At 45.2% G+C, this 144179-nt stretch overlaps 2 protein-coding genes across 5 annotated transcripts; both read right to left on the bottom strand.

Moving 5' to 3' along the window:
* Window positions 1–4508: 4508 nt before the first annotated feature.
* LOC145360257 (tumor necrosis factor receptor superfamily member 5-like) lies at window positions 4509–75826 on the bottom strand. 2 transcript variants are annotated; one of them, XM_080215341.1, is made up of 11 exons: window positions 75722–75826; window positions 67428–67527; window positions 66210–66232; window positions 62343–62445; window positions 58202–58327; window positions 54670–54816; window positions 39677–39770; window positions 37160–37359; window positions 36218–36243; window positions 33492–33606; window positions 21091–24879 (listed from the first exon to the last, which is right to left on the bottom strand). In XM_080215341.1, exons 3-10 carry the CDS (start codon window positions 66216–66218, stop codon window positions 33520–33522), a joined length of 792 nt encoding a protein of 263 aa, XP_080071467.1. In that variant the 5' UTR covers window positions 66219–66232; window positions 67428–67527; window positions 75722–75826; the 3' UTR covers window positions 21091–24879; window positions 33492–33519. The 2 variants fall into 2 exon arrangements, with proteins under 2 accessions (XP_080071468.1, XP_080071467.1); XM_080215342.1 differs by lacking the exons at window positions 21091–24879; window positions 33492–33606 and adding an exon at window positions 4509–4633.
* A 269-nt stretch (window positions 75827–76095) lies between these two features.
* On the bottom strand, window positions 76096–113323 carry LOC145360091 (uncharacterized). Of its 3 annotated transcripts, XM_080215044.1 has the most exons (4): window positions 113152–113323; window positions 108617–108704; window positions 101902–102209; window positions 76096–78801 (listed from the first exon to the last, which is right to left on the bottom strand). In XM_080215044.1, exon 4 carries the CDS (start codon window positions 78526–78528, stop codon window positions 76594–76596), a length of 1935 nt encoding a protein of 644 aa, XP_080071170.1. In that variant the 5' UTR covers window positions 78529–78801; window positions 101902–102209; window positions 108617–108704; window positions 113152–113323; the 3' UTR covers window positions 76096–76593. The 3 variants fall into 3 exon arrangements, with proteins under 3 accessions (XP_080071170.1, XP_080071172.1, XP_080071171.1); XM_080215046.1 differs by lacking the exons at window positions 108617–108704; window positions 113152–113323 and having other exon boundaries at window positions 101902–102327; XM_080215045.1 differs by lacking the exons at window positions 101902–102209; window positions 108617–108704; window positions 113152–113323 and adding an exon at window positions 83742–83911.
* Window positions 113324–144179: the final 30856 nt, after the last annotated feature.

Raw genomic sequence — 144179 nt, forward strand, 5'->3', positions numbered from 1 at the left:
GGTATCAGCCTAGTAAACCTCCTCTGCACTCCCTCCAGGGCCAAAATATCTTTGCGCAGGTGCGGCGCCCAAAACTGCACACAGTACTCCAGCTGCGGCCTCACCAATGCCCTATACAGCTGCAGCAAGACCTCCCTACTTTTATATTCAATCCCCCTCGCTATGAAGGCCAGCATCCCATTCGCCTTCCTGACCACCTGCTGCACCTGCAAGCTGGGTTTTTGCGACTCATGCACAAGGACCCCGAGGTCCCTCTGCACCGTCGCCTGCTGCAGTTTTTCGCCACGTAAGTAATAATCCTTCCTACCATTATTCCTACCAAAGTGGACCACCTCACACTTGCCAACATTAAATTCCATTTGCCAGTTCCTGGCCCATTCGCCCAGCCTATCTAGATCCTTCTGTAGACTCTCCACACCCTCCGCACAATTTGCCGTTCCCCCAATCTTGGTGTCATCAGCAAATTTCGTCACCCTACACTCGGTTCCCTCCTCCAGATCATCTATATAAATGGTAAATAGCTGAGGCCCCAGCACCGACCCCTGGGGCACTCCACTAGTCACCATCCGCCAATCCGAATAGCACCCATTGACCCCCACTCTCTGCCTCCTATTTGACAACCAATCCTCTATCCACGCTAACACCCTACCCCCAACTCCATGCCCCCTGACCTTCTGTAATAACCTCTTGTGAGGTACCTTATCAAACGCCTTCTGAAAATCCAGAAATACCACATCCACCGGCTCTCCTCTATCCACCGCCCTTAAAGACAGAGACAAACAGGCTGCAACCCTGACAAGTGAATAAACAGGATGTAGGTCATCTCCAGGATGAAAGAGACTTTCTAGTCACACTGTGTACCAGATATAAGAGCACCGTGACCCCTTATTTAGGAGGGAGGTATGTGACCTATGTGCCTCCAGCACCTATAGACATGGCCGCTGGGGACTGGCTTGGGTACTTGCCAGTCACGCAAAGTCAAGTCAAGGTCTTGTATTGGACTTGAATTGTAAGTTAACTTATTGTTAAGTGGGTGGGTGATTATTGATTGTGTGGGTTTAAATAAATATTGGTTGTACCACTAAGACGTCTATTCATAGTTATTTGTCCACCGTATAAGGGTTAAAACAGACTGTGCGGCAGGCAACACTGGAATTTTACCACCTTGCCTGTCCCGGACTCGGGGTGGGTGAGGCTCGCAGAATGGTATTCTCTGTTGGCCTCGGGTGGGATTTTATGAGCCTCGCCCAAGCGAGGCAAAACAAGGCAAAAGTCAGGAGTGTGATAGAATCCTCTCCGCTTGTCTGGATGACTGCGGCTGCAACAACACTCAAGAAACGTGACACCATCTCTCTGGATGGAGAGTTTGAGGAGCTCGGCACAAAATTAAACAACTGATCCTCCAAGGTTATAATCTCTTGCAAATTGGCACAGGGTAAGTAAAATTAGAGAGATGAATAAATGGCTCAAAGTCTAGTATGGAAGAAGTGGGTTTTGATTCATGGGGTACTGGGATCAGTACTTGGAAAAGTGGGGCTGTATTAAACTGAAAGAGAAAACTTACTGGGGTTGATCTTAACAAAAAATTCTAAGTCCAGGACGGGCGGGAAAATGGGAGAGGTTCAGATCTGGTTTTTGGGCAAGTTCAAAGCTGCTATCATATGCACTCCGTGCATGAAAAAAATCAGCAGAAATGATTTGTCGCTGTCGGAAGAGGGGAGTGAGGTACAAGTCACCTGAATGTTGGCTGAGAGCAGCAGAGGGCATCATTGCACATGCACAGGTCTCTAGCAGTGGAGACCCATCACGCAGCCTCTGCTGCTCTCTGCCTGCCTCCATAGCTCCCATAAAGCACATGCCTCACAAACATAGCCATTCCCCAGCTCTGTGGGAATCTGCAGCCGATTGCAACTCCTACCACCTGCCCAGACTGGTTGCCCTCTCCTTCTCTTTCCTTGTCCTGATCGGCCGTTGACCATCCCCCCCCTCCGTGATTGGTCACTCAACCCCCCCTCCAATGCCAGCCTTGATCATCCCCCTCCCTCACCCACTGATTTTATTGCAAAGTGACAGTGTGTCCCCTCTCCCTCCCCATGCCAGGGTGTGAGGCTGGCATGACAAGGGGCAGTCCCTCTTGTCCCAGGCCTCCTGGGGAGGGTGGGGGGGCAGGGCAGATCCTCAATAGCCTCCGGATCTACTGGCAAGGCGTTCTTGATTGGTCGATGTTGCTGGATTCATGTTGGAGACCACAGAGGCAAGTGAGCCTGGACGTTAGCATCCTGGGCTCATTAAATCCATGTAAAATACACTTTAAATATATTTAAGTCATTTATTCATCCTCACACTGGAAATGGGTTCAAGGTTGACCTTGCCAAATATCCAGTACCGTTAAAGTCGCGAGAGGCGAGAAATCGATTTTCTGGTTCTCGCACAATCTTACCGTCTCGCCTTGCTCACTGGCCGGCAGGGCACAATGGTAAGATCGCCCCCACCATGTGGCAAAGAGTAGTGGCAAACAAGACGATTGGGAAAGTTTTAAAAACCAGCAAATCTGGCCTCCTGGACATTTCCTGCCTCATTGAATCACTCATGGTCTCACCAACAGGGACAGGTGCCATTGCCACATCATTGAAGCACCTGGGTGCTCGGAGGCATGGTTGGGCAATGCCCATCAGGCATTGTTAGCCTGGAACTACTCACCAGGCACACTGGCACTGCCCACTGTGCATCATAACTGTGCCAGCTGTGCCAAGAAGGTGGGCCTGAGTGGGGGTGGGATAACCGAGGGTGAGGGAAGGGGGGAGCTTTGCATAAGAGGAGAGCACTTTGGAGGAAGGCAATGAGGGAGCTCTGCAAGGGATTGGGTATGCAAGCGGTGGTGTGATTGGTAAAGGTGGGGTGTGAAAGGTGGATAATTGGCAAAGGGGGTACATGCGGGGACGCTGCAGACAGAATTGCGACAGAGGACTCATTGGGAGGGCCCCGATGTCTGAGACCAGTGTTGCCATGAGGGGTTACACTGTCGGTGATGGGGGGGGGGGGGGAGGTTGGAGTCAATGTCTGTGGGGGAGGATTGGCAGGATATCTCCCAGTGCACTGAGTGAGTGGGATGCCTGCGATACTGCATCCTGAGCAGTCTTCAGCCAGCTTCCCTGGTGACCAAAGGCTCTGCCACCTCCCCACCCCTACCAGCGTGAATCTCCCGGCTGCTAAAAAAAATTGACAGAGTGTAGGAAGATTACACAGGGTAGCTCACTGGAAAACCTACTTTCAGACTTCTATGACACTTGGGGTGCGATCTTACCGGCTCACCATGCCAGTTGATTGGTGTTGTAAGCTGGTAAAATAGGGCAGGAGGTGAAAAATTGGGTTCGCGCACAGTTTCTTATCTTTTGCGATCTTACCAGCACGGTTTTGCCGGCAAAATCAGCCTCGCACCCGATTTCAGTCACAATGATTTGATTAACGAGTATGATCTCTATTGTCCGGGCTCACTAATGTTGACCTCCCTCGCTTACTGAGGTGCTCATTGGTGGAGACCATCTGTGATTTTCATCAACGGGGCCAGACGTGATGGCCTCACTGGTGGGAGCAGAGCTATTGAGATTCCTGGGTGGTTGGGGAGCAGGCTTGTATCCTGGCATTGCCCACCCTGGCAGTGCCAAGGAGCAGGGCCTGGGGAGGGGAAGGAAGGGGGGAACTCTGCTGGGTGTGTGGTTTCATCAGCTGGAGAAGCGATAGGGAGCGGGAGGTGGTAGAACTCTGCAGATATCTGTGGTGATGATGGGTTGCGGGGGGACCGGAGGTCCCTCAGTACACTGTATACTGGGAGATTGGGGCCTGCAATGGCACCCCTAGAGCTCAACAGCTGGCTTCACAGGTGAGCTGAGGCTCCACACCCCTACTGGCAAGAATTGCATGACAGACCTGTTATACACAGAGTGCCATAAACTCCCAATACTTACCTTGTTGAAAAAAATGGTGAGAAAACCTGCCATTTTCCCACCTGATTGACTATGAATTTTTTGGAGAAAATTCTGCTTTTAGAATTTTTTGGAAGATTGCACCCTTCGTATATTTTTAAGACACAGCTAGTCAGATCCTCGATAAGGGGGTGAAAATTTATTGAGGATAAGCAGGAATGTGAGGTTGAGGTTACAATCAGATCAGCCATGATCTTATTGAATGGCTGAGCAGGAGTGAAGGGCCGAGTGGCCTACTCCTGCTCCTAATTCGTACGTATGGTCATAGCATCAACTGTTTGGGGTCTGACTCCCACAGGATCTCTACCTTTACCATTTCTTATCTCAACCAATCTGATCCACATCTGGCTTCCCTGTTATGTTATCACTGCCCCTCCACCAATTAACAACTTGCAGGTAAAAAATGGATATTTGTGCAAGATACAGACACCAGAGGAACTGTAACCCAATCTGCATCACTGTGGGAGAAAAGAGCAAGGGGAGAGCCTGAGGAAAATATGATACAATAAAATGTGTTGTACTTACTAAAATGTGCTGCATCTGCTGTCACAATTTGCTCAGAGGATCCTGTTGTTTGGGTCTTGTTTGACTTTTCTGTTTTCTCACTGGAGGAGCTCTAATTCAAGGAAAGTCTGGCCGGAAGGTTGTCCCTAACATGCAAACATGTTATTAAACTTGCAAATGTGCAAAGTCACATTTTGAAATTAATGGATCACTTGTCTAAGTTTAACCTTCTGAACGTAACACTGAATGAAACAGGATATTTGTTCAATGCTCTGTATCAATTATTATTGTTAGTTTAGAAAAACCACACGTAACCTTCAGAATGCTGATGTTTCCAGCTGGGAGATCAATCTCTCTGACACTAGTCACCACACTCCGGCGCCTGTTTGGGTACAATGAGGGAGAATTTTGTATGGTCAATGTGCTTAACCAGCACGTCTTCTGTACTGTGGAAGGAAACTGGAGGAAACCCACACAGAGAGAACATACAGACTCCACACAGACCGTGAACCAAGCTGGGAATTGAACCCGATTCCTGGTGCTGTGATGTAGCAGTGCTAGCCACTGTGCAACCATGTCACCTGACTCATCCTCTTTTCCCTGTATATCCAGAGCTGGTAATCCCTTAACTTCATTCCTCATAATCTGAAGTGTTCATGACAAGTGTTTATCTTGACTATTTATGGCCAATTTTGATTTCAGCACTTCAAAGTTTACCATCATTCCATCAGCACAGTCAAGTCCTCTTAATTTGGAAAGCAGAAACAATTTCAAACTGTTCTTCTCCATAACTGTAATGGCCCCCATGATCTGCATGGGGAATCACTAATTGACCTCCAAGTTGGGCTTGTTGAATATGAGCACCCTGGGGATTGGTAATGAGCCAACCAGGTGGAGCTCATATACCAGGCACTGTATAAAGCAAGACTCTGAGAGGGCCCATTAACCTTTTAATCCTAATTGGAACCTGTGAGTTCACCACAGGCTTGCAGTTAATGTTTATTTTCATTCTGTGCAATAAAAGCATGGTTCCTTTACAGCCGACTCCTGGAATTATTGTATTGGCAATGAGGTAAGAGGAACGTTTTGGTAACCCTGCTCATCAAATCTTGGTAAGCCTGTGTTGTTCAGTTTTGCAATGACATATTTTTGGGACGTTGGAACCATACGATGTGAGTATTGTGGACTGGCCACAATATGCTGAGAAAATGAGGTATTTCTTTTGAGCAAACAAAATAAAAGGAGCTACTTTGCAAAAGATCATTCTGTTGACTGCGTGTGGGGCTGCAACATTCAGTATTATAAAAACTCTGACGTATTTGGAAACACCAGAATCCAGGACCTTTGGAGAGTTAGTAGAAATGGTGGCAAGTCATTAAATCCTAAACCTTCCTCAATCTTGCAATGGTACAGGTTCAATACAACTGCTAGATTTGCAGGGGAATCAGTGATGGAATTCCTGATGTGACTAAGAAAACTGGCAGAACATTGCAAATATGGCACAGCATTACCAGAAATGCTGACAGACCATTTAGGTGTACGGCATAGATGATCTAGCAACCCACAGGAGACTTTTGATGGAGCCAAATCTAGATTTAAAAACAATCCATAGAGCTGGCCTTAGCTTGGGAGAATGTAGACTAAGGGGCCTAAGAGATGCAAGGATCTTTGAATAGTAACATCCATAGGTTCGAGCGAGACCCCGACCGCAGACACCGGTTCCCGGTTGAACGTACTTGTGAAACCCATCTTTGGGCAAGGGAAAAACGAGCAAGCAAAGAAGCCATGAAATTCTGACACTGGCCAAGAGAGATTTCCACAGTTTAGGGAGCAGCAGCACACCAGCGCTGTGCATGCAGCCAGGGAGCCCCAAGCAAGTTACCAAAACAAACAGAGCAGAAATCGAGATCTTGGACAGTTTTCCAGGAGAAAATACTAATATAATGCTAACTTTAAAATGATATTGGAATATGATTCTTCAATGTTTTGAGCTTTAAGGTTTGCAGATATTCTGATTTTATATGCTTGATTATGTATATTAAAATGTTTATTTACCATTTCAGCCTCTCCATGCCTATTATCTGTCAATAAAAAAAAAGAATAAGTGCTGTTAACTAGATTTATTTAATTTTTGTTCCACTGTTTATTAACATGAAGATTATAAGAACATAAGAACATAAGAAATAGGAGCAGGAGTAGGCCATCTCTCCCCTCGAGCCTGCCCCGCCATTCAATAAGATCATAGCTGATCTGTCGTGGCTCAGTTCCACATTTCTGCCCTCTCCCCATAACCCTTAATCCCCTCTCTTATCAAAAACCCATCAACCTGCGTCTTAAAAATATTTAGCGAGGCAGCCTCCACCACTTCAACTGGCAGAGAATTCCAGAGATTCACCACCCTTTGAGTGAAGAAATTCTTCCTCAACTCCATTCTAAACCGCCCCCCTTTATCTTGAGGCTGTGCCCCCTTGTCCTACTGTCCTTTCTGAGCGGGAAGAGTCTCTCCACCTCTATCCTATCCATCCCATTCATCATCTTATATGTCTCAATGAGATCTCCCCTCATTCTTCTAAACTCTAACGAGTACAAGCCTAGTTTATTCAGCCTCTCCTCATAGCTCAACCCCCTCAACTCCGGTATCAGCCTAGTAAACCTCCTCTGCACTCCCTCCAAGGCCAAAATATCCTTGCGTAAGTACGGCACCCAAAACTGCACACAGTACTCCAGCTGCAGCCTCACCAATGCCCTATACAGCTGCAGCAAGACCTCCCTACTTTTATATTTAGTCCCCCTCGCTATGAAGGCCAGCATCCCATTCGCCTTCCTGACCACCTGCTGCACCTGCAAGCTGGGTTTTTGCGACTCATGCACAAGGACCCCGAGGTCCCTCTGCACCGTCGCCTGCTGCAGTTTTTCTCCACGTAAGTAATAATCCTTCCTACCATTATTCCTACCAAAGTGGACCACCTCGCACTTGCCAACATTAAATTCCATTCGCCAGTTCCTGGCCCATTCGCCCAGCCTATCTAGATCCTTCTGCAGACTCTCCACACCCTCCGCACAATTTGCCTTTCCACCAATCTTGGTGTCATCAGCAAATTTCGACACCATACACTCGGTTCCCTCCTCCAGATCATCTATATAAATGGTAAATAGCTGAGGCCCCAGCACCGACCCCTGGGGCACTCCACTAGTCACCATCCGCCAATCCGAATAGCACCCATTGACCCCCACTCTCTGCCTCGTATTTGACAACCAATCCTCTATCCACGCTAACACCCTACCCCCAATTCCATGTCCCCTGACCTTCTGCAATAACCTCTTGTGAGGTACCTTGTCAAACGCCTTCTGAAAATCAAGAAAGACCACATCCACCGACTCTCCTCTATCCACCGCCCTAGACACATCCTCATAGAACTCCAGTAAATTTGTCAGACACGACTTCCCTTTAACGAAACCGTGCTGCGTCTGCTCTATCAAGCAATTCCCCTCAAGATGCCTCGCTATTTCCTCCTTGATGATGGATTCTAACATTTTACCTACAACAGACGTTAGACTAACCGGCCTATAATTCCCTGCCTTTTGCCTGGCACCCTTCTTAAACAACGGCGTAACATTAGCCGTTTTCCAATCTTCCGGCTCTTCCCCGGAATCCAGCGACGTCTGGAAAATAACCACCAAGGCATCCACTATCACCTCTGCCATTTCTTTCAGAACCCTCGGATGCATTCCATCCAGTCCTGGGGACTTGCCAACATTCAGCCCCTCCAGTCTGTCGAGCACCGCCTCTCTAGTAACAGTAATGTCATCGAGACCCTCCAGTCCTACCACCTTTCCATCTCTAACACCCGGCAAATTATTCACGTCCTCCTCCGTGAAGACCAAAACAAAAAAGTTATTCAAGACCTCAGCCATATCCCCATCCCCTACCACTAAGTCCCCCTTCTCATCCTCTAAGGGTCCAACGTTCACCCTAGCCAGCCTCTTCCTTTTTATATATTTATAAAAACTCTTGCTATCCCTTTTTACATTAAGCGCTAGCTCAGCTTCATAGTTTCTCCTGCCCTTCTTTATCAACTTCTTTGTCAATCTTTGTTGACATTTAAACCTCTCCCAATCCTCTTCTCGCCCACTGCTCTTAGCTACTCTAAACACCTCCACTTTTAGTTTAACATTTTCCTTCACCTCCTTTGTTATCCACGGCTTATTACCTCTCCTCCTACTGTCCTTTTTGACCATCGGAATAAATTTCTGCTGAGCACCAAGAAAGATCTCCTTAAAGATCCGCCACTGCTCCTCAGCAGACCCTCCCTCCAATGCGCTCCCCCAGTCCACATTAGCCAATTCTTCTCTCATCCTACCATACTCCCCTCTGTTCAAACAAAGGACGCGTGTCCGGGAACTTATTATGTTAGCAAATAACACACAGGCCCCCATTTTAACCCCAGCCCCACTCAGCGTACACAGTAATGGTTAAAATTACGCTGAGGTGAGTTAACAGTCCGAGGTTGCACGGCACCTGCCTGTTACTATCTTGCCTTTGCCAAATTTGAAGGTGACCAAGGCGCTCAACTCGGTGCAGATTAGATTTTAATGTACTGGTAGCCCAAAGTCTCAGCCCAAAGATGTCATAAAGCTGCCAAGTAATAAAGAAGCAGTCAGGAGGATACCTACACTGCCGGCAGCAAAGTATCAATGAGAAAATCTGAGCTCGGACTCCTTGTGGACCAAGAGAATCGGGAATGTTCCCACGACCCACAAAAATCACTGCCCAGACTTTCTGAAGTGTACCCAACAACTGTGGTACCTTCAATTCCCATCTGCACTTTCCCCATCCTGAATGAACCTCTCCAAACCCCCTTCCCACTAATTGTCAGATACCAATCCCAGGATTTCTCTGATGTGACCTCCTGCTTTCCATGCAGGTTTGATTACAGTTTAGTGTTGAAAAAGGGGATCGGTTTGGCTCAGTTGGTTAGCGATGCACAACAACGCCAACAGTGTGGGTTTAATTACCAGACTGGCTGAGGATATTCACGAAGGCTTCACCTTCTCAACCTTGCCCCTTGCCTGAGGTGTGGTGATCCTCAGGTTAAAATCACTCAATAGAGCAGCCTATGGTCATCTGGGCCTATGGCAACTTTTTTGTAAAAGAAGGAAAATTATTTGTAATCTAACTGAAAATGTAGTCTCAAAATGCTGACTCACCAATTTCTCCTTCATCAATTTAAGTAGTCGTCTTACCCAATGACCAAAAACCAATCCGAATGGACTGATTTGGTTGATTTGTTCGGTGCATCCTTCCACTAATGAGTACAGATGGAATTCCTTTATCCCAATCCTCTGGATAATTTTGTCTATAGGCCCTCAACATGATCTTTAAAGTTTGATGCCACTGTTCCAATACTCCCTGTGATTCTGTATGGTATGGAGTTGATTTTAGATTGTTTTACTTCTTACCTGAATAACTGACGTAAAATTTGAACCTTGATCTGATTGTATTTCTGTGGGTAGTGCACATCTAGTAAAAAAATTGCTCTAATATTACATAATGAATGGCCCCCAGAAATCCAGTAGACACAGTCATAAAATGCAGAAAAGGCCCTGCACTTGTCCCATATGATTGATTATGATATTTCAAATGCTCATCCAAATATTTTTTAAAGGTTTTCAGGTTTCTGGCTTCTACTACCCCAGATTCCGACTATCTTCTGAGTGAAAAGGTTTTTTCTCAAATCCCTTCTGAATCCCCTCCACTTACCCTAAAACTATGCCCCCTCAACCAAAGGGAGCAGTTGCTCCCTACTCACCGTATCTGTACCCCTCATATTCTTACCTCAATCATGTCCCCCCCTCGCCATTCTCTGCTCTAAGGAAAACAACCCAAGTCAATCCAGTCTCTCCTTAATAGCTCAAATGCTCCATCCCAGGCAACATCCTGGTGAATCTCCTCTGCATCCCCTCTAGTGCTATCACATCTTTCCTACAGTGAGGTTACCAGAATGGCACACTGTACTCCAGCTGTGGCCTAATCAACACACTGTTCAACATTACCTCCTTGCTCTTATACTCTATATCATGCCTGATGAAAGCAAGTGTCCCATATACCTTTTTAATTATCCAATTCAGGTGCTCTGCTGACTTCAGGGATCTGTGAATAACCCCAAGATCCCTCTGTTCCTCTAAGCTTCCCAGCATCCTGCCATCCATTAAATACTCCCTTGTCTTGAAAAGTGCATCACCTCACACTTAGCAGGATTAAGTGCCATCTACCGCTGCTCTGTCCATCTGATCAACCCATCTATATCTTCCTGTAACCTACAATCATCTCCTACAGTGTTACGCACCCTACTAATCTTGGTGTTGTCTGCAAAGTTGCCGATCATTCCCCCCCAGATTTTCATTTATGTAGATAACAAAGTGAACCTTGTGGTACATCAGTGGACAGTGGCCTTTGGTCATTCAAGCAGCTTTCTACTACTCCCCTTTGAATACTATTACTAAACCAGTTTTTGATCCATCTCACCAAGTTTCTATGACTGTCCAGCAGCTCAAACTTTATCTCGTGCAGAGGAACAATCCAGAACTGTTGTTAAATGCCAATATTTCAACTCACTGGAATGATTTTAGTCATCTTTCAAATTTATAAGCACGGTAATCACATATTGCTGAATTTTCAGTGATCCGAGAGCAAAGCTTTATCGAGCTCACAAATTCCAGGAAAGATCCTGGCTTCAAACGTCTGTCACATTCCAAAATCATTGTGGAGATGCTGGCATTGGACTGGGACAGACAAAGTAATAAGACTCACAGCACCAGGTTAAAGTCCAACAGTCCAAGACCAAATAAACCCGTTAGACTTTAACCTGGTGTTGAGAGACTTCTTACTAAAAATCACTTAGTTTAAGAAGGATCGATGAATTAATGATGTTAATGAGAGACAACAAACTGACAGAGAGACAAACGGTCAGTGAGAATTACTTTCCGTCTTCAGCAAACTCCATCGACAATAATGTGTATTTGTGATTTTCTAATGTGTCGCTGCCCCATCCATCTCCACACCATCCACTGGAATTCAGATCTCCCCCCCCCCCTTCCCGGTTTTAACCGTGAGGAGCTGAAGGTCCCGCGGGCTCCTCCCGCCCCCAGTCCCAGTCCCGAGCCCCGAGCCCGCGGGGGACACGGTCTCAAACCCAGTCACTCACCCGTGAAATTCCCCACCCGATAGCGGTGGGAAACCCGGACCCCATCCGCGGGGGGAAAGCTTGTTTAACTCTCAGCTTTAGTCAGGAGGGAACTTGTTTTTGTGTATTTTCAGTTTCAACACCGCCCGTGATCTCATCTCCCAGTCACAATGTTCCCCGTGCTAATGCTGTGGTTTCATACAGTGTTAAACAAAGTGCTGTTTGTTGTTTTTTGAACACTGGACTCACTCTCTCTCTGCAGCCTTCCCCTTCCTCAGTGTTTGTGTGAAATGGACGATTGTTTTAAAGGCTAATTTATAAACAGGTTCAGTGCACTTGGTTGCTGTTTGTTGGGTTCAAATCTGACAATACAATTTCCATTCCCAGTGTCACCAACCAGAAAAACTGGAGGAGAATCAAGGCTCTCCAGTGCCCACTGTGGTTTTAGGTGCTACGGAGCTTCCTAATGCTGAAAATGGGGTGGAACTTGTGTGTGTTTTTGGTGCCAAAAAAAATCTTGATAATCAGTTTAGGGGCACACATTGGTGCCAGTTGGTGTGCAATGCTGATTAGAAACCAGTGCTGCCATTTTCAAACACTATGCCCCAACCTACACCTTGCCTTAACCTCAGCATTTTAAAAATTTTTACATTTTTTTTACTCCATTCATAAAGTTGTAAAGAAAATGCTCAATGGATTGAGCACATCCAAACCAATTCCAACAAACACATTAGATGTTGTTGTTTGTCCATCGTCAGCGATGAGGACCTTGACACCATTAGTCATTTTGAGGCTGGTTGCGGTGTGTCCGAAGATGACTGATCAGGCCAATTCAGGCATGGAATGTCCTGGCACATATTGGACAGGCTTGTGTAGACACTAGTTGTTGCACTGGTGGCTCTAGACGTGCGCAATTCGCGCTTAAGTTGTGCTTCAACAGTACACCTTGCTTCATGAGCTTGACAGCCTTTGTGGATGAGGCAGCACCAGGTTGGGCGGTTTTGTGCCAGCGTTTCCCAGGTGGTCGTGTCAATGTCAAGCGACTTCAGGGAGGCCTTGAGTGTGTCTTTGAAACGTTTCTTCTGCCCTCCATGCAAGTGCCTTCCAGCGGAGAGTTCCCCAAAAAGGAGCCGCTTTGGCCTGCGCTCGTCTGACACACGGATGATATGACCTGCCCACTGGGTCTGCGCTCTCATCAGCAGTGTGTGGACTGATAGTAGACTTGCTCTAGAGAGAACTTCAATGTCTAGTACTTTGTCTTGCCATCTGATGCGTGACATTCTGCGAAGACAAGTCATGTGGAAATGATTAAGCTGTCTTGCATGTCTTCGATACAGTCCACGTTTCACAGGCATACAGGAGGGTAGTGAGTACCACGGTGCTGTAGACCTTCAGTTTTGTTGCTGGGCTGATTCCTCGACGTTCCCATACAGTGGAGCACAGTCTACCAAAAGCAGAACTTACCTTTGCTATTCTGCAGTTAACTTCTGCATTAATAGTCACTGCTCGGGAGAGGGTGCTGCCAAGATAAGTGAACTAGTCCACTGCCTGTAATTTCTGCCCTTTGATTGTGATTATGGGTTCTGTGTACGCTGCATGAGGAGCAGGCTGCTGCATGACTTTGATCTTTTTAATGTTGATGGTGAGTCCAAAGTTGTCACAAGCCGTAGAAAACTTGTCCATACTGACTTGCTTCTGTGGCTCTGAGCCAGCAGACAGTGTGCAGCCATCAGCAAAGAGGAAATCTCTCAGAACAGTCTCTTTCACTTTGATAATAGCTTGAAGTCTCCTCAGGTTAAAAAGCTTCCCATCCACTCTGTACTTGAGGCTGATTCCAGCAACACTGTCCTGGAAGGCATCATTCAGCATGGCAGTAAACATCATGCTGAACAATGTAGGTGCGAGCACACAGCCCTGTTTGACGCCATTGGTGACTGGGAATGCCTCACAGAATTCTCCGCCATCCAGTACTCTGGCCATCATGGAACTGGCGTACCATCTGAATGGAATTTGGGGGGGCGGGCAGCCAAACTTTGACATGATCCTCCACAGGCCTTGTCGGCTTACAGTGTCAAAGGCTTTCACGAGGTCAACAAAGGTTGTGTAGAACTCGCGATTCTGCTCCTGACACTGTTGGCGCGCAGGAAAAATCATGTCAGTAGTCCCACGTCCTTTGTGGACGCCACACTGTGACTCTGGAAGCAGGCCCAGCTCCAGATGAGTGACCTGATTTAGCAGGACTCTTGCGAGGATTTTTCCTGTGATGGACAGCAGCGAGATTCCTCAGTGGTTGTTGCATACTTGCCGATTGCCCTTCCTCTTATAGAGTTGTACGATGGAAGCATCTTTAAGTTCCTGAGGAATGGATCCTTGCTTCCAAAAGGACTGGAACAACTCGGTGAGCTTCTCGATAAGTGCAGGACCAGCAGCTTTATAGATCTCTGCGGGTATGGCATCTGCCCCTGGGGCTTTGCCACTGGATAGCTGGCTGATAGCTTTCGTGATTTTGGCTACTACCAGTGGGTCATCCTTGGTGCTGTTGATATCAACCTGGGGAATCCTGTCTATTGCCTCATCGTTAATAGATGACGGTCGGTTGAGGACGGCTTCAAAGTGTTCAGCCCATCCCTGCAGGACCTGAGCCTTCTCTGTAATGAGAGTTATACCATCTGTACTCAGGAGGGGGGAACTCCCAAGAGATTGAGGTCCATAGAGGCTTCTTAGAACCGTTTCAAGTCGTTTCTGTCAGCATATCCCTGTCTTTCATCTGCCTTGAAGCTCAGCCAGGCATCCTGCATTTTACGCAGTTTATTCTGGACTGTCCAGCGAGCACTGGTAAAAGCATTTTTCTTGGCAGCTGAAGATGGGTCGTTCTGACAGGCCCAATGAAGACAGTGCTTTTCAACAAGTAGAGCATGTATTTCCTCATCATTCTCATCAAACCAATCATGCTGTGTGCAGGTGGAGGGCCTGAGCGTCTTCAGTGCAGATGTATGGATAGCATCCCTGAAGCATTCCCAGTCGTCCTCAGCGCTGCCTGCGAGGTGTAGGTCAGCAAGCTTGATTTCTAAGTCTTCGGCCAGTGCTGAAGCTGTGCTGGGGTTCTTTAGCTTGGCCACATTGATTCTTTTTAGAACCTTGCTTCCTTGTGGTCGCCTCTTGGGTCTGATGCGGAGCCTCATTTTGGAGACAATAAGCCTGTGATCTGTCCAGCAGTCAGCACCACACATGGCCTTGGTTACCCTGACATCCTGCCTGACTTTTCTCCTGACAATGACATAGTTGATAAGTTGCCAATGCTTACAGCGGGGGTGCATTCAGGAGGTCTTGTCACAGGTAGGCAGACAGAAGGTTGTGTTGGTGATGAGGAGGTTGTGTGCTGCACAGGTCTTCAGTAAGAGTAGGCCATTACTGTTACACTTGCCCACTCCATGCCTCCCAATGACTCCCTGCCAGATTGCAGAGTCACACCCTACTCTTGCATTGAAATCACCAAGCAAGATCAGCGTGTCGGTACTGCTCACTGCTGATAGTAGGGAGTCTAGTTCTTCGTAGAACGTCTTTCATCTCATCCGGGTTGTTCATTGTGGGGGCATAGGCGCTGATCAGGGTGGCTTGACTTCTGTTCTGTAACGGAAGCTGTAATGTCATAGGCCAGTCATTCACACCCTTGGGTAGACTATCAAGTCACACAACCACATTAAAAATCCAACTGAATCCAATTCATTGTCCTCGTAAGTGAGACAAACAAGCTCTAAGCTGACAAGATGAGACATTTCATCTCACCTTGGGCTTCATCTGATGCTTGACCTTAGCCAAATTTTAAACAATGTTAAACAGCAGGAAGGAATCTCGTCAGCATGACCTAAAGTAATCAAGAACTGCACACAGTTTAGTTCCTGGATTCTACCTTTCGATGCAACTGGCTGAAGAATCTATTCTCGATTGTAGAATAGAACACACAAACGTGTGTTTGTAATCTCTGGTTAAGGGATCAGCTATTTAGGACTGAGATGAAGAGGATATTCTTCATTTGGAGAATTTTTGAAATTCTCTACCCCAGAGGACTCTAGATCCTCAGTCATTGCATATATTGAAGACTTGTGGATAGATTTTTGGGCAGAAAGGAAATCGAGAGATACGAGGACAGAAAGGATCGTGAGGTTTATGCAGAAGTTCAGCCCTGATTTCATTGAATGACAGAGCAAAAAGTTGGGCCACATGTCCAGACCACTCAGGATCTTATTTCAAACACCTCTTTGAAAACATCAGTGACATCTGAGGTTAAGTCCCTATGGGAGAAATGTGATGAGGTAGAAGGATGTCAAAGACGAAATAACATCCATCTGATAGGCCTTCCGGAGGGAATTGAAGGCCCAAATATCACAGACTTTGTCGCCTGGCTATTGAAGAATGTGCTGGAACCTGAGGATGAGCCGCTTCTGGATTGCACAGACAGTGTTACAGGCAAAGCCCAGACCAAGGAGAAACTCCTCAGCCCATTATTGTGTGAGTACATTACACCTCAGCGTGAGATAGAATCCTGCAGCAAGCAGCACAGGTTACCACTCTGAGGTACCAAGAAAATAAGCTGTTCATATTCCCAGACTTTACCCCGGTGGTGGTAAGGAGAAGGACGGCCCTTGCTGATGTCACGACAGTCTTCTGCATGACAGTCCTGGGGTCAGGTTTGGGCTTCGCTTTCCAGCCTGCTTGAGGATTACTCTCAACAATGGAACTGAGCACAAGTTCACGGATCCACCGGCAGTGATGAAATTTGTGAGGCAGACTTATGAGTTGGGTGACTGCATGGAGGATATAAACTGATATTTGTTTTTTTATGAACCTGCATGCTATACCCAAATCAAATTGTCGGCCAGGAAAGAGTAATGGGTTTTGCAACTGTTAGGTTAAATGTTAGGTGTTTGGTATTTCTACAGACTGTTTCAGGTTATAGTACCTGTGACTGCAGTGGGATTGGAGGTGGAGATCATGTCCCATGCAGAATGCTGTGGAGGCGCCACAATGAGGTGTTGAAGGCACAGACAACCTGTTTGGAAGGGCGCGTGTGGGGAGGGGTGTTTGTGGGTGTGGTTTGGCCTCTTACAAGCCAACCCTCTCCTATCGTGGCTGGTTCCCTGCAGCTGGTGGGGAGGGTGGGTGGGATGGGGCCTTAATGTGGCTTCTGCGATGTCAGCATATGGGGGAGACTCCCCAGTGAGGAGGGATACCAGGCTACTATTACAAATGTGGGGTGCTGGCTAGGAGGCACATACGGTCTGACCTCGGAGCGATCAAGTTCACTAGCTGGAATGCCAGAAGATTAAATCATCCCGGTAAGCGCGATATTTCAACATCTTCAACAATTGGACACCCAAATTGCATTCCTCCAAGAGACTCAACCTCAGGCCAGTGGACTATTTTAGACTCCGTAGAGGATGGCGGGGGACGGGGGCGTAAATGCTTTCACTCACTTCTCACACCAAAGCACGAGGGGAGCAGCAGCAATTCTCATCCATAAGTCCTTACCCGTGGTAGTAGCCAATGTCATTTGAGTCAAATGGCCGATACGTCATTGTCACAGGTAAATAATACAAGATGCCCCTGATGTTAGCCAACGTGTATGACCCAAACCGGGACTCAAAATGCTGCCATCAGATTTTTGAATGGACCTACCTTGCACTAAGTTGATCTTTTTCTACACCCTAGCTATGATTGTAACACTGCATTCTGCACTCTCTCCTTTCCTTCTCTATGAACAGTATGCTTTGTATAGTGTGCGAGAAATAATACTTTCACTGTATACTAATACATGTGAGAATGATAAATCAGATCAAATCACATCAGTGCGGAGGGTGTGGGGAAGGAGGAGGACCTCCTCGTGAACCCCTGCTCCTGGGCCTGTCCAAACTTACTATAAACAGGTCCAGGCAATGAGTGCTTGAGGATATCATCTAACCTGACTGCTCGCCCATTTACCACGGCTATATTTGCTGCTGAGTGTTCCTGGAGAGGACACATGCAGTGTCTGTGGGCGTCGTTGAGGTTCTCCATGCTCATTGTGGGACTGGAGTGTATCATTGACCTCATTAATCACCCTTTGGTTTGATGTTTTAAGCTTCCTTTACATTTTTTTAAAATTTCAGGTGCTCCCCCCCTTTAAGGGGTGGCCCTTCTTGCTTTATCTCTTAGTTTGTTTAGTTCTTTTCACCAACAGAAGGTTGGGTAGGAGCCGAGTTACTCTGTGGGTTATAGGGTCTCAGATTGGATGAGATGATCAATGCACCCACTGGCAACGATCCCTCAGTGGAGATGGCAGCCGGAAGGTGGCCCAGGGCAGGAGATTCCTCTGGCAGCTGCACACGAGGTTACTGGGACACAGACTCACCATCTCTCAATCATTGAAGGCCAGGAGAAATCCGATGGGATTGGCAGTGGATTCAAGAGAGGCTGGGGGGGGTTGCTCGGGCAGGAAAAACATGGAAAAGCCATGATCTGAAAGTCACAGAATTGTTGTGGCGCAGAAGGCCATTCAGCCCATCGTATCTGCACTGGATCTCCAAACCAGCATCGTGACTCAGCACCACTCCCTTACCTCCTTCAATGTCCCTACACATTGTTCCTAGTCAGGGGATGTGGCACCGCCAGATGCTGAAAAGCTGAGTTGGAGCATGGACATTCTCTCTTCCACCTTCTTCTGCTGGGAAAAAGATACAAAAGTCTGAGGTAGTGTACCAACCGACTTAAGAACAGCTTCTTCCCTGCTGCCATCAGATTTTTAAAAGGACCTACCTCACACTAAAGTTGATCTTTCTCTACAGCCTAGCTATGGCTGTAACACTACATTTTGCACTGTCTACTTTCCTTCTCTATGAATGGTATGCTTTGTCTGTATAACACGCAAGAAACAATACTTTTCACTGTATGTTAATATATGTGACAATAATAAATCAAATCAAATTCTTTTCCAAATTGCCACAGAACAGGTGCAGTGGAGTTTAGAATTAATGAAAGGAAAAAATAAATTGATATCAATACTAAAATCTAGCAGTCTGTCAAACACAAACATTGTGGATAAAAGTTCATATATGAGAAACATTGCTGTTTCTTTCCAAAAGAAAGTTTATTCACTGAAAAATAAATCCCTGAACAAATGGATACTGTTCTGAACAGATTGTGTTTTGGTTCAGGGAGGTACATTTAAGGTTTTAAACTTCCAAAGATATTCAAGTGTTTGGTGTTGGAATGTATTTTTATTTAAAACTATTTGAGCTGCTGCTTTTGTTTCCGTTGTTGCTTGTAAACATTCAGACTGAGGATCTGACACGGGATCCGTCCTCTCTGTGCGCGATGGCAGGATTCACTAAATTGTAGCCTTTCCCCTGGGTCTTTGTGCAGACGCAAATGTTCAGCACAGAATTGTGGAAGGGGAAATGAGACAGATCGGCCACATTTAGTCACAGACAGCACGTTTTGTTTTACAGATGAAAAGTCATCTTTTATCAAGTTACCAGTGTTGCGTGGGCAGTTAGTATTTGCCTTAATGGAATAAAAATAGAAAATGCAGGAAGACTCAGCAAGTCAGGCAGCATTCGTGGTGAGAGTTTCAAGTCGAGATGATCTCTCCATCAGGTCAAAACAAAGCAATAATAAACAACCAGGTGATAGTTAGTTTTCCAGTCACTCATGGTCTTTACTGTCCCAGCAGCTCACACACAGACTCTGGTCTGACTTCTTTCTTCTTTCTCTGTGAACCTGTAGAAGTAAATGCTGGATTATTTCACCGCTCCCCCAGCTCCAGCATCCAGGATTGCAAACCAGCCTCCATCCGTTGACTCCGTCTACACTTCCCGCTGCTTCAGAAAAGCAGCCAGTGTAATCAAGGACCCCACGCAGCCGAGACATTCTCTCTTCCATCTTCTTCCATTGGGAAAAAGATACAAAAGTCTTAGGTCACATACCAACTGACTCAAGAACAGTTTCTTCCCTGCTGCCATTAGATATTTGAATAGACCTACCTCGCACTAAGTTTTGCAAAGTAGCTATGACTGTAACACTGCATTCTGCACTCTCTCCTTTCCTTCTCTAAGAACAGTATGCTTTGTATAGTGTGCAGGAAACAATACTTTTCACTACGTTAATACATGTGACAATAATCAATCAAATCAAATCCTACCCATATTTGATAAAAGCAACCCACTTGCACCATTCCTAATACAATCAATATAATGGATTCACCATTCAGTTACATGTTGGACCACCAGTACGCAACCATCAGTCGCATCCTGAACTACAGTTGACAAAGTCTAGCAGATCATTTGGAGTCTGCACATTTCATGTACATGTGTACATTCCACAGACAGACTCAATCAATGTAAACTGTTCTCATTTCCATTTAGTCATTCTGAATGTTTATTTTGATTGTTGGTCTCCATAAATGTCCAGCTTCCTACATGTTCACTAATCACGGTGTGACATCCTTTATTTAGGCCTAACTGAATCAATGTGAGAAGTAATCTCCCACGCGAGCACAAGCCAGCAGTTCCAAAGAGGTCAGGGCTCTCCGTCAGATCCGCTGAGCTTTTCCAGCAGTTTCTGTTTTCAGTCCAGCAATTAACTCTACTGATAGCTCACACAAACATTGATAACAGACAGTAACTAAAACTCCCATTATAATGAAAAATGTATAAAAACCCAGATATCTTTGTGACTTCTGAATTGAGCCAATCTGAGGGTTGGCAGCTCTGAAGCCTGGGCAGCTTCATCAAGTGAGATGGTCACTGCTGAGGCAGGTCATGAACCATGAGGCCTTGGGGGTGAACATTTATATTTCAGAGGAGTAAAAGGTCCCTCGGAACATCGGGTGGGCCATTATCTGTACTGGTGGTCACAGAATTTGGGGGATGGAGCTACCTCTACATGGCGGCCACAGGATGTGGCAACTGGTGAAATTGTAATTCAATGGATAAACCTACCTGTAATTAAAACTATCTATTCCTTGCATTTTGGGAGGACTAACAAAGCAAGGGGCATTGGGGTGCAAGTCCAAAGATCTCTGAAGGCAGCAGGACAGGTAAATAAAGTGGTTAAGGCAAAAGGGATATTACCTTTATTAGCCGAGGCGTAGAATATAAGAGCAGGAGGTTATGATGGAGCTGTAGAAAACACATGTTTGGCCACAGCTGGAGTACTGTGTGCAGTTCTGGTCACCACACTGTAGGAAAGATGTGATTCCACTAGAAAGGGCACAGAGAATATTAACCAGGATGTTAATCTGGGCTGGAGGATTTCAACTGTGAATAAAGGCTGGTTAGGCCGGGTTGTTTTCCTTAGAGCAGCGAAGGCTGAGGGAGACCTAATCGAGATATACAGAATTACGAGGGACATCGATTGGGTCGATAGGAAGAAATTTTTTCCCTTATGTGGTAGCGTGGCCCCTTTAAGGAGGCGATCCCTGAGGGCCACGTGATCAGGTCATACCCTATGGACAGGCAGCACAGGAAGCGAGCCAATCAGGTGCAAGGGAGCATATCCCAACTGAAGGAGGAACCTCAGCTGGAGCCAGAGCAGAAGAGAGTCAATGTGTATTGCAGATGTGTATTGTACCCAGAGGGTGGTGGGAAATTGGAATTCACTGCCTGAAAGGATGGTAGAGGCAGAAACCCTCACAACATTTAAGAAGCAATTAGATGAGTCTTTGAAATATTATAGCATACAAGGCTATGGACCAAGCACTGGAAAATGGGATTAGAATATAAGTGTATGATGGCTGAAGCAGACATCATGGGCTGAAGAGCCTCTTTCTATGTTGTAAATCTCTTCTGAGTCCAAAAGTAGTCTCAGTAATGGTGACTGTGCAACTATCATTGATTTTTGTAGAAACCCATCTGGGTCACCTATGTTCTTTCAGTGAAGGAAATCTGCCATCCTTACCCAGCATCAAGCTGTGAGTAGATCCTCGGTACACTAACAGCAAGTGCCACTACTTTTTGAGGTTGTACCTGTCCCGGGGACGCGCTCAAGCTCGGGGCAGCCACCGCAAAGGCACAATGGGGAAAGGCCACTGGGTAAAGCCTTTCAATCGAGGCAGACCAAGGGCTCAGTAACTGCAGAATACCCTCAGCCTGTGTAACTGTGTGCCAATCTGAAAAATAACAGCACACAGTAAAATCTGATGTATGTATATAGTTTCAAGTACTGAGATGTAATGAATGTAATGTCCTGTAAATGAGCATCGCATAATATTGGAAAAACACTGTTTGCAAGTATTGGATATGTCATTTTGCAATGGCTTATTTGAGAGTTTTTTTGTGAATAAAGTATATTTTTAATAAAGTATATTTTATTTTTGAAATTAAAAAATCAATTCAGCCTTTTGGCTAAGATGGAGTATTGACATGTTGTGCTTGGTTGAAGTCATTAGGTTACATTTTCACTTCATTTGAAGCAATTTTTAAATCTCAGCCTTTTGGCTAAGATACAAATGAGATTAAGCCTTGGAGGAGGAGCTATACCTGCTCCAATCAGCTTGGATCATGTAGATCAAGCCCAAGACAGGAGGTGAGAGCCCTGTCTTGTCAGCTTGGATCGGGAATGTCCCAACTTGTTGAAACTCTGAATTGGATTTGATTGGATTGAATTGGATAAATAATAAATAAATAAATAACAGTTCTGGCCTTGTCAGCAATATCTACATTGTAAGAAAGAATCTTTAAAGTTTACCAATCCAGGTTCCCAGCTGCCGTGAGAAACATCCTCAGTGATAAGAATGTGCTCTGAAGCATCCCAACATGGTGGCTTCTTCCCATTAACCCCCTTTTCCCATTATTCCATTGCCAAATTTAACCCACTCCCCACTCACCTTCTTCCTCATTAACCTCCTTAAGACATAGAACAGTACAGCACAGGAATGGATCCTTTGGCCATCAATGTTGAGCCAAACATGATGCCAAGTTAAACTGATCCCTTCTGCCTGTTCTTGGTCCATATCCCACTATCCCTTGCATATTCATGTGCTTATCTAAAAGCCCCATTGTATCTGTCTGCACCACTAGCCCTTGGCAGCATGTTCTAGACACCTATCACTCATCGTGTAATAAATTTGCCCCTTGTATCTCCTTTGAACTTTCCCCCTCTCACCTTAAGTGCACGGCCCCTAATGTTGGGCATTCAAACTCTAGGAAAAAATTCTACCTGTCAGCCCTATCTATGCCTCTCATAATTTTATAGACTTCAATCAGATCTTCCCTCAGCTTCTGCTGCTCCAGAGAAAACAACTCCAATTTGTCCCGCTTCTCCTTGTAGTTCACCCTCTGATCTAGGCAGCACCCGGGCAAATCTCTTCTACATCCTCTCCAAAGCTTCTACATCCTTCCTGTAATATGACCCTTTTTCCCCATTAAACATCTTCTGGGTTTACACCCCTCCCCATTAATCCCCCTCTCTCCATATATAATACCTTCCCCCATTGCCCCTTTCACCCTGGAGCAGAGAGAATCTGGTTTTTAATTCCACATTTACACGTATTGTGTAAACATTCACCAGTTGTTGCAAACTGGGGGAAAGAGGAGAGATGTTTCACAAAAGGTACCTGAATAATATAAGAAACCATGAGTTAATCAACATAAAGATGGTCAGATGGGTTGATTAGTGGCAAATTGAATTCAATCCAAGTTAGTGTGAGGTGATGTACTTCACCGAGTGTGGAGGGGGGCAGGGAACGAGAAGGACCTCCTCATGAATCTGCTCCTGGGCCTGGCAAAACTTGCCATCTATAAGTCCAGGCAGCCGACGATTGAGGGGGTCATCCAACCTGACTGCTCTTCAACTGCAGCTATATTCGCAGCCTGGAGTTCCTGTTAATGCCTTCCATGCCCCCTGGACACCACAGGGACTGGGGTGTATTTTTTCCTTTGTTTACCTTCTGGAACCATCAGGACTCTACACCCATGCATTTGGATCATATCACCAGTGACCTCAGTATTCAGTGACCCTATTTTAACTCATCAGCCTTGTTAAAGGGTAATTAGGAATTTGTAACAGGCTGGCCTTACCAACAATGTTCACATCCCATGAAAGAATAAATGTTAGAAACATTCCTGTGACTGCCATAGTGAAGATCCCAACAGGAAGTCAGTCCAGCACAGGAAGACTCCACCCTGACCACACTGACACCTGTCCATACTCTATTCTAGTCTAATCAGTATCAGGGAGGGAGGGAGACACTGTTATGGCCATACTTGGAATACTGTGTAAAGTTCTGGTACCCTATTATAGAAAGTATATTAAACCAGAAAGAGTGCAAAAACAAATTTACTAGGACGCTACCAGCCCTTGATGGTTTGAGCTATAAGGAGAGGCTGGGTACACTGGCACTTTTTTTTCTCTGGAGTGTAGGAGGTTTAGGGAAGATCTTATACAGATCTATAAAATAATAAAGGGGCATAAATCAGCTAGATAGTTAATATCTTTTCCCAAAGATAGGGTAGTCTAAAACTAGGGGGCCCAAGTTTAAGGTAAGAGGGGACAGTTAAAAGGTCCAGAAGGGCAATTTTTTCACACAGAGGGTGGTGAGTGTCTGCAACAAATTGCCAGAGGTAGCAGTAGAGGCGGGTACAATTTTGCTAACATTATACTCCATCTGCCAGGTCCTCGCCCACACACTCAACCTATCCAGAACCCTCTGCAGACTTTCCACACCCTCCACGCAATTTGCCTTTCCACTCATCTTCGTGTCATCAGCAAATTTCGTAATGAATGATTTGTGATCATTCATGTTTCACGAAATAAAGTTACATACAGCTCATACTTTCAATATTTTGAAAGGTTATAAGAAGCTCTGGCATTATAAGTAGAAACAAACTTGCTGCCGTGAATTCAAAATTTGAGACTGTCCGTGGTTTCAAAACGCAGCTTATATCTTTTACAATGCGATTGATCTAATATTGATTATTGTTAATGAGTTTCTGTTCAGATATATCCATTTGTAGAGGCTGCACTGTGCTTCCTTGTTCATTTCTTCTGACAATCCTCGTCTTCCTGCACTGACTGTATTAAAGTGAATGTGGATCTGACAAGTCCAATGCATGAAACAGTCAGACCAAACAGCCAAAGTGATCATATAGTTCTGAAAACTATTTCCTCTTGGTGAAGTTGTGAAATAATTCCAGATGAACTTTGACTCCCTATTCCTGAATCAGAATTTTCACCTAAAAAAATACAGAAATGTCACTTTAGAATTACTGTTTAACTTTATGAAATGATAATACTGACTAAAAGAGTCTAAAAAGTAGTATGTACAGAACAGGAAAATAATTAAGTCCTGGAACTGAACCAGTTTGCATGTGACTACACAGACATGAAGCAATGGGCAGGTCCTGTAATACAATGGAGTTAATGGTCATGTGATAATCCACGCACGCACCTGGAATTACAGCAGTTTGGTCACTCGCAATTGTTGAGTTTCAGAGTCAACAGGATCTGAAAATAAACCTCGTTAACATCTAATTATTTGCCAGGACCAGTGTTCTGGTGGGTTTACCAGGGCAGCAGAGAGGGCCATAAAGTAAAGAGTGAGAGCCATGGATAAGGTGAGGGAAGATGTGATAAGTAAACTGGACAGGGCATGGCAGGTAAGCAAGGAAATAATAGGGGTAATGACAGCTTGGCAGGAAAGAACAAAACACTCACTCTTCAGATTGTGCCAGCAGAGAAAGCCAGAGGTTGCAAAAGTAGTGAAAAGATAGAAATAAAGGCTCTTATATTAAGATGTATAGCAACTGTTAAAAAACAGAAGAATTGTCAGCTCAAGTAGAAATATTATGTGTAGGCACTATGGAAAAGTGGCTGCAAGGAGCCCAAGGCTGGGATGCCTGGGACATTCAAAGATATTTGGCATTCTGGTGAGATAAGAAGCTGGGAAAAGGTGGTGAAGCAGCTCTGTTAATTAAGGGTGATGTTAGTACAATAGTGAAAGATGACTTTAGTTCTAAAGATCAAGATGTAGAATTGGTTTAAATAGAGTTAGGAAATAGCTACAGTAAGAATTCACTTCTGGGAGTAGTTTACAGCTTGTCTAAAACTCACTACATGTAGAATGTGATTTACAGGAAGAAATGGTGAGGGCTTCTGAGAAATGTAGGGAAATAATCATAGGTGATTTCAATCTAGATATAGATTGGATGAATCAGACTGGTTAAGGTTGCCTGGAAGATGAATTCTTGAAATGTTTTTGGGACAGTTTCTTACAGCAGCACATTCTGGCACCAGAGAACAGGTTATTCGAGATCTGGTAACATGCAATGATGTGGAGATGCAGGTGTTGGATTGGGGTAAACAGGGTTGTGAGACTTCTTAACGTGCAATGAAACAGATTACCTCATGGTAAAGAGCCTCCAGGTATTAGTGATCAGGACATGATTGAGTTTCAACAGTTTGAAGGAGAGAAGAGTGGTTAAGACTAGTGTTTTAAACTTAAAGGACATTTCCCAGTTGACAATCAGATTAAGGAACAGATCAGTAGAGATGCAGTGGCAGATATTTGAGGTGCCATTTTATAACACTTAGCAAAGATACATTCCAATGAGAAGGAAAAGAATGTGTCATTTGTGGCTAACAAAGCAAGTTAAAGGTAGTTTAAAATTGAAAGAAAAGGAATGAAGATTAGTGGCAGGTCAGAAGATTGGACAGAATATAAGACAGTCAGGAATGACGAAAAGAATTGAGGCAAAAATTATAGAGTATGAAAGAAAGTTGGCTGGAAAAATAAGAAAACAGTTAGTGTTTACCGGTATTTAGAAAGGAAAAGAGTAACTGTAATAAGTGTTGATTCTCCAGAGAGAGTCTGGGGATTAACAATGGGGAATGAGGAAATGCTGGATACATTGAACAGATGTTTTGTGCCTGTCTTCATTGCAGAAAACATAAAAAACATCCCAGAAATAATTGTAAATCAAGAGGTGAAAGGGAGAGAGGAGCTTAAAGATTACAATTACCATGCTAAGGGAACGGAGAAAATTGTTAGAACTAAAGATTGACAAGTCCCTGGGACTGATGGTCTTTATCCTAGTGTTAAAAAAAGTGGCTGCTGAGGTTGTAGGTGCATTGGTTTCAATTTTCCAAAATTGCCAAGATTGTGGAAAGGTTTCATAAGATTGTAAAATAGTGAATGTGACTCCTCTATTCCAAAAGAAGAACAACAGAAAGCAGGAAACTACAGGCCAGTCAGTCTAACATTCATCATTGGGGAAATGCTAGACTTCATTATTTCAGTGGGGGCCCCATAGAATCACAATATAATCAAGCAGAATCAACATGGTTTTGTGAAAGGGAAATGGTGTTCGAGTTCTTTGAGGTAGCAACAAGCTTTGGGAATTAAGAAGAGAACTCCCATCTTTATTTGGTCTGGTCTATATGTGTCTCTAGATCCACAATAACTGGTTGACTCTTCATTGTCCTCTGAAATGACTGAGCAAGCCACTCACTTCAAGGGCAATAAAACATAGCCTCACCAGCGATGCCCAATCTGAAGGAAAGTTTTAATAACTCTGTGGCGTAGAAGAATCTGGGTAAATTGGTACATGAATCACAACAATGATAGCAAATATTTATGAAGGCAAATGGAATGGCGTCATTTGTTGCAAGGGGAATGGAGTGTAAAGTATGGAAGGAGAATTTTAGCATGGCCAATGCACCTAACCAGCATGTCTTTCAGACTGTGGAAGGAAACTGGAGCATGTGGAGGAAACCCACACAGACATGGGGAGAATATGCTGACTCTGCACAGACAGTGATTTCAGCCTCTCCAGCAGGAATAGGCCCTGAAATTTAATGATATTCATCCTGGTGGCCTCTGCAATGCACAGAGTGTGGGAGATTCTTCTCTGAACTTGCCCTGAAAAGAAGTGTGAATTACTCCAGTTTTCATACGAATTCGACACTTAGAATTTTTTGAGAGAATTCCACCTGGTATGTCCATAAGTAGTTACAATCCGTGAAGCCAAAATATTTCTTAAGAGCTTTTTACATTAACCTGCAGGTTGTTCTTTAAAGCATGCAACTCTGACTTTCAGGGAACAGTGCATCGTTAACATACCACGTTGTTTAGGCGATGGGCAAGGGATTCTGCATCATGAGTTACAGAGAGCTGGCATAGAGAATATGGGCTGAATGGCCTTCTTCTGCACTGTAACTATCCTGATTCTAAAAGGATTTTTGAGAAGATCCACCAAAGGTAATCAATTGCAAGTTTCTTCTGTTTGATCTGCAGAAAGTGAAACTACTTGTACACCATAATCATAAAGGATGTCCAAAACGATGCTTGGTGGGTTAACACACTGAAAGCTCTAGCACTGAATCATGTTGATCCAGACGCTTCCAGATTCAATGGGCTAGACTCTCTGACCTCTCCTGGGATTCTCCAGTCCCACTGCAGTGAAGACAGATTAGGGTGAGTGCCAAATTCTCCATTCTTGCTGGCTGGATGTGAGTGGCCAAAGTATTCCGGTCAACGTGTCTGTACTTCTCGGCTTTTTGGCTAAGATCAAGTATCAGATCGGGGTAATGCCTGTTCTTGTCAGCTTGGACCTCGTATGGCTCTTTAGTGGGGACCATGAATTAGATTCAATCTGAAGTGGTTTTTGGAGTAAACAAGGAGATGGATTAAGGGTTTCCTTGTCCTCTCTACACACTGCCTTTGTAATTCTTGAGAAATGAATGACATTAAAAAACGTCTGTATTATGTTTGCTGATCTTAACTGGGACAACAATGGATCTACAAATGGCCGTAGTATTTCTCCCTCTGTTGTCACCATGCATTAACCGTGGAACGAAATGTGCACAGATGTGGCAAACATAGGAACATCGAAGTTGGAGTAGGTCATTTGGCCCTTCAAACCTGTTCCAGCTTTCAGTAAGATTGTAACTGATCTGGTTGTGGTCTCAGTCTACTTCCTGTCTGACCCCCTCCATAACTCCTGACTCCCTTGCTTAACATCTACTCTGCCTTAAATAAATTCAAAACAACACAGCCTCCACTATTTCCTGGGAAAACAAATTCCACATCCTGACCACTTGGGAGAAAATGTTCCCATCATCTAAGAACATAAGAACATAAGAAATAGGAGCAGGAGTAGGCCATCTAGCCCTTCGAGCCTGCCCCGCCATTCAATAAGATCATGGCTGATCTGTCGTGGCTCAGTTCCACATTCCCGCCCTCTCCCCATAACCCTTAATCCCCTCTCTTATCAAAAACCCATCAACCCGCGTCTTAAATATATTTAGCGAGGCAGCCTCCACCACTTCAATGGGCAGAGAATTCCAGAGATTCACCACCCTTTGAGTGAAGAAGTTCCTCCTCAACTCCGTTCTAATCCGCCCCCCCTTTATCTTGAGGCTGTGCCCCCTAGTCCTACTGTCTTTTTTGAGCGGGAAGAGTCTTTCCACCTCTTCTATCCTATCCATCCCATTCATCATCTTATACGTCTCAATGAGATCTCCCCTCATTCTTCTAAACTCTAACGAGTACGAGCCTAGTTTATTCAGCCTCTCCTCATAGCTCAACCCCCTCAACTCCGGTATCAGCCTAGTAAACCTCCTCTGCACTCCCTCCAAGGCCAAAATATCTTTGCGCAGGTGCAGCGCCCAAAACTGCACACAGTACTCCAGCTGCGGCCTCACCAATGCCCTATACAGCTGCAGCAAGACCTCCCTACTTTTATATTCAATCCCCCTCGCTATGAAGGCCAGCATCCCATTCGCCTTCCTGACCACCTGCTGCACCTGCAAGCTGGGTTTTTGCGACTCATGCACAAGGACCCCGAGGTCCCTCTGCACCGTCGCCTGCTGCAGTTTTTCGCCACGTAAGTAATAGTCCTTCCTACCATTCTTCCTACCAAAGTGGACCACCTCACACTTGCCAACATTAAATTCCATTTGCCATTTCCTGGCCCATTCGCCCAGCCTATCTAGATCCTTCTGCAGACTCTCCACACCCTCCGCACAATTTGCCGTTCCCCCAGTCTTGGTGTCACCAGCAAATTTCGACACCCTACACTCGGTTCCCTCCTCCAGATCATCTACATAAATGGTAAAAAGCTGAGGCCCCAGCACCGACCCCTGGGGCACTCCACTAGTCACCATCCGCCAATCCGAATAGCACCCGTTGACCCCCACTCTCTGCCTCCTATTTGACAACCAATCCTCTATCCACGCTAACACCCTACCCCCAACTCCATGTCCCTCGACCTTCTGCAATAACCTCTTGTGAGGCACCTTGTCAAACGCCTTCTGAAAATCCAGAAAGACCACATCCACCGGCTCTCCTCTATCCACCGCCCTAGACACATCCTCATAGAACTCCGGTAAATTTGTCAGACACGAGTCTTAAACAGTCGTGACAGTCTTAGACAGTCTCAGTCTTAAACAGAGACGTTTTCTTCATTTTCCAAATCAGTCCCCTCGTTTTAGTCTCCCCAACAAGAGGAAACATTCACTGTGTATCAATCCTATCAAGTCCACTCTGGATCTTATGGCTGAAATTTTACCACCTCACCTGTCCCGGACTCGGGGTGGGTGAGGCTCGCAGAATGGTATTCTCTGTTGGCCTCGGGTGGGATTTTATGAGCCTCGCCCAAGCGAGGCAAAACAAGGCAAAAGTCAGGAGTGTGATAGAACACTCTCCACTTGTCTAGAGGACTGCAGCCCCAATAACACTGAAGAAACTTGACACCATCTCTCTGCGTGGAGCATTTGAGGAGCTCGGCACGAAATTAAACAACTGATCCTCCAAGGTTATAATCTCTTGCAAATTGGCACAGGGTACATTAAATTAGAGAGATGAATAAATGGCTCAAAGTCTCGTATGGAAGAAGCGGGTTTCGATTCATGGGGTACTGGGATCAGTACTTGGAAAAGTGGGGCTGTATTAAACTGAAAGAGAAAACTTACTGGGGTTGATCTTAACAAAAAATTCTAAGTCCAAGGTGGGCGGGAAAATGGGAGAGGTTCAGATCTGTTCTTTGGGCAAGTTCAAAGCTGCTATCCTGTTCACTGAGTGCATGAAAAAAATCAGCAGAAATGATTTCTCGCTGTAGGGGGAGGGGAGTGGGGCAGAAGTCACCTGAATGTTGGCTGAGAGCAGCAGAGGGCACCATTGCACATGCACAGGTCTCTAGTAGCGGAGACCTGTCACGCAGCCTCTGCTGCTCCCAGCCTGCCTCCGTAGCTCCCATAAAGCACATGCCTCACAAACATCACCATCCCAGTTATGTAGGAGTCCGCAGCCTATTGCGACCCTTATCACCTGCCAAGACCGGTTGCCCTCTCCCTCGCTTCCCATGTCCGTGATCGGCCGCTGACCCACCCCCCATCCCCAGCGATTGGTCACTCAACACCCCCCTCCAATGCCAGCCTTGATCATCCCCCTCCCTTCCCCCACCGATTCTATTGTAGAGTGACAGTGTCCCCCCGTCCCCGACCCTCCCCATGCCAGGGTGTCAGGCTGGCACTGACCAAGGGGCACTCCCCCGTGCCACAGACCTCCTGGGGGGTGGGGGGGACAATGGTCTCCGGTTCTACCCGTGAGGTCTTCATGATTGGTTCACGTTGGAGGCCACAGAGGCAAGTGAGTTTGGACAACAGCATCCTGCTTCATTAAATCAATGTAAAATATGTTTTAAATATATTTAAATAATTTATTCAGCCTCACACTGGAAGTGGATTCAAGGTTGACCTCAACAAATATCTGGGACCGTTAAAGTCGTGAGAGGCGAGAAATCGATTTTTTGCTCTTGCACAGACTTACCATCTCGCCTTGCTCATGGTGCAATGGTAAGATCGCCCCCACAATGTGGGGAAGAGTAATGGTAAACGAGAGAATTGGGAAAGTTTTAAAAACCAGCAAATCGGGCCTCCTGGACATTTCCTGCCTCATTGAATCACTCGTAGTCTCAACAGGGACAGGTGCCATTGCCATATCACTGAAGCACCTGGGTGCTCGGAGGCATGGTTGGGCAGTGCCCATCAGGCATTGTTTGCCTGGAACTACTCACCAGGCACGCTGGCACTGCCAACTGTGCATCATAACTGTGCCAGTCGTGCCAAGAAGGTGGGCCTGAGTCGGGGTGGGATAACCGAAGGTGAGGGAAGTGGGGTGCTCTGCAGAAGACGAGAGCACTTCAGAGGAAAGCAATAAAGGACCTCTGCAAGGGATTGGGTATTGTGTGTGTGGGGGGGTGGTGTGTGATTGGTAAAGGTGGGGTGTGAAAGGTGGATAATTGGCAAAGGGGGTGCACGCGGGGAGGCTGCAGAGAGAATTGTGACAGGGGATTCATTGGGAGGGTCCCAATGCCTGCGACCGGTGTTGCCATGAGGGGTTACACTGTCAGTGATGATTGGAAGGGGGGGCGGGGGGCGTTGGAGTCAACGTCTGTGGGGGAGGATTGGCAGGATATCTCCCAGTGCACTGAGTGACTGGGATGCCAGTGATACTGGATCCCAGCTTCCCTGGTGAGCAAAGGCTCTGCCACCTCCCCACCCCTAACAGCTCACTGGAAAACCTGGTTTCTGACTTCTGTGCCACTTGGGGTGCGATCTTACCAGCTCACCATGCCGGTTGATCGGTGATCGGTGTTGTAAGCCGGTAAGATAGGGCAGGAGGTAAAAAAAAAAATTGGGTTCGCGCACAGTTTCTCATCTTTTGCAATCTTAGCAGCACGGTTTTGCCAGCAAAATCAGCCTTGCACCTGATTTCAATCTCAATGATCTGATTAATGAGTCTGATCTCTATTGTCCGGGCTCACTAATATTGACCCCCCTCGGTTGCTGAGGTCCTCACTGGTGAAAATCACAGATGGTCCCCAACAACGGGGCCAGACGTGATGGCCTCACTGGTGGGAGCAGAGGCATTGAGATTCCTGGGTGGTCGGGGGCAGGCCTGTATCCTGGCATTACCCACCCTGGCAATGTCAAAGAGCGGAGCCTGGGGAGGGGAGGGAAGGGGGGAACTCTGCTGGGTGTGTGGTTTCATCAGCTGGAGCAGTGATAGGAAGCAGGAGGTGGTAGAACTCTGCAGATGTCTGTGGCCATGGTTGGGGGAGGTGTGTGGGTGTGACCAGGGGGGTCTCAGTACACTGTATACTGGGAGATTAGGGCCTGCAATGGCACCACTAGAGCTCAACAGCTGGCTGAGGCTCCACACCCCTACTGGCAAGAATTGCATGACAGACCTGTTATGCACGAGTGCCGTAAACTCCCAATACTTACCTTGTTGAAAAAAAGTCAAGAAAACCTGCCATTTTCCCACCTGATTGACAGTGTGAATCTTTTTGAGAAAATTCCACCTTCAGAATTTTTTGGAAGATTGCACCCTTCATATATTTTTAAGACAGAGCTAGTCAGATCCTCGATAAGGGGGTGAAAGTTTATCGAGGATAAGCAGGAATGTGAGGTTGAGGTTACAATCAGATCAGCCATGATCTTATTGAATGGCTGAGCAGGAATGAAGGGCCGAATGGCCTACTCCTGCTCCTAATTCGTACGTATGGTCATAGCATCAACTGTTTGGGGTCTGACTCCCACAGGATCTCTACCTTTACCATTTCTTATCTCAACCAATCTGATCCACATCTGGCTTCCCTGTTATGGTATCACTGCCCCTCCACCAATTAAACAACTTGCAGGTAAAAAATGGATATTTGTGCAAGATACAGACACCAGAGGAACTGTAACCCAATCTGCATCACTGTGGGAGAAAAGAGCAAGGGGAGAGCCTGAGGAAAATATGATACAATATAAATTCTAAAGGGAAATGCGTTGTACTTACTAAAATATGCTGCAGGTGCTGTCACAATTCATCCAGAGGATGCTGTTGTTTGGTCCTTGTTTGAATCTTCTGTTTCCACACTCCTTTCCAGCAAAGTCTGGCTGGCAGGTTGTCCCTAACATACAAACATGTTATTAAACTTGCAAATGTGGAAAGTCACATTTTGAAATTAATGGTTCACTTGTCTCAGTTTAACCTTCTGAATGTAACACTGAATGAAACAGAAAATTTGTTCTATGCTCTGTATCAATTATTACTTAGTTTAGAAACACCACACGTAACCTTGAGAATTCTGATGTTTCCAGCTGGGAGATGAATCTCTCTGACACGAGTCACCACACTCCGGTGCCTGTTTGGGTACACCGAGGGAGAATTTTGTATGGTCAGTGTGCCTAACCAGCACGTCTTTTGGACTGTGGAAGAAACCAGAGCAGCCGGAGGAAACACACGCAGACACAGAGAGAACATACAGACTCCACCACAGACCATGAACCAAGCTGGGAATTGAACCCGATTCCTGGTGCTGTGGTGCAGCAGTTCTAACCACTGTGCAACCATGTCAGCTGACTTATCCTCTTTTCCCTGTATATCCATAAGAAATAGGAGCAGGAGTAGGCCATCTGGCCCTTCGAGCCTGCCCCGCCATTCAATAAGATCATGGCTGATCTGTCGTGGCTCAGTTCCACATTCCCGCCCTCTCCCCATAACCCTTAATCCCCTCTCTTATCAAAAACCCATCAACCCGCGTCTTAAAAATATTTAGCGAGGTAGCCTCCACCACTTCAACGGGCAGAGAATTCCAGAGATTCACCACCCTTTGAGTGAAGAACTTCCTCCTCAACTCCGTTCTAAACCGCCCCCCCTTTATCTTGAGGCTGTGCCCCCTAGTCCTACTATCCGTTCTGAGCGGGAAGAGTCTCTCCACCTCTATCCTATCCATCCCATTCATCATCTTATACGTCTCAATGAGATCTCCCCTCATTCTTCTAAACTCTAACGAGTACAAGCCTAATTTATTCAGCCTCTCCTCATAGCTCAACCCCCTCAACTCCGGCATCAGCCTAGTAAACCTCCTCTGCACTCCCTCCAAGGCCAAAATATCCTTGCGTAAGTACGGCGACCAAAACTGCACACAGTACTCCAGCTGCGGCCTCACCAATGCCCTATACAGCCACATCAAGACCTCCCTACTTTTATATTCAATCCCCCTCGCGATGAAGGCCAGCATCCCATTAGCCTTCCTGACCACCTGCTGTACCTGCAAGCTGGGTTTTTGCGACTCATGCACAAGGACCAGAGCTGATAATCCCTTAACATCTTCCCCCATAATCTAAAGTGTTCATGACAAGTGTTTATCTTGACTATTTATGGCCAATTTTGATTTCAGCACTTCAAAATTTATCATTCCATTAGCACAGTCAAGTCCTCTTAATCTGGAATGCAGAAACAATTTCAAACTGTTCTTCTCCATAACTGTAATGGCCCCCTTGATCTGCATAGGGAATCACTAATTGACCAAGTTGGGCTTGTTGAATATGAGCTTCCTGGGGATTGGTAATGAGCCAACCAGGTGGAGCTCATATACCGAGTCCTGTATAAAGCAAGAGCCTGAGAGGACTCATTAACGTTTTAGTCCCAGTTGGAACCTGTGTGCTCACCACAGGCTTGTGGTTATTGTTTATTTTCTTTTTCATTTTGTGCAATAAAAGCATGGTTCCTTTACAGCTGACTCCTGGAATTATTGTATTGGCAATGAGGTAAGAGGAATGTTCTGGTAACCCTGCTTATCAAATCTTGGTAAGCCTGTGTTGTTCAGTTTTGCAATGACATTTTTTTGGGACGTTGGAACCATACGACATGAGTATTGTGGACTGGCCACAATATGCTGAGAAAATGAGGTACTTCTTTTGAGCAAATGAAATAGAAGGAGCTACTTCGCAAAAGATCATTCTGTTGACTGCGTGTGGGGCTGCAACATTCAGTATTATAAAAACTCTGACGTGCCAAAGTTCAGGACCATTGGAGAGTTCGTAGAAATGGTGGCAAGTCATTACAATCCTAAACCTTCCACGATCTTGCAATGGTACAGGTTCAATACAACTGCTAGATTTGCAGGGGAATCAGTGACGGAATTCCTGATGCAACTAAGAAAACTGGCAGAACATTGCAAATATGGCACAGCATTACCAGAAATGCTGACAGACCATTTAGGTGTACGGCATAGATGATCTAGCAACCCAAAGGAGACTTTTGATTGAGCCAAATCTAGATTTAAAAACAATCCATAGAGTTGGCCTTAGCTTGGGAGAATGTGGACTAAGGGGCCTAAGAGATGCAAGGATCTTTGAATAGTAACATCCATAGGTTCGAGCGAGACTCCGACCGCAGACACCGGTTCCCGGTTGAACGTACTTGTGAAACCCGTCTTTGGGCAAAGGAAAAACGAGCAAGCAAAGAAGCCATGAAATTCTGACACTGGCCAAGAGAGATTTCCACAGTTTAGGGAGCAGCAGCATACCAGCGCTGTGCATGCAGCCAGGGAGCCCCAAGCAAGTTACCAAAACAAACAGAGCAGAAATCGAGATCTTGGACAGTTTTCCAGGAGAAAATACTAATGTTAACTTTAAAATGATACTGGAATATGACTGTGGAATGTTTTGAGCTTTAAGGTTTGCAGATGTTATGATTTTATATGTTTGATTATGTATATTAAAATGTTTATTTACCATTTCAGCCTCTCCATGCCTGTTATCTGTCAATAAAAAAAATAGAATAAGTGCTGTTAACTAGATTTATTCAATTTTTGTTCCACTGTTTATTAACATGAAAGTTATGTTAGCAAATAACACACAGGCCCCCATTTTAACCCCAGCCCCACTCAGCGTACACAGTAATGGTTAAAATTACACTGAGGTGAGTTAACAGTCCGAGGTTGCACGGCACCTGCCTGTTACTATCTTGCCTTTGCCAAATTTGAAGGTGACCAAGGCGCTCAACTCGGTGCAGATTAGATTTTAATGTACTGGTAGCCCAAAGTCTCAGCCCAAAGATGTCATAAAGCTGCCAAGTAATAAAGAAGCAGTCAGGAGGATACCTACACTGCCGGCAGCAAAGTATCAATGAGAAAATCTGAGCTCGGACTCCTTGTGGACCAAGAGGATCAGGAATGTTCCCATGACCCACAAAAATCACTGCCCAGACTTTCTGAAGTGTACCCAACAGCTGTGGTACCTTCAATTCCCATCTGCACTTTCCCCAAACTGAATGAACCTCTCCAAACCCCCTTCCCACTAATTGTCAGATACCAATCCCAGGATTTCTCTGATGTGACCTCCTGCTTTCCATGCAGGTTTGATTACAGTTTAGTGTTGAAAAAGGGGATTGGTTTGGCTCAGTTGGTTAGTGATGCACAGCAACGCCAACAGTGTGGGTTTAATTACCATACTGGCTGAGGATATTCACGAAGCCTTCACCTTCTCAACCTTGCCCCTTGCCTGAGGTGTGGTGATCCTCAGGTTAAAATCACTCAATAGAGCAGCCTATGGTCATCTGGGCCTATGGCAACTTTTTTGTAAAAGAAGGAAAATTATTTGTAATCTAACTGAAAGAATATGGAAAATCATACTCGCACAGGAAAATGCGCACAGTAACTCAAATGAATTACTCACCTACAGATGGTGATGGCTTCCACTTTTTCGTATTACATTTGAAAAGCACTGCACCAGCTATGATCAACACGAGCACGAGCACGGGCACGGGCACAATAACAGCTGCAATTATTTTGCCTGTATGACTCGTTTCTTCTTCACACACTGTGTCAGTAGTAGCAGTTCCGAGTGTGACCTGCTTTTTATTGATTTCCTTACAACTGTGGAAAATGTTGAAAATGTTAAATCAACACAAATATCTACTGTAGTTGTTGTTTGTATAATTATAACTAATTTGTTACAATTAATCTCTTATTGAAATCTTATTCCAAGCCCAGTTTAGTTTGAATTCAATTTACCATTACAGGAAACGACTGAAGGCTGATCCATTTGATGTGACCAAAATAACTCCTGGCCAGGGCACCTTGAATAACTCCCAAACTCCTCTTCCAAAGACTATAATGAGGTCTGTTACTTCATGACACACTCCAGCCTGATTGAAACGATATTGCTGTTCCTGCACTCAGTCAAAATTCTGGGACCCCATTCCTAATAGCACTGTGGATGTACATATATCAGAGAGTGCAGTGGCTAAAAGGCAATAAATGCTGTCCTAGCCAGTGATCACAATTCTTGTGAAAGAATTTTAAAAAAGAGTTTTATTGAAGTAAAACCTCAGAACTGAGCTCTGCCGAAGAATCGAACTGAAACACTAACTGGTCTTTTCTCTAAAATTTTCTTTTTCTAGGATTTTAAAAATCCAGAAATGCCTACTCGTGATAATATCAGGTGAACATGAAAGGAGTCTGTAGGACACTTCTGTAATAGTTATTAACCATTAACATAGGAGGAAAGATGACTGAGGGTAGTAAAGTGTCATTTCCTATTAACATGCTCATCAGGTCAAATCTGGACAAGGAAACCTCCTGCTGATTGCCACTTACTGCACCGACCGATGCATCAGTCCTGTTCCATGTTGAACTTTGCCTGGAAGCAGCAATGAGGGTGACAAGGACACAAAATGTTCTTGGGTGGAGGACTTCAATGTCCATCACCAGAAGTGGCTCTACTGATTCCAGCAGCACCAATGATTGAGCTGGCCAAGTCCTGAAGGGCATTTCTGCTGAAGCCTGCAGCAGGGGGCATACGGAAATCATCAAGTGGGAAATACTGACTTGGCCACACACTGACCAATCTGCCTGTCACTGATGCATCTGTCTATGACAGTATCGGTAGCAGTAATCACCATATAGTCCATGTGGAGACCAAATACTGTCCTCACATTGAGGATACCCTCTACTGTGTGTGTGGAACTGCCGCTGTGTTTACTGAGACAGACTTAGAATAGATCTAGCAGCTCAAGTTTGGTTGTGTATGAGGTGCTGTGGGCCAGCAGCAGCAGAATTGAATTCAATCACAATCTATAACTTCATGACCCAGCACATCCACCACCCTACCATTACCATCAAGCCAGTGCCAAGGGGCACCAGGCAGTGCCAAGGGGCACCAGGCAGTGCCATGGGCAGGGAAGAGCAGCCCACTGTGCACTCTGCGATGGGACCACTGGGGAAGGGAGGGGGTGGTTGGGGGGCGGCCAGTGCACAACTGCCGATCTCCACACTGACAGTTTGGTACATGCGCAGTGACTCGCTGAGCTCTATGCTGCTGGCCTCTTCAGTGAGATGAGACCCTGCCCTCCCACTTTTTGATGCACAGGGTGCCAGAGATTCATTAAACTAAATATGCCCAAAACATGGGTGGGAAATTCTCCCATTTTCCCAACCATTGGGCACTTTTTTTTGCGAGAATCCCAGCCATTGAATCCTTTTAATTTAGTTTATTCTGCCTTTTAAATTTATCCCTCAATTTATTGCTAATAGTTTACTGGTTACCCACAAGAAGCACAGAACAATTCCTGTACACAAAATCCTTTCACTTAAGGAAATAAACCCCTTTCCTGAATCAGTTTTTCATTTTCAGGGCTCTGTTCGTCCTGCTGTGCTCTCAACTGGTTCATCCTGTTGAGCTTCACACAACCCTGGAAACCAGACTGCTGGCAGATAAAGTCAGAATGCAGAAATAAATCTTCAGAGAATTGGTTTTAAATGTTACTGAAGCACTGCCCTAACTGTCCCTCCGGGGTATTGCATTTGCCTCTGAGGTAGCACTGGTTAAATGCAGGCACTGTTGGGTTCTTGTTTCATTCCAAATATGCTGCACGTTTCGTGTCTTTAACAACCCAACACCTGCCATGACAGCGTTCCTCAGCAACGGGACAGGGGTGGCACAGTGGTTAGCACTGCTGCCTCACGGTGCCAGGGATCTGGGTTCGATTCCCGGGATTTTCACATTAACACTGCAATGAAGTTAATGTAAGCCTACTTGTGCCACGAATAAATAAACAACCACATACTGTTACATTCAAATTCCCCAATAGCCAGTGGCACCCAAATCTCATGAATGAATTTTAAAGATTACAACCAGCCATACACTGATGTTACAAGTATAAACATTCTGGATTCTTTTCGATGTACTCACACTGTCCATTTCTCACAAGTTTGAGTTGATGAATCGTTGTTTGAATACGTTCCTTGAGGGCACACCTCACACACAGTATCTTCGAACTGTGTACCTGAAAAATAAATGTATGAAAATCAACACTAGGTCATTGGAATTAAACTTGTATTAAGGGCAGTTTGAAACGCAGTTCTGTGCTTGTGATTATAAGATCTAATACAGGACACTTAAAATCTGTGTAATTTTTGTGTAATTTGTTCAAATTTACCCATTACTGGTCCCTGCAGCTCGAGAGCGCAGCCCAGTGGGGCCATCATTAGAGGCTCCCCTGATGTGTATCTGCTGCTATTGGGATCTTAAAATCTGGACCATACTTCCTGTTATTGTTTTGTGTACTCCAGTTTACTCAATTTTATGGGTTTCTCCCCAGAACTGCCCAGATTTAAAATAGGTGAAGGATCAAGAGCTCACTGTAGTTTTTTTTAAACAAAATATATAGAGATAAGCTCATTGCTGACTGCTATTTCAAACCAGAAAAAGATCCAAGATCGTTGGGTGGGATTTTTCTCCCTCTCTGCAGTGTGTTTCACAGCTATGGAGACAACGTGTTGCTCCCATTGGTGGGACCATAAGATCCCACCAGCACGAATTGCACCAAGACTTTGGTGTATGTCTGTGGCCCTGAACAACTGAAGCTAACTGGCAGTATTGGGGAAATTTGCACATCATTATCCCTGAAGGATTGCACAGACAAATTTCAGACAGTGATTCAAAGCCATCAGCCTATAACCTAGGCTGGTCAACCAGCATCTATTCATCTATCCATACAAAGGGACCTCCAACCTTCCTTTCAATTCCTGATTGAGACATTCAACAACATTGGGGACCCAGGTGAGGGATGCACATTCTTCGCCAAAAGACAATGTGGAAAGTTGGAAGTCATGTGATTAAAAAACTCTGACTTGTGGAACCAGTAATATTGCCTTGCTGAACTGCAAAGTCTCAGTTTGCAGTTTAACACTGAACTAGCAACATCACAGAAAGGGAGTTCTGGCTGAAGTTGGAACCTGACCCCATCTACACTGCTTCCGTTAGAAATTCTGTACCATTGTCTACAACATTGGGATTGTAACATCATGCAGGAATGAATCAGTGTGGTAAGCTCTATTGCTGCAGATAAACTTTGTTGAGTCGGAAGTTGTTCTGCCATCTGGATATCTTCATTATCCTTTTTTCTGTTCTTTGGCATTGAATCATTCTTTACCAATTCTCCAAATGTAGTAATGGAAGATAGCTGGTTTATCCCATTTTCCACAGGGCGAAGGAACTCTCAGCCCATCTCTGTAGTGTTTTCCCTTTTGCTCCTTCATCCAGTTCACCATAGCAAAGGTGGGAGCAGTAGAGGATCCTTTCTGTTGTGAGAATGTTAGTATTAAGCTCATCTTTTTGCTTGCCCATGTGCTATACTATGACCAATGGATGCTACTCTTTTCCAGCACGGTCTCTGCCACCATCATGCTGACTGGGGATTACAGCATCTCTTTTGTGGTCTCTGGGTTTGTCTTTCAGCAGGAGGTTGAGGCTCTTCTGGTTACTGGTTCCTTTCTAGATGGCCATCTGCTTGAGGCGTCAAGGTAACCATGTGAGTGGTTGGTTGATCTGGCCAATGAGGGGCTTCTGGCGTCAGTACAGGAAGTGGATAAACTGGCTCTACAAAGAGAGAAGCCAATTCAGAGCTACAGTCCCAGCCAGGAGGATCTGAGAGTTCTTGGGAACTTGCAATTCTGTATAATTTATATCTGTGGTTCTCTTGGCAATCTAGGTGCCATGGTGGCATAATGGTTAGCTCTATTGCCTCACAGCACCAGGGACCAAGGTTCGATTCCCAGCTTGGATCACTAGTTGTGTGGAGTTTGCACGTTCTTCCCGTGGTCTGTGTGGGGTTGCTCCAGTTTCATCCCACAGTCCGAAAGACAATGCACCAATGGTCAGATGCATTGTCCATGCTAAATTCTCCCTCAGGTATACCCGAACAGGCACCAGAGTCTGCCGACTAGAGGATTTTCACAGTAACATCACTGCAGTGTTAATATAAAAGCCTACTTGTGACACTAATAAAAAAGATCTTCTGCTGTTTTGAGGAGATTTAGGGCAACACAAACATCACGACTCAGGACAGAAAAAGACCGATTATCAATGACACACACCAGCTGGAAGATTTGTTTGTCACCATACCTCAAAGGTTCCAGAATAATGTCTAAAACTGAAGTCGGATTCCTCTGGGCTGTCCCTATTTTTCACAAATGTCTTTTTCAGTTACAATGAAAGCATTGGACTGAAATTATCAGACGTTGATCACAGCTGCAGGAGGCTTTGCTCCATATTGCTGACACGGCCATTTAACTGGTCAGTTAGGATATTACTTCCCTTGACCTGGATTGTCTCTGTTTCTGTGCTGTTTCATGAGCTGGACTGTGGAGTTTATTTTGTATTTGCTTCTCTTAACATGGATCTGTGCTGTAAATGGATTTCAGATTGCCTGTAATCTGAGTGGCTTTCTCAACAGATTAGATCTTCCTTCACTTGAAGCACGTCACTGTCCGCAACTACATCAATTCTATCTGTGATGAGCTCAGATTTTAGGGCACTGTAATTTTCTTTAATTAGCTCTTTAATAAAGAAGTTCACTGGTTCTCCTGGCATTTAATAAATTTGCCCTTTCAGGATTTTGTTATTTTGAAGGTTAAATAAGTGTCACACCAATTTAAAACTTCACTGAATTTTGTAGATAATTTGTTTATTCCTTGTCTAGTTATATACCTTCAGCTATCAGGCCTACTGCAGAAAGTGGTATGTTATCTTGTTTAGCTTCTGTCTTGTTATCCAGATCTGAATCCTGTATCTAACAAATCTCTCTCAATTCCCAATTCTGTGATTGATCTGGGCCTTGGATAAGTCAAAATTGATTAAGAAGGGTAAATTTCTGATCAATGGTTAAGTATTTTAACGTTCAGATTTAGTTTTAAGAGATTTCAGAAAATCCAAGCTGATGCAGTGTTTCTGCATGAAGGGTTTTCCCACACTTGCTGGTCGTGTTCGGCTCCCACAGTACTGCTGCTCATTGTCACAATGTTCAGATTTTTTCAACAATGGATGCCTGGACCCATTGGTAAGAGTTCTCACGGCTTTAGCTTTATGTTTTCAGGTTGTTGAATTGTTGAATCCCAGCTTTTGAAGCTGACTACTCAGTTGTGATTAATTTTTAATTCATGTTTTATTTTTAATTAATGTTTTATTTTTGAAATGAGCTCCGCCATCATGAGTTTGGGGCGTAGACTCGGGTATCACACTGCGATTTAAGTAGTAATTTTTGACCACTGTAGTGTCTGAACTTTTTCAGCACTTCCTTAGTGCAGGGATTTTTGAATCTTTAGCTCATCCCTGTTAGGTCTGCTGATTCTTCACTGTCTGGGTTTTGAAGCTGGACTTCCACAGGATTCCATGGAGTTTTTGGATGCAGTGAAGAGCCTTATTTCTGTCTTCAGCTTCTCTTTGGAGCTTTTCTCCAACAATTTCCTTCTGCTTCTCACTTTTTGACCTATTCTTCAGGTCAGAATGCTTCATTGGTTTGCCAGGATTTTAAATGTTCTTCTGCAGTCTCTGTGAGGTTTTGTATTGTTCCATTTGCCACCACCCTGTTGCAAGATGTTCAGTAGTTTGGTAGGTCACAATAAGATATCATACTTGTAGATAGTTCAACAGTAAATATTAACTATTGGTAATTATATACATGTATACAGTAAAAGGGTAAAAGCTAGGTGTTCTCTCCATGCTTGCTTCTACACACAGCTCTGTCCCTACATATTATACTCCATGTAGGAATATAGAAACAGGAGTTGGCCATTTAGTCCCTCCACCTGCTCTGCCATTCAATAAGATCATGGCTGATCTGTGGCCATGTAAAGGCTTAATTTGTCTAATTTCTCCTCGTAATCTCACCCATGGGGTCCAGGCATCATTCTTGTCAACCTGTGAACTCCTTCCAAGGCCAAAACATCCTTCCTAAGGTTTGGTGCCCATACCTGCTCACAATACTCTAAGTGAGGTCTAACTAAGCTTTTGTACAACTGCAACATAACATTTACTTCAAAAAATAAAAGCAAATTACTGCAGATGCTGGAACAAAGTTTTGACAAAAGGTCATCTGGACTCAATGTCAGTGGTCTTATGGATGGCCATAAAACATTAGACAGGGGTCGTAGGTAGAGAGGTGGACTGGTGGTGTTAAGATGGCAGCACGGGCTTGTTGGGTCGAAGGGCCTGTTTCCTGGGCTGATTTTGTTCTTTGTTCTTCTCTCCTTGAAAAATGCTGCCAGACTTGCTGAGATTTTCCAGCCTTTTCTCTTTTGATAACACCTGCTTGTCTATACTCCAGCCCTTTAGATATGAAGGCTAGCATTCCGTTGGTCTTCTTGACTATTTTCTGTATCTGTTTGTGGCATTTTAAGGAGCTATGCACCTGAATCCCCAAATTTTGTTGGACACCTGCTAAATTTAATATTGTGCTTTCTAAAAAATATATTTTTTTGATCTGAAATGGATAACCGTCCACTTATTTATGTTAAAATCCATTTGCCACAGCTTGGCCCATTCACCCAATCAATATCTTGTTGTAGTTCTGTGATGTCCACAACACTAACTACAATGCTGCTCAACTTTGGGTCACCTCCAAATTTGGATATTTTACTTTTTGTGCCATTATTCATGTTGTTAATGAATATTGTAAATAATTAAGGCCCCAAGACAGATCCTTCTGGAAGTCCATATAAACAACATCCATTGACTTGCCTCTGTCCACCATCTTTGTCACCTCTTCAAAGAATTTTGTGAGGTTTATCAGACATGACCTACCCTTCATGAATCCATACTGACTCTCCCCAATTAACTATAATTTTGAGACCATTAGTTACGCAGTTGTTGAATAAAGATGCCAACAATTTCCCTACCACAGGTGTTAGGCAAACTGATCTGTAATTCCCTGGTTTCCTCAGTCACCATTCATTAAGAGCAGAGTAACATGATCCAATTTCCAGTCCAGGGATATGACTCCTGAATCTGGGGAACTTTGGAAGATTAGTTAGGATACTGACAATATGCTCTTCTCCCTCCTTTAACATGTGTGGATGGAAACCATTGGGCCCAGGGAATTACTCTTTAGTTCCATGAGTTTCCCCATTATTGATGATTCACTTAAGCTAATTCTATTTCGACCCTGTTCCTGATCCTCTATTGGTTTTGTGGGACTTCTGGCAAGCTATGCCCCCTTTCTATTGTAAATACTGAAGCAAAATACTTGTTCAGCAAGCCTGCAATTTCCCCAAGTTCACTGACAACATTCCCACCCTCAGTCTTCAGTGGGTCAATAGAGCTTTTAACCAGTCAATTCCCCTTTATGTAATAAAATCTCTGCAAGTTTCCTTTCATAATCTTTTTCTTTGTCGCTCTTATAAGCCGCTTTGTGGCCCTTTGTTGGTCTTTGTATGTGTCCCATTCTGTGAGATTTGTATTATTCTTTGCATTCTCATAAGCTTTTTAATTTTATGCCGTCCCTCACATCCTTCGAAGTTCATGGCTGTTTTTTAAAGTGAGGCAGAACTTTTCCTTCTCATGGGCACAAACTGCTGCTGAAGAGCATTAAATTTTCTTTTGAATATCCTCCAATGTTCCTCAGTTCTACCTGTGAACAGTTTCCCAAACTATTGTGGACAGTCTTTGCCTCATCCCATTAAAGTCCGCCTTGCTTAAATCCAAAATTTTTGTGTCCGATCTTCTATCTTTCAAATCATAGAATCCCTACAGTACAGAAAGAGGCCATTTGGCCCAATAACTCTGCACCAACCACAATCCCACCCAGGCCCTATTCCTGTAACCCCATGTATTTACCCTGTCAATTCCCTTGACACTGGAGTCAACTTAGGATGGCCAACCCACCAAACCTGTGTTTGAGTCTCTCAGTTGCAGTTCAGTAAAGGGGACATGAGTTCAGCTTCTTCATAAAACTACCTTTATTTCTATGATCAAATTCTGCATTAAATTCTCCTCTACACCCAGTGCCACTTGTAACCTCTTTAGATATCCCAGTGACTTCTATTAAATGATTAACATCCAAGTTTGAACTTCAATGGAAGATGATTGTTAACCCATTCCTAACAACTTGCACATCTTTGGAGCGTGGGAAGAAACTGGAGCACCCGGAGGAAACCACAGACACGAGGAGAATATGCAAACTCCACAGACAGTGACCACAGGCCAGAACTGAACCTGGGTCCCTGGTGCTGAGAGGCAGCAGTGCTAACCACTGTTCCTCCCATTAAATGCTACACTAAACTCGATCATGTTATGATCACTGTTTAACAAGTACTCACAAACAACTAAGTCATTAATTAAATCAGGTTCATTGCTCAGTACTAAATCCAGTAATGCTTGGCCCCTTGTTGCATCCAAGATATGCTGCTGTAGGAAACTATCCCAGACACACTCCAGGAATTCATAACCTTTCTGGCAGGTACTTGTCCCAGTCCATGTTAAGATTAAAATCACCCATTAGGACTACTCTGCTTTACTACACAGTTGCCTAATTTCAGCATTTATACCATCTGTCTTCTGGGCTACTACCAGGTGGTTTATATCTGACACCCATTGTGGTTTTGGTTTCTTTACGGTTCCTCAGTTTCATCCTTAGGGTCTCTACTGCATGCTTTCTCCTAATTATATCCTCCCTCACTGTGGAAGTGATTCTGTTATTGATCAGAATTGCTACACCCTCTGCAGTTTGCCCTATCCCTTCTGTATAACCTGATATTTTTAGTTCCCAATCTTGACCATTCTGTATCCATGTCCTAGTAATGGTTACTACATTATAGTTACTGATCTGAATCTGTCCCTGAGGCTCATTTAGTTTGTGCCGTATAGTCTGTACATTACTGTAAAGAATTCAAATTTTGACTTTTCAGGTCATGTGTTCTCTTATTCACTATGTGGACAGTACTGTTTCCAGTCCCATATTGACCCTTTATACTACAAGATCCAGATGGTAGGAACGAGGCTATCAAAACTCTGCCACCAATGGTGAGGAATAGCGAGGGACTGAGGGTTGTGCAGAAGGCTGGGGTCAGAGGATTGTCAGGTTCACAAAATAATCTGTGGCTCGAGGTATTTGCAGTGACAGGGATGTGAAAATCCATAGAGAGATTTAAAGTAAAATAGTTCATTAGTCAGAAGTAAGGTTTATATTAACACAGCAATGAAGTCACTGTGAAATTCCCCTAGTCGCCACAGTCTGGCACCAATTTGGGTCAATGCACCTAACCAGCATGTCTTTCAGAATGTGGGAGGAAACTGAAGCACATGGATGAAACCCCACGCAGACACAGGGAGAATGTGCAAACACCACACAGCCAATGACCCAAGCTAGGAATTGAACCCGAGTCCCTGGCGCTGTGAAGCAGCACTGCTAACCACTGTGCTACAATGCCAGATAAGGCCAGTGATTTTAATTTGGATATATTGTGTAACAGAGCAGGAATATATTAGTGATTGGAGATCACGGGATGTGGGAAGCTCAAGCTTTGGACAGAACTGAGTTTTGACCAGTAAAGTTTGGTAAGCAATGGGACCCTAAATCAACATGGCCTAATTGTAGACTAAATACATTTTGCTGGGATGATTTAGTGCATCTGAAAAGAGAGGCATAAGAGACTGAATTCTCTCTTTTGGGGATGCAAAACAGGAACAGGGATTATTTCTGGATCTCAAACCCACCCAGGGAGGGGCAATGATCACTGACCTGGAATGTTGACTGTCGACACTCTTAACATTTGGATTGGTTTCTTATCCAATTAACAGCTGTTAATAGTCTCTCAAAACTGGATGACTGGAGGCTTTCCAGCTTCAGGAGGTGTATCTGATTGCAGTGCAAGCCGAGTAATTTCAAGGTCACTTCAATAACAAGGTGCCCTCTCAGCCAATTCTTAAAAAATTTAAATCATACAAAGCTATCACTGAGAGAAAAGGGGGTGGAATCCCTCTATTGGGCAATCTGTGGCTGTAATCCCACACAGATAGGCAAGGGCAGCTTGTAAGTTTCCCAGGGCTACTGCTGTGTGCCTGCCTCCAGATAGGTGACTTGCCTCTTTACAACCCGAAACTGGAGACCAACGAGAAACTCCTAGTCAGCCTTGGTTCCCTACCTTTAAGAACATAAGAAATAGGAGCAGGAGTAAGCCATCTGGCCCTTCGAGCCTGCCCCGCCATTCAATAAGATCATGGCTGATCTGTCGTGGCTCAGTTCCACATTCCCGCCCTCTCCCCATAACCCTTAATCCCCTCACTTATCAAAAACCCATCAACCCGCGTCTTAAAAATATTTAGCGAGGTAGCCTCCACCACTTCAACGGGCAGAGAATTCCAGAGATTCACCACCCTTTGAGTGAAGAAGTTCTTCCTCAACTCCGTCTTAAACCGCCCCCCCCCCTTTATCTTGAGGCTGTGCCCCCTCGTCCTACTGTCCTTTCTGAGCGGGAAGAGTCTCTCCACCCCTATCCTATCCATCCCATTCATCATCTTATACGTCTCAATGAGATCTCCCCTCATTCTTCTAAACTCTAATGAGTACAAGCCTAGTTTATTCAGCCTCTCCTCATAGCTCAACCCCCTCAACTCCGGCATCAGCCTAGTAAACCTCCTCTGCACTCCCTCCAAGGCCAAAATATCCTTGCGTAAGTACGGCGCCCAAAACTGCACACAGTACTCCAGCTGCGGCCTCACCAATGCCCTATACAGCCGCAGCAAGAACTCCCTACTTTTATATTCAATCCCCCTCGCTATGAAGGCCAGCATCCCATTCGCCTTCCTGACCACCTGCTGTACCTGCAAGCTGGATTCTTGCGACTCATGCACAAGGACCCCGAGATCCCTCTGCACCGTCGCCTGCTGCAGTTTTTCTCCACGTAAGTAATAATCCTTCCTACCATTATTCCTACCAAAGTGGACCACCTCGCACTTGCCAACATTAAATTCCATTTGCCAGTTCCTGGCCCATTCGCCCAGCCTATCTAGATCCTTCTGTAGACTCTCCCCACCCTCCGCGCAATTTGCCGTTCCACCAATCTTGGTGTCATCAGCAAATTTCAACACCATACACTCGGTTCCCTCCTCCAGATCATCTATATAAATGGTAAATAGCTGAGGCCCCAGCACTGACCCCTGAGGCACTCCACTAGTCACCAACCGCCAATCCAAATAGCACCCATTGACCCCGACTCTCTGCCTCCTATTTGACAACCAGTCCTCTATCCACGCTAACACCCTACCCCCAACTCCATGTCCCCTGACCTTCTGCAATAACCTCTTGTGAGGTACCTTGTCAAATGCCTTCTGAAAATCAAGAAAGACCACATCCACCGGCTCTCCTCTATCCACTGCCCTAGACACATCCTCATCGAACTCCAGTAAATTTGTCAGACATGACTTCCCCTTAATGAAACCGTGCTGCGTCTGCTCTATCAAGCAATTCCCCTCAAGATGCCTCGCTATTTCCTCCTTGATGACGGATTCTAACATTTTACCTACCACAGACATTAAACTAACCGGCCTATAATTCCCCGCCTTTTGCCTGGCACCCTTCTTAAACAACGGCGTAACATTAGCCGCTTTCCAATCTTCTGGCACCTCCCCGGAATCCAGCGACGTCTGGAAAATAACCACCAAGGCATCCACTATAACCTCCGCCATTTATTTAACAAGGCTCTTAATGACTAATTTCCTGTTGGCCTTGAGGAGTGAACAAAGAACAAAGAACAAAACAGCCCAGGAAACAGGCCCTTCAGCCCAACGAGCCCGCGCCGCCATTTTAACACCACCAGTACCCCCCTCCACCCATGACCCTTATCTATTGTTTTATGACCATCCACATTGAGGGAAACTAATTTAGGGACAATTTATTACTGCCAATCAGCCTAATAGCACAACTTTGGGGTGTGGGAGGAAACCGGAGCACCCGGAGAAAACCCACGCAAGCACAGGGAGAATGCGCAAACTCCCACAGACACTGGCCCAAATCCATGTGTCTGCACAGCAAACAGTGATAGTCACTGAGCTGTCGTCTTGCCCAGTATCTGGTCCAGTTTAAGCACACACTAACGACATGAAGCACTAGGCCAATCTTGAACAACCAAGAGAAGCCCAAGCACAACCCATCGCGTGTATGTCCCTCGCTGGGCAACAAGGCGGACCGACTTAAAACCTGTGAATGAAAAAGACAAAAAACATCATACCATATCCATTTACCTTACCAGGGATGCCCCAATGCTAATGAACCTTATTTAAAACAATCTCCTATATCCACCCACCTCCAACCCACTCATGTGCCTGTCTAGGTTACTCTTAAACATCTCTAGCGTGCTTGCCTCTACCACTTTACTTGGCAGAGCATTCCATACCCCCACTACTCTCCGTGTGAAAAACCTCCTTCTAATATCTGTGTTATACCTCTCGCCCCTCACCTTAAGCCCGTGGCCCCTCGTACTATGTGTCTCTACCATAGGAAACAGCTTACCTCTGTTTACTCTATCTATACCCTTCATAATCTTATATACCGCTATTAGATCCCCCCTCAGTCGCCGTCTTTCAAGGGAAAAGAGCCCCAATTTCTTTAATCTTTCCTCATAACCCAGTCCTTCCATACCAGGCAACATCTTGTAAACCTCCTCTGCACTCTCTCCAGAGCCTCCACGTCCTTCCGGTAGTAAGGTGACCAGAACTGGATGCAGTACTCCAAATGCGGCCTAACCAACGTTCTATACAACTGCAACATTAGACTCCAGCTCTTATATTCTATACCCCTTCCTATAAAGGCTAACATACCATACGCTTTCTTCACAACCTTCTCCACTTGTACTGCCACCTTCAAAGACTTGTGCACTTGCACCCCCAGGTCTCGCTGCGATTCTATACTCCTTATGGGCTTACCGTTAATCGTATAACTCCCCCCTACATTATTCCGGCCAAAATGCATCACCTCACGTTTATCCAGATTAAACTCCATTTGCCATGTATCTGCCCAATATACCAGCCTATCAATATCCCGTTGTATTGCCAGACACTGCTCCTCACTGCCTGCCAATCCAGCCATCTTGGTGTCATCAGCAAATTTGCTGATCACACCACTTACTCCCTCTTCCAAGTCATTTATATACACTACAAAGAGAAGAGGTCCTAGTACTGAGCCCTGCGGCACACCACTAGTGACAGACCTCCAGCTAGAAAAGGACCCCTCCACTACTACTCTCTGTCTCCTCTTTGCAAGCCAGTTCTCAACCCATCTAGATACCTGGCCATGTATTCCATGAGCCTTAATCTTTTCTACCAACCTACCATGAGGGACTCTGTCAAACGCCTTACTGAAATCCATATAGACGACATCAACGGCTCGTCCTTCGTCGACCGTTTTTGTCACCTCAAAAAAATTCTACCAGATTCGTAAGGCAAGACTTGCCCTTTACAAAGCCATGCTGCGTATCCTTAATCAGATCGCAACGCTCTAAGTGCTCATACATCCTATCCCAAAGAATCCTTTCCATCAACTTGCCTACCACTGACGTTAAACTCACCAGCCTATAGTTACCCGGGTTATCCCTCCTACCCTTTATAAACAACGGTACCACGTTCGCTATCCTCACCTGTGTCCAAAGAAGAGACAAAGATTTGCGTCAGAGGCCCAGCAATCTCATCCCTCACCTCCCTAAGCAGCCTAGGATAAATGCCATCGGGCCCCGGAGATTTATGAGTTTTAATGCTACCTAAAAGCCCTAACACTTCTTCCCTCGTAATCGATAGATCCTTCAATTGGCCTATTGCTCCCTCGATGACCGTACCAGACATCAAGCCCCTCTCCTTTGTGAATACCGACGCAAAGTATTCATTCAGGATCTCCCCCATTCCCTCGGACTCCAAGCACAATTCCCCTCGTCTGTCCCTGACAGGACCGATTTTATCCCTAGCCACCCTTTTGCTCCTAACATAGGAGTAAAACGCCTTTGGATTTTCCTTAATCCTACCTGCCAAAGCCATCTCATGCTCCCTTTTTGCCCTCCCAACTCCCCTTTTGAGATCCCTCCTACTGTCTCTGTATTCCCCCACCGCTCTCTCCGTTTCCAGTTGCTTAGACTTAACATACGCCTCTTGTTTCTTCCTGACCAGGTCCTCAATATCTCTAGTAATCCACGGCTCTCTAATCCTACCTTTCCCATCCTTCCTCCTAACCGGCACATGCCTTTCCTGCACACATTGCAGTTTTCCCTTGAAAGACTCCCATATGCCTAACGTGGACTTGCCCTCCAACAGCCTATCCCAGTCTGTATCCCTAAGCTCCTGCCTAATCTGGCTGTATCTAGCCTTCCCCCAATTTAGCACCCTCCCCTTAGGACAGCACGCAACTTTTTCCATTCGTATCCTAAAGTAGACAGAGTTGTGGTCACTATTAGCCACATGGTCACCTACCACAACCTCAACCACCTGACCCAGCTCATTGCCCAGAACTAAATCCAGTATAGCCCCCTCTCTAGTGGGGCTATCTACACACTGCTGCAAGGATCCTTCCAATACACATCTTACGAATTCCTCCCCATCCGAACCCCCAGCTCTAGGCACCTTCCAATCCACCCCAGGGAGATTAAAATCTCCCACTACAACAACCCTGTTCTTCCTACACTTGTCCAAAATGTCTCTACACATACCCTCTTCCACTGCCCGTGGGCTGTCGGGCGGCCTGTAGTACACTCCTAGCATAGTAATGGCTCCCTTCCTATTCCTCAACTCCACCCACAGAGACTCAATTTCCAACCCCTCCATGTTATCCTCCCTCTGCACCACTGTGATCTGCTCCCTAACTAAGAGCGCCACTCCCCCTCCTCTTTTTGACCCTCCCCTATCACACCTAAAACACTTATACCCAGGAATATTTAGCTGCCAGTCCTGCCCTTCCTTTAACCACGTCTCCGTCACTGCCACCACATCTAAATTCCTCGCAAACATCAAGGCCTTAAGTTCATCCGTCTTACCTGTCACACTCCTTGCATTAAAACAGATGCACTGAAGACCCCCAGGTCCACTCAGATCCTCATTCTCCTGGGAGATTTTCCTCTCATCTAGACTTAACCTGTCACCCAACTCACTCCCACTCCCAGTGCCTGAGCTGTCTGTCTCCTCCCCACTCCCCCTCCATATTAGTTTAAACCCTGCCGAAACACTCCAGCCAACCTCCCAGCTAAAATATGTGTACCCTTCCCATTTAAATGTTCCCCATCCCACTTGTACCAGTGCCCTTCCCTCACAAAGACTTGCCAATGGTCTACAAAACTAAAACCCTCTGTCCTACACCAATCCCTCAGCCACGCATTCAGCTGTAGGATCTCATTATTTTTATCCCTGCTATTGCTGGGCACTGGCAGTAGCCCAGAGATCGCCACCCTGGAGGTCCTGCACTTCAGCCTGGCTCCCAACTCCCTGAACTGCCTACATATTTCCCCCCTACTCTTCCTTCCTATGTCCTTCTCTCCTACATGTATAATTACATCCGCCTGGGTCCCTTGGCCCTTCAAGATTCCCTCTTCCCTCTCCGACACATCCTCGACCCCTGCTCCAGGGAGGCAGACCACCATCCTGGAGTCCCGCTTTTGCCCACAGAACCGCCTATCAATTCCTTTAACCCTCCCGTCCCCCACTACTATCTCACATCCAGCCCCCTTCCTTCCCTCTGAGGCATTCCGGTCTTCCTCTCTTGCCTTTTCCACCCCAGTTGTTGCCTTACCCCTGATATCTTGGGAGACTACCTCTGAGGTAGCCTTTGGAACATTACTCCTCTTCTTTTTCCCCTCCCTAACTGTAACCCACCCATTCCCCCCCACCCCCGCCGGCTCTGGGATCCCTTCGTGACCGTGGTTCCTATTCATTATCGCCTCATTCTCCCTGACTAAAAATAAACCTTCCAGCCTCAGCTCCAGTTGCCTAACCCGGGCCCTCAAACGCTGCAACTCCAGACATTTGGTGCAGATGTGGACATTCCGGAGATGTGGTGTCTCCAGGAACTCCCACATATTGCACCGAATACAGCTGACACGCCTCCCCAAGGACCCTACCATTTAATTGACCACCCTTAGACCTATGGACACAAATGGAAAAATTTGACCAGTATCTCACCTTGCCCAAGCTTGCTCTCGCCTAAGCCCTGTGAGCCAAAGCCCTTGCAGCACTCACTCAGCACCCACCTCACTCCGCTGCCCGCTCCCGACACTGCCCACTGTCTATTGTGGCCTTCTTTTTGTACTCCCGCGCTCCCTTCCCGACTGCCCTTGTGCCTAGGTCCCGCTACAGAAAGCACAAACCAACAAAATCCCCGCGAACCGGCAATACAATTTAAAATTAGAGTACACTCGCAGTTCAGACTCAGCAGCCACCAGTACACTGCTCCAGAGAACAATGAGTGAGTGACCTTCCAGGCTGCTGAGCCCAAATGGGTCACTAAAGAAAGAAGTTGGGAAGCCAGCCAGCTACATCATTTTTAAGCCCAATCTGCACCTATTCCTGATAGCGGCAGAGCTCAAATGTTTCAGCTCAAAGACAGACTGATTTGTCCATGATCCCCATTGGGGTCAATCTGACAAACCGCAGGAATCAATTGGGTGACCCAATGCAGCTTGCTGGGAGCAAATTCCCTCATCATAATACCAATTTTGGTTTGTTTCCTAAGCACTACCCATAATTAATCTGATAGGCCAGTTGAGGGCGAAATGGCATTTTAGGATCAAGTATTTAGCAACCTGCCTACATACCGGATTGTCCATCCTCTGCTGTTACTGTCACACCCAATTCTGAAATGTATAGTGTCGTAAAGTCAAACACACATCTTCCACCACAAGGCAGAATTTAATAATGAAATAAGGAAATTCAAACCATACCTTTTACTTTAACTCCTTCACCTGGAGGACATGTTTTGTGCTTTCTGCCCATCTGACAGGTGCTATCAGTGCAGTAATATCCTTCTCTCGGTCCACATATTGTATTCCGTGTATAGGTACATACATGCTTAGCTTGCAGCCCCAACTCTATAAACAGAAAACATGAATAAGGTACAAGTGGAATCAGTATGAACCATTTCACTTTAAGCCTCCTTGCGAGGTAGGCAATGAAAGAGGAACTTTATGATTATAATCTAGAGGATTGATTTTTGGGTCATTAACTTGTGGGCCACCAGCCAATTCACCAATTCCATGAAGAAGAGGTGACCATTTCTCAGTTTATATTTTTAACATTTTCCTCTGCTTTCTGTGTTCTTTCACCAATCACTCATACCAAAATTCTAGCTCATTTCAAATGACCCAGAATCCAGAGATCTTTGGGGAGGCAGTTCCAAATTTCCACTATACTTTACTTGAAAAACTGCTTCCCAATTTAATTCTTAAATGGACAGGTTCTAATCTTAAAATTAATAACTGTCAGTCATCATTTACTGGTTCATCCTCCATGGCAACGCCTCTACCAATCATTCAGCACTCTCTTCTCATGGTAAAAATTGTTCTTTCCTTTATGTTTGGTGTCCATGCAGATTGTTGTGATGAGTACAAGACAAAAAGCTTCAACAAAAAGACTATCTTTTAGCAATACTCTTACTTTGTATCTTCTCAATTCAATCCCTTTAAAATGTTAAAGAGTTTAATTAGTTCAATCCTCAAACACAAAGCTCAAGGAATATAAATTATATGTACCAGGGTTACTGGGGCGATTTAAGAACAGAAGAAATAGGAGCAGGAGTAGGCCATCTGGCCCTTCGAGCCTGCCCCGCCATTCAATAAGATCATGGCTGATCTGTCATGTCACAGTTCCACATTCCCGCCCTCTCCCCATAACCCTTAATCCCCTTGCCTATCAAAAACCTATCAACCCGCAGCTTAAAAATATTTAGCGAGGCAGCCTCCACCACTTCAATGGGCGGAGAATTCCAGAGATTCACCACCCTTTGAGTGAAGAAGTTCCTCCTCAACTCCGTTCTAAACCGCCTCCCCTTTATCTTGAGGCTGTGCCCTCTAGTCCTACTGACCTTTCTGAGCGGGAAGAGCCTCTCCACCTCTATCCTATCCATCCCATTCATCATCTTTTACGTCTCAATGCAATCTCCCCTCATTCTTCTAAACTCCAACGAGTACAAGCCCAGTTTATTCTGCCTCTCATCATAGCTCAACCCCCTCAACTCTGGTATCAGCCTAGTAAACCTCCTCTGCACTCCCTCCAAGGCCAAAATATCCTTGCGTAAGTGCGGCGACCAAAACTGCACACAGTATTCCAGCTGCGACCTCACCAGTGCCCTGTACAGCTGCAGCAAGACCTCCCTACTTTTATATTCAATCCCCCTCGCTATGAAGGCCTGCATCCCATTCGCCTTCCTGACCACCAGCTGCAACTGCAGGCTGGGTTCTTGCGACTCATGCACAAGGAACCCGAGATCCCTCTGCACCGTCGCATGTTGCAGTTTTTCGCCATGTAAGTAATAGTCCTTCCTACCATTATTCCTACCAAAGTGGACAACCTCACATTTGCCAACATTAAATTCCATTTGCCAGTTCCTGGCCCATTCGCCCAGCCTATCTAGATTCTTCTGCAGACACTCCCCACCCTCCACGCAATTTGCCGTTCCACCAATCTTGGTGTCATCAGCAAATTTCGACACCATACACTCGGTTCCCTCCTCCAGATCATCTATATAAATGGTAAATAGCTGAGGCCCCAGCACCGACCCCTGGGGCACTCCACTAGTCACCAACCGCCAATCCGAATAGCACCCATTGACCCCCACTCTCTGCCTCCTATTTGACAGCCAATCCCCTATCCACGCTAACACCCTACCCCCAACTCCATGCCCCCTGACCTTCTGTAATAACCTCTTGTGAGGCACCTTGTCAAACGTCTTCTGAAAATCAAGACAGACCACATCCACTGGCTCTCCTCTATCCACCGCCCTAGACACATCCTCATAGAACTCCAATAAATTCATCAGACACGACTTCCCCTTAACGAAACCGTGCTGCGTCTGCTCTATCAAACAATTCTCCTCAAGATGCCTCGCTATTTCCTCCTTGATGACGGATTCTAACATTTTACCTACAACAGATGTTAAACTAACCGGCCTATAATTCCCTGCCTTTTGCCTGCCACCCTTCTTAAACAACGGCATAACATTAGCCGTTTTCCAATCTTCCGGCACTTCCCCGGAATCCAGCGACGTTTGGAAAATAACCACCAAGGCATCTACTATCACCTCCGCCATTTCCTTCAGAACCCTTGGATGCATTCCATCCGGTCCTGGGGACTTGTCCACAATCAGTCCCTCCAGTCTGTCGAGCACTGCCTCTCTAGTAACAATAACGTCATTGAGACCCTCCAGTCCTACCATCTTTCCATCGCGAACACCCGGCAAATTATTCACGTCCTCCTCCGTGAAGACCGAAACAAAAAAGTTATTCAAGACCTCAGCCATTTCCCCATCCCCTACCACTAAGTCCCCCCTCTCATCCTCTAAGGGTCCAACGTTCACCCTAGCCAGCCTCTTCCTTTTTATATATTTATAAAAACTCTTGCTATCTTTTTTTATATTAAGCGCTAGCCCAGCTTCATAGTTTATCCTACCCTTCTGAATCAACCTTTTTTGTCATTCTTTGTTGACATTTAAACCTCTCCCAATCCTCTTCTCGCCCACTACTCTTAGCTACAAGATTTGGGGCAGACCAAGGATTGAGGTTGGGGTTGGAGGACGAGGATAAGGCTCTCCGGTCCCTCAGGGGACGATGTCCCCAATCTGAAAGGAGATTCCAATTGAGGGACTTCTCCCACCTCCAGCCTGAGAGAGGGTGAGAAACTTTTCAGCACTGCACCCTCAGGCACTTGTCAACCTATAAATTGAGGCTGGGCAGGTTTGGACAGGCTCCCTGTCCAAGGCCCTGTCTCCAGCAATCATGTCTTGGTCAGGATGAGGGAAATTCCATCCATGCAATTCTACATTCCACCCACCCACCTGATTCAGAACCCATCGGGGAATGGGGGAGCATAAGTTCTGATCAACAACTGCTTTATTACTGTTCCTGAGAAAACACTGAGGGGGCAAATATTCCCGACACACCCTCCATGGGAAAGTGGAGCAGGCGAGGAGTGGACCATGGAAAAGTCCATTGACCTCCGGCAGGATTTTATGGTTTTGGGATGAGTGCGGCTGTAAAACTCCACTCCCAATCTCCAAAACTCATTACAGCATAAACGAAAAGGATCAAAAGTAGGTCATTCTGTCCCATGATTCAATAAGACACGACTCATGACCTTAACTCCACTTTCCAGCTTGTTCCCCATAACCCTTGACTCCCAGAACTTTGCCAATCTGCACCTTGAATATTTTAAAAACATCAGCCTCCACGACAGTGAAATAAATGTGATTGTGATATTTACCTTGATCACAAACTTTACACTTGAGACAGTTTTCTAAGCCATTCGGATGTTCAATATATTCTCCATCTGGACAACGTTTACATGTTGTAACAAAATCTCTCGTGCAATGTTTGAACACTATGGTGCCTGCAAGAAAATAAAACATGTGCAAGTCAGTTATGGAATTAGAAAACTTCTCTTGTTCCTGGAAAACTGTTGACAGAAAGAATTCTGCTGCAAAAGGCTAAGAAAAAATAAAATTGGAAATGACATGAGAAACTTTATTATTTTTAGACAGCAATAATGGAAGTTCAGGAGGCACAGGTATATCAGAGTAATCAAGGAGCTTACTCATGTAAAGATGCAAGTTTTGGGGGGAGGAGGGGGCGCGATTCTCCCATCCCACCGCACTAATTTTTTAGCTTTGTGCCCTGAATGAGTGCGGCAGGCTGGGAGAATCACCTGTCGGCCAATTCACACGTGCATTTCCCAACGCCGAAATCCAGCGCTGTCTGGAAACCGGCGAGAAGACAAGTACTTTGCATCTGTTTTTAATTTTATTTTGTGATTAGTGGGCCCGGGACTGAATTCTCCAGGCCCGCTAGCTTCTCCCACCCCATCAGGAATATTTCACTCCAGTGCGATTGAGTGTAATTCTCCACATTCAGGGAACTAGCAGGAGACCCTGCAAGAGTAAAGGAGAGGTGGAGGTGCCACCCGGGCATGGGCTCCCTGACTGTGCCAGCCTATGCCTCCAGCATTGCCCAAGATACAAAATGCCCATGCCCAGGGGGCACCAAGGCACTGCCCACTGGCAATCCCAAGGGAGTGATCCATGGGTGTGGTGGGGGTGTCCTGCTGCCGCTCTGCCTGGTGATCGGGCAGGCTGGAGGGAGGCCAGTGATCGGGGCACCTTCAGGGGGAGGGGAGGGAGAAATCTGCCTAGCAGGAGGGGTGGTGTGGTGGATCGTCACTGCTACGGTGTGGGGGGGGTCTGAAGATTGGGGCCCTCTGGGATGTTGGGTGGGAGAGGCAGCACTGCGCAGGTCCCGGGCTGGCCAGCAAACTGCAGGCTGACAATCAGGGCCACTGTACACTGGCAGCAGCGCGCAACTGTCAGTCTCCGGCATAAATAGGCCCTGCCCCTGAGCTTTCAATTATATTCATGATTGTGACCTCTACATTGCACAGAGTTTTGGAATATTTCATTCCAGTGGGATTGAGAGTAGTTTTCCACATTCATGGAACTAGCAGGAGACCCTGCTAGAGTAAAGGAGGGGTGGGGGTGCCACCTGGACACGGGCACCCTGACTCTGCCAGCCTATGCCTCTGGCATTGCCCAAGATACAAAATGCCCATGTCCAGGGGGCACTGAGGCGATTCAAATGAGAACTCACACTGTAAAAACTGGTGTGATTTGCACCAATTTTCCCATGAATTCAACATTTAGAATTTTGGGAGAATTGCGGCACAGATACTTGACCATTACGTACCATTAAACACACTAGATATCATTAAACACACACCAGGAGGCAGTAGTTTTGTCACTGAATTAGTAATCCAAAAACCCAAGTAATGTTTTGGGGTCCTGGGTTCAAATCTCACCATGACAGATGGTGAAACCTGAATTAGATTTTTTTAAAAATCTGGCGTTATAAATCTAATGACTACTATGAATTGATTGTCATAAAGGCCCATCTGGTTCACTAACGTCCTTTAGGGAAGGAAATCTGTCATCCTTATCTAGTCTGGCTTACGTGTGACTCCAGCAATATGATTGACTCTTAAATACCCTCAGGATGGGCAATAAATGCTGGCCAAGCCAGTGAGGCCCAAATCCCGTGAACAAAAAAAATCAGAAAAGTTAGGGCTGCCACATTCAGGAGTAAGTGCTTTTCCTTATTTGTCTCCATAATCCACAGATTTTTAATGACTTGAGCAAAAAAAAAATCAGTTTCTTCCATAACAGTGAGCTAAGGTTGCAGTGTCAGCTTCCATTGCAACACTCCAGAGAATTGGTGTTCGACTTCTCCATTAACACTGAAGGAAGTTTTTCCTGCAGGTTTCCCAGTGAACCACGTGCAATTCTCTGTGAACACCCATCAGCCTTTATCTGTAACTTGGTCTATATAAAATCCTCAGCTGAGTCTTCTGCTGTAGAACTAGCGTGCATCCTTATGGCAGTTGAAGGTGTATTTGTCAGAGATAGCTTGTGTGAGATTATTAAACATTTTCCTTCACTGCATCCAGGTCCCTGGGACTAGATTCTTGGCATTGACCTCTTCTCCCTCGTCAGTGCCTTCTGAGCACGTGCCTGGAAAGTACAGAATTTCACATTTTTCTTTCATCTCTTCCACCAAGAGCTCCAGCACAGCATCTGAAAATCTTAGTCCATGCTCTCTCCAGCTGCTACCCATTATTGATTCCTTCACAACACAATATTTAGAATGATCTCAGCATCACCAGCAGGCACAACATCCTTCCCCTCTAACAGATTCAGTCGCCTTCCAAACATACAACCACTTCCATCTAGAAGGACAAGGGCAGTAGATACATGGGAATGTCACGTGAAGTATATTGCCTTTCCTTTGCAGTCACTGGGTCAAAATTCTGGAATTCCCTCTCCAACGCCATTGTGGACAGCTCACCACCACCTTCTCAAGGGCAACGAGAATGGGCAATGATTGCTGACCAACCAGCAAAGCTCACGTCCCACAAATTAATTTTAAAAAGTCAAGATACCAATATTATAGATCCACCTGTTGGTGTGTATCTCCAGTGAACCCAGTGGGGAATGTTGACTGCACACCGGAACCAATGGAAGGCATAGGCACAGATTTGACATTTTGCCTGCCTTTTAAATATAGGTGTGGTTTAATTGTGTATCACAGTCCCTGTGCTGTTTTCCAGGGATTATCCAATTTAACCCTCCGTGTGTTTCAGTAAGGATTCAATTTGATTGGTTGAAGATCCTTGTTTTTTTAATCCTACTCACACATGCTCTGCAGAAGGCACGCTGTGCTGGATCAGATGCCTGATTAGAGAAACTCTCTGCTCAAAGGACCGCAAAAACTATGTGGCAGCTGTCAGTGAGGTGAACGGCTCTTTGGAAAACATGGAGCAACCACCACGTTAACAAGGGCATTGAAATGTGAAATCTCAGTATTTTCTTCAGGGCGGTTTTATTTATGATTTAAATAAGTAAACCTGAAAATGAATAATTCAAAGTTTGTTCTGATTACATTAAAAACTTTTACAAATACTATAATTTATTCATTAGTGTCACAAGTAGGTTTACATTAACACTGCAATGAAGTTATTCTGAAAATCTTCTCGTTGCCACACTCCAATGCCTGTTCGGATACACTGAGGGAGAATTAGCATAGCCAATGTTACCTAACCAGCACATCTTTTCAGACTGTGGGAGGAAACCAGAGCACCTGGAGGAAACCCACACAGACACGGGGAGAACATGCAGACAATGACCCAAGCTGGGAATCAAACCCAGGTCCATGGCACTGTGAGGCAGCAGTGTTAAAAACTGTGCCACTGTGCATATTAGTTAGGTGTCACTGGAAAACATGATCAAAAATATAACTTATTGAAAGCTTTCAATATTGAAACAATTAGTGATGTGAATACTTCTGAAATGCTTTACAGAAAAATTAAACAAAAATCTTAATTAAGAGAAGAGGAAACAGGAGCCATGCGTCTCTCATAATAAAGCAACTGGCATTGATAAGGGAACATTTATTCATGATGCATTTTATATGAATCAAAACTATGGGCAGCAGAGTGGCACTGCCACCGGGTTCAATTCCAGCCTTGGGTGACTATCTGTGTGGAGTCTGCATGTTCTCCCCATGTCTGTGTGGGTTTCCTCTGGGTGCTCTGGTTTCCTCCCACAGTTCAAAATGTGCAACTTAGGTGAATCAGCTAAATTGACCCTTAATGTCAGGGGGATTAGCAGGGTAAATATGTTGGGCTACAGAGATAGGGCCTGGGTGGGATTGTTTTCAGTGCAGGTTCAATGGGTGAATGGCCTCCTTCTGCACTGTAAGGATTCTATTCAAATGGTTCATAACATTCGCACTTTGAAAAGTTAAAGATAATGATGGTGTTTGTGTGGAGATGATCATTTAAAATAACGGCCATCATTTACCTGGTGGACACATTGAGCAGCACTCTCCATCATTCAAATACTCGAATGGGCCACAGCAGACTATGATTTGTAGGTTAAGAACCAATAAGAGGATTAAACAAGTCTGTAACGAGAAGTGAATTGACATGCACTTTGTTAGATTTTACTTCTTGTCCATTTTCCTCTTCAACAAAAAACGTACTGTTTAAACACTCTTAATGTAATAAGATGTCTCAAAGCGCATTACAGCAGCTTTATAAAACACAATATGACACCGGGTTACAGGAGATAATCTCTGTCGGTGGCCTGATTCTCTTAAAAACTTAATTAATTCGCAAAGGCAACAAGTCTCAATTCAAGACATAACTAAAAAATTTAAACATAAAAGACACAATTACAATTGAATAAGAGATGATTTTAAAGTTAAGTATCTATTTATTCATATGTTAAATAACATATTAAGATATTGAATTTAATTCAAATATATCGTTCGCCTCAGTCCAATTGCGAACTTTGCAGAGACTATAGAAGTTCAAGAGTTCAACGGCGAAAGCCATTTAGTCAGCAGAAGCACAATGAAGTTTCAAACTCAAGACAAATGCTGAAACATCTAATGAAACATTTAATGTCAAAGTGAAAGGCCCTATTGTCTGGGTGTAAAAATGTATCTGTCCGAAGGGCCCTAGTTGTCTTGGCAAAGTGCCACTGGGAAAAGTATTCAGATGATAGTGAGACATGGCAACAAAGAAGTTAATCATGCATGGGATGGATATCTGGCTTTTGGATTAGCAAATGAAAGATCCTTAAGTCAAACTGTGTTTTGCAATTGGCTGAGGTATCTATTGTGCTTTGGACTGACATGATAATGTGCAATGAAATCAAATCTAAGTTAATCAGAAGGACTACCTTAAATATCAGAAAAGCACAATTGTAATAGATTTGGGAGGAGTCTTCAGCACTGACTCAGAGCTTGTTGACTATCTGAAGGCCTCCCACAACCAAGATTAATGTTTTGTTTCAGCCAATTGCAAAACACAGCTTGACTTAATGATTTTTCATTTGCTAACCCAAAAACTGGATATCCATCCCCTGGCATAGTTAACTTCCTTATTGCTATGTCTCTCAATCATCCGAATACTTTTCCCAGTGGCACTTTGCCAAGACAACTGACTGTATCTGTCGGAAGGCCCCTACATCGATACATTCTTATATTCGGACAATAGGGCCTTTCACTTTGACATTAAATGTTCCACTAAATGTTTCAGCATTTGTCCTGAGTTTGAAACTTCATTGTGCTCCTGCTGACTAAACGACTTTTGCCATTGAACTTTTGAACTTCTATAGTCCCTTTCTACTTTGCTCCCGTTAATGTAGACAGAGGCATGTTCTCCTCTATGCTTCCTAAAGTCAAAGACAATCTCCTTCACATTGTTGAGATTGAGGAAGATATTATTATTGTCGCACCCGTTCATCAGATTCCCTATCTCACTCCTGTAAGCTATCTCATCAGTGTTTGAGATCTGACCCACCACAGTGGTCAGCAAACTTGAAATTCGAACTGGAGGGGAATTTGGCTACACAGTCATAGGTGTAAAAGGAGTATAGTAGAGGGATTTGTTAGTGAGACACTCACATCCAAGTCAGAAAGTTCTAGCACAAATATCAAGACTATCTCAGTGCAACATTCCCTAATCGCTGTTGGAGATGTCAGGTGGAATTTTCAGTTTTGGAGATGGAAATACGGTAGCGATCAGAAAATTGCCGTGCTTCCCGCTGAGCATCGGGGCAGGTTTTTGCACCCAATCTTCTGCTCTTCAGCTCACTAATTCTGCATCAGTGAGCAGCTTGTCAAATCTCATGGTGGGTGGACAGTGATTCATCCTCCCTGCTGTTTCCTCTGATCTACCACTGTGCATTTTGGTAGCCCTGATATCCTCACATTCCCTTCCATGCGACATAAGAACATAAGAAATAGGAGCAGGAGTTGGCCATCTAGTGCATCGAGCCTGCCCCGCCATTCAACAAGATCGTGGCTGATCTGAAGTGGATCAGTTCCAATTTCCTGCTTTCTCCCCACAACCCTTAATTCCCTTGTCTATTAGAAATCTATCTACCTGTGACTTAAATATATTCAGCGAGGTAGCCTCCACCACTTCAACGGGCAGAGAATTCCAGAGACTCACCACCCTGAGTGAAGAAGTTCCTCCTCCACTCTGATCTAAACTGCCACCCCCCTTATTTTGAGGCTGTGCCCTCTAGTTCTGCTATCCTTTCTAAGTGGGAAGAATCTCTCTACCTCTACCCTATCTAGCCCCTTCATTATCTTGTAAGTCTCTATAACATCCCCCCCTCAGTCTTCTAACTCTAACGAGTACAGACCCAGTCTATTCAATCTCTCTTCATAGGCTAACCCCCTCATCTCTGGTATCAGCACGGTGAACCTTCTCTGTACTCCCTCCAAGGCCAATATATCCTTTCGCAAATGCAGTGACCAAAACTGCATACAGTACTCCAGCTGCGGCCTCACCAGCGCCCTGTACAGTTGCAGCAAGACCTCCCTGCTTTTATATTCTATCCCCCTCGCTATAAAGGCCAGCATTCCATTCGCCTTCTTGATCACCTGCTGCACCTGCAGACTGGGTTTTTGTGATTTGTGCGCAAGGACCCCCAGGTCCCTCTGCACTGTAGCATGGTGCAGCTTTTTGCCCTTTAAATAATAATCCCTCCTACTCTTATTTCTACCAAAGTGGATAACCTCACATTTGCTAATGTTATACTCCATCTGCCAGGTCCTCGCCCATTCACTCAGCCAAATGGCATGCTGATGTCCCCATGCCATTTGTTGATCTGACCCATCTCTTCCTCAGCCCTCCTGCACTCTAACTTTCAGAGACCCACCCCATGAGGCCATACAATATCCTCAATGCCTCCACATTTACCAACCTTCCAAATCTAGAAGCCTCCAATCAATGTTACTGCGCTCGTAAACTCTCATGACTATGACACCTAGGACCAAATGACCTGTGCACCATTCTGTTCAGCAACAATTCCCTGCACACCATTCCATACAGTAATTTGGAGGGGAGACGTGATTCTGGCTTGCCTTTTAATGAGTATTCATAAGATGCAATTGAGGATCCAATCATAGGTCAGCAGCAAAGCCTTTAGCCCACCACCAAAGTCGGGAGAATAAAATTCCAAGCTGACTTTTGAAATTACTCCAAATTTTGTTACCACAATGCTTGCCACTGGTGGGAGTAGAACATTCTGCCCATTATCTTATGAACATACAAGCAAGGAGTAGGTCATTCAGCCCCTTGAGTCTGTTCTGCCTTTACTCAGATCATGGGCTATAAGGCAGAAATCAGAGGTAAGTTGCTTGGATGAGCGTGGCTCCAACAACACTCAAGAGGCTTGACACCATCCAGGACAAAGCAATCCACTTGTTTGGTACCCCATCCACCCCCCTTCAACACTCCCTCCAACAGAGCAGCAGTAGTATGTTTCATCTATAACAGTCACTGCACCAATTCACCAAGGTCCCTTCAACAACACCTTCCAAACCCACAATCTCTACTATTTAGTAGAACAAGAGCAGCAAATGCATGGAACACCACCACTTCCAAGCCATGCACCATCCTGATTTGGAATTATATTTCCATTCTTTCATTGTTGCTGGGTCAATGTTCTAGAACTCACTTTCTATCAGCACTGTAGGTGCACCTACACCTACAGTTTAAGGCGGCGGTGCACCACCACATTCTCTAGGGCAATTATGGATGGGCAATAAAAATGCTGATCTAGTCAACAACAGGCACATTCCATGAAAGAAAATCAATGCTATATAACTGGCAATGAAATAGGTCTTGGAATATAATGGATTCTTACCTGTTTCATTATTCTTCTAGTTCCTGAGAATATAAGAATAATGTAAATAAATTTCTGAAAGCAATCTGCAGAATTTAACATTTTTACTTTTACTGATAATAGCTTTATATTTACACAGAAAATAAAATCAAAATTTGAATGGTGGGATATGGAAACACTAATTGGGGTATACCTCAGGCCTGCTAGTTCCCTGGTGGGAATCACATTGGCTCAGAGAATCTAGCACTAGCAGAAAAATAGGTTTTGTGCCCATCATGATGCACCCAGCCTGCCATGCTGGTCCTGATCAGGTTTCCACCCTTATTATTCAAAGGCTCAATGAGCAGGATGACTTACTCCCGCTCCCATTTCCTATGATCTGACTTTGAGTTCACTGCATTCCTTTTCCACATCAACAAAAAAACTCTTTTCATCATTCGAATCTATTATTTTCCTCACCATTCCTCCTCACACAATGTTGACTGTTCATCTATCCAGGTTCCAGGCAGGATAATGGCCTTCCAATGTATAATAACTCATGGAATGTACTAATAAAACATGGTACTTTGGTTGCTCTATAGCTATGTAAATGTAAGTTGTTTCTGATATTATTTAACACTGAAGAGTTATACGGACTCAAACCATTAAATCAGTTTCTTTCACCACCCCGGTGAACTCCCTTCAGTGAATTTTAAAATGACCTCCCTGACATCAGTGTCAAATTCACTTCTCACTATTCGACACATACCCCATTCAGATCTTCTCCGAACCAGACACTTTTCACTCTGAGCTGCAGTTATTCCATTTCAGATTATCTTTGCAATTAATTTCTCTACCTCCCAAAGTAAGAATATCTTTTGCAGTCATTAGAATTGAACACAGTATTGCAAATGGAATCTGACCAATCCATTTCAAAGCAATAGCTCAAGATGTGGACATTAAAACTTTGATTTTAATTTCCAGACTCTGCCACGACTGACAGTTCGGCTGCCCTTAGAATTGCCTGCTCAATCGGCCAAAGTTACACAATACAAATTGTTGCTTAATGTGATCTCACAGGAGTTAACAATGACAAGTACACCTCTTCATGTCTCTCATTGACGCCTCTTCCTCTCTCCCCTCTGCTACCACTCTCAACTATCACCTCCTCTCCATCATATTCTTCAATTGTCATTAGGACATACTGAAACAGCTCTGCTTGTGCCTATATATGTATGTATGTAAAATAAACATACTCACAAGAAGTTTTTTCTCTAAGCATAATGTAGCAATACTTCACAAAATATTATAATGTTATATAGAATCTTATCCAGCTCTTCAATTAAAAGAAATCCAGCATCTGAAATAGAGGAAAAAATACATCAGATCTTAATCCTGATGATATGAATATACAAAAAATGTTGGCCTAGAAAAGAGCAACTGAATAATTAAACTGTCCCATGCAGTTCTCATACCTTATGTACCAAGGTCAAGAAACTCCTTACCTTGTAGATGCCATGTCGCTTCCCAGGACATTGAAAAACCAAAACAAAACCAGCGACCATTAGGGTGAAAAATATTCTTTGATCCCTCCAAGAGCCCAAAGTTAGTCAAGAAGCCCATACTGGCCCCCAAATATATAATACAACTAAAGCCCAAGTTAAAAAACCACTCCAGCCCTCTCTTGAAGCTGTATTATTGCATTCTACGTGCTGATGGCACTGCCACAATCCTGTTAACTAGAAAATTCCAGGAAAATGACCCAGAATCAATGAAGCAAGAGAAATATATGTCCAAATCTGGATAGTATTAAACTTGAAGCAAACTCAGATGTGATGTGATTCCCGTAACCTTGTTGCTGAATCTTGAAGTTCTCCCAATCCTCCAGTTTACCACTAGCTTTTTTCTTGCCATGGTATGTTTTTCTTCCTTTTACAATCTCTCTTCCTCTCAGGAATATACTTTAGTTGAGAGGTATTTAATATCTCCCTGAACATCCACCATTGTTCCTCAACTGTCCTGCCTTCAATTATTTGTATCCTGTTTACTTGGCCTAACCCTTTCCTCAGGCCTGTATAATTAATTACCTCTGCCCAATGCGAAAACTCTAGTATGGCACTTTGTCCTCTCACACTCAAAAATTGCCGTGATCACTCTTTTCAAGAGAATCTTTAACAAAAGACTATTTATCAACCTTTTTAATTACATAATGCTAAATCAAAAGAATAGCTTGATCCCTGGTTGGCTCCAGAACGTATTGCTCTAAGAAACAATCTCTCATACACTTTATGAAATCTCCTTTGAAGCCACCTTTGTCAGCTTGTTTGATCCAGTCAATATGCATGTTAAAATCCCCATGATTACTGTTGTATCCTTTTCACAAGCCCTCATTATTTCTTGGATTATATTATGTGCCATTTTGGAAATATTGCTCGGGGGCCTGTAAATTACTCTTACCAAGATGTTTTTTATTTCCACCCATGATTGGGCATGTTGCCCTTATTGCCAATGCTAATTCTTAATATAGTCTCAATGTCATCTGTAACTAAAAAAGCAACTGCACCTCCTGTTCCATCCTGTCTATCCTTCCGGAATACCAAGTACCACTGGACATTCAAATCTCAGTCCCAGTCCTCCTGTAACCATGTTTCAGTAATCCCCACCTAATCATACCCAGTGTCTCTATCTGTGTCGTCAACTGATTGACCTTATTGTGAATACTGCATGCACTTAGGTACAGTGATTTCCAGATCACTCTTGGCAACAACCTAGGTGTGAAGACTGTGCTGGACGAAATATACACCACCACAAATAGCCTCAAGATGAAACATCCTGAGAATTTGTTCATATTCGCCAGGGACTTCAATCAGACCAAGCTCAAGAGCACCCTACCAAGAAACCACCAACACATCTCATGTTGCACCAGAGGCCCAAACATTCTGGACCTCTGATACACAAACATCAAACATGCCTCCCGCTCTATCGTCCACCCACACTTTGGCAAATCAGACCACAAGGCTGAGCTCCTGCTCCCAACTTACAAGCAAAAACTGACGCAGGAGAATCCATTAAAGAAAGTCGTGCAATGTCAGTCTGAGGAATCGGATGATCTCCTACAGGACTGTTTTGAGTCAGTAGACTGGTCAGTACTTAAAAATTCTGTGATCCGCCTGAACGAGTATGCCACTACAGTAACTGACTTCATTAATAACTAACTGTGTAGAAGACAATGTGCCAAAGAAGTCTCAACCGGAAACAGGAATACCCACTGCTTGCTGAAGTCCAGGTCTGAGGCATTCAAATCAGGTGACTCTGACCTACACAAGAAAGCCAGGTATGATCTACGGAGATGCATCAAAGATGCCAAAAGACAGTACCAGAGCAAGCTAGCCACACTGACTATGGCAAGGTCTGCAAAACATAACAAGCTACAAGATGAAGGCATTTAAAATCACTGACACCAATTCACCCATCCCTGATGAGCTCAACACATTCTATTATCATTTAGAGCAAGAGATCAGAGAGAGCACGCCTTTCACCCTGGAAGCCTCGGACTAACCTGTCTCTGAGATCATCATAGCAGACATCAGAGCAGCCTTGTTAGAAGTCAACCCATGGAAAGCGACTGACCCGGCTGGGGTACCCAGACAAGCGTTCAGATCCTGCGCGGACCAACCGATGGAGGTATTCAAAGACATCTTCAAGTTCTCCTTACAAAAACTGGAGGTCCCTATCTGCCAAGATGACCATCATCCCAGTATGAAAGAAAAACAGGCAGTGTGCCTTAATGACTATCATCTGGTGGCTCTGAAAAAGGAGCTTTGAAGTGGTTAGTCATGGCATGAATCAATTCCAGGCTCCTAGGTTGCCTGGATCCACTATGGTTTGCCTGTTGGCACAACAGGTCCACAAGAGATGCCATCTCCCTGGCCCTGCATTTAACCCCAGGACACCGAAATAACAAAAAGGCATCTACGTCAGACTCCTACAGCTCAGGTCGTCAACATCATTATTTCTGAAACCCATCTCCAAACTCTGGCCTGCAGCTTGGCTCCTTTCTCTGCAACTGGACGCCAGACTTCCTAATCCACAGACTGCAGTGAGTAAGGATAGGCAACACATCTGTGCGTGATCACCCTCAATACCAGTGCCCCACAAGGCTGTGTCCTCAGCCCCTTACGGAATTGTTTATGCACCTATCACGGTGTGGCCAAATTTCCTTCCAATTCTATTTTCAAGTTTGCTGATGACACCACCATAGTGGGTCAGATCTCAAACAATGATGAACCAGAGTACAGGAAAGAGATAGAGAAGTCGTGTGGCAGCAATAATCTCTTCCTCAATGTCAACGAAACAAAGGAGATTGTTATCGACTTCAGGAAGCATAGTGGAGGGCATACCTCTATCTACATCAATGGGGATGAAGTAGAAATAATCAAGAGCTTCAGTTTTTAGGTGTCCAGATCTTCAACCTGCCCTAGTCCCCCCAGTGCCGACATTATAGTTAAGAAAGCCCCCCAATGCCTCTACTTTTACAGAAGACTAAGGAAATTTGGCGTGTTCGGTATGACTCTCACCAACCTTTACAGATGCACCATAGAAAGTATCCTTTCTGATTGCATCACAGTTTGGTATGGCTCCTGCTCTGTCCAAGACCACAAGAAACTACAGAAGGGTTGAGAATGAGGCCCAGTCCAGCACTCAAACCAGCCTCCCAACCAGTGACATTATCTACAATTCTCACATCCTCAGAAAAGCTGCCAGCGTAATCAAAGGCCCCACCCACCCCAAACATACTCTTTTCCACCACCTTCTGTCTGAAAAAGGATACAAAAAGTCTAAGAACATGTATCAACCAACTCAAAAAACAGCTTTTTCCCTGCTGCCATCAGATTTTTGAATATATCTACCTTGCATTAAGGTGAACTTTCTCTACAGCCTAGCTATGACTAACACCACATTCTGCACTCTCTCTTTTCCTTCTGTGTCTAGTATGCTTTGTCTGTACAGCACACAAGAAATATTTTTCACTGTATACCAATACATGTGACAATGATAAATCAAATCAAACATACCAATAAACTGGAGCAATTGTTCTTCTACCTGCCTTGCATGTGGGCTGCTGGTTTAGACAATTGGTACTGAGATCAGAGTTGAAATATAAAAGAGTTCCCTCACAAGAAATGTGACACAAATATATTTGTTAAAGGCAGTGAATTCTGACCTCCCCTCTTAAAAAATGGACCCAACAATATTCAATGATAGCTGAATTTTTCAAAACCTCTAGATCGACACTGTAAGTATTCCATTATATACACACACAATACGTTATTAAATCTAAGCATGCAATCAGTAGTACAGTCCAGTCCTTCTCTTCCAATCATGAATATTCCTTTTCCCTTTCATTAAAATCACGATGAAGCATCAGAAATCACATTCTCTTCCTTCTTTTCTCAACTCGCTGCTATTGTTCAGCTGCTTCTGATTTCCTTTCACAAACCTCCTTTGATTCCAAATCCAAGCTTAATTTTGTTGTCATGAATGTAAAGTAATCCTGGTAATGTCCTCAGAGCTAGGCAGAATCAGGACAATAAAACATTAAACTGGATGCAAACGAGCACAAACCACTTTTGGATTTGATTTCTAATTTCCTTTGCTGGTCCAAACAGTTCTTTACATTTTCAGAGTCTCAAAATATCAAAATGAAGTAACCTTTTCCCAGAAGGTTGAACTGCTCACTTGAACTTGTCAAAGTCACTTTTCCCTCGCTTTCTCAATTTCAGATATGTATGTTCAAGGCCATTCAGTAAGGTTACTTTATCTCTCTCCCCTTTCTTGTTAAATGGCCTGAGTTCCCCTGTCAGGCAGTCCAACTCCATCTTCTGCTGTGACATGATATGCTCAAAATTATTTTAAGCATCTCCAATTGTATATCTTTCTGTTCCAAGGTAGTTCATTAATTCCTTTGCTTGTTCTGAATCCTCAATCATTTCCTGCATATTCTTTGGCAAGATGTGTTATAATTATGGTTTTAGGGATCACTGACAGTTGCGCGGCTGCAAAATCATCTTAGCTGACTTTAACATTAGCTATGAACAATACTGTTTCTCTTGGCATCCACATCTGTGCAAGCGGAATAGATTCAGTATTCCATCCGTTCATTTTGAAAGACTGTGCAGTTTCATTAAACATGCTTACTGCATATTGTCTGTTTCCTTTGTTTGGAGGAGTAAAATACTTCTGCTCCTCAATCTCTGTCTTGAGATCACACATAACTGCTGATTCATCGACATTTTTCTTCTCAAAAATGAGGAGCTGCTGTTGACAGTCCTGCAGTTTATGCTCAAGTAATTTCAATAACTCAGGAATAAGTTTCAAATCAGTCAAATTTTCTTACATCTGTCTCTACACTGTTCACTCTCCTTGTTCACATCATTGTCCAGTAACTGCCTTCATCAGTTTTACATTGCACTCATTTACCTCTATTTGTGTCTTCATTTATCTCAAAGTGATAACTATCCACCAGCCCTTTGTAGTGTTTGACCGGAGGCCTTTGAGTGCTGCATTTCAGATTGAGCAAACATCAGCTTCTTTTTCTGAGACTGTGCCAACTTGAATGGATGAAGTCTATACAAATATTGCTCAGTTGGAACTGCATTTTCTACATCTACATCAGGCATAATTATTTTAGTGCTTCCCAATTCATTCCCAAATACATCTCCATATGACTGTAATAACCCTTTCAGGTCATTTTGATTTTCCGCTGGAAGGTAACTCAATAATTTATTCCAATTTCTGATAGCTTCTTCATTATCCAATCTAATTTCAGAATATCAAAATCAGAATCAACAGAATTTGTTTCTTCATTCTGAGTTGTAACAACGAACAAATCTTTCTTCTGCATTCCTTCCCTATAAAAATACCATTTGAGCATATTCACATGACGCACTGAGCTTTCCTTCTATCTGGCGCCCTTATCAAATAATTCACTTCACTCAATTGCCTTTTGGATTTGATAAGGCCCACCAAACCTTGCTTTTAAGGGTTCACCTACCGCTGGTAATAGTAACACTTTACTGCCACTAGCAAAACTACAAATTTTTGATTTCTTATCCATTTCTTGTTTCAATGTTGTGCCACTTTTAAATGCTGTCTAGCCAACTCACCTATTCTAGTTAATCTCACCATAAAGTTTGACACATGGTCCAAAAATGTAGTCTCAAAATGCTGACTCACCAATTTCTCCTTAATCAATTTAAGCAGAACTCTTACCCAATGACCAAAAACCAATCCGATTGGACTGATTTGGTTGATTTGTTAGGTGCATCCTTCCACTAATGAGTACAGATGGAATTCCTTTATCCCAATCCTCTGGATAATCTTGTCTAAAGGCCCTCAACATGATCTTTAAAGTTTGATGCCACTGTTCCGATACTCCCTGTGATTCTGTATGGTATGGAGTTGATTTTAGATTGTTTTACTTCTTACCTGAATAACTGACGTAAAATTTGAACCTTGATCTGATTGTATTTCTGTGGGTAGTGCACATCTAGTAAAGAAATTGCTGTAATTTTACATAATGAATGGCCCCCAGAAATCCAGTAGCCCTTTGGCCCATGAAGTTTGCACCGACAATATCTACTATTAAAGGTGCTCTAATTTCATTTTCCTGCACTTGTCCCGTATGTTTGAACATTATGATATTTCAAATGCTCATCCAAATTTTTTTTAAAGGTTGTAAGGTTTCTGGCCTCCTTCCCAGACAGTGCATTCCAGATTCCCACGATCTTCTGAGTGAACAGGTTTTTTCTCAAATCCCTTCTGAATCCCCTCCCCTTACCCTAAAACTATGCCCCCTCAACCAAAGGGAACAGCTGCTCCCTACTCATCGTATCTGTACCCCTCATATTCTTACCTCAATTATATCCCACCTCAGCATTCTCTGCTCTAGACAATCCAACTCAATCTAGTCTCTCCTTAATAGCTCAAATGCTCCATCCCAGGCAACATCCTGGTGAATCTCCTCTGCATCCCTTCTAGTGCTATCACATCTTTCCTACAGTGAGGTTACCAGAATGGCACACTGTACTCCAGCTGTGGTCTAATCAACACACTGTTCAACTCCAACATTACCTCCTTGCTCTTATACTCTACATCATGACTGATGAAAGCAAGTGTCCCATATACCCTTTTAATTATCCAATTCACGTGCTCTGCTGACTTCAGGGATCTGTGAATAACCCCAAGATCCCTCTGTTCCTCTAAGCTTCCCAGCATCCTGCCATCCATTAAATACTCCCTTGTCTTGTTTTGTCTTGAAAAGTGCATCACCTCACACTTATCAGGATTAAGTGCCATCTACCGCTGCTCTGTCCATCTGATCAACCCATCTATATCTTCCTGTAACCTACAATCATCTCCTACAGTGTTACGCACCCTACTAATCTTGGTGTTGTCTGCAAAGTTGCCGATCATTCCCCCCCAGATTTTCATTTATGTAGATTACAAAGTGAACCTTGTGGTACATCGGTGGACAGTGGCCTTTGGTCATTCAAGCAGCTTTCTACTACTCCCCTTTGAATACTATTACTAAACCAGTTTTTGATCCATCTCACCAAGTTTCTATGACTGTCCAGCAGCTCAAACTTTATCTCGTGCAGAGGAACAATCCAGAATTGTTGTTAAATGCCAATATTTCAACTCACTGGAATGATTTTAGTCGTCTTTCAAATTTATAAGCACGGTAATCACATATTGCTGAATTTTCAGTGATCCGAGAGCAAAGCTTTATCGAGCTCACAAATTCCAGGAAAGATCCTGGCTTCAAACGCCTGTCACATTCCAAAATCATTGTGGAGATGCTGGAATTGGACTGGGACAGACAAAGTAATAAGACTCACAGCACCAGGTTAAAGTCCAACAGTCCAAGACCAAATAAACCCGTTAGACTTTAACCTGGTGTTGAGAGACTTCTTACTAAAAATCACTTAGTTTAAGAAGGATCGATGAATTAATGATGCTGCAGAACTAAATCTGCTGAGACTGACAGACACTTGATTTTGAAGCGGGTAAATAGTTATTGAGAGTAAATAAATTGGATTCACACCAAACACCGTCCCTGCGGAGATGGACGCCGCGCATGCGCGCTCGTGCCCAGCTAACACACTGCGCATGCGCTACTGTCCCATAACGGGCACTGCGCATGCGCTTCACGAGCCCCACGCCTTTGTTCAAATCCGCTCGCGACTAACCGCCATTCCATAACTGCCCGCCAGAGGGTAGCGGGGAGAGAACAAACTGACAGAGAGACAAACGGTCAGTGAGAATTACTTTCCGTCTTCAGCAAACTCCATCGACAATAATGTGTACTTGTGATTTTCTAATGTGTCGCTGCCCCATCCATCTCCACACCATCCACTGGAATTCAGATCTCCCCCCCACCCTTCCCGGTTTTAACCGTGAGGAGCTGAAGGTCCCGCGGGCCCCTCCCGCCCCCAGTCCCAGTCCCGAGCCCCGAGCCCGCGGGGGACACGGTCTCAAACCCAGTCACTCACCCGTGAAATTCCCCACCCGATAGCGGTGGGAAACCCGGACCCCATCCGCGGGGGTGGGGGGGAAGATTGTTAAAGCTTGTAAGAGCTTTTAAAACGCGCTGCACCGACCCGAACGTTCGGAGGAAACTTGTTTCTATTTTCAGTTTAGTCTCCGCCCGCGATCTTACCGCCCAATGAGAAAGTTCCCGGTGCTGATCTGTGGTGGGTGGATTCAGACAGTGTGAAACAAAGTGCAGTTTCTGTTTGACTCTCTTGTCACCGCGCCAATATTATCCCCCACAACCCAGTCACAGTGTTCCTTGTGTGAGAAACGGTCAGATACTCACTTTATGATTCCCCCCCTTGAATCAAATACACGGATGAGTTCAGCTAACTGTCGGTTTATTCGATCTTGCAAGAAAGGGTGCCGTCCCGTGGGTACACACACCTTGCTTTACACAATCATAGTTTATATACATTTTTCCTAGATAACAATAGGACAGCCCTCCTTTCTTTATTGGGTACCACTCCTTAATCTCTTTACTGAGTGATCTCCTCCCTTGTTGACATCCCATTAACTCTAATCCAATCACCCCTTTTAAGGCTTAAATCGTTTTACCTCTCATCAATTCAGCTAACTCTTTTTCATTGTCCCGTAAATTGCTTACCCATTTATTTTATATGGTGTAAATCTCTTTTAGGCTATGCTGAAGACCCCGGGCGCCTGCCAGTCTCATGTTTTTTTTTTCTTTTTCTGCGTGTTTCATCATCTGCTGGTCTTAGCGTTTAACCCCTCAGGTTACACTAACGGTTCTGTCATGGTTTCCGCCCCAGATGGCTTGACTCAAAAATTACACTACCGCTACCATCCCTCACAATCCCCCCTGTTTTTCTTACGCTTTGTAATTTTTGACATTCTTCTGGTGTTCCAGGCGTTCCAGCAGGTCGAGGGCCTGTTCATCCAGAGTTTTATCGCCTAAGAGGCTTATCCTCTCTTCCGTCTCTAAATTCATATTTATCACTTTTCCATTCAGGACATCCCCCCTAGTCAGGGCTGTTTCGATTAGCCGCTGAGCCAACCCCCGAACACAAGGGATGATACAACACCCTAGGGCGGCCAATACCCCTGCCGTTACCATGAAAGAGACAAGGACGGACATTACTACTCCTTTCCATTTGCCGAACCAAGCTTCCAACCACCTAGTGAGATCTAGGTCTGTACCTGAGTTCTCAGCTAGTTCATTAGCTAGGGTCGTTAGCCCTTCGAGGGCTCGGGTAATTGACCCATCGGGAGCTGTGTTATTTGGGATAAAGGTGCAGCATTCAGTTCCTATCATGACGCATACCCCCCCTTTCTCTGCTAGAATCATGTCCAGGGCTAGCCTGTTTTCCCAGGCCATTCTGCTGGTTGCGTCCAATTGTTCCGCTATCCCGCTTATCGCATTTCGGGTATAATTAACAAACCTCTGTTGATTATAATAGATATAGTTGATCCAATCTACATTCTTGTTGACAGTCACCCACCAGAACAGGGATTCAAATCCTGCTGCTATCTGGCTCCTGGCTTTGTACTCATCAGGGACCCCCCTAGGGACCCCTATGGCGTCCAGATATATTCGTTCATCAAAAGAACCCGGGAGGCTCCTTTTCCCTCGTTCTTTTCCACGGGGTCCCTGATGTTCGAATGCCAGGGTAAAGGGTACGGCCAATTGGATAAGTGCACAAGTGCCCTTCCATTTCTGAGGTAAAATGGGTCTCAAAGTCCTCCCTCCACAGTACCACCATAGATCAGCTCTAGGTACCTGGATTTGGGAGTAGTTTCCTCCCTCGGTGGTGTCGCTGACTTCCTTAACTGTTCCACACCTATCGAAGCTTCCCACTTCCCTGTCCAATCCATCCCCAGTCCGGGTGATACAGGTGTGATGTATCCCCGTTACTCCGGAAAAAGGGGGGGGTTGAGACGCCCTGTTCAGTTTGATTGGGGGAAATGTCAGGCTCAAGGAGCGACAAGTGGGGTCTCCCCAAGCCTCTCTGTTTTGATACAGTTTCACCATACACTCCATTTCAGCTGGTTCTTTATCCCATCCCAGCGGGAATGGGACCACCTGGGGAGTTGGCCGGCTACTGGTGCACGCATAACAGTTACCTTTTCCGACACTTTGTACTGTATATTTGACCCATTCTATCCAGGTGTTCGCTTCCCTGAATCCCGTTTCTATTTCAATGGTCTCTCTTAAATCCTTTACCTCCACTACCCTGACTTCTCCCGAGACTCCCCGGCTAGGGGCGGAGGAGTTCCTGGTTTCGGCATTTTTGACTGTAACCCGCACACAACACAGGGCCGCCCCCACCCTCCCTGTGTGTTCCTTGATCTTGACCCCAAAAACTTGTCCGTCGAGGCCCTCTGTCCCACCGTCGTCTGACTTTTTTATGGTGAGGTAGAGGGGGTTACATTGGTTTAGCTTACAGTCTCTGGGAAAGATCTTCCGTGGAACCAGTGATACTTTCTCGCGAATCCTTAACTTAACGTCTTCATTTAACCCCCCTACTTGACAAGATTCTACTTTCCCCTGTTCATTTTTAGTACACTTTGGGTTCTTATCGAAGACAAGTAATTCTATTTCCCTCCCCTGGTATCTCTTCTGCCCCGTAAGGTCGTCTTTGCAGGGTACCATTCGACAGAGGTCGATCTCAATTACCTGTGCCTGGGGTGATTGGATTATAGTAAGGGAGTACACTTGGGCCGCCTGCCCAGCACCTATGCCCCCATAGAGTAAACATATTATTAGTAACATCCCGCTATTGCCGTATATTGCCCAAATTGACATATCAAAAATCAAGTCCAATCAGTTCTTCGCGGTGTGGTGGCCAGGAGTAGGCACTTCTTCTGCTGGTTCTGGCACCGGTCCTTTCACTCGAGTGTAATGCGTCCAGCCTTTCTCAGCCGTGCGGATAGCCGTTTCCGTGGTCAGAAGTACTAAGTAGGGACCATCCCAGATCGGTTCTAAAGTCCGGAGTTTCCAGTTCTTGATTAGGACCCAATGCCCTGGCTTGATGGTGTGTATCGCAAACTCGAGAGGTGGTGTCTGTGCCAGGAGTCCCTGTTGGCGTAAATGAGATAGAGCAGACCCCAGGACCTTAACATATTTATGCACAAATACATCGCGGGACTCGAATGTGGGGAGTTCCCCTTTTGGCCCATTAAAGGGGAGACCGAACATTATTTCGTATGGGGACACCCCCAAGTCCCGCCGTGGCTGCGTTCGTATTTGCAGCAAGGCAAGGGGAAGGCACTTGGTCCAGGGCAACCCGGTCTCTGTCCTGAGTTTTGTCAGCTGTTTTTTAATAGTCTGATTCATTCTTTCCACCTTGCCCGAGGACGGGGGATGCCAAGGGGTGTGGAAATCCCAGCTTACCCCCACTGCCCGCACTATGTTCTGTAGGACAGTGGACGTAAACTGGCTCCCTTGGTCTGAATCGATGGCCCGGGGGAGTCCGTATCGTGGGATAATTTGTTCGAGAAGGACCTTGCTAACCTGTGTCGCCGAGGCTATGGCGGTTGGGTACGCCTCAACCCACCCTGTCAAGTGGTCCACTGTTACCAAAAGATATTTCAGGCGCCCTATGGGGGGGGAGTTCGGTATAATCCACTTGGATATACTCGAAGGGCCTATAGGCTGGGCTTCTCCCTCCTTGCTTCGTATTCTGTCTCAGTCCTTTTTTATTTATCTTCCGACAAATTACACAATCTTTCGTGACTTGCTTAGCCACAGTGTATAAACCGGGATGTGCGTACTGACGCAGAAATGCATCGCACATCGCCTGTGTCCCCCAGTGTCCTCCCCGATGGAGATGACTGATTATGTCTCTGGTCATCGGTCGGTTTAATAGTTGTCGACCATCGGGTAATGTCCATTTCCCTCTTTCATCTTTCTGACCCCCAAGTGATTTTAGCTCGGCTTCTTCCTTTTCGCTAAATGCTGGTGTTTCTATTACTTCAGACACTCGGGGCACCCAGACCAAGCAGTCCACTATCTCCTCCTCCATCCCTGCCAATTTTGCTTGTTCGTCCGCCAACTGGTCCCCCTTTGTCTCTATCCCATTGTCTCTCTGGTGTCCTTTTACATGGACCACAGCAATTTCCCGTGGACCCAGCAGGTCTTTTAATATTTTAGTAACCAATTCCTCATGTATCAATTCTTTTCCCCTACTATTTATCATTCCCCTTTCCTTCCAAATTTTTCCAAAAGTGTGTACCACCCCGAACGCATACTTGGAGTCGGTGTAGATGGTCCCTATCAATCCCTCTAAGCCCTTGAGAGCCCGGTGTAGAGCATATAATTCACATGTCTGGGCAGACCAGACATTAGGCAGTCGCCCCCTTTCTACCAAATTCCAGCCAGCTTCACTAATGATCGCGTATCCATTATGCCTTTTTCCGTTTACCACCCGGGAGGATCCATCTATATACCATCGCTTTCCAGTGTGAAGAGGGGAGTCCCTTAGATCCTCCCTTACCTTACTCTGGAGATCTATTATGTCCGAACAGCAATGTTCGAGTCCCTCGCCTTCTTCCCCCTTCCAGAGGAATTCAGCTGGGTTCTGACAGGAATTGACCTCTATCTTAAGATCGTCCCGATCTAGCAAAATGGCCTCATACTTCAAGATTCTTGAGTCCGTCAGCCATCTTCCAGCCCTCTGATTTAAAATAGTCCTAACCTGGTGGGGGGTAATGACCGTCAAGGGTGCCCCAAATGTCAGCTTCCTACTTTCTTCCACCAATTTGGCCGTGGCAGCCACCGCCTGGACACATTCTGGCCAGCCTCGGGAAACGGGTCCAGTATCTTTGATAAGAATGCCACTGGCTTCCTTTTTTCCCCCCCAATCTTGGGTTAAAACTCCGAGGGCGGTTCCCTGTTTGGCATTTACAAAGAGTCTGAATGCCTTACTGAAATCTGGCAAGCTCAAGACTGGCGCGGTCATCAATTTCTGTTTCAGGGTCTCAATTAGTTCCTCCTCTTTCTCGTCCCACTGGATTTTGTTAGGAGCCCCCTCTACAAGTTTTAGGTACAGACCCTTGGTTGGGGGGGCATAGTCGTCTATCCATAATCGGCAATAACCTAAGAGTCCCAAAAACATTCGTAGCTCTCTCTTAGTTCCCGGGAGTCCCAGTTCAACTATTCCCCTCACCCTTTCCGGACTTATTCTCTTCTGTCCCTGGCTTATCAAGTGTCCCAGATACTTAACCTCTCTTTCTGCATATTGGAGCTTCTTCTGGCTCACCCTTAGTCCCTGTCCTGCCAAATAATTCAGAAGGGTATTTGTTCCCGCTACGACCTCCGCTTCTGTGGGTCCGGACAACAGGAGGTCATCCACATACTGTATGAGTTTTAGGGCTGGGGAAAGGATCAGTCCCTCTAATACCTGCTCTAAAATCTGACCAAACAAATTTGGCGATTCGGTGAACCCCTGGGGAAGCACTGTCCAGCGGTATTGCTGCTTCCTGCCCGTGTCAGGGTCCTCCCACTCGAAGGCGAATAAGTCTCTACTGGCCTCGTCCAACGGGCAGGCCCAGAAGGCGTCCTTTAAATCCACTACACTGAACCATTCATGTTCTGGGAGTATCCGCCCCAGTATAGTGTATGGGTTCGGCACCACCGGGTGTCGTACCTGTACAATCTTATTGATTTCCCTCAAGTCTTGGACCATTCTGTAACTGCCGTCAGACTTTCGGACTGGCAAAATGGGAGAGTTATATCTCGACATACATGGTTCCACCAGCCCATCACTTATCAGGTCTTTCATCACTTCTTTCAGGCCCTGTCTCCCTTCCCGGGAGATAGGATACTGACGTATCTTGACAGAGGGGCTCTGGGGCTTAAGATCAATTTTTACAGGCTGAATCGAGAGTCGCCCTCTGTTTCCCTTGGCCGTCCATACTCTAGAGTCTATACCCGCGAGTCGGTCCTCGCTAAGGTATGACATAGTTACCACCAGGTCTTCGTTGTCCCCTACATTTATTCGGAGCCCGAAGCGGATTATCAGGTCCCGCCCCAACAGACCATAGGGGAGATCTGCTAAAAGCTCCTCTTCCTCCCATTGTAGTACCTGTGGTTCAAATAGTTTCGCCCTAAATACCCCTCCCTTTACTCCTGATATGTTCAACATTTTAGTTTGGTAATTGGCTCCTGTAGGATAGATTGGGATTGAGGATCTGCCTGCCCCCGTGTCGACTAAAAATGTAACATCCTCCTTTTGTGGACCCACCTTTAAATTTACCAGGGGTTCTTGGTAGGTCCTTTTTCCGATTCTCCCCTGACCCCTCTAATCAATCTCACATTCCATTTCCCTTCTCGTTCCTTCTTAAATTCAGGACACTCTCTTTTGAAGTGTCCCGGTTTCCCACAGTGGTAACACCCGGCCGCCCGGGGCCGGTCACCACCGTAAAATTCTCCTCGTCCCCTACCTCGGCCCCTCCTGGCCCCCCTTTCCTTCCAACCTCCCCTTGACCTTCCCCTACCTACTGTATATCCTTCATCCGTTATCCCGGTGGACTTACATACTTCCCTAACGGCTGCCACCATCATCTTTGCCTTCTGCTTTTCCTTTACAACCTCTCTCTGCACAAAGACCTTCTGCGCTTCCCGCAATAATTCCGCCATGTCCTTCCCACTCCAATCCTCAATCTTTTGTAGTTTTCTCTGGATATCTGGCCAGGATTTCGTTACAAAATTAATTTTTAGCATTCCCTTTCCAATTTCATCATCAGGATCGATTCCTGAATATTTGCGGACAGACTCCCTCAGTCTGTCTAAGAACATGCTGGGTGATTCATCTTTTCCTTGCCTAATATCAAATGCTTTTGCCACATTCTGCTGCTTGGGGACACATGTCTGGATCCCCCGAATTATAAGATTCCGGAGATCCGACATGTTTGTCCGCCCTTCCTGGGTATTATGATTCCAATTTGGATCCTCAAGAGGGTATTTTTGATCTCCCCTGAGTTGTTCTTGCTGTTGGTGATCCCTATCCCAAATTTCCATGGCCCTATTTCGGATCATAACTCCTTCATCGTAGTTGAATAATATGCTCATTATGGCCCGGAGTTCCCCCCAAGTATACATGCTTGGACCCAGGAATTGGTCAAGTTGTGTCGCTACCGCGACAGGGTCCTCTAGGAGAGGGGGCAACTCCTTCCTAAGTTGTCGGATGTCTGCCGAGTTAAGAGGCACCACCACGAACCCTGTCTCTCTTTGTCCGAAGGGAACCTCCCTGAGAGGGTGCATTTCCACCTCGGGCGCTGAAGCCCCATTATTCTGCTGTTGTTCCAGGGACTGTTTTATTACCAACCTCTCGGACCTCCGCAGACCCTCAACTGGGGGTCCGCCTCCTGTGCCGTTCTCAAGATTTATGAGATCATCCCCTCGGGGCCCTTGGGCCCCATTATTATTTGGTTGATATGCGGGGGGTACATTTGGTACAGGAGGGGGTGGCGGCGGGAGGTTGTCAAGAGGGTCCCATTGCCCCGGTCTGCTCTGTGGGATCATTGGATACAGGGAGACTGGCTGTGGCGATCTACTCATCGCGCCCACCCAACAGGCAGCGTACTTACTTTCCTCGGGGTTAAAGGATTGTTTACTATTAACATATAAATTTAATATCTGACAGACCCAATCCTCATCCGATCCATATTTTGGCCACAATACAGATGGTTTCCGGATTGGTTCCTTCGTCCACACAAAACAACAATATATTATCATAACCTTTTTTAAGTCCTTAGTCTTTCGGTCCCCATCCCAATTTTCTAACTGTATCCCCAGAGGACTGTCGGGGGGTATTCCCTTTTCATCATTATTATTTCCCGGTTTCCCATCCTTACTCTTGGACGGTTTACCTCCCATGGTTAGTCTTCAGTTGTCGTCTTGGACACAAGTTAATTTATTTGTGCCCTCAGATCAAACTGTCATAACCATAAAGTCGTCAAGGAAGAAAATGACTCTCACCCTTAATCAGCCGAATTCCCGGGAGAGAAATTTCTTACCTTGATCCGTGCACGGAGTTGTCCGACTTCTTCCAATGATGTGTATACCCCCTCACAGATTTCAGTCACAGTCCTAGCAGTCCTAGTGTATAGAAGTCATCCGTGTGATTTCCAGGGTCCAGAATTATCTCAACTGAGTGGTTTCAGATTCCCCTCCTCCCAGACCAAAACGACGTTTTTACGTGTAAATATACACTAGACGCGTATTATTCCATCGATTTGGTCTAGTCGAGGGAAACCCCCGTTATAATTCCAGATCCCGGACGAGCCCCCAATTGTGAGAAACGGTCAGATACTCACTTTATGATTCCCCCCCTTGAATCAAATACACGGATGAGTTCAGCTAACTGTCGGTTTATTCGATCTTGCAAGAAAGGGTGCCGTCCCGTGGGTACACACACCTTGCTTTACACAATCATAGTTTATATACATTTTTCCTAGATAACAATAGGACAGCCCTCCTTTCTTTATTGGGTACCACTCCTTAATCTCTTTACTGAGTGATCTCCTCCCTTGTTGACATCCCATTAACTCTAATCCAATCACCCCTTTTAAGGCTTAAATCGTTTTACCTCTCATCAATTCAGCTAACTCTTTTTCATTGTCCCGTAAATTGCTTACCCATTTATTTTATATGGTGTAAATCTCTTTTAGGCTATGCTGAAGACCCCGGGCGCCTGCCAGTCTCATGTTTTTTTTTTCTTTTTCTGCGTGTTTCATCATCTGCTGGTCTTAGCGTTTAACCCCTCAGGTTACACTAACGGTTCTGTCATGGTTTCCGCCCCAGATGGCTTGACTCAAAAATTACACTACCGCTACCATCCCTCACACTTGTGCTAATGCTGTAGTTCACACTGTGTTAAACAAAATGCAGTTTGTGGTTTTGTTGAATATTGGACTCTCTCCCTGCAGCCTTCCCCTTCCTCAGTGTTTGTGTGAAATGGACGATTGTTTTAAAGGCTAATTTATAAACAGGTTCAGTGCACTTGGTTGCTGTTTGTTAGGTTTAAATCTGACAATACAATTTCCATTCCCAGTGTCACCAACCAGAAAAACTGGAGGAGAATCAAGGCTCTCCAGTGCCCACTGTGGTTTTTGGTGCTACGGGGCTTCCTAATGCTGAAAATGGGGTGGAACTTGTGTGTGGTTTTGGTGCCAAAAAACATAAGAAATAGGAGCAGGAGTAGGCCATCTGGCCCTTCGAGCCTGCCCTGCCATTCAATAAGATCATGGCTGATCTGTCGTGGCTCAGTTCCACATTCCCGTCCTCTCCCCATAACCCTTAATCCCCTCTCTTATCAAAAACCCATCAACCCGCGTCTTAAAAATATTTAGCGAGGTAGCCTCCACCACTTCAACGGGCAGAGAATTCCAGAGATTCACCACCCTTTGAGTGAAGAAATTCTTCCTCAACTCCGTTCTAAACTGCCCCCCCTTTTATCTTGAGGCTGTGTCCCCTAGTCCTACTGTCCTTTCTGAGCGGGAAGAGTCTCTCCACCTCTATCCTATCCATCCCATTCATCATCTTATACGTCTCAATGAGATCTCCCCTCATTCTTCTAAACTCTAACGAGTACAAGCCTAGTTTATTCAGCCTCTCCTCATAGCTCAACCCCCTCAACTCCGGCATCAGCCTAGTAAACCTCCTCTGCACTCCCTCCAAGGCCAAAATATCCTTGCGTAAGTACGGCGCCCAAAACTGCACACAGTACTCCAGCTGCGGCCTCACCAATGCCCTATATAGCCGCAGCAAGACCTCCCTACTTCTATATTCAATCCCCCTCGCTATGAAGGCATCTTGATAATCAGTTTAGGAGCACACATTGGTGCCAGTTGATGTGCAATGCTGAATAGAAGCCAGTGCTGCCATTTTCAAACACTATGCCCCAACATTTTATTTTTTTAATTTTTTACTCCATTCATAAAGTTATAAAGAAAATGCTCAGAATGGATTGAGCAAACCCAAACCAATTCCAACAACCACATTAAAAATCCAATTCATTGTCCTTGTAAGAGAGACAAACAAGGTCCAAGCTGACAAGATGAGGCATTTCATCTTATCTTGGACTTCATCTGATGCTTGACCTTAGCCAAATTTTAAACAGTGTTAAACAGCAGGAAGGAATCTCATCAGCATTACCTAAAGCAATCAAGTTTAGTTCCTGGATTTTACCTTTTGATGCAACTGGCTGAAGAATCTTATAGAGCGTGTGTTCATAATCTCTGGTTAAGGGATCAGCTATTTAGGACTGAGATGAAGAGGAGAATTTGGAGAATTTTTGAAACTCTCTACCCTAGAGGACTCTAGATCCTCAATCATTGCATATATTGAAGACTTGTGGATAGATTTTTGGGCAGTAAGGAAATCGAGAGATACGAGGACAGAAACGGAGCGTGAGGTTTATGCAGAAGTTCAGCCCTGATTTCATTGAATGACAGAGGAAAAAGTTGGGCTACATGTCTAGACCACTCAGGATCTTATTTCAAACACCTCTTTGTAAACACCAGTGAATACAAACCTAACCTCTCCAACCTTTCCTCATAAGAGCATAAGAAATAGGAGCAGGAGTAGGCCATCTAGCCCTTCGAGCCTGCCCTGCCACTCCACAAGATCATGGCCGATCTGAAGTCGATCAGTTCCACTTTCCTGCTTTCTCCCCATAACCCTTAATTCCCTTGTCTATCAGAAACCTATCTACCCGTGACTTAAATATATTCAGCGAGGTAGCCTCCACCACTTCAATGAGCAGAGAATTCCAGAGACTCACCGCCCTTTGAGTGAAGAAGTTCCTCCTCAACTCCGATCTAAACTGTCCCCCCCGCTTATTTTGAGGCTGTGCCCTCTAGTTCTGCTATCCTTTCTAAGTGGGAAGAATCTCTCTACTTCCACCTTATCTATCCCCTTCATTATCTTATATGTCTCTATAAGATCCCCCCCTCAGCCTTCTAAACTCCAAGACAACCTGCCCATCCCTGGTATTAGACTGGTAAACCTTCTCTGAACTGTTTCCCAATTGGGAGGTCCCCAGTGGAGGTCCCTCTACAGAGGGATCTCCCCCAATTACCTTGGGGAGCTGGGGTGGAGGGTACTGCATGCAGCGGTGCTGAACAACCGTAGGTTTTTCTGGTACACGGGCTCCCGTGACTGCCCTTTCTGTGGCCTCGTGGAGTCCGTGGACCGTGTCTATGTTTTATGTTATAGATTGCACACCCTTTTTGGTTTTCTCAAACACCTTTTACTGATGTTTTGTTTGCACTTCAGTCCTACGCTCCTGATCTATGGGCACCTGGTGCAGAGAGGGGCAGGTCAGGATGCCGATCTCCTCGTGAACCTGGTCCTGAGCCTGGCGAAACAGGCCATCAATAAGTCCAGGCAGTGGGCGATCGACAGGGTCGTCTTTCCTGACTGTCTGCCCCTCCACCGTGGCTACATTCGCGGCCAGGTGTCCATGGGTGCAGTTGACATCTTCCACGCCCGCTGGGCACCGCAGGGGCTGGGGTGTATTATTGACCCCGATAATCACATTCTGATTTAATGTTTTGAGTTTCCTTTGGACTTTGTTTTTTGTTTGGACTGCCCCCCCCACCTTCCTTTTTGGGCGGCTGCCCCTTTTAATTTGTCCCTAAATTAATTTGAGTTTGTTTATTTGTTTGGTATGCAAAAAACTCCCCATTACTTGCTGTACCTGCATATTAGCCTTGCCAATGATGCAGTTTTTGTGGTTCATTCACCTGAAGGTGCGTAGTCAATTCCACATACTTTCTCAACCGTTGCAGAGGAATTTGGAGTCAGGATTAGCCAGCAAAAAAACAATGACAATGACATGAGGTGGTCATGAAGTAACATCGCAACTGAAGTGGACAAGGTCGGTGTATTCTGCTGGCATCGACAATCTCAAGCGAAATGAAGCTTGGCGAGGGGGACACCAGCTTGTATTCGTGCTGCTACAACATTAGGAAAGCTTCCAGCAAGAGCCTGGAAAACCCCAATCTGACAATTCCCACCCAGCTAAGTAGATTGCTGTCTGCAGCTGAAACCTGGATTCCATATCAGAAGCAGGAACCCAGTTTGACTTGAAGATTCCCTCGAACCCTGTATGGAAACTTCACAGTGCAATAAAAATTCCTTTCAATGTTCAAATCAGTCAAATAGTAATAGAAATATTAGGAAGTTGCCACAATGGGTTAATTGTATTGCTACAGATTCAAGGGTCAGAAAACATTCTGGAATAAACAAAATAGTGTAAACAAGGGTGTATCGTGGAGGACAGCACGGTGGCACAGTGGTTAGCACTGTTGCCTCAGACCTAGGGACCCAGGTTCAATTCTGGCCTTGTGTGACTGTGTGGAGTTTGCATATTCTCCCTGTATCTGCATGGGTACCCCCCGGGTGTCTGGTTCCCCCCCACAGTCCAAAGATGTGCATGTTAGGTTGATTGGTCATGCTAAGTTGTCCCTAGGTGTACCAAGATGTGTGGGTTAGGGAGATTTGTTGGATAAATAAATGGGGTTACAGAGATGGGGCCCTGGTAAGGTGCTCAGTCGGACAGTTGGTGCTGACTTGATGGACCGAAAGCCCCCTTCTGCACCGTAGAAATACCACAACTAAGAGTGAGAGTACTGATAAATAAAGTTAAACTGTGGGCCTAGAATAAAGCAAAAATCAAATTACTTTGTTGATGAATGGGTCACTGACGTGTACAGTGGTTCTCCAAGTGATTCATTAGGGATAATTCTCACTCCCAGGAGCGGATTCCTAATCTGAACTGGGAGTTAGTTTGATGTCTGAGAGCCGATATTCTTGCACATTTAGGGTTCTTGGCAATCTGAAAATGACATCCTCTATGTGACTGAGACTTGGCTCATTTCTCTAGTGTTTTTGTCAATGACATGCTAAAGTTAAATTGAGAGAATAGGGAAACTTCTGGAAATGTCATGACCTGGATCTTTAGAAGATGCTTTATATTCTTAATGATTGAAGCAACAGTTATTTTAAAAGTATTTGTATCATTTTGCCATTGCTACATTGTCAAAATCCTGGAAGTCCCAACCTACAGCACTGAAGCAGTTCTAGATGGCAGCTCACCATGCATCACCTCCTCAAGGGGAATGAGAAATGAGCAATAAATGCTGGCCTTGCCAACAGTGCCCATGACTGATGAATGCACCCTTTATCCTGCTGCATAATTATAATAAAATCACAATGCTGTGGCAAACAAGGAGGCCATTGTTATTCCTTTGGATTGTTATGTTTACTCCAGATTTGTTGTCTGTTTTCTTCAATTTCTCAACTGTGTTTTTATTATGGTCAGTGATAATATGAAATGATGAAGCACATACAGTTTATTTGGTAAACTGAGCCTGAGACTCGAAGTGTCTTGGTATGGTCCAGTAAAACTAAATGATGCTTATTGTGCTTTCAAAGCAAGTTCCTACCGTCAACAAATTAAGCTTTAAGAAAGACAGCAATTTTGAGCACCAATTACATCATGTGAGCTTTTGTAACTGTCCATCTAGTCCAGAAATAAGCTGTGAAATGTGTTTTGAACACAGTTCTCTGTTAATAGCACATATAAATGCAAGTTGTTATTAAGGTTTGATCTTGGGGTAGGAATTTTAATGGGATTAACCTCACAGTGGTGGGGGAGTTTCTGGCAGAGGTTGGGAACCCCAGCATTGCAGGGACAGGCTTGCTGTGTCTGCCTAAAATCCAGATTTGCTGACCAATCACAAAGCATAGACATGATGATGACCATCACTTGCCAATGAAAGAATTTCTATTTAAAGGGACTCTGAACTTGATCAGAATGGCCACTTCCAGCTTTGTTTCTGAAGGCGACATATAGCAAAAGGATATATATGAGATGTGAGAAGATTGCCTTTCCCAGTTTTCTAAATCTTTCCTGGAGAAGATGTGGGAAGTGCTGGGTGCTCAGAGAGATTATTGTTCTCCATGGATGGGGAAAAGTCCAGTTACAAAACTAAACAGGAAGTCTGTGAAGCTACTGTGCCTTTAACAAATGTAATTTTTAATTATGTTTCTCAACAGTTCTTTTAAGTTTTTTAATGCTTGTTGCCAACTTGTCTGAGTAGATGTCCTTTTGTTACTGCTTAAATAATTTAATGGGTTTTTATTTTTAACCTGGGCCTAGTGCAATGTCTGGGAGTTTATGACTTTTTGAAATGTTGTGGGAAATTGATTGACAGGTCAGGTGGGAGTTTTTTTCCTCTCCCAAGAGTTCTTTCCGTTTTGGCTGCTGCCTGGGTTAGAAGGTATTTGGACTCAAGACTGGATGCAGTGTTTTACCTCTCCCCTTGATATTAGAAGTTCTGTTTGCAATTGTCTTGCCTTCCTGGAGTGACGATTTTGCTGTTTTCAGGATAGCTAGCTATAGGCCAGTAGTGGCCCTATTTCTACCTCGAGATGCTGGGATTTCCAGAATGGAGAAACTAAAGTTTTAATTCTCCAACCAAAGGACTAATCCACAGCGGGTGTTGCAAAGCTTGAACATCCAGCATCACGTGAGCATTCTTATTTTCAGTGTTAAACCTGGGCTGGTCTATATTTGTGAAGAGGTTTGTTGTGTTGTGTTAAAGTACATACAATATCAGGATTTTTTTCTTGTTTGTAATTGGTAAAAATTTTTGCTAATTTTCTTTCTATATGATAACCATATTCTTAAATAAACTCTGTTTGATAAAAGCTCCCTAGTGGGTCATTCGAATCATACCTGGAGTGAAACATCTTGTGTCAAAATTCAAAGTGTGAAACGTATGGTCTGGGCTGAGACAGCTTAAAAACTTTTGGTGTTTCTGACCTGGATTATAACAATTGGAGGCTTTTTTGCAGGATTAAAATCTATATTTCTCGATTGTTTTGGGATTATTGGATGCAGACAGTGAGTGGTGAGCATATTTGTGTTTTCTTTTCAGGTGTTGTATTCAGAACATAGAAATTTACAGCACAGATTCAGGCCCTTCAGCCCTCCAAGCCTGCACTGACCATGTTGCCCAACTGAACTAAAACCCTCTACTCTTCTGGGAGAGTTTGTAATATATATAAATGATTTGGAGGAGAATGTAATTGGTTTGATTATTAAGTTTGCAGACAACACAAAGTTTGGTGCAATTGCAGATAGCCCTCTATTTCCATCCTATTTATATATTTGTCCAGATGCCTCTTAAAAGTCACTATTGTATCTGCTTCTACTACCTACCCCAGCAGCGAGTTCCAGGCACCCACCACCTTCTGTGTTTAAAAAAAAAACTTGCTTCGTACATCTCCTTTAAACCTTGTCTCTCTTACCTTAAACCTATGACCCCCAAGTAACCGACCCTTCCGCCCTGGGAAAAAGCTTCTGACTATGCACTCTGTTCATGCCCCTCATAATCTTGTAGACTTCTATCAGGTTGCCCTTCAATCTCTGTTGTTCCAGTGATAACAAACCAAGTTTCTCCAATCTCTCATAGCTAATGCCCTCCATACCAGGCAACATCCTGGTAAATCTTTTCTGTACCCTCTCCAAAGCCTCCACATCCTTCTGGTAGTGTGGCGACCAGAGTTGAACACTATATTCCAAGTGCAGCCTAACTAAGGTTCTATAAAGCTGCAACATGACTGGCCAGTTTTTAAACTCAATACCCTCGTCAATGAAGGCAAGCATGCCATATACCTTCTTGACTATCTTCTGCACCTGCATTGCCACTTTGTGATCTGTGTATCTGTACACATATGTCCCTCTGCCTATTAATACTCTTAAGGGTTCTGCTGTTTACTGTATATTTCCCATCTGCATTAGGCCTTCCAAAATGCATTACCTCACATTTGTCCAGATGAATCTTCATCTGCCATCTCTCTGCCTAAGTCTCCGACTGTTCTATACCCTGCTGTTCCCTCTTGGTCCTCATTGCTATCTGCAATTCCCCCAAACTTTGTGTTGTCTGCAAATTTAATAATCAAACCAGTTACATTCCCCTCCAGATCATATATATACATATATATTACAACCAGCCAAGGTCCCAGCACTGATCCCTGAGGAATGGCACCAGTCACAGCCCTCCATTCAGAAATGCACACTTCCACTGCTACCTTCTGTCTTCTACAACCGAGCTAGTTCTGTATTCATTTTGCTAGCTCATCTCTGATCCCGTGCAACTTCACCTTATGTACCAGTTTGCCATGATAGACCTTGTCAAAAGCTTTACTGAAGTCCATGTAGACAACATCCATTGCCCTACCCTCATCAGTCATCTTTGTCACTTCCTTAACAAACTCAACTAAGCTAGTGAGACATGACCCCTCCCCTTCATAAAATCATGTTGCCTCTCACTAATATGCCCACTTAGGTTTAGTTAGGGAGTGTCTTGTGGAATAATGGCTCTCTTTTAGAGGCTAAATTGTTCCTGGGGGTGGAAGAAGTCACTCAGGGGGTTTACAAAAGGTAAAACAAAGCTTTTGGCATTAGCAAGAACGTTGTAGTTGACATTATCTGTTGATGTAAGGAAAGAGGAGATAATTGTGGTGACAAGTCAGCATTTAGAATTTCCAGAAACACAGTCAGAATCATTGGGAATGGCTAGAATTCAGTTACAAATGAAGCAACATGAATTCAAGGGAAAGAGATGGATTAGCAAAAGCCAGAGTAAGGGAGGCCATTGCCCCAGAAAAAGCAAGAGAAAATGGGGGAAGGGGAGGGGGCAGAAAGCATGCGACTACTTGAATTGCAAGCAAGGGAAATAGTGAGAAACGAAAGAGAAAAAGAGAGAATTTGAACTTGGGAAACTGGAAATGAAAAGTGGAAGTCAATTTAAATGTTGTGAGTAAAGGGAAAAGTACAAGTTGAGAATAGTGATGAGGACACTAGGTGCTATGACAATGGATGAATGGACACTGCTCAACAGTCACAGACCAGAGTGTTCCCTTCCTGTCAGGGAACACTTCAGCAGTCAAGGGCATTCAGCCTCCGATCTTCAGGTAAGCATTCTCCAGGGCGGCTTCAAGACACGAAAATGCAGAATCGCCGAGCAGAAACTTGATAGCCAAGTTCCATACGCATCAGGGCGGCCTCAATTGGGATTGTGGGTTCATGTTCTAAAATTTTACTAACTGTCCTGGCTTGAGACAATGCACACCTCTTTAATCTGTGCTTATCCCTCTCTCCACTCGCATTTACTGTACCTGTAAAGGCTTGATTATCTGTAAAGACTTGCATGCCAACCATTATCTTGCCCTGTTTGTGAATCCAACTTTCCACTCACCCGATGAAGGAGCAGCGCTCCAAAAGCTCGTGATAGCAAATAAATCTGTTGAACTTTAACCTGGTGTTATGAGATTTCTTACTGTAATTCCCATTGATGTGGACAGGGCCATGTCCTCCACTAGCTTCCTGAAGTCAATGACTAACTCCTTAATTTTACTGACATCAAGGGAGAGATTATTGTTGTTCCACCATTTTACCAGATTCTCAATCACTTTTCTGTACCTCTGTTCCTGGATAACTGTCCTATTCTGCAGGGCATTAGTGCTGACCATTGCTGCCACTGCTTCCTGTGCTGGGTTTATGTCCTTGCAATCTCTTAAGTGAGGCATTGGAGAACTTTGGGGCAGATTTTCTGGCACCCATCACTTTCTGGCTACATATAAAGTGGGGCTACTGTGTGCTCAGGCAGCCTTGAAATGTGCTGTCCCGATGACAGCAGTACAAAGGTGATCGTGGTGTGAGTGAATAAGATGCTGCCCTCCAACAATACAGTATGGAGCCCACGGTTAAAATTTGTTTTTCTTAAGTGCCACACTGTATAGTAGGAAAAGCTGCCATTGCAGTTGGTACTTGAACACCATTTTTTCACTTTCACATCATCCTTTGCCCATATTGGGGAAAACCCTGGCCTTGGCAGACCCCTTAAGAGTATTGATAGGCAGAGGGATCTGGATGTACAGGTACGTAGATCGCTGAAAGTGGCAACGCAGGTGGAGAAGATAGTCAAGAAGGCATACCACATACTTGTCATCATTAGCCAGGGTATTGAGTTTAAAAATTGGTAAGTCATGTTGCAGCTTTATAGTACCCTAGTTAGGCTGCACTTGGAATAAAGTATTCAATTCTAGTTGCCACACTATCAGAAGGATGTGGAGGTTTTGGAGAGGGTACAGAAAAGATTTACCAGGAAGTTGCCTAGTGTGGAGGGCATTAGCTATCAGGAGAGGTTGGAAAAACTTGGTTTGTTCCCACTGGAACTATGGCGGTTGAGGAGTGACCTGATAGAAGTCTACAAGATTATGAGGGGCATGGACAGAGTGGATAGTCAGAAGCTTTTTCCCAGAGTGGAAGAGTCAATTACTAGGGGACATATGTGTAGGGTGTGAGGGGCAAGGTTTAAAGGAGATGTGCGAGGCAAGTTTTTTACAGAGGGTGATGGGTGCCTGGAACTCACTGCCGGGGGAGGTAGTGGAAATGGATACGACAGTGAGTTTTAAGGGGCATCTTGACAAATACATGAATAGGATGGGAATAAAGAGGTATGGTCCCCGGAAGGATAGGGAGTTTTAGTTCAGTCAGGCAGTATGGTTGGTGCACGCTTGGAGGGCTGAAGGACCTATTCCTGTGCTGTAATTTTCTTTGTTCTTTGGTCAATTATCCAAACTCCCATAATGGCGTCCATTCCTTCAACTGTTTTTTTTTCTTAACTATTTTGGGTTGTTTTCTATAAGTGCAATTTTGGAGAAAAAGGGTAGTGTCAAAATGGGGAAGGGCACACAGGGAAGTAAGAGTGGGTTGGAAGGAGAAGTGATGAAGAAGTAATGCTGGGAATATGTATGATTCTCTGAACTGCACTGTATCTGAGAGTGCATTAGAAGCAGAACAGTACATTTTTATTTAACCTGTCTTTGCACAGTCATAAGAGAACTTGCAGGTTACTATGTCCACTTCTCAAATGGATTGTCTCAGGCTGAAAGTTTGGACAGGCTAGGTTTGTATCTGCTGGTATTTAGAACTGTGAGATTTGATTGAAAGATTCCAGATCTTGAAGGGTTTTGAGAGGGCGTTTGTGGAAAGCATGTTTCCTCATGTGGGAGAATCCAGAAGCTGAAATGTGACTCTCGTCAATAGGGAAGAGGTGGGGCACAGAGTCTCAGCCCGCATGGGAGACTGGCTGCTGGGCTCCAGTGGCACCATTGCCAGTATACTGGGAGTTCTGTCATTGTGCCTTGTTCCTCAGGCTCTGCCCCCAATAGGCCCGTTTCCTTAGGCTTCTAACTCCATTAGGCCCTGTCCCCTTAGGCCTCATCTCCTTGGTATTGCCTGGTGCCACCTACCAGGCGCGAGGATGATTTTGCCGGCAGGACGGACCAGAAAGTTGAGGAATCTGGCGTGAACCCAATTTTTTGCCTCTTCTCCTATTTTACCGGCTCATCATGTTGGTCGATCGGTGTAACGAGCCAGTAAGATCCCACCTGATGTGTAGTCTGTGCTATGGTTGTTTCAGCCATTCCGATGGATGAAATGATTGTAGAGATGGAGTATTGTGTATTTGAGGACAGGACTGGCATTGCTCCACACTTTCTTCTATTTGTGTGTCAAGTCCCAGCCACTTGACGTAACTTCTTGCAAACTCTTCCATTCTTACTATCCCTGGATGACTCTCATGCAGTTGATCCAGGATTTGACTTCACAAACATGGAGGAATAATCTCTGTGATCCCCCAAAGCAGTGCTCCATTTTGGACAGTTAATTCAAGTTTCCTCACAATATAAGGTCTGAATTCAAGATTCCTCTGTTTGTCCAGTGATGTTTCTCTTAACACCATGTTCATAACCTCCCCATCACCAGATCATTCCTCACGTGGGACAAAATTATTGGTACATTCTCTACCTGTGAAAAGTATAATATGTTGATCTAGGTATTTTGTGAATTGGTTTTGTTCTGAATTGGCAATCTTGATAATCCACCTGCTGGCATTGGTATGTTCTCTGACCTCCTTTACTTGATATAATAATTATGCGCTGCTAGTATTAAAGATATTCTTTATAGTCTGGTAGCATGTTTTATGAAGGGAAAGTCATACTTGACAAACTTGCTTCAGTTCTTTGAGGATGTAACCAGCAATGTAGATAGCGGGGAACCAAGGTGTGTGGTATATCTCGGCTTCCAGAAAGCATTTCACAAAATGCTACATAAAAGACTGATCCAGAAGGTGAGGCCGCAGGGGACTGGGGGTAGAGTACTAGATTGGATTGAAGATTGCTTACTGTCAGTCAGCCAGAGGGTTCAGATGGTGACTAGTGGAGTGCCCCAGGGGTCGGTGCTGGGGCCTCAGCTATTTACCATTTATAGAGATGATCTGGAGGAGGGAACCGAGTGTAGGATGTCGAAATTTGCTGATGGCACCAAAATTGGTGGAAAGGCAAATTGTGCGGAGGGTGGGGAGAGTCTACAGAAGGATCTAGATAGGCTGGGCAAATGGGCTAGGAAATGGCAAATGGAATTTAATGTTGGCAAGTGCGAGGTGGTCCACTTTGGTAGGAATAATGGTAGGAAGGATTATTACTTACGTGGAGAAAAACTGCAGCATGCGACGGTGCAGAGGGACCTCGGGATCCTTGTGCATGAGTCGCAAAAACCCAGCTTGCAGGTGCAGCAGGTGGTCAGGAAGGCGAATGGGATGCTGGCCTTCATCGCGAGGGGGATTGAATATAAAAGTAGGGAGGTCTTGCTGCAGCTGTATAGGGCATTGGTGAGGCCGCAGCTGGAGTACTGTGTGCAGTTTTGGGTGCCGTACTTACGCAAGGATATTTTGGCCTTGGAGGGAGTGCAGAGGAGGTTTACTAGGCTGATGCCGGAGTTGAGGGGGTTGAGCTATGAGGAGAGGCTGAATAAATTAGGCTTGTACTCGTTAGAGTTTAGAAGAATGAGGGGAGATCTCATTGAGACGTATAAGATGATGAATGGGATGGATAGGATAGAGGTGGAGAGACTCTTCCCGCTCAGAAAGGACAGTAGGACTAGGGGGCACAGCCTCAAGATAAAGGGGGGGCGGTTTAGAATGGAGTTGAGGAGGAACTTCTTCACTCAAAGGGTGGTGAATCTCTGGAATTCTCTGCCCGTTGAAGTGGTGGAGGCTGCCTCGCTAAATATTTTTAAGACGCGGGTTGATGGGTTTTTGATAAGCGAGGGGATTAAGGGTTATGGGGAGAGGGCGGGAATGTGGAACTGAGCCACGACAGATCAGCCATGATCTTATTGAATGGCGGGGCAGGCTCGAAGGGCTAGTTGACCTACTCCTGCTCCTATTTCTTATGTTCTTATGGTTGGCAAAATGTAACTAGTGGGCTGCCACAGTGGTCAGTCCTGGGACCTGAACTGTTTGTAATCTATATAAATGATCTGCAAGCAGGGGCAGAGTGAAACATAGTATCATTTGTGGATGATATTAAAATAGGTGGGAAAGCAGACAGTTAAGACAATATAAAGATTCTATAGGTAGATATAGATGGGCTAGGAAAATGGCCCAAATTTGGCAGATGGAATTTAATGTGAGGTTATCCATTTTGGCAGAAAAAATAAGCAAATTATTACCTAAATGGAAAAGCAGATTCAAAATGCATCTGGACAGAGGAATCTGGTTGTCTACGTTCATGAATTGCAGAGAGTTGGTATGCAGGTGTAGCACACCATAAAAAAGGCAAATGGAATGTTGGAATTTATTGCAAAAAGACTGGAGAATAGAGTATTGTGTCCAGTTTTGGTTTCTTTATTTGAGGAAGGATTTGGTGGCATTGGGGGCAGTTCAGAGAAGGTTCACCAGATTGATTCTGGGGATGAAGCGGGGGGGATTATGAGGAGAGATTGCACAGTTTGGACTTGTGCTCACTGGAGTTTAGAATGATGAGAGGGGATTGAGATATATCAAATTTTAAAAGGGATTAATAAAGTAAATGTAGATCAAGATATTTTGGCCTTGGAGGGAGTGCAGAGGAGGTTTACTAGGCTGATACCGGAGTTGAGGGGGTTGAGCTATGAGGAGAGGCTGAATAAACTAGGCTTGTACTCGTTAGAGTTTAGAAGAATGAGGGGAGATCTCATTGAGACGTATAAGATGATGAATGGGATGGATAGGATAGAGGTGGAGAGACTCTTCCCGCTCAAGAAAGACAGTAGGACTAGGGGGCACAGCCTCAAGATAAAGGGGGGGCGGTTTAGAACGGAGTTGAGGAGGAACTTCTTCACTCAAAGGGTGGTGAATCTCTGGAATTCTCTGCCCGTTGAAGTGGTGGAGGCTGCCTCGCTAAATATTTTTAAGAAGCGGGTTGATGGGTTCTTGATAGAGGGGATTAAGGGATATGGGGAGAGGGCGGGAAAGTGGAACTGAGTCACGACAGATCAGCCATGATCTTATTGAATGGCGGGGCAGGCTCGAAGGGCTAGATGGCCTACTCCTGCTCCTATTTCTTATGTTCTTATGTTCAAATGCTTTTTCTTATGTGGCAATCTAGAATAAGCAGTCACAGGTATAGGTAGATTTAAAATTGAGATGAGAATGAACTACTCACAGAGGGTGGTGAATTTGTGGAACTCACAGCCCCATAGTGTAGTGGAGTATGAATTGTTAATGGTTTCAAGTGGGAGGTAGATACATTTCTAATAAAAAAAAGAAAATAGATATGAGGAACAGGTTGGGAGGTGGATTTCCCTAGACCAGGGAGAGATCAACCATGATCTGATTAAATGGTGGAGCAGGCTCAAAGAGCTGGATTTGCCTACATCTGCTCCTCCATTCCTATGTTCCTACATTCCTAGACAACTTGCAGCTAATGATAGAATTCCTTGTAAGGGCCAAAAATTGTTGTCATCGGTCTGTGGTCAGCCAACAAAGTCTCCCAAATAGGTATTGGTGAAATCTTTTGATTCCAAAAATTATGATTAAGGGCTTTGTTTTCACATTGAGCATAATTCTGTTCAGTGCTTAAAGTTCAAGGTGCAAATACTATTGGGTTGTTCTTCCCCTGTTGACATGATATGTGAGACAACTGCACCCACCCCATTGGATAATGCGTCACATGGTAACTGAATTTTCAACTTTGGGTTAAATTGGACCAATACTTTTTCTTTACTAATTTTCTTTAGGTTGACAGCTCAGTAGCTTGATGCTACTAGGATGTTCGCTTGCACACTCTAGTGAGGCAGGATTGATCCCCTGGCTTGTTGGTAATGGTAGAGTGGGGGATATACCATTCCCCACTCTGCCATGAGGGCTATGAGATTACAGATTGTGGTTGAGTACAATTCTGCTTCTGCTGATGACCCACAGTGCCTCTGTCCAATACTGAGTTGTGAGATCTGTTCAAACTTTATTCCATTTAGCATACACAACCCAATGGAGGGTTCCTCAATGTTAAATTGAAACTTTGTCTCCACAAGAATTATGCAGTGGACACTCTTCCCAGTACTGTCATGGATGGATACATCTGTGGGAGGCAGGTTGCTAAGGATGAGGTCAAGTCTGTTTTCCCTCTTTTTGGTTCCAGCTGCAGACTCAATCTAGCAGCGTACGTCCTTTAGGACCTGGCCAGTTCGGTCCGCAGTGTACAACCAAGCAATTCTTGATGGCGGACATGACTGGTGATGTCCTCAACCAGAGTACATACTGTTATCCTCAACGGTATTCAACATGGCAAGCAATGGGTAAGATAGGGTGGGGGTAATGGCATGTGGTAATCAGCAGGAGTTTTTCTAGTGGAAAAAAATTGAAATAAATTGGGACTTTACAGGGCATTCATATTGTAGGATGGGTGTGAGTAGGACGCCAAACAGGTGCTGGAGTGTGACGACTTGGGGATTTTCACATTGCGTTGATAAATGTAAGCCTACTTGTGAACAGTGGGTGTTGCAATGTATAACAGGAAAAGGTTGCAGTTAGGGGTTTCAGCAAAGAGCAATTTGAAATGGAGTATGATGATTTTGCAACATAAGAAGCAAGTTGAGGCTGCTAAGGATGAATGGGAGTGTTGCATTTTGTGTGGGTTGGAATGCAGGGTCACAAATTTCTCAGTGAATTGGAGTTTGTGTTGGGTGCTGCTGCAGAGTCCAGTGTAAAGAACGTTGAGCGACTGAGCATGCATGGGGTTTTGAAATTAAATGGTATGAGGAAATGCTGCAAAAATCAAAGCTGAAGCTATATCTTATTAAACATCCTCATATTATATTCACCACACTATATCAAAATTCTTACGAAAATAATTAATTGTCTCAGGATCTTCAGAAAGTACCTGGCTATATTGCAACACAAGTGGAGAAAGTTGTTAGAAAGGCTTATGGAATGCTAGCCTTTATAGGAAGGGGAATAGAGTATAAGAGCTGCCGTCTAATGCTTCAGTTGTACAGAACGTTGGTTAGACCGCATTTGGAGTACTGCGTCCAGTTCTGGTCACCTTACTACCGGAAGGACGTGGAGACTCTGGAGAGGGTGCAGAGGAGGTTTACCAGGATGTTGCCTGGCATGGAGGGACTAGGTTACGAGGAAAGGTTGGAGAAACTGGGACTTTTCTCTTTGGAAAGATGGAGATTGAGGGGGGACATGATAGAGGTATATAAGATACTGAAGGGAGAAGATAGAGTCAATAGTGAGAGACTGCTCCCTAGACTGGGTACAAATACGAGAGGTCATGATCTGAGGGTGAGGGGGGAGAGGTATAATTTGGATGTGAGAGGAAGGTTCTTTACGCAGAGGGTCGTGGGGGTATGGAACGCGCTACCGAGTAGGGTGGTGGAGGCAGGAACGTTGGACTTGTTTAAGATTCAATTAGACAGACACATGAGTGAAACGAGGATGGAGGGTTATAGTAGGGGCTATTAAATAAGGTCAGAGCCTCGGGAGACACTGGAAATGCAGACTTGTATGTTAACGTTTTTGTCTTTTTATTCCGCAGGTGGAGGTCCACATTGTTGTCAAACGAGGGGCATGCACACGGTGGGTCGTGCGTGGACTGCTCTTGGAGGTTCCGGGTGTGGCCTAGTACTTGGTGTCGGTGTGTGTGCTTGATCCTGGACCGGTAGACGGGTGCCGCAACAGCTCGGTGACTAGCACTGCTAGTTGTGCAGATACATGGATTTGGGCCTGTGTCTGTGGGAGTTTGCGCATTCTCCCTGTGGTTGCGTGGGTTTCCTCCGGGCGCTCCGGTTTCCTCCCACACCCCAAAGATGTGCTCTTAGGCTGATTGGTTTACAAAATTGACACTATTCTCCCCTGAATCTGGCTAAGTTAGGGGTTCCATTCGTAGATACGCAGGGTAGAATAGGTGTAGGAGGATGCGGCGGCGTGGGCTCGTTGGGCCGAAGGGCCTGTTTCCCGTGCTGGGTTGTTCTTTGTTCTTTGTATATTCCAGCATATCTCCCAACAGTTTTAACAGCTATGTTTCACATCAGTGATATTGATTTATATGTTGCTGGTTAGGCCAGCATTTATTGCTCTTGTGAGCCTCCTTCATGAACTTGCAGTCTCTGTGGTGTAGATACATACACAGTGCTGTTAGGGAGGGAGCTCCAGTATTTGACCCAGCGACAGTGATATTCCAATGTATAACAAGTACCAAAAAATGAAAAAAGCTGAATGACAGACAGATGAATGAGGGTCAACTGATGCATTACTGGCTTTAAACTCGGGCAACTCCATCATTTACCATAATGCCTTCCCACTGAATCCATTGTGTGCCTTTAACTTATAATAGCATTCCTGTCTCTGAGTCAGAATTCAGAATATAGCTACAGTGCAAAGAAAAGCTTAAACACTTGGAAGTGTTCAAGTCCTTCTTTGCACTGGAGTTAAATTCTGAATAACATGATAGCATTGGGTGGACTTTGGACAGGATTTTCTGCCCCCCATAGTTCCCTGTGGCAGAGGCAGCTCACCATTAGCCACTGGGGGGTGTGGGGGGGAAATCTTCTGGTCCTGCCCATTCCTACAGTCTTTCACATGGCTTGCCTGTCCCACCATCGGGGAACGTGTCCTGGTACCCACCTATGGTCAGGCTAGAAGTTCCCGCTGGTGGGAAGGGCTAGAAAATCCTGCTTTTAGTTTCTGAAGAAATGCCAATTTCTTATTTTGTGTGTTTATTTTTACAGCTTGAACATAAGTAATTTCTGCATGTGAAAAAAACACTCACCAACAGAGCTTGTCCAACTTTCCTTCTATTTGTTGTAATCAAGAAGGCTTTAAGACTCTGGCATGCTCTCTGCTTGAATTTCTTCTCTGTACTTCACCTAGGTTCGTTTTTATATTTTGATTGTAAAGATGAAAATCTACCCCGGTCTCTTTGGTTACTTTGATGGGCAATGGAATCACTTTGCACACAAAATCTCCACGCACTATTTCCACCCCTCTTCAGACTGACTGTCTCTTTTCCATTTTTTCACTTATTGCCAGCCTTGATACAGGAGTAAATGAGCAATGCACCATCTGCTTCTGACAGACCTGCAGTGAAAAAAGCAAGGAAACCTTGTGTGAAGTGGACCTATCCTTTCTCCCTTGAGAGGGAAAGAACATTATTAACCTTAAATACTAATTATATAATTCGACCCTGTGATTTCCCCTGGCAAACAATTGATCACTTACCACAATGGACTGCTGCGATTGTTGTAGCAATCCTAAATTTCATCACTTTACCTCCGTGGCTCTGTCCCAGAATCATCTTTATTTGAATGAGATCTGAGGCCTAATATCCAGGATAAGCACAGGATATGTGGGTATCTTTTGTGGTTTAAAAAATTTTATTTGAATATTTTTGATTATTTGTTATGTAAATATTGGAAATGGGAGAAGAGGTTGTTCAACTTGACAGGTTTGATGGCAGTGTGCATCATGTGATGAAACTTCCACCCAACCAATAACTTGTTTGTTTACTTTGGGCTTTGCCTTGCATTTATCAGTTCGGCTTCAGTTGTGAAGATGTTTATGTCGACCAATCGTGACTTGCCCTCTATATGACTGCAGTTTTAATGACATAAGTGAGCTTAGATTTTAATTGGACCACCCTGTTATAGTTAGAGAACATGTAAGAAAATCTCAAGCTGTTTTGGTACCTCAGTGCCTCAATCAATCAATGTCACCTCTCCAACTGCTGACCATCTCAGCAGCCTTCAGGATTCCATTTTTACTTGATCGTATTCATTAATGTCAACACATTAAAAGGTTGTAAGGATATGCCCAGCAATTACAGATCAGTCTGCTTAACTTCAGTGGCAAAAGTTTAGAAAAAAAGTATTCGTGATAGAATTAGTAGTCACACAGGAAAATATGGGGTAATGAAGAAGATCAAAGGGGAAATAATGTTTAAATAACTTGGAGTTCTAGAAATACATAGCTGATTCTGAATAATCCTGAATGTATATAACCATCAAGGGGAAGGCGATAGCCTTGTGGTATTATTGTGAAATTATTAATCCAGAAACTCGACTCGTTCTGGGGACCCAGGTTTGAATCCCACCACCCAGGGGGTGGAAATTGAATTCAATTGAAAGTATTTGAACAAAGAACAAAGAAAAGTACAGCACAGGAACAGGCCCTTCAGCCCTTCAAGCTGGTGCTGATCATGATGCTCTAACTTAAAAAACCACCTTTGTCCTTACTCGGTCTGTATTCCTCTATTCCCTCCGTATTCATGTACCCATCCAGATGCCTCATAAATATTGCTAATGTGTCTGCTTCAACCCCTCCTCTGGCAGCGCATTCCAGGCACCCACCACTCTCTGTGTGAAAAACTTCCCCCATCTCTCTTAAACTTTCCCTCTCTCACCTTGAACTTGTGCCCCCTTGTAATTGACACTTCCGGTCTAGGAAAAAGTCTCTGACTATCCACCCCGACTATGCCTCATAATTTTGTAGACCTCTGTCAGGTCTCCCCTCATCTTTGATTTTTCCAGTGTAAACCATCCTAATTTATTCAACCTGTCTTCATAATCAACACCCTTGAGACCAGGCAACATCCCAGAACCTTTTTTGCACTCTCTCTAAAGCTTCCATGTCCTTCTGGTTTCGTGCTGACCAGAATTGCACGCAATACTCCACATGCGGCCTAACCAAGATTTTATATCACTGCGATGTGATTTCCCAACTCTTGGTACTCAGTACCCTTGCTGATGAAGGCAGGCATACCATATGCCTTTTTAGTCACCTTGGTCACCTACGTTACCACTTTTAGGGAACTGCATGTTCAGATCCAGCTATATATTAATGTTCCAAAGGGTTCTGCCATTTACAGTATAATTTACACCTAAATTTGATCCTCCAAAATGCATCACCCCACATCGGTGTTATCTGCAAACTTACTAATCAGATCACCCACATTTTCCTCCAGATCATTTATATATACCACAAATAACACAGCCCCCTGTGGAACACCAAAGAACAAAGAAAATTACAATGCAGGAGCAAGCCCTTCGGTCCTCCAAGCTTGCACTGACCAGGCTGCCCGACTGAACTAAAATGCCCCTAGCCTTCCGGTGACCATATCCCTCCATTCCCATCTATTCATGTATTTATCAACACGCCACTTAAAAGTCACTATCGTGCCTACTTCCACTATCTCCCCTGGCAGTGAGTTCCAGGCACCCGCCACCCTCTGTGTAAAACAAAATTTGCCTCGTACATCTCCTTTAAACCTTGCCCCTCGCACCTTAAACTTATGCACCCTAGTATTCGACTTTTCTACCCTGGGAAAAAGCTTCTGACTGTCCACTCTGTCCATGCCTCTCATAACCTTGTAGATTCCTGTCAGGTCACCCCTCAGCCTCTGTAGTTCCAGTGAGGACAAACCAAGTTTCTCCACCTCTCCTCATAGCTAATGCCCTCAATACCAGGCAACATCCTGGTAAAACTTTTCTGTACCCTCTCCAAATCCTCCACGTCCTTTTGGTAGTATGGCTATCATTACCACTAGCTACAGGTTTCCATTGTGAAAAAAAACCTTTCCACTGCTACTCTCTGTCTTTTATAACTAATCCAGTTCTGTATCCATCTAGCCAGCCCACCTTGAATCCCATGTGGGATCCTATCAAACACCTTACTAAAGTCCATATAAACTACACCCACAGCCCTTCCCTCATTAATTATCTTCGTCACCTCTTCAAAAAATTCAATCAAGTTGGTGAGACATGACCTTCCCTGGACAAACCATGCTACCTGTCACTAACTAGTTCATTTTCTTCCAAATGTGCACATATCCTGTCCCTCAGGATCTTCTCCTAAAGCTTCCTCACCACTGATGTCAGGCTTACTTGCCTATAATTACCTGGATGATCCCTGCTTCCTTTCTCAAACAAGGGAACAACATTGGTTATTCTCCAGTCCTCTGGAACCTTGCCTGTGGTCAAAGAGGATGTGAAGATGTCTATAAGGCCCCAACTATTTCTCCCCTTGCCTTCCACAGTAACCCGAGATAGATCCCATCCTCCTTTGGGGACTTATCTACCTTAATGAAATTTTAGATACCCAGCACTTCCTCCTTCGATATATTGATGTTTTCTAGAGCTTTCACACACCTATTCCTGACCTCAACATCCGTCATGGCTTTCTCCTTGGTGAATACTGATACAAAGTACTCATTAAGGATCTCACCCACTTCCTGTGGCTCCATGCATGACTCCCCTCCATTACCCTTGAGTGGTTGACTTTTAGAATCCCTACAATGCAAAAAGAGACCATTCGGCCCATCAAATCTGTACCAATCATAATCCCACTCAGGCCCTACCCACGTAACCCATGCATTTACCCTATCTATTCCCCCTGACACTAAAGGGCAATTTAACATGGCCGATTCACCTAACCTGCACATCTTTGGACTGAGGGGGGAAACTGGAGCACCTGGAGGAAACCCATGCAGATACAGGGGAACATGCAAACTCCACACAGTGACCCAAGCCAGGAATTGAACCTGGGTCCCTGGTGCTGTGAGGCAACAGTGCTAACCACTGTCGCACCGTGCCACGATGAACTCACCTGATGAACGAGCAGTGCTCCGAAAGCTCATGATACTAAATAAACCTGTTGGATTTTAACCTTATGTTGTGAGACTTCTTATTCATTCAATTAAGCATCCTCACCCGAGGACCACTCTTGTTCTTAACACATCTAACAAATTGCTCTCCAATTGCATCAAATTAAGAATCTATTGATGACTATGAAATCATTGTTGGAAAAACCCACTTGGTTCACTAATGTCCTTTTGGGAAGGAAATCTGCTGTCCTTACCTGATCTGGCCCATATGACTCCAGAACCACAGCAATGTGGTTGACTCTCAACTGCCCTCTGAAATGGCCTAACAAGCCACTCCGTTCAACGGCAATTAGGGATGGGCAATAAATGCCGGCCCAGCCAGTGATGCCCATGTCCCACAAATTAATTTTTAAAATGTGTTCCTAGAAGATCTGGATCTGAAAAATCTAACTTGGCTGCACCTTGTCAACAGGAAAATCAGAACAGATTAAAATTCCAAAGAAAATATGACCCAGTTCAAATTGAAAGAATGAATAACTTGGATTTGCAACTTGTAACTGAAAGCATTTCATTGTAACTGAAAGCATTATTATTACAAAATAATAAATCATGTTATTGCTTTCAAATATACTCTTTTAAAAAGTAGAATTGAGTGAGCCAAATTCAAATCGTGTGATGTTAACTACTTTAAATTACTTCTGCAACAACAGAATGCATGTAAACCGGCAAAACAGAATCCAATTCTAACAATAAGATAATGAGTGTTTGGTGCTGAACTTTGGCAGGGAGTGGAGATTAGGAAAGAATGTCTTATCAAAATGTGTTCATGAGCCTCTGGTTGAATTTTGTTTTTTTGTTAACTTGTTTCCTGGTTAGAATCCAATTCTAACAATAAGATAATGAGTGTTTGGTGCTGAACTTTGGCAGGGAGTGGAGATTAGGAAAGAATGTGATCTTTTGTCTTATCAAAATGTGTTCATGAGAACATAAGAACATAAGAAATAGGAGCAGGAGTAGGCCATCCAGCCCTTCGAGCCTGCCCCACCATTCAATAAGATCATGGCTGATCTGTCGTGGCTCAGTTCCACTTTCCCGCCCTCTCCCCATAACCCTTAATCCCCTCTCTTATCAAAAACCCATCAACCCGCTTCTTAAAAATATTTAGCGAGGCAGCCTCCACCACTTCAACGGGCAGAGAATTCCAGAGATTCACCACCCTTTGAGTGAAGAAGTTCCTCCTCAACTCCGTTCTAAACCGCCCCCCCTTTACTTGAGGCTGTGCCCCCTGGTCCTACTGTCTCTTTTGAGCGGGAAGAGTCTCTCCACCTCTATCCTATCCATCCCATTCATCATCTTATACGTCTCAATGAGATCTCCCCTCATTCTTCTAAACTCTAACGAGTACAAGCCTAGTTTATTCAGCCTCTCCTCATAGCTCCTCATGAGCCTCTCCTCAGCCTCTCCTCATGAGCCTCTGGTTGAATTTTGTTTTTTTGTTAACTTGTTTCCTGGTGCAAGAACTAACTTGCTTTCAGAGGAAAGTTTCAAAATGCAGCGTTAAGCAATTTCTTTTTGTTAGGTGTGTCCCAATCTTTTAGATTCCCTGCAGCATTCCTGCTGGTGAGCACTCATTCACGCGCCACCACCCCCCCCCCCACCCCTGCTCCCCGCCCTACCGACCATTGTCTCTCCTCCCCCCCGCCCACCTACCATTGTCTCTCCTCCCCCCTGCCCTACCTACCATTGTCTCTCCTCCCCCCAGCCTACCTACCATTGTCTCTCCTCCCCCCCACCTACCTACCATTGTCTCTCCTCCCCCCCACCTACCTACCATTGTCTCTCCTCCCCCCCGCACCTACTATTGTCTCTCCTCCACCCCCCACTACCTACCATTGTCTCTCCTCCACCCCGCCTACCTACCATTGTCTCTCCTCCCCCCCACCTACCTACCATTGTCTCTCCTCCCCCCCGCACCTACCATTGTCTCTCCTCCACCCCCCACTACCTACCATTGTCTCTCCTCCACCCCGCCTACCTACCATTGTCTCTCCTCCACCCCGCCTACCTACCATTGTCTCTCCTCCACCCCGCCTACCTACCATTGTCTCTCCTCCCCCTGCCTACCTACCATTGTCTCTCCTCTCCCCCACTACCTACCATTGTCTCTCCCTCCCTCCTGTCTGATTCCCAGCTATGACCTTCTAACAATTTGGGCCTTCACCTTCAAATGACAACCAACCCCTCAACCTAGCAAGCTGCTGCATAGAAAATCGGGATAATGCGCTGAAATTCCATGCCTCCTATTTCCAGGTTTCCAGGACACTGAAATTGGTGCCAGTTGAGGGTTGCCAACTGTGATTAAATGTATTCCTGGAAGGTTCATCACATGGCTTTCTCCCTGTACTTTAGCCAGTGTAAGAAGTCTCACAACATCAGATCAGATGACGAAGGGGGCAAACCCCAAAAGCTTGTGAGTTTACTATCAAATAAATTGGTTGGACTCTAACCTGGTGTTGAGACTTCTTACTGTGTTTACGTTGGCATCTCAACATCATGACTGTAGCCATTGGTCACTCAACACATGCATCTTTGTGACATACTCCCTTCCTGGCTCAATTGGAAAGCAACACAACTCAATACCCAATCAAAGGATGCTTGACTCTGAGCCAAACAACCTCCCTCAACTCTGCACTGCCTTGAGTTTCAATATTTTTATGTTTTACAAAGAAAAACACTTAAAGAAAATGTAGAAGAACATATTTTTAAATGTCCCACTGATATTTCTCCACAGTTGCAAAAAGCACTACCCTGGAGTTTACTTCAATTACTGGAGACTCCGGGCTGATCCTGGAGGTTGGTACCCTTACCCCAATTCCTCCACACTTACCTATTCCATGCTGTTGTCTTGTTAACTCCCTCTGTAATCAAAAACAATACCAGAAAGTGCTGGACAAAGTCAGTTGGTCTGGCTGCATCTGTGGAGAGAGAAACAGAGGTTAACATTTAGAGTTTTATGTAACCAAAAGAGAAAATGCTGGAAAATCGAAGCAGGTCTGGCAGCATCTGTAAGGAGAGAAAAGAGCTGGCGTCAAGTCCAGATGATCAAAGATTCCAGCATCCTCATTAATTTGCTTTTATTTAGCGTTTTATGTGACTGTTCTTCAAAAAAGATTCCCCTGTAATCCAGCTTGTTATTGTGTACACTTCATCTCCCCAATTCCACTGTTGACTAGGGCCTATACCTGAGCTGGGTGCATCGATAGTCCAGGCTGTAGTGTCGAAAAGAAACTGAATACAGGCTCTTCAGCCATTGACAAAGGGTCATCTGGGCTTGAAATGTCAGCTCTTTTCTCTCCTGACAAATGCTGCCAGTCCTGCTGAGATTTTCCAGCATTTTCTCTTTTGGTCTTCTATCACTCTGCCTGAATAAATAGTTTGGACTCAAAAGTAGTTTTTGTTACAGTTGATCCCACAGTGAATCCTAACCTGCTGTCATATCCTGTTAACAGTAGTCAGCCAGTCCTGTTTATTTATTCATTGTAAACACAGATATTTGATCCTCACTGGGTTGTCATGACTACCCATTCCATTAAGCATCAGGGCCTGCATATCAGGTAGATCTTGCCATTTGCACAGAATTCCTCCATTGTAGAATATTAATATTCTTCAAAAGATTCAAAAACAGCTTATATTTATATAACATCTGTATTTAACATAAAGAGACATTAGAACAGGTGACCAAAAGCTTGGTCAAAGTGATAAGTTTTCACGAGGGTCTGAAACCATTTGAAAATTTTATCCTCCACAGTTTTATCTGCATAATTCCTCCACATATTGTTCAGAGTGCATGAAGAAGAATTTCTTGATATCTCCCCAAAAATGTTTGTTTATATTAGAATGATACAAATACTTTATTTTCTAACGCTCATTGAATGAAAATTGAAGGATAATATACATCAGAAATGTTGTTTGCATTGTGCAAATTGATTGAGTCGTTGCTGGGCAGACTACAATGTTGTGATAAAGCACAATGTGCTACCACTGATTTCAAAGACAGCGTTCAAACTCTAGTGTTCAGAGAACAGAAGATCACACAGCACGAACACGAGGAAATGCACAGCATAATACTATCCAGTTCAGAAAACTCCCATGGCTGATTTCACCGGGCAAACAAGCACTGATATAATCAACTTTGGAGAATGTCCAGCACCAGTGTAGACTCAATCTAACCCCATTGTTTAAACCAATGACTCGGCCAACTTTTCCTGTAGCCTTAATAAAGTCACCACTAAGGTGACTGCTTCCTGTGTTGTAAAGCCCAGGTCTCTTCAATCGCTCCTCATAACTCTGATATTAATTATGGCTACACAGTATCTCAAGCATGAATGTCTCTCTTTTTTTGTTGGTGACTATCTAGGCCAGTCAGGTACAATATGACTGGAGCATGAAGTAGTTTGACCACCGTCACCTCTGTCTTGCATTCTGCTGTATTTGAACCATGCAATTTCATTCTATTGATTGCTGCTCTGCATTGGTTAGACATATTTGGTTTTAGCTGCGCTGGCATACTGAAGGCTGTAGTGTTGAACTTCATTGTTGAAATTGTCCTTGGGTGTGCCAATTTATTCATTGTAAACACAGACCCAATTTATGTTTGGATTGGTTTCAAGCAAGACTGAGTCATCACACCATGCTCTTTTCAATCTTCCTTGCTGCAATGCCCCGTCTCACCCTCAGCAAACTTCCCGCTGAGTGGAGCTAAACTACAGAACAAACTGGAATTTGTTTAACCTCTGCTGCCTGCAGGTCAAATCCAAGGTCATCCCATTCTCTGTCATTGATCTACAGTATACAGATGATGCCTGTGTCTGTGCCAAGCTCCATAAGACATAGCAGCAGAATTGGGCCACTCGGCCCATCGAGTCTGCTCTGTCATTCAATCATGGCTGATATTTTTCTCATCCCCATTCTCCTGCCTTTTCCCCATAATCCCCGAGCCCCTTATTAATCAAGAATCTATCTATCTCTTCCATTATCAACACCTTCACCGAGGCATACATAGACATGGGCCTTACACTAACATTCCGTACCAACCTGCTTTTGCCACACACCAGTACCTCCCAATTATCAAAATCCATGACAAAGCCTTAGAAAACATAGACCTTTCCATATGTGTGATTACAGTTCAGATGAGTAACCCGCTAGCAGGCAAAGGGCATTGCTTCCCTCTGGTATAGGAAATGTGACTCATTTACATTTGGGGGTAAGGCAGTTGATGTGGTGTATATGGATTTTAGTAAGGCGTTTGATAAGGTTCACCATGGTAGGCTTCTGCAGAAAATGCAGATGTATGGGATTGAGGGTGATCTAGGAAATTGGATCAGGAATTGGCTAGCAGATAGGAGACAGAGGGTGGTGGTTGATGGTAAATATTCATCATGGAGTTCGGTTACGAGTGGTGTGCCTCAGGGATCTGTTTTGGGGCCACTGCTGTTTGTAATTTTTATTAATGATCTGGATGAGGGTACAGTTGGGTGGATTAGTAAATTTGCTGATGACACCAAAGTCGGAGGTGTGGTAGATAGTGAGGAAGGGTGTCGTAGTTTGCAGGAAGACCTAGACAGGTTGCAGAGCTGGGCCGAGAGGTGGTGGATGGAGTTTAATGCGGAGAAGTGTGAGGTAATTCACTTTGGTAGGAATAACAGATGTGTTGAGTATAGGGCTAACGGGAGAACTTTGAATAGTGTGGATGAGCAGAGGGATCTAGGTGTATGTGTACATAGATCCCTGAAAGTTGGGAATCAAGTAGATAAGGTTGTTAAGAAGGCATACGGTGTTATTCCTATAAATTGGTTAAATGTGTTAAGGTTCAATGCAAATTACATGAATCAAACTTCACAGAATGACAAATCAGCAAAGTAATGTCCTAATTTCAGTGACTGTTAGTAACAGGCTCGATAGAAATGAAACGTTCTGAGACAATCTTGAAGATTCCATGAAAAACCACACATACTGGAGAAATTTCAGTTACAAAGAAAGAAAGACTGATATTTAGACATAACCTCAGAATATTCCAATGTGCAATGCAACCAATTAAATAGAGGACTTGCTCACTACTGCACCAGAAGATTGGGCTTGATTTTTGTTCCTGCAATGGAATTTGAACCCTGAGACAATTTGGTTTGGGGTCAGTTCATGAGCACGCAAGTTTATGGGACAGAATTTAAATTCAAAGCTATGATTTGTCACTCAATATAAAGTATTACTGAATGTAAATGAAATATTTTTTTCTATATCAATACTGGGAACATATTGCTGAGGTGGCTCTTGCCTCAATTTTATTTTCCTGCCAATTCTGCCTTCACAAAACTTGACAATTAAATGTTTCCATCCAGATTTGTAACCGTCACAGGTCATTTGTGAGTCTCTCAGAATTGAATCCTGGGAAAAGCTGCTGGAACTTTGGGGACCAATAATTTGTACTGGCCACAGCTCCTGTGCAGACTACGCCAGTAAGAAGTCTGACAACACCAGGTTAAAGTCCAACAGGTTTATTTGAGAGCACGAGACACTTGATATCACTTGTGGCATGTGCTCTCAAATAAACCTGTTGGACTTCTCACTGTGCCCACCCCAGTCCAACGCCAGCATCTCCACATCAGACTAACCCAGCCAGAGGGAGAGTCTAGCTGTGGCTCTTGTGCAATATGTTTCATTACTGGATTCAGGGTGGTTTCTGTCTGAGTGCTGACCCTCACTGCCCAGAAGCTGAGATGTGGGAGACAGTGATTTAATTAAATTTGTTTCGGATTTTTTAAAAAGTTGATATGCTACAAAAAAAGTCCCTAAATTATAAAAGAACATCGGTTAGAAATGACCTAAATTTATGATCTTGTTTTATAGAATTAATATAAATGACTCAGTTTTTCTCATTGCAGTCAATACTGTACAAACAGCAGTAATTTACACTTAAACGTTGCTCTTAAATCTTTTTATTCCTTCTTAATTAATAAATTATGAGTCATTCATTGAAAGCTTCAGCAAATCAGAAAAAGCAATATTTTATGCAGGGCTTGATGATAATGTGAACACTCAACACAGACTAATGACCTTTTGAGCGGATGTAAATTTAGGTCACGGATGGGCACATGATCAGAATCAAATGACTGTCAAGTGTTCAAACCTCCAGTCGTGTATTCAAGCAGAAACAATTGTTGATTGTCAGAAAAACCCATCTGGTTTACTAATGTCTTTTAAGGAAGGAAATCTGCCATCCTTACTCAGCCTTCATGTGACTCCAGAGCCGCAGTAATGTGGTTGATCTCAACTGCCCTCAGAACAAGGGCAACTAGGAATGGGCAATAAATGCCGGCCAGTCAATGATGTCCATGTCCCACAAATGAATTAAAAGAAGATGCTAACCTTACTGATCAGGTGAGTTCATGTTTGTTTCACATGGAGCTCCCAGACAGAAAACCAGCAGAATGGACGATTAGTTTTCGGTTCTGTTGGGAAGGTCATGACCTGAAACATTAATCCCGTGCTTCTCTTTTCACTGATACAGCCAAATCTCCTCGAGCACTTCTGTCAATTTCTGTTCCTATTTCTGATTTTTTGCCCCTGTAACATTTTGCAGGTGGATTAGTCTCTGGTTGCTGCTTCTTGTGACACGAGGGAAAGCGTTCAGCGCTCAGTTCACGCATGTGCAGTACCGGGTTTGCATTATTTTGCAACCAAATCATGTTACCTGGACCCTGCTGGGGCTGAAGGGGAGAGAGACATGACAATGAAGGAGGGGGAGGGAGAAAGAATTTCAAATTGGAAAGGGAGAGAAAGACAAAAACTGGAGGAAAGGAGAGTTGTTGTTGATGTACACCAGCTGTTGTATAATGTTTCTTTTCTCCAAAAATCAGGCAGCTTTAGTGTTTAGTCCCTGAGGACAACCTCATCGTCCAGAAGAATCAGTGTGAGATGTGGGAATCAGTGAAGTGGATTGAGTTTGATTTCATTGATCATTTTTATAACTTGGAATGTAAATTTTTCTAACTATGCATTGTGAATGTTATTGAATGGAATAAAAAAAGCAATGGTGAGAAGTTATTTATGTAATTCACAATGACACAGTGAATTACAGCGCCAAGAACGCGGGTTCGATTCCCAGCTTGGGTCACTGTCTGTGCGGGGTTTGAACCTTCTCCCTGTGTCTGTGTGGGTTTCCTTTGGGTGCTCCGGTTTCCTCCCACAGTCCAAAGATGTGCTGGTTAGGTGCATTGACCGTGCTAAATTCTCCCTCAGTGTACCCGAACAGGTGCCAGAGTATGGCAACCAGGGGATTTTCACAGTAACTTCATTGCAGTGTTAATGTAAGCCTACTTGTGACTAATAAATAAACTTTAAAAACTTTAAAACTTATTATTAGTGGAATTTACTTCATGTTTCGTCACAGGGATAGCTTTTACTTTAAACCTTTCTCAATTTTGTGCTCATTCATTCTCTAATTTAGAAATTATGCCATTTGTTATCGAACAAAAAATCAAAAATGTTATTGGAGGCTTGATGATACTGAGACACACAACTTGAGTAATCGCAAAAGCATAAACAGGGCAAATATCAAACTATCAAATGTCCTGTTGTAATGTGATCAAATACCATGTGACCAAATGTTACACAATTTAATCTTCAACAAGAGTTGGCAACCAAACAAACACAGAATCAACTTTAAAGCAACATTTCAGCTTTCTCTGCTTCTCAGGAGGAGGATATTATAATACTGAGTTTAATGATGTTTACAATGTGAAAAATTGACTATATTTGTGCCTGAAATCATCATCCATTGTTCAGTAGTAGCACTCTCTCAGCTTTGAGGTAGAAGGGTGGATTCAAGGCCCACCACACGAACCTTAGCACAATGTCTAGGCTGATGGTCGATTGCAATACTAAGAGAGCGATGAGATGATAAAATGTAGATACGTATAAAAATGAAATCATAAAATGCCTTCATGATGAGATGATAAACTAAGTCCCCCCTCCCCCTTTGCCTTGTGGATGCAGATCTTATGAATTTTTAAGAAGAACAGGAAAGTCCTCCCCAGTGTCCTGACCATTATTTATCACCCAACCAATTATCTGGACGTTGTCACAGTCCTGTTGTGGGAATTTGCTGTGCACAAATCGACTGCCACATTTTCCAAGTTGCAACAGTAACTATCTGTGTGATGATAGTAGTGTAATTGATATAATTATATAATATATATTCTCTTTTGTTCAAGGGGAATGTTTAAACAAATCTGCTTTATGCCCCAGGTGGGCGGTGTGTTTGGAGGAAATGCAAATCAGATGCCAGGACAGCAGGATAACTACTCATTTTAGCCTCGCAAGTAATTATGTTGAGTTAATGAACCTTTTAAGGAAATAGGCTCAAATCGACCTGAGTCCTGAAAATGCCATAGAGGGAAAATCTCCTGATATTCCCAATAATCTGAGTAAAGTAGCAGTGTACCTGGTTCCAGCAGGTAGATGGTGTTACTGGTCTCCTCTTAGAATTTAAAGGAGACTCGGAAAAACACCATGGAATTTCAGGCCTTGTCCATTTTTGAGCCTAGTCAATAAGACTCGAGTCTTGTTGGGTGTCTGCGTGGAGGAGGACAGAAAGTTGCTGAGGCTGAAGTTTACTTTTTCAAGCAAACCTTCAGACCCACAGGCCCCCCTTGAACTCTAATGGGCTCAGAATTGAGCAGCAATTTTGGCAGCAATTTTTTAAAAGAAGTTGCAGCGTGACTTGTAAACATTTCCTCTTCCTTTCCTTCCTGTTGTTTACAACCAGTTAAGAATCTGTTGAGTCCGCCTTTCTGGTTTGATATAGAACACCACAGCATAAACAGACCCTTTGGCCCACGTTACGCCGATCATAACCCTACCTACCAGGCCTATCTATAACCCTCAATCCCATTAAATCCCATGTACTCATCCAGAAGTCTCTTAAAAGACCCCAGCGAGTTCGCCTCTACCACCACCGACGGCAGCCGATTCCACTCATTCACCACCCTCTGAGTGAAAAACTTACCCCTGACATCTCCTCTGTACCTACTCCCCAGCACCTTAAATCTGTGTCCTCTCGTAGCGAACATTTCAGCCCTGGGAAATAGCCTCTAAAAATCCACCCTATCTATACCTCTCAACATCTCTATCAGGTCACCTCTTATCCTTCGTCTCTCCAGGGAGAAGAGACCTAGCTCCCTCAACCTATCCTCATAAGGCATTCCACCCAATCCAGGCAACATCCTTGTAAATCTCCTCTGCACCGTCTCAATAGCCTCCACATCCTTCCTGTAGTGAGGCGACCAGAACTGCACACAGTACTCCAAGTGGAGTCTGACAAGGGTCTTCTAAAGTTGCAGCATTACCTCCCAACTCCTAAACTCAATTCCTTGATTAATGAAGGCCAGTACACCATACGCCTTCTTGACCACATCCTCCACCTGCAAGGCCAATTTAAGAGTCCTATGGACCCGGACCCCAAGGTCCTTCTGATCCTCTACACTGCTAAGAGTCCTACCCTTGATATTATACTCCTTCATCCCATTGGACCTGCCAAAATGGACCACGACACATTTATCCGTGTTGAAGTCCATCTGCCACTTCTCTGCCCAGTCTTGTATCCTATCTATGTCTTGCTGCAACTTCTGACATCCCTCCAGACTTTCCACAACACCACCAACCTTCGAGTTGTCAGCAAACTTACCAACCCATCCCTCCACTTCCTCATCCACGCCATTTATGAAAATGACAAACAGCAAGGGTCCTCGAACAGATCCCTGGGGCACTCCACTGGTGACTGACCTCCATGCAGAAAAAGACCCATCCACAACCACTCTCTGCCTTCTGCAGGCAAGCCAGTTCTGGATCCACAAGGTAACAGCCCCTTGGATCCCATGCCCTCTCACTTTCTCAAAAATGATGCTTGAAAAACACCAGAGTTTCTGCAGGAGGCCCAGATTCACAGGATTATTCGCCTGCTGACCTGCCCTTCCTCACTTCTGGTTTAGTGCAAAACATTATTGGCATCAGTTCCTCATTTGGACACACTGTATACAGAGATCTTACTCTGAACAGTTTATGAAACTGCAGATGATAGTATTCAGTGTATTTTTAAATAGGCCAAACAGAGTTTCGGTATTAAACAGCACCTGGCAGGAAGAAAGAGTCAACCCCAACGCTTTTCATTTGTACCAGCTGCACGAGAGACTGCCTCTCACAAATCGACCTCCACAACCAAGCAGATGGATTTTCCAGAAGAGACATGAATCGTGGGGACAGTCCATGGTCTCCCTGAGGTGGACGTTGTTTAACTATCAGTCATAAATAGGACTTTAGTGAAATTTTGTGTTGATGTTTAAATGGCTGGATCTTCCTGGAGCAGGGTCTACAGATCCACAGCAATGTGACTGACTCTTAACTGCTGTCTGAAATGGCCCAGTGAATCACTAATTAAAGGTCCTGACAGACAATAAATTGGGTGGCACAGCAGCACAGTGGTTAGCACAGCTCCAGGGACCTGGGTTCGATTCCCGGCTCAGGTCACTGTCTGTGTGGAGTTTGCGCGTTCTCCTCGTGTCTGCGTGGGTTTCCTCCGGGTGCTCTGGTTTCCTCCCACGGTCCAAAGATTTGCGGGTCGGGTTGATTGGCCGTGCTAAAATTGCCCCTTGGGGTCCTGGGATGTGTAGGTTAGAGGGATTAGTGGGAAAGTGTGCGGTGATGTGGGGTGGGGCCTGGGTGGGATTGTGTTCGGTGCAAACTCAATGGGCTGAAGGGCTTCTTTCTGCACTGTAGGGTTCTATGATTCTATGATAAATGCTGGTCCAGCTAGTGATGCCCACATCCCATGCATTAGTTAAAAAAAATTATAACAGAAAACGGCTTAGCTAACTTGGCTCAGAACAGGATTGAAGCAGTAAACTTCATAATATCCTGTTTTAAAATTGACATTGGCAATTTGGCTTCATTGACATCCTGCTGGGCATTGAAATCAGAATGCTGTGGATTCAAATTCCACACAGTAATTTGATTAATTTGGTTTGACACTCCATATTGAGGGAGTGTTGCATTGTCATAAGGGTGGCATGGTGATTGGCGCTGCTGCCTCGGGGCGCCAGGGACTCGGGTTTGATTCCAGCCTTGGGGGACTGTCTGTGTGGGGTGTGCAGGTTCTCTCCGTGTCTGCTGGGAACCGGGTGCTCCAGTTTCCTTCCACGGTCCAGGGATGTGGAGGTTGGGTCTGTTGGCCGTGCTGAATTGCCCCTCAGTGTTGCAAGGTGCGTAGGTTAGGAGGATTGGCTGGGTAAATATGTGGGGCTATGGGGATAGCAAGATGTTCTGTCATAGAGTTGGTGCAGACTCGATGGGCCGAATGACCTCCTTCTGCACTGTAGGGATTCTATTGTTGTAAGAGATGTCATTCAGATGAGATATTAAACCGAGGTTTGGATGGACATTAAAGTTGCTGTGAACCAGTTAAAAAGCAGTGAGTTACCCTGGCCAATTGTTCTCTCAATAATCATCATCCAAAAAACTGATCAAGTAGTCATTCATCTCTGTTGTTTGCCAGGGACACACTGGCTGCTCCATTTTCTTATCTAACAGCAATCGCTATATTGTAAGGTAATTTATTGCACGTCAGGTGCTTTGAGATGTCCTTTAGAAATCTGAACCTTTCTTTCAACTAATCAGCTAACTATTGAGCAGTTAAGGTCGCAGCGATTAGGACAATCCCAGATCTAATCCCAGTCCCTGTGCTCAGCGAGCTAGCCCTATGCTATCACCTCCCTAGCAGAATCTGTGGAGAGGGCAGTTAGGTCAATGTTTTAGCTTTGGACCTGTGATCAGATCTGGAGAATGTTACAGATAAACAGCATGTGAAAGGAACAGAACAAGGGGAAGGGGAAATAGCAGAAGCATGAGAAATGTCCAGCAGTACTGCTGGAATACATGTGTGGCAGAAGAGTTGCCAACTAGGGGAGGCCCAGCCTAATGGTATTATTGCTAGACTATTAATCCAGAAATTCGGCTAATGTTCTGGGGACCCGGGTTTGAATCCTGCCACGGCAGATAGTGAAATTTGAATTCAATAAAAAAAAAGAATCTGGAATTAAGCATCTACTGATGACCATGAAACCTTTGTCGGAAAAACCCATCTGGTTCACTAATGTCCTTTAGGGAAGGAAATCTGCCGTCCTTGCCTGGTCAGGCTTACGTGTGACTCCAGACCGACAGCACTCTCAGCTGCCCTCGGGCAACTAGGGATGGGCAATGAATGCTGGCCAGCCAGCGTCACCCATGTCCCATGAATGAATAAAAAAAAACCTACCTCGCTAAATATTTTTAAGAAGCGGGTTGATGGGTTTTTGATAAGAGAGGGGATTAAGGGTTATGGGGAGAGGGTGGGAATGTGGAACTGAGCCACGACAGATCAGCCATGATCTTATTGAATGGCGGGGCAGGCTCGAAGGGCTAGATGGCCTACTCCTGCTCCAATTTCTTATGTTCTATAAGAACCCATAAAAACCCATCAACCCGCTTCTTAAAAATATTTAGCGAGGCAGCCTCCACCACTTCAACGGGCAGAGAATTCCAGAGATTCACCACCCTTTGAGTGAAGAAGTTCCTCCTCAACTCCGTTCTAAACCGCCTCCCCTTTATCTTGAGGCTGTGCCCCCTAGTCCTACTGTCTTTTTTGAGCGGGAAGAGTCTCTCCACCTCTATCCTATCCATCCCATTCATCATCTTATACGTCTCAATGAGATCTCCCCTCATTCTTCTAAACTCTAACGAGTACAAGCCTAGTTTATTCAGCCTCTCCTCATAGCTCAACCCCCTCAACTCCGGAATCAGCCTAGTAAACCTCCTCTGCACTCCCTCCAAGGCCAAAATATCTTTGCGCAGGTGCGGCGCCCAAAACTGCACACAGTACTCCAGCTGCGGCCTCACCAATGCCCTATACAGCTGCAGCAAGACCTCCCTACTTTTATATTCAATCCCCCTCGCTATGAAGGCCAGCATCCCATTCGCCTTCCTGACCACCTGCTGCACCTGCAAGCTGGGTTTTTGCGACTCATGCACAAGGACCCCGAGGTCCATCTGCACCGTTGCCTGCTGCAGTTTTTCTCCACGTAAGTAATAATCCTTCCTATCATTATTCCTACCAAAGTGGACCACCTCACACTTGCCAACATTAAATTCCATTTGCCATTTCCTGGCCCATTCGCCCAGCCTATCTAGATCCTTCTGCAGACTCTCCACACCCTCAGCACAATTTGCCGTTCCCCCAATCTTGGTGTCATCAGCAAATTTTGACACCCTACACTCGGTTCCCTCCTCCAGATCATCTATATAAATGGTAAATAGCTGAGGCCCCAGCACCGACCCCTGGGGCACTCCACTAGTCACCATTCACCAATCCGAATAGCACCCATTGACCCCCACTCTCTGCCTCCTATTTGACAACCAATCCTCTATCCATGCTAACACCCTACCCCCAACTCCATGTCCCCTGACCTTCTGCAATAACCTCTTGTGAGGTACCTTGTCAAACGCCTTCTGAAAATCCAGAAAGACCACATCCACCGGCTCTCCTCTATCCACCGCCCTAGACACATCCTCATAGAACTCCAATAAATTTGTCAGACACGACTTCCCTTTAATGAAACCGTGCTGCGTCTGCTCTATCAAGCAATTCCCTTCAAGATGCCTTATGTTCTTATGTTCCAGGATGGGCCTGGAGTCCCCAGGAATTGAAGATTAATCTCCAGGACACTGCAGTATACAACCATGTAGAAAACATTGTCAGGACATTAACTTAAAAAAAATTTGGACCTTGGTGGGGGGAGGAGGAGGAATGGGGGGGGATTGGGGATGGGGGGTGGGGGGAGATGGGGAGGGATGGGGGGAGGGAGAGGGATGGGGGTGTGGGGTGGGGTGGTGGGAAAGATGCGGGGGACCATGTTGTGGCAAGTAAGCATTTTCCAATTGGATAATGAATTTTTTTTCTCTCCAGTTGGTGCAGGAAGACAGACTGATGGTCGGAGCACGGATACGTCATGTGATGAAACCTCCGGGGATACATTTAATCCCTGTTGGCAACCAAATGTGGGAAGGGGGCTCAGCTGAGATGCTCCCTGCAGTCGAATTGCCAGTCCTTAACCGCTGGATAACTAAATAATAACCAGTCAGCTAAGGTGTCAGATCGATGACACAGCAGCAAGGGACAGAGAATTGGCAAGGTGGGTGGGGGGGAAGGAAGCTTATGAGAAATTCAGAATTCAGAGAATTCCTTTCTGCTGATTTTTTTTTTCTCTCTCTGTAATTTCTGAACACATCGATGCAAACGTCTGTACAAATCCACCTCTTTGTACATTATCTCAACCTCTTGCCCAATCCCATCCACAGGCCCTTTGTGTGTGTGTGTTTTCTTCCATTTATGGGTGAAAGGCAGCACGGTGTGTCATGGTGGGAGGGACCACAGTTTCCGGTTGCACTAACATTGTTCTGACTGACAACAATCATCTTAAAAATCAAAGTAACTAACCTCTGACACAAGTTGTTGGCAGGACTCTCTCAGACTGTTAAAGACACACTATGACACACTGACTGCATTCTTCACATTCCTATCCTGCTGCAGCTGGGAACCGTAGCTGCTAAACCCTCAGCTCTGCCCAGTCATTGGTTGTGAAGTCCTTTCATTTATATATGTTTTTTCCTTTTTAGGGCAGGAAGCTGGGATGGACTGGGCCATAAGTTGTGCATTGTAAGGGAATTATCATTGGTAGGAAGAGGCTTTCTTTCATTCAAATGTTTCAATGCTGTAAGTGCTTTCGGGGCTGTAATGCATACAATCTTCAATTGTCAAAAGCCTCCCATTACTTCCACCTGACTGGCAGCCTTAAGTACGGGAAGATGTCTGATAAGAAACGGGTGAAGGGATCACACATCATTTTATTTAACAGCGGGGTATGGCCTAGTTTTTCTCTATATAGATATCACACTACGTTAGAGCCATTACAGCACAGAAGGAGATCATTCAGATCATTGAGTCCACTCCAGCTCTTTGTTGAGCAAGTGATTCAATCCCATTCCCCCCATATCTCTTACCCAAAACTTTGATTCTACATTCCCTATCTTTATACATCAATTAAAGGGAACAGCTTTTCAACTTATCAAAACATATCATAATCTTTTGGTGTGGTACAGTTCATGATGTGGAGATGTCGGTATTGGACTGGGTAAACACGGTGGGAGGTCTTGCAGCACCAGATTGGAGTCCAACAGGTTTACTTGGTAATGTTTGCTACCAAGTAGGCCTGTTGGACTTGGGCCTGGTGTTGTAAGACTTCTTACTGTGATACAGTTCGCTCAAGAAGTCCGAGTTGAGGCAATATGTACATCACGTGCTCATTGTAGTCTGGAGCTGTGATGGGGTGGTGGACTGGGATAGGCACAGTAAGTAGTTGCCTCACCTCTGGAACTATGGACAGTGATGGTCGAGGTTTGATTTGATCTCATTTGATTTATTATTTCACATGTATTCGTAAACAGTGAAAAGTATTACTTCTTGCGTGCTATACAGACAAAACATACTGTTGATAGAGAAGGAAATGAGACAGAGCAAAATGTAGAGTTACAGTCATAGCTACGATGTAGAGAAAGATCAACTTAATGCAAGATAAGTCCATTGAAAAGTCTCACCACAGCAGGGAAGAAGCTGTTCTTGATGCGATTGGTACATGATCTCAGACTTCTGTATCTTTTTCCCAAAGGAAGAAGGTTGAAGAGAGAGTGTCCTGGGTGCATGGGGTCCTTAATTATGCTGGCTGTTTTCTGAGGCAGTGTGAAGCATAGACAGAGTCAATGGATGGGAGACCGGTTTGCGTGATGGACTGGGCTACATTCACGACCTTTTGTAGTTTCTTGCGGGAGCAGAGCAGGAGCCGTACCAAGCTGTGATGCAAGCAGAAAGAATGCTTTCTATAGAAAAGCGGGTTGATGGGTTTTTGATAGGCAAGGGGATTAAGGGTTATGGGGAGAAGGCGGGAAAGTGGAACTGAGCCACGACAGATCAGCCATGATCTTATTGAATGGCGGGGCAGGCTTGAAGGGCTAGATGGCCTACTCCTGCTCCTATTTCTTATGTTCTTATGTTCTTATAACACTGGCTGTCAATTTGAAACTGAACTCTGGGAATGTTCAAACTGATGAGATTTAATCTTGAATTAGATTTCAGTCATATTTGAAATACTGAAGCTGCAAGATTCTGCTGATCTCCTGCAAGACCAAGCTCAGTAATATTGGAAATTACATTCACCTCCAGCTTCCGCACAATCACTCTGACATCTTCCCTTACCAGAGAATTGATTGTTTCTGTTAATTAAAGAACTACTGAAACGTAGAATAAAAGGGGAGAGAGTGTCTTTAATTTTCTTTTTACAAAGGGTGTTTTTTGGGGTATGTTATGAGCTTTACAATTTTTATTTCCTTCCCTTGTACCATTGGTTTGACCATTGCTGTTGACAAGGTGACCACATATCCGTCTCCCAGGCCCTGCAGTCAGCCATCAGGAGGCACTAGTGAGTGTCCAGTTAAGATTCATTCTCCAATATTCCTTTCTCCTGATGTGAGATATCACCATATCTACGTGATTCCATCCTGAATCAGATGAGGAGCTAATCAGCATGGAACCCAAAACTGTGTTCAAATCTGATCTGGGGATTTTCAAACATTTTTACTCCTTTCTCCTCCTTCAGTTCTCCCTGGACAACAAAACCTGGGAATCATTCAAGTTGCTGAAGGGAATGGCTTTCTTTTGGAATATATTACGTTGTTGCACTGCCTAGAATCCTCCCTCCTCGATTAATTATTTTGTTGAGTGAGGGGTTGCAATGTCCTCTGGAATAGACTAGAGGTAGATGTATGAATGCCTGAGGTGACTCTCCCGCTTTGCAGAAACTGTTGACTCCCAGAATCCAATGGGATTATTAAGATAGGGAACTCAGCGAAGAAGACTGGGGTTGGGGGGAGTGATGTGGTGGTTTGGAAGGTACAATATCTGATCTCTCTGTGACACTCTGCTCAGAGTCAAATATTTTGGCTCCATTTTGCTGTACAGTTGAGTCTGCGACCAAATGGCTGAAAACCAGATCCAAATTAAACAATCAAGATTCAATAGGGGTAATTTTAACTTTCAATGATTGGCCACGCAGAATCTCCTTCAGTAAAAAGGAAAACTATTGGAGTGTGTGTGGCTGATCCAATATTATTCATTTTACTCTATTGCTGGGAGGTTGAATCCCCCCGATTCTGCCCACTTTGTATGAAAATGCTGAGATCAATGCTTCCATATCATCTCCAGCCAGGACAGTTGGTGAGATTTTGCAAGCCCAGGCAAGTCGTGGGGGTTACAGATAGTGTGACATGAACCCAAGATCCTGATTGAGACCGTCCTCATGTGTGCGGGACTTGGCTTTCACTGCCTCGGATATTCAGCCTCTGATCTTTGGGCAAGCGTTCTCCAAGGTGGCCTTCACGACACACAACAACACAGAGTTGTTGAGCAGAGACTGATAGCCAAGTTCCACACACAAGAGGACAGGGATCTTGGGTTCATGTCACACTATCTGTAACTCCTACTACTTATCTGGGCTTGCAAAATCTCACTAACTGCCCTGGCTGGAGACAATTCACATCTCTTTAACCTGTGCTTAACCCTCTCTCCACTCACATTGCCTGTACCTTTAAGACTTGATTACCTGTAAAGACTCGCATTCCAACCATTATTTTATAAATTGAGTTGTGTCTTTATATGTCCTGTTTGTGAATAGAACTCCCGCTTAACTGACAAAGGAGCAGTGCTCCAAAAGCGAGTGGTGTTTGCTACCAAATAAACCTGTTGGACTTTAACCTGGTGTTGTGAGACTTCTTACTGTGTTTACCCCAGTCCAACGCCAACATCTCCACATCGTGAACAGGTTTAACCAGTCCCTATGGAAATCACCTTGCTTTTTGGATAGTTTACAATCAAGAGATAATGGAGGTGAAAATACATTTTTAAACTGCTGCGCACACCAACCTGCTGAACTGAGAAGAGATTCACTTTGACTTTAAAATGGAAATGCAGTGATGTAATCTAAGACTGAGAATAGTAAATTCGCTAAAAGAGGAAGTGCGGTCAGATAAGAAAGTTGCAGAAGTGTGTTTCATGACTATTGGTTGGAAGACAGCCCAGTGTTGACAGGCTGCTGACTTCACATCGCTTGTAAATGTTAAAGCGTCTAGAAGTGTCAAAACCAATTGCATTTCTTGCAAGTGAAGCAGAGTAAAGTAAATGGTGGGCAATGTGAACTGTACCCAGCTTTGACAATTACAATAAATGTAATGATCAGGGTGAGAAGTTGTCACTTTCTCTGACACAAAGTACGATCAACATGACACATTTTATGACATTAAATGTGAGATTTTTCTGGGTGTGTGAGCGGTAAAACTGAAATAGAGCTGAACTTGCTGAGCGTAGTGTTTAAATCTGCGTGTGCACAGAGTTGAGCTGCCCTGTTTACAGAAAAAACACTGCATCATCCATTAGTCTTCCCATCAATTAACCCACACAGTCATTCAGCGCAGAAGGGCCCTTTGGCCCATCAAGTCTCCATGGACAATATCTATGCTAAAGTTGCGCTAATCCCACCTTCCTGCACTTGTCCCATGTCCTTGAATGTTATGATATTTCAAGTGCTCATCCAAATAACTCCTAAAGCTGGTAAGGTTTCCAGCCTCCACAACCTTCCCAGACAGTGCATCCCAGATTCCCACCACCCTCTGAGTGAAAAAATCCCCTCTGAATCTCCTGCCCCTTGCCCTCAAATTATGCCCCTTTGTGATTGACCAAGAGGAATGGCTGCTCCCCCACTCACCCTGTCCATACCCTTCATAATCTTATACACCCCAGTCATGCCCCTGCTAAGTCTTCTCTGCTGTAAACAAAACAATCCAAGCCTCTCCAATATCCTGGTGAACCTCCTTTGTAACCCTCTAGTGCTGTCACATCCTTCCTATAGTCAGGTGGCCAGAACAGCACACAGTGCTCCCGCTGTGGTCTAACCAACACTCGGTACAACTCCAACATTACCTCCTTGCTCTTATATTCTGCACCACAACTGATAAAAGCAGGTGTTGCATATGCCTTTTTAACTCTCCTAATCTGCTACCTTCAGGAATTGGCGAATAATCACCCCAAGATCCCTCTGTTCCTCTGAGCTTCTCTGTGTTTTTTTTTGCTTTGATTTGATTTATTATTGTCACATGTATTAACATACGGTGAAAAGTATTGTTTCTTGTGCCCTATACAAACGAAACATACCGTTCATAGAGAAGGAAACGAGAGTGCAGAGTTCTGCCGTTCATTCTCCCTCATCTTGTTACTTCTGCCTTCACTTTGCTCTTATCAGAGTTAGATACCATCTGCCACGCTCTACCCATCTGACAAATCCATCTTTCTGTAACCTACAACCATCTTCTTCATTCCATTCTACCAATCTTGGTGTCATCAAACTTGCTTATCATTCCCCCCAACATTTTCATCTATTTCATTTATGTACATCACAAACAATAAGGGCTTTAGTACTGATCCTTGTGGCACACCGCTGAACACCGACCTCCGGTCACTAGAACTGCCTTCTACCGTTACTCCTATTACTAAGCCATTTTCTGATCCATCTCGCTAAATCCCTGAATTCCATGTGCTCTAACCTTCTCAATCAGTCTCCATTGCGGGACCTTGTCAAAAGCTTTGTCAAAACCCATATAAACTACATCAGCCGATCTCTCATCCCCACACTCGATCACATTTTCAAAAAATTCTAACAAATTTGTTAGGCATGACCTCCCTCTGATAAACTATCCCTATTAACTCATACCTTTCCATTAATTCTTTCCTTTAGAATTTTCTCCAATAATTTCCCTACCAATGACATGAGACTCACTGGCCTTTTACCTCCTCCCTCCTCATTGACCACGGCTCAAAACAATCGTTCCAGGTTAAACAGATTTACATGTCTCCATCTTTCAGTTCAGTATATTGTGTTTCATAGAATCCCTACAGTGCAAAAGGAGGCCATTCGGCCCATTGAGCCTGCAGCAACAACAATTCCACCCAGACCCTATTCCTGAAACCCCACGTATTTACAATGCTAGTCCCCCTGAAACAAGGAGAATATAACATGGTTAATCCACCTAAACTACACATCTATGGTCTGTGGCAGGAAACCCAGTGAGAAGTCTCACTACACCTGGTTTCTCTCACTGCAGACATTCTGATTTCTCGCTCGGCCTTTTGGCTAAGATCAAGTGTAGTCTCTGTTCTTAGCCTGGGGCTCGGATTTCACAAGGAGCTATCAGATTTTGATGGGTGTTGTGGATTGAAGAAACAGGTGTCAGACGACCAGGAGACAACCGTCTACAACACTTGAGCTCTGCTGCTACTGGTGGATCTTAACACTGGTTTCAAGCCTCTGGCTTGGACCTAACGCCGGTACAGTAAGACTCAGTGTCACCGAGCTATGGCTGCAGCTGCATCGAGAGCTACAGGCCAAGGGCTGCCCAACACCATCCGGGTGAAGGCTTTGGGAGGAGACTCGCCCGTGGGCCGCGACTTCGTGGTGAAGAAGGTTCTGTTCGAGTGCTGCGGGTCCCAAGCAGCAGACGTCTACGGTGTGGCTGAATACAGCAACCAGCCCTACGTGGACGTCAGCTTCAGGAGCCTGTCAGGATGCCTCAAGTTCCTGACAGCCCTCAAGGAGAAAGGCAAAGAGGGGCCCCTCTCCATCCTGATGGCGGAACCCCTGTTCACCGTACCGTCCCAGCGGAACCACGTTCCAAATGTATAACCCCTACGTCCCTGCGGCTGATGTGCTGACATTCCTCTCCAGGTACGTGGAGGTGAAGGGGGAGAGCGTGGACGTGATGGACAAATACGGGATCTGGACCTGTAAGAGACAGGTGAGAGTGACTCTCCCCCAACGGAGGCCTCCTGCACCCACCCTCCAATTTTGCCATTGGGGGGAATCGAGGCTTCCTGTACGATGTGGAACAGCCACGAGTGTGCTGAATCTGCGGTAAAACCGGCCATGTTACCGTAAGCTGCAGCACCACCTTCTGTAGAAACTGCCTGAAGGAGGGACATGCGACAAAGGACTGCAAGGACAACAAATGTTGCAACCTGTGTGGGGAGGCTGGCCACGTTTACAGAGCCTGCCCCAAGCGGAAGGTCACTTACGCCCAGATCACCGGAGGCGGAGTGAAGAAGGCAAGTGCCCCCTGTCACCTCAGAGGAACAGACCACCGGTACAGAAGCAGGCCCAGAGAAAGCTTCTGAAGGACGAGTGGACCCCCCAGTGCAGCAGGAGCACCGACAGCACCACCAGCAGAGGGCGCAGAGACCATGGAACAGGAGATCACAGATCCCGAGAGCCCCCGGCAGTGCGTCAAATCCAGGAGAAACATCCGGAAAAGGAAATCCGCGGCAGCGAGAGCCTGAGTGGTGACGTCTCCTCAGACGAGGAAGGAAAAGCTGTCCGACGACGAAACCGCAAGAGGCTCAATTTGAAAGCGGCGCGGGACCCACAGGCGACACAGACAAGCGACACCACCGCGGCACCAGCGGACCATCCAGACGACGGAGGCAACACTGCGGCTGCGGTGATCCTGACTCCGCAGAGCAGGAACAAGGACACTGACACCATCCGGTACGGAGACCGGCCAGCAATCCCGGCACCAACAGACAGCCACACGACCCCGGCGATGTCACCCGGTCACCGGTGGGGATCTGAGGCAGGGTCGGACTGCTCCGTCAGCCCTGCAGAAATTCATCAGCGACACAGGAATGTGGCACCTGGTGCAGGCTGACTGACGGAGATGTAAGAACTGACAAATCTCTTTCTACTTTAAAAATGTCTTTAAAGTTTGCCTCGGTTAACGTACGCAGTGTTAAAGACGGGTTGAGATGTGCGTCCACACTACCCTACCTGGCCAATGTCAAGGCCGACCTGCTGTTCCTGCAGGAGTGAGGGATCCCTCACCTCAGCAGCTACAGGCGCTGGGCGAGTGTGTGGGTCCCACGGACCGTCCATCTGCTCAGGTGGGAACGACTGCCGTTCCTCGGGCCTCGGCATCCTGCTGCGGGGAGGGGGCTTCACCATCTCCGAAGTTAGGGAGGTGGTGGGTGGGGGGACGCCTCCTCGTAGCAGACGTCACCTTCAGGAACCGCCCTCTCAGGTTGATTAATGTTTACGTCCCTGCCGCAAAAACCGAGCGGCTGGCGGTTTTTGAGCAGCTGCCGCTGCTGCTCACCATCTCCAGGCCGGTCATTCTGGGTGGGGATTTCAATTACATCATCGACAAGGCCGACCGATCCAGCAGGGCTGGAAACAAACTGGACACTACGTCCAGAGCCCTGCTGGAGACGGTCAAAGATGCCAAGCTGCTCGACGCCTTCAGTAACCCAGCAGACGGAGGGCAGCGCAGGTACACGTGGTCGCGGCCCGACGGGTCAGTCCGCTCCAGGATCGAGTTTATGTTTGTGTCCCGCACGCTCACGGTCAGGCCCACCGACGTCAGGCCGGGGTTCTTCTCTCACCACTGCCTCCTGCTGGCCGACTGTCAGCTGGAGGGAAACCAGAAAGTGGGCAGGGGGTCCTGGAAGCTGAATGTAGAACTGTTGACCCCCAGAGAACCTCGAGGAACTCAGGAGGGTTTACCACGGTTGGAGGACCGTCAAATCCTTCTTTGAGTCTCCATCGCTCTGGTGGGAAACCATCAAAGACAACATCAAAAGGTTCTTCATTCGCAAAGGGGTTCAGAAGGCCAGGGAGAGACGGGGGGACATGTCCCGACTCCAGAAAAGCATGCAGGAACTGCTCCAACTGCAGTCGATGGGGGGTGATGTCAGGGAGGAGCTCCAGGAGGTGAAGAGCCAGCAAGCTTCACTCTTGACGGTGAGCGGGACAGCCTGGACAGACCGGTATCTCTGGACGAGCTGACCAAGGCCGTCGAGTCCTTTCAGAAGGGTAAAACTCCCGGAAGTGACGGATTACCGGCGGAGTTTTACTCGGCGTTGTGGGAGTTGACGGGCCCGGACCTCCTGGAAGGAGACGAGAGTATGCTTCTGGAGGGCAGGATGTCAGAATCCATGAGGAAAGGCATCATTACCCTCATCTACAAGCAGAAGGGGGAAAGGGAAGAAATTCGGAATTGGCGACCCATTTCACTATTGAACGTGGATTATAAAATTCTGGCCAAAGTCATCGCCAACCGGGTCCAGTCTGCTCTGGGGTCAGTGATCCATCCTGATCAAACCTGTGCTGTACCCGGCAGGAAGATCTCTGACAGCCTGGTGCTACTCAGGGATACGATCGCCTACGTGCAGGACAGGCAGGTGGATACGTGCCTCATCAGCCTCGACCAGGAGAAGGCGTTTGACAGAATATCGCACAGCTACATGATGGATGTGCTCTCCAAAATGGGCTTTGGGGAGGGAATCTGCAACTGGATCCAGCTGCTCTACACAGACATCAGCAGCACAGTCTCAATCAATGGGGAGGAAACAGATAGCTTCCAAATCAGGTCTGGAGTCAGACAGGGCTGCCCTCTCTCCTCCGTCCTTTTTGTGTGTTGCATTGAACCCTTTGCCGAGGCCCTCAGAAGCGACCCAGGCATCAAAGGGGTGACAATCCCAGGCAGCGGAGGCACACAGGTCAAAGCCTCCCTGTACATGGATGACGTGGCTGTCTTCTGCTCGGACCCCTCGTCTGTTCGCAGGCTCCTCCAGGTCTGTGAACAGTTCGAGCTGGCCTCGGGAACCAAAGTCAACCAGGGAAAGAGCGAGGCCATGTTCTTTGGGAACTGAGCCGACAAATCCTTTGTCCCCTTCACCGTCAGGGCAGATTACCTGAAGGTGCTGGGGATATGGTTTGGAGCGGCAGGGGCATGTGCCAAAAACTGGGATGAGCGCATCGCGAAAGCCAGGCAGAAACTGGGCTTGTGGGAGCAAAGCTCCCTCTCCATGACAGGGTAAAACCTGGTGATCCGGTGCGAGGTGCTCTCCGTGTTGTTGTACGTGGCGCAGGTGTGGCCGATCCCCAAATCCTGCGCTGCAGCAGTGACGCGGGCCATCTTCAAGTTTATCTGGAGATCAAAGACGGATCGCGTCCGGAGGGAGGCGATGCACAAATCTCCAGAGAACGGAGGGAAAAACGTTCCCAACACCGCCCTCATCCTGATGGCCACCTTTGTGTGTGGCTGCATCAAGCTGTGCGTAGATCCTCAGCACACTAACAGCAAGGCCAGAACTGTTTTTTTTTCCAAAAATATACTTCATTCATAAAAATCTCAAGTAATCTATTACAATGTACAGGGCTTCGAGTAGCAAAACAATGCGGAATGAAAACATTTTTGCAGATCTGTTCAAAACTACAGTGACTACATTTCAGTACTTAAAAAACTATGTCCATGTCTCAATATTTACATATTTGTACTAATTACAATGATTACATTTCAATACTTAAAAAACTATATACATGCCTCAAAAGATTACTGTGTGCCGTTAGTGCTCAGATTGGCACACAGTTCCGCAGGTCGAGGGTATTCTGCAGTTCCTGGGCCCTCGGTCTGCCTCCGTTAAAAGGCCTTACAGTGTGGCCTTTCCCCATTGTGCCTTTGCAGGTGGCTGCTCCAAGCTTCAGCCCGTCCCTTAGCACGTAGTCCTGGACCTTGGAATGTGCCAGTCTGCAACACTCGGTCGAGGACAGTTCTTTCAGCTGGAAGATCAGCAAGTTTCGGGCGGACCAAAGTGCGTCCTTCACCGAGTTGGTGACCTTCCAGCAGCAGTTGATATTTGTCTCGGTGTGCGTTCCCGGAAACAGCCCGTAGAGCACAGAGTCCTCCGTCACCGAGCTGTTTGGGATGAACCTCGACAAATACCACTGCATCTCACTCCAGACCTTCTTCGCAAAGGCACATTCCAGAAGGAGGTGTGCGACCGTCTCGTCAGCCCCGCAGCCGCTTCGAGGGCAGCGTGCGGTGATGTTGAGACCTCGAGCGTGCATAAAGGATCTGACGGGGAGTGCCCTTCTCACCACCAGCCAAGCCTGATCTTGGTGCTTGTTTGTCAGTTCTGGTGATGAGGCGTTCTGCCAGATGACACTGACAGTCTGCTCAGGGAACCTTCCGACAGGATCCGCCGTCTCCTTTTCTCTCAGGGCCCCAAGGACGTTACGTGCTGACCACTGCTTAATCGCCATGTGGTCAAAGGTGTGTTTGCGGAAAAATTTCTCCACGAAGGACAGGTGCTGCGGTATGGTCCAACTACTCGGAGCGTTCCGCGGCAGTGTGGCCAGACCCATCCTTCGCAACACTCGGGACAGGTAGAACCTCAAAAAGTAGTGGCACTTGCTGTTGGTGTACCGAGGATCTACGCACAGCTTGATGCAGCCGCTCACAAAGGTAGCCATCAGGATGAGGGCAGCGTTGGGAACGTCTTTCCCTCCGTTCTCTGGAGATTTGTGCATCGCCTCCCTCCGGACGTGATCCATCTTTGATCTCCAGATAAACTTGAAGATGGCCTGCGTCACTGCTGCAGCGCAGGATTTGGGGATAGGCCACACCAACTGTTAGGCAATCCTTTATTACCCTTGAACTGAGTGGCTTGCTTGGCCATTTCATTGAATCACATTGCTGTGGGTCTAGAATCCTAAATGGGTCAGACTGGGTAAGGCAGATTTCCTTCCCTAAAGGACATTAGGTGGGTTTCCACAACAATCAGTGATAGTTACAGTCACCATTACTGACAAAGAAAGAGGCTCTTTGGCCCATCGTGTCTGCTCCCGCCATCAAGCACATTTCTATTCTAATCCTCTTGATCTATAGCTTTGTATGCTATAGTACTTCTAAGGCTCATCTAATTGTGAGGGTTTCTGCCTCTATCATCCCTGCAGACAATGAATTCCACTTTCCCACCACCCTCTGGGTGAAAGTATTTTTCCTCAAATCCCACCTAAGTATCCTGCTCCTTGGTTCCAAGAAATTGACCCCTCTGCTAATGTGTAATACCTTTGAAGGCAACTTGTGGCTTCAAGTTATGAAAAGTTTATTAACAGTCCTTCACTCAAACTGCATAATCAAGAACGACATGCACCCTGGACATTCTCTCTTCCACCTTCTTCCTTCGAGAAAAAGGTACAGAAGTCTGAGGACATGTACCAACCGACTCAAAAACAGCTTAGAATGATAAGAATAGAATCACTACAGTACAGAAAGGAGCCATTTGGCCCATCAAGACTGTATCGACTACAATTCCACCCAGGCCCTATCCCCATAACCCTATGTATTTACCCTGCTAATCCCCCTGACACACTAAGGGGCAATTTAGCATGGCCAATCCACCTGACCTGCATATCTTTGAACACTAGGGTGAATTTAACACGGCGAATGCACATAACCAGCATATCTTTCAGACTGTGGGAGGAAACGGGAGCACCTGGAAGAGCTATTTACCATTTATATAGATGATCTGGAGGAGGGAACCGAGTGTATGGTGTCGAAATTTGCTGATGACACCAAGATTGGGGGAAAGGCAAATTGCGCGGAGGGTGTGGAGAGTCTGCAGAAGGATCTAGATAGGCTGGGCGAATGGGCCAGGAAATGGCAAATGGAATTTAATGTTGGCAAGTGTGAGGTGGTCCACTTTGGTAGGAATAATGGTAGGAAGGGTTATTACTTACGTGGAGAAAAACTGCAGCAGGCGACGGTGCAGAGGGACCTCGGGGTCCTTGTGCATGAGTCGCAAAAACCCAGCCTGCAGGTGCAGCAGGTGGTCAGGAAGGCGAATGGGATGCTGGCCTTCATAGCGAGGGGGATTGAATATAAAAGTAGGGAGGTCTTGCTGCAGCTGTATAGGGCATTGGTGAGGCCGCAGCTAGAGTACTGTGTGCAGTTTTGGGCGCCGCACTTATGCAAGGATATTTTGGCCTTGGAGGGAGTGCAGAGGAGGTTTACTAGGCTGCTGCCGGAGTTGAGGGGGTTGAGCTATGAGGAGAGGCTGAATAAACTAGGCTTGTACTCGTTAGAGTTTAGAAGAATGAGGGGAGATCTCATTGAGACGTATAAGATGATGAATGGGATGGATAGGATAGAGGTGGAGAGACTCTTCCCGCTCAGAAAGGACAGTAGGACTAGGGGGCACAGCCTCAAGATAAAGGGGGGGCGGTTTAGAACGGAGTTGAGGAAGAACTTCTTCACTCAAAGGGTGGTGAATCTCTGGAATTCTCTGCCCGTTGAAGTGGTGGAGGCTGCCTCGCTAAATATTTTTAAGACGTGGGTTGATGGGTTTTTGATAAGAGAGGGGATTAAGGGTTATGGGGAGAGGGCGGGAATGTGGAACTGAGCCACGACAGATCAGCCATGATCTTATTGAATGGCGGGGCAGGCTCAAAGGGCCAGATGGCCTACTCCTGCTCCTATTTCTTATGTTCTTATGTTCTAACTCCCACTCACCTGACAAAGGAACCGTGCTCCCAAAGCTAGTGGCGTTTGCTATCAAATAAACCTGTTGGACTTTTAACCTGGTGTTGAGAGACCTCATACATGATGAACGGCAGGACTCTGGGAAGCACAGAGGGATCTTAGCGTACATGTATACCAGTCACTTAAATTAGCAGGACAGGTGTCTAAAGTGGATAAGAAGGTATATGGTAGTCTTGCCTTTATTAATGGAGGCATTGAGTTTAAGAGCAGAGGGATTATGCCGGAAAAATGTAAAATGTTGATTAGGCCACAGCTAGAGTATTGTGTGCAGTTCTAGAATCCACATAGGAGGAATGTGATTAGCACTTATAGGGGAACAGAGAAGATTTACCAGGATTATGCCTGGGGGAATGGAGAGTTTGAGTTATGAAGAGAGATTGGATAGACTGGAGTTATTTTCCTCAGAGCAGAGAAAACTGAGGGATTGAGATGTATAAAATGATGAGGGGCATAGATTGACGGGAAGAAACAAGCAAAATGCAAACTGGAGAAACAGCATCTCATCTTCCGATTTGGCACTTTACAGCCTTCTGGACTGAACATTCAACAACTTTACAGCATGAACTCTCTCCACCTCCAGTCCATTTATTTTTATCTTATTAATCCATTGTTTTATATCCTTGTATACATTTTAAATTTTAATTTCTTCCATCGTTCCATTTGTCCTTTAAATTTCACTTTCCATGCCCTCAGTCCCACCCACCTCACTAGGGCCATCTGCCTGATTCCTCAGGTTGTGCTTTGACATTATGCACCTTTGTTCTGCCATTTTCACATTCAAATCTCTTAATCTACGCTATTAGCGCCATTCTTGGCTTTTATAACCTTTTACATTCCCTTCGTTCTTTTAGCTACGACATCTTGATCAAGCACACACCCCCAAACAATACAAATCTTGTCCTATTTTCTTTGTCTTTAGCTCTGACAAAGGGTCACCCTGACTGGAAATGTTGGTTCAATTGTCTCGCCACAGATGCTTGTCAAACCTGCTGAGATGTTCCATTTCTGTTGTAGAAAGGAAGAAACGTTTCGCTTTAGTGGAGGGATCAGTAACTAGGGGCAAAGGTTTAGGGTAAGGTGGTGGGAGGGGTAGGTTGGTGATGAGGAAGAGTGGAGGGAGCCTGGAACTCACTGCCTGAGAGGCTGGTGGAGGCAGAGACTCTCTTAAAGTTTATTAGTCAACAAGTAAGGCTTACATTAACGCTGCAATAAAATTGTGAAAATCCCCTAGTTGCCACACTCAGGCACCTGTTCGGGTACACTGAGGGAGAATTTAGTATGGCCAATACACCTAACCAGTACATCTTTCAGAATACAAAAATCAAAGAACAACCCAGCATGGGAAACAGGCCCTTCGGCCCAACGAGCCCGCGCCACCACATCACCCTACACCTATTCTACCCTGCGTATCTACGAATGGAACCCCTAACTTAGCCAGATTCAGGGGAGAATAGTGTCAATTTTGTAAACCAATCAGCCTAAGAGCACATCTTTGGGGTGTGGGAGGAAACCGGAGCACCCGGAGGAAACCCCCGCAACCACAGGGAGAATGCACAAACTCCCACAGACACAGGCCCAAATCCATGTATCTGCACAGCCAGCAGTGCTAGTCACCGAGCTGTTGCGGCGCCCGTCTACCGGTCCAGGATCAAGCACACACACCGACACGAAGTACTAGGCCACTCCCGGAGCCTCCAAGAGCAGCCCACGCACGACCCACCGTGTGCATGCCCCTCGTTTGACAACGAGGTGGACCTCCACCTGCGGAATAAAAAGACAAAAACGTTAACTTACAAGTCTGCATTTCCAGTGTCTCCCGAGGTTCTGACCTTATTTAATAGCCCCTACTATAACCCTCCATCCTCGTTTCACTCATGTGTCTGTCTAACTGAACCTTAAACGAGTCCAACGTTCCTGCCTCCACCACCCTACTCGGTAGCGCGTTCCATACCCCCACAACTCTCTGCGTAAAGAACCTTCCTCTCACATCCAAATTATACCTCTCCCCCCTCACCCTTAAATCATGACCCCTCGTATTTGTACCCAGTCTAGGGAGCAGTGTCTCACTATTGACTCTATCTATTCTCTTCATTATCTTATATACCTCTATCATGTCCCCCCTCAATCTCTGTCTTTCCAAGGAGAAAAGTCCCAATTTCTCCAACCTTTCCTCGTAACCCAGCCCCTCCATGCCAGGCAACATCCTGGTAAACCTCCTCTGAACCCTCTCCAGAGACTCCACGTCCTTCCAGTAGTAAGGTGACCAGATAGTACACTCACTAGCTTTCGGGTTCTCCATTCACCTGACGAAGGGACTAACCCAAAAGCTAGTGAGCGTATTATCAAATAAATCGGTTGCACTTAAACCTGGTGTTTACTGTATTTACCCCAGTCCAACGCCGACACAGCCACGTCAAAACTCCGTATAGCCAGTGACCCAAAGCCAGGAATTGAATCTGGGTTCCCGGCACTGTGAGGCATCAGTGCAACCGTGCTGCCTCATAACGGTTAATAATTATGTAGATGTGTATTTGAGACATTCAAGGCTACGGGCCAAATGTTGGAGAATGGGATGAGAATATTGAAGTGGTTTGTCTTTGGCGGGCACGGAGGCGATGGGCCGAATGGTCTTTGTGCTGTGAATCTCTCTGATTCTATCGGCAGTCCGTTCCCAGGGGCGGGCTGGGCGGTTTCCCTTCAGGGAGCCGGGCCTGACTCTCGGCTCCGGCCCCCAGGGCCTGTTACCCAGTCGCCCGCATCACAATCCGCGCTCACCCACATCTGACCTGATGTTTTGGGTTGAATTTTGCGCTAATTCCGCTGCTCTCGGTCTGTGCTCTGACCGCACTCAAACCCATGCCGTGTGAGTCCCCACTCCGCCTCCTCCATCCTCGGAACTAACAACAGCTTCCCCGGTGAGTGAACGACGCCGAACCCGCACCGCCGCCATTTGCTGCAGAGGGAGACGGAGACAAGATGGCGGCGCGACAAACTCTTAAAGATTTTAATGATGTAAAAATCAAGAATATAGATATAAAATACTGGAAAGTTTTAGCAGGCTTGGCAGCATCTATGAAGAGAGAAACAGAGTTAACATCGAAATGTTTCAGCTCATAACGGGTTAAACGTTTGCACGGTGGCACAGTGGTTAGCATTCCTGCCTCACAGCAGCAGGGACCTGGGTTCGATTCTGGTCTTGGGTACGTCTCTGTGTGGAGTTTGCACATTCTCCCTGTGTCTGCGTGGGTTTCCTCCGGGTGCTCTGGTTTCCCCCCACATTCCAAAGATTGTTTCTAGAATCTTGCCCACCGCTGATGTTAAACTGAGCAATTTGTAATTGCTGGGACTATCCTTACAATTTTTTTTTGAACAATGGTGTGCAATTGCAAATCTCCAGTCCTTTGGCACCTCCCCTGAGTGTAGAGAAGACTGGAAGATTTTGGCTAGTGTCTCTGCAATTTCCATTCTCACTTAGAAGCATTGAATCCCCACAGTTCAGTTCCATCAAATCTGCACCAACTCACCAAAAAGAAATTCTTACCCAGAACCATCCACCATCCCATTTCTGTAACCTTGCACTTACCATGGCCAATCCACCTAACGTCCACATCTTTGGGCACGATTGGAAAATTTAGCATGATCAATCCACTGAACCTGCATATCTTTGAAATGTGGGTGGAAACCCAAGCAGACACGGGGAGAATGTGCAAACTCCACACAGAGACGTACCCAAGACCAGAATCAAACCCAGGTCCCTGCTGCTGTGAGGCAGGAATGCGAATCACTGTGCCACCGTGCAAATGTTTAACCCTTTATGAGCTGAAACAGTTAGATGTTAACTCTGTTTGTCTCTTCAGAAGTGCTGCAAAGCCTGCTAAAACTTTCCAGTATTTTATATCGATATTCTTGATTTTTACATCATTAAAATCTTTAAGAGTTTGTCTCCTGATTGAGAGATGGTAAGGTTGACATATCTGGGTGATCTCCTAACACTGAGGTAGGAGGGCTACTCAGTCAAAACACAGGAGGGGGGTTTTAATGTTGATTCCTTTAGAGAAAGGAATGCAGAGACCACAAAGCAGGAAAATTGTTTCATGTGAGTCAAAGTCCAGAGAGGTATTCCTTCACCAAGGTCGGTCAGTAGGTTGACAACTGATGCTGGATAATTCACTTTTCTGGTGGTGTTGACTTCACATGATGAGATGGGTATGCAGAGATTAACCAGTCTTGTAGGCAATGGCACAGAATCTCCAGCAGATGGTGCCAGTGTCTGGTGGTCAGATGGTAAAAAAACAAATTGAGAGTTTGCAGTTCAGGAAGGCTGGTTCCAGAGGGCCTTCTTAATGACTTCCCAACTCTCCATGTTGTCTTTGAAAAGTTCGTTTAGGTCACCGAGATTGTTGAATGAATCTACCATTAAGAATTGAAAGGAAGATGATGTTATACCCGGACAGTATTTTGAAAGATTATATAATAGACTTTGGTATAATATGTTGTAAACAAATTTCCTGCCTCTATAATTCCGAATTTGCAACTGTCAATACATTCAAAGTGCAGCTTGTATCTTTTACAATGCGATTGATCTGATATTGATTATTGTTAATGAGTTTCTGTTGTGATGTATCCATTTGTCGAGGTTGCACTGTGCTTCCTTGTTCATTTCTTTTGACAATCCTCTTGTCTTCCTGCACTGACTGTATTAAAGAGAATTTGGATCTGACAAATCCAGTGCATAAAACAGGCAGACCAAACGGCCCAAACTGATCATAACTTTCTGAAATCTATTTCCTTTTGATCAGGAGTACTTTCAGATGAACTTTGGCTCCCTGGTCGTGCGAGGGCTGCTCTTGGATGTTGCTTCGAGAGTTGCCTAGTGCTTCACGTCGTTAGTGTACGCTTAAACGGGACCAACTGACGGGCAACACGACAGCTCAGTGACTATCACTGTCTGCTGTGCAATTACAGGGACCCGGGTCGGATCTCCGACTTGGGTCGGTGTCTGTGGGAGTTTGCACATTCTCCCCGTGCTTGCATGGGTTTTCTCCGGGTGCTCTGGTTTCCTCCCACACCCCAAAAACGTGCTTTTAGGCTGATTGGTGTTCATAAATGGTCCCTAAATTAGACCTCCCTTAATCTGGCGCACATAAAATTCTCTAAATTTGCACCCCTTTATTGTGGAGTCCGAGAGGCGTAGACAAAAGTCACAGGTAGAAGAAGGATTGGAATGAGGCACTCACTGAGTGTTAAAATGGGCAGCACGGGCTTGTAGGGCCGAAGGGCCTGTTTCCTGGGCTGTGTAGTTCTTTATTCTTTGTTCTTTATTCCTGAATCAGAAATATCACCTTAAAAAAATGCAGAAACGGCACTTTAGAATTAGTGTTTAACTTTACGAAATGATGATACAGACTCAATGAAGACTCTAAAGACCAATACATACAGAACAGGAAAATAATTAAGTACTGAAACTGAACTAATTTGCATGTGGCTGGACAGACATGAAGCAATGGGCAGGTCCTTTAATACAATGGAGCTAATGGCCATGCGACAGTCCGTGCATCATTGATTAATGAGTTTGTTGTGTTTCAGAGTGAACAGACTTCCTCCCCCGGTTGACGAGCTCCCGAGACAGTCAAGCTAAGGATGCACCTCCACTAGTGGGCAGTGGTGTTCCAGAGGAACTGAAAGATGTTAGCATCCCACCCTCTCCAAATCCAAAGGGCCTGGCCAGGAAGCCAGTGACCATTTGTGCAAACTGCTCCAGAGCAAGAAGAACTGTGGAGCTGAGAAGTTCCCACATTCACCCAGGTGGGAGTGTTAAGCCTCCCCCAGTTGATAAGCCACCTGGAGGTACACCAGTAGCAGCTGGCCATTCCCCAGTGGGCAACAGTGTCCCAAAAGACACAGAAACCATCCCCCAACTCACCAGCAAAGGGAGCCCAACCAGTTTGGACCTCATGCTTACCCCCACCAGGCTACTATATGTAGTCATATCCAGTATGGATGATAGAAGACCCTCTCCCTATCATCTCAGCCCAGAAAAGCTGACCCAAGTTCTGGGGCCAATTAGCACCAGAAACTGAAACTCCCCAGTTGCACTATCCCCTAAACCAGCCAAAGGCCCTGCAAAACCTCCCATTCTCCTGACACTTGGCCGAATTCCTGTCCCTGGATCAAACAACTGAACTCCAGGTCACCCAAATAAACAGATGGTTGCTAAGCAGGACAAAAAGTGGGGCCAGCAGGATAAAAGAGCAAGATTGAGAATGGAGTGGGAGGATAAAACAGCAATACTGAGAGACCCCAATTTTTAAGTTATAAAACCCTGCTGATGTTATTGTGTGGTAGTATTCCATCCTGAAATACTGGTTTTGTATGGTGTATTTGTTTTTTGCAATATAGTGAGAAATGTTTGCAGGAACAGTGTGAACTTAGACCTCTTTCACTGAACAAACAAATACAAATTTTTGTTAACTAGAAGAGATGTAATAAAACATGACAAATAACTTCAGCAAATTAACAGTAAAAACTTAGACCCCCAAAGGCTGAAAACCCAGAGGTATTTGTTTACCTGTAATCCTAAACTTTGCTGAGACCCCCACTTCCCAAACAACAACCATTGGTCAAATTGAGCCAGTAACCACTGCACCACACAGCTTAAATGAGCAGGACTTGGGAACGGTGTTCGGATGAGCAAAGAAAACAATCTTTTACAAAAACCGGCTAGAGGGAAGACTTTCCGGGGTAACTCTTCCTGTGAAGGTCTGTCCAAGCTACCTGGCTGGGAAAGGTAAAAGGAAGCAAGCCATTGAGAGCAGCAAATAGCTTTTGACTGATTCCAGGAGAATGAACTGTCCACATAAGAGCCAGAGTAAAGTATAAATCTGGTGTGAGATTGATGGTCAGGTTTAAAGCCTCTTTTCTCTAGTTTAAAGTATAAGTTGTCCACGAAGTAGTCATTAGTCAATGTTGGTTTTAGTTTCAGTAACAGTATTAAAACTTGGGATCTTGGTTTTGTGATCCTTTCAGTCAGTCACTGGGATTAAAGTCACAGGTATCTGCCAGCATCACAACAGCACCCAAAATAAACTAAATTACAGCAATTACAGTAGGACTTCAAAAAGAAAGTACTCGATTGGCTGTAAAGCCGTCTGAGATGTTCTGTGGTCATGAAAGATGCTACACAAACGCAAGCGTTTCTTTCCCTATAAATTCTACTCTGTTTGGGGCACGGTGGTTAATACTACTGCCTCACAGCATCACGGACCCGGATTCAATTCCCAGCCTGGGTCACTGTCTGTGCGGAGTTTGCATGTTCCCTACACAAATGCATGGGTTTCCTCCAGGTGCTCCTGCCTCCTCCCACAGTCCAAAAGACGCTCTGGTTAGGTACATTGGCCATGCTAAATTCTCACTCCATGTACCCGAACAGGCATTGGAGTGTGGTGACTAGGGGATTTTCACAGTAACTTCATTGCAGTGTGAATGTAAACCTACTTGTGACACTAATAAGAAACGTTAAACTGTACTTCATTGCCAAAAGGAGCATTTTAAGGGGTGTTTTTTTTTGGTACTGATCATCATTTCTGAGCAGCTTCCCAAACCGGAAGCGGCGTACTGATTGACAGCGGCCCGAGCCAATCGGGCGGAAGCGGCGACGAGACTGCAGTCAGCCAGCCAATCAGCAGTGGTGAGGCGGGGCCAGCCAAGCCGTATAAAGACAGCCATGGGCGGTAGGCCGCAGGCTTTCATTCCATCCTCTCGCGAACGGGCGGGGAGAGGGGAGAAACGGCGCGGCGGTTACAGTGAGGCGAAGTAAAATCGAAGCCACATTCAGCATCCCGCCAAAGCCGCTGGTGTTAAAATAAGCAATGGGCACAGGATGGCAAAGGGCGAATTTTAATGGCCTTCAGTGAACAGCAGTTGGGGCGCGGCTGTTGCCATGGCAGCGAGCGGCAATGGGAAGTCTTATTTTACCCCCTGACTGAGTAAGTGTTGCCCGCGCTGTACTTGGCTTTTTTTCCTCAAACCCCCTCGCCACCCCTATGTGAATCGGCTATATCAGAGAGAGAGAGGAGCCGGCGGGTTACTCACGTTGTCAATAACCACCGGCTGGTTGGCGATCACATCGTACGACTCCATCCCAGACTCTCGGCAACCTTGCCCACCAATCTTGTTTAAATCTTCAGGAATTTAGTCTATTCAATCTGAGCAACCTTCTGTCTAAAGCACCCAGACTCGCACTTAGGCCCTTAACCAACAGGATACTATATCCTTGGGGAACCAACTGTCAAGAAGTAATTAGGCCGGAAGCCCCCAAAAAGGCGCTATCGTTGGGGAAGGTGACCTACTCCCCTGCTCCATATAATCTCCACCTGACCCAGGTAAACACAGTTACTACTGCCCTAACCTATTCAATTGAACTAAACTCGGTTCAATGACACACTAGTGTAAGGGCTGACAGCCCAAGGATATGATGTGGGTATGCCGGCGTTGGACTGGCGTAAACACAGTAAAAAGTCTGACAACACCAGGTTTTAGTCCAACCTATTTATTTGATAATATACTCACAAGCTTTTGAGGGACACCCTCTTCGTCTGGTGAATGGAGAGTTCTGGCCTCAGACAGAGCATATAAAGCACAGACAGTTTAGAGATTACTGATTAGAATGCGAATCCGAATTAGAATTAGAAGCCGAAGGATACTCATATCACTCTTATACATTGAACAATGCAAGCTACCCCTATCTCTAGGCACCCCAGAGGTGCCATTAACAAGATTCCACTCATTTTCCCTCGTTAAAGCAGCCCTAATACCCATATTTCATGAGCCAAGTAATCTAGTAACCACTGTCACTACCCTTGCAGTCTAGTAAATAATAGAAGATCAGCCTAAGAAAGGCAAGCTATCCAAGGATTAACCGACCACACCCGGGCATCACCAGTACATATTTCGCCTACTCCAACAATACCACAAGCATCAATGACAGGTTCATAGCGAGGAGGATTGAATATAAAAGTAGGGAGGTCTTGCTGCGGCTGTATAGGGCATTGGTGAGGCCGCAGCTGGAGTACTGTGTGCAGTTTTGGTCGTCGTACTTACGCAAGGATATTTTGGCCTTGGAGGGAGTGTACTTGGAGGTTTACTAGGCTGATACCGGAGTTGAGGGGGTTGAGCTATGAGGAGAGGCTGAATAAACTAGGCTTGTACTCGTTAGAGTTTAGAAGAATGAGGGGAGATCTCATTGAGACGTATAAGATGATGAATGGGATGGATAGGGTAGAGGTGGAGAGACTCTTCCCGCTCAGAAAGGACAGTAGGACTAGGGGGCACAGCCTCAAGATAAAGGGGGGGTGGTTTAGAACGGAGTTGAGGAGGAACTTCTTCACTCAAAGGGTGGTGAATCTCTGGAATTCTCTGCCCGTTGAAGTGGTGGAGGCTGCCTCGCTAAATATTCTTAAGACGTGGGTTGATGGGTTTTTGATAAGCGAGGGGATTAAGGGTTATGGGGAGAGGGCGGGAATGTGGAACTGAGACACGACAGATCAGCCATGATCTTATTGAATGGCGGGGCAGGCTCGAAGGGCTGGATGGCCCACTCCTGCTCCTATTTCTTATGTTCTTAAGCAGCTTATCTTTAGCTGAGCTGAATACGGCTGCTTCTCTCTCTTTCTTGCTGCTGATTCTTCAACACCCCATCTGTGTCTAAACTGCTTCCTAGCTCACAGTATTCTGAATATTAATTGTATCAGTAACAAGGAACACCCTGTTCCCTATTCTTCCTTTGTCTTAGGTGTTGTCTAGACACAGTTTACATAATGAATGGCAGTTTAATTTTA

The sequence above is a fragment of the Carcharhinus amblyrhynchos genome, chromosome 30, assembly GCF_965287045.1.
Source record: "Carcharhinus amblyrhynchos chromosome 30, sCarAmb.v2.hapA, whole genome shotgun sequence".
Taxonomy (NCBI): Eukaryota; Metazoa; Chordata; class Chondrichthyes; order Carcharhiniformes; family Carcharhinidae; genus Carcharhinus; species Carcharhinus amblyrhynchos.

Bases quoted from the DNA above. Each gene is read 5' to 3' on its own strand.
- LOC145360257 (XM_080215341.1), bottom strand. The intron at 37,360-39,676 runs GTGAGTACATCG...CATTTTCCACAG, and splicing joins ACTTGTGAGAAATGGACAGT to TTGTAAGGAAATCAATAAAA. The intron at 33,607-36,217 runs GTAAATAAACAT...TTTGTATGTTAG, and splicing joins GGCATGGAGAGGCTGAAATG to GGACAACCTGCCAGCCAGAC.
- LOC145360091 (XM_080215044.1), bottom strand. From the start codon at position 78,528: ATGTCAATTTGGGCAATATACGGCAATAGCGGGATGTTACTAATAATA.